The 123,390-nt window shown below is 37.8% G+C and overlaps 3 protein-coding genes and 1 long non-coding RNA gene across 13 annotated transcripts in view; 3 read left to right on the top strand and 1 right to left on the bottom strand.

Annotated features, from left to right (window-relative positions):
* Positions 1–20,991: 20,991 nt before the first annotated feature.
* Positions 20,992–58,324, bottom strand: DCAF17 (DDB1 and CUL4 associated factor 17). 5 transcript variants are annotated; one of them, XM_027911588.1, is made up of 14 exons: positions 58,122–58,324; positions 56,785–56,888; positions 55,372–55,462; positions 54,306–54,448; positions 53,456–53,534; positions 53,220–53,309; positions 51,037–51,144; positions 50,419–50,524; positions 47,221–47,363; positions 45,734–45,843; positions 45,255–45,340; positions 24,915–25,123; positions 22,214–22,368; positions 20,992–22,011 (listed from the first exon to the last, which is right to left on the bottom strand). In XM_027911588.1, the coding sequence occupies exons 1-14, from the start codon at positions 58,284–58,286 to the stop codon at positions 21,711–21,713; spliced, it is 1,890 nt and encodes a 629-aa protein (XP_027767389.1). In that variant the 5' UTR covers positions 58,287–58,324; the 3' UTR covers positions 20,992–21,710. The 5 variants fall into 5 exon arrangements, with proteins under 5 accessions (XP_027767389.1, XP_027767394.1, XP_027767390.1 ...); XM_027911589.1 differs by lacking the exons at positions 20,992–22,011; positions 22,214–22,368; positions 24,915–25,123 and adding exons at positions 40,608–41,335; positions 42,057–42,212; positions 43,614–43,709 and having other exon boundaries at positions 45,253–45,340; XM_027911590.1 differs by lacking the exons at positions 20,992–22,011; positions 22,214–22,368; positions 24,915–25,123 and adding exons at positions 40,608–41,335; positions 42,057–42,212; positions 43,626–43,709 and having other exon boundaries at positions 45,253–45,340.
* A 184-nt stretch (positions 58,325–58,508) lies between these two features.
* On the top strand, positions 58,509–80,676 carry METTL8 (methyltransferase like 8). Of its 4 annotated transcripts, XM_027911595.1 has the most exons (11): positions 58,865–58,943; positions 63,970–64,125; positions 64,520–64,701; positions 68,290–68,381; positions 73,002–73,393; positions 73,962–74,011; positions 76,486–76,549; positions 76,882–77,021; positions 78,831–78,937; positions 79,039–79,104; positions 80,370–80,676. In XM_027911595.1, exons 4-11 carry the CDS (start codon positions 68,297–68,299, stop codon positions 80,555–80,557), a joined length of 1,092 nt encoding a protein of 363 aa, XP_027767396.1. In that variant the 5' UTR covers positions 58,865–58,943; positions 63,970–64,125; positions 64,520–64,701; positions 68,290–68,296; the 3' UTR covers positions 80,558–80,676. The 4 variants fall into 4 exon arrangements, with proteins under 4 accessions (XP_027767397.1, XP_027767396.1, XP_027767395.1 ...); XM_027911596.1 differs by lacking the exons at positions 58,865–58,943; positions 64,520–64,701 and adding an exon at positions 58,509–58,608; XM_027911594.1 differs by lacking the exons at positions 58,865–58,943; positions 64,520–64,701 and adding an exon at positions 62,580–62,688.
* Positions 80,677–82,420: 1,744 nt separating this feature from the next.
* LOC114073778 lies at positions 82,421–96,339 on the top strand. The gene is made up of 3 exons (XR_003574392.1): positions 82,421–84,650; positions 84,990–85,112; positions 95,877–96,339. It is a non-coding gene; the product is annotated as an uncharacterized LOC114073778 (long non-coding RNA).
* Positions 96,340–110,989: 14,650 nt separating this feature from the next.
* Positions 110,990–123,390, top strand: part of TLK1 (tousled like kinase 1) — a 69,338-nt gene continuing 56,937 nt past the window's right edge. The window contains exon 1 of one of the 3 annotated variants that reach the window (XM_027911578.1): positions 110,990–111,030. Coding sequence is in view for 1 of the 3 variants with exons in the window: in XM_027911576.1 (XP_027767377.1) it covers positions 111,576–111,723 (148 nt within the window). In the remaining 2 variants the exon portion in view is untranslated. Of the gene's footprint in view, positions 111,031–111,368; positions 111,724–117,384; positions 117,491–123,390 lie in introns of those variants that run through there. The other 2 variants (XM_027911576.1, XM_027911577.1) reach the window with 2 other exon arrangements.

Genomic DNA, 123,390 nt, shown 5'->3' with positions numbered 1-123,390 from the left:
CATTAGTGCATGTGTTTTCAGACAGAAAAAGAGAAAAAAACCTGCAAAAGGCCTTCTGTAAGGCTTTTAAATGGAATATATATATATGTGTGAACTTGTAGAGACCTAAGTAAGAGTACATCTTTCCCATGACACGTGATTTTGAGACTCTAGGAAACCATAAAACAATGAAACGCACACATTTCCTAATGGTAGAAATTTAAACAGCTGTTGCTTTCAGTTCTTTAAAGGCTGAGAGAAGTATACAATTTTAATCAAATAACGTATCATTTCACTGGTATGTGCGTGAATAAGTGGATATTCTACTGCTGGCAAATTTTTATTCAATAAATGCTTTTAACCATAGGCATCATCACCATGGGTCTTGATAGCTGTTAGTATTCAGCTTTATGTTGAGTCAAATCTGTTGTTCCTGTCAGAGAAAGTTTTATAAGACATGAGTCTGTTTTTGTTAGAGAGCAGTTTGACAAAAAATAAACAGCACTGGTTTTGTTAGTATTGTGTATGCCAGTAATGCTGCCAAGCTCTAACACATTTACGGATCTGCTTTTAGGAGCCAAATCTATTTCCTGCTATAAATGTAGCTGGTATTAAAGTCAGTGGAACTATGTGATATTTAAGCAATATCATCATTAATCAGGACAATTATTTTTAATTTCACTATAGTTATAGAGAATTATATCTTTTCCTGCTATTCATTCCCCTAAAGATGGCTGCAATTCAGGAGTGAAGCAAAAAATCCGTTCTATAGGCTGGTTTAAATTCACTGTATATATCCACAGACAGTTACTGATCAGCTGTTATGATTTATTTATGACAGCCATTTAGAGTCCAAAAGAAAGTAAAAAATACAGATCCATGAGATTTTATAATGTCCTGGATTTCATTTTTACATTTACTGATAAATCTAGCATTTTGTAGTATTTCTTTTTCTGAGAGAAAGACACTTATGGCTAGTTCAGAGAACAATTCATCTTAAAAGGACCATTTTCGCAGCTCTTGTCCCTACTCTGGAATTGTGGGGGCAAGTGACTGCAGTCATGTCTTGAATTTCACCTTGATGTCGCAGGAGGAAAAGTGGTGTTTTGCTACCAGTAGTTTTTGCCACTGGTTACTAGGTTACAGACCTGTCTTTATTTTTTCTTACTCTCAGTTGTTTAGTGTGTCAAATTAACCATATTTATTTCAATATTTCTTACTGCTAAAGCTATGTGATTTGATATTTGAAAGGAAGCCTTTTGAATGGAAGGCATCGTATATGATCTGGAGTGTTATTAAAATCATATCTGCATGGCATAGATCATAACTTCATTACTAACAAAGAAATCAATAACTGAATCATACCTGTGTGGTTTCTGAGCTTTACTTCCTGCCACATATCAGGAGCTGACAGAGTTACCCTTGTGATGTAGGTATAAAATAAGGATGATAAATACTATCTGGAGTTTTACAGGAGTTAATTCAAAATCAGTCACAGATATTCAAGTGACAGTTAAAAAGTGCCTTTCCATCTCCTAGTTCCATGATCGATTCAGAAGAACATACTAGTTTTCTTAAATATCGGATAATATTTAGGAGTAAGAATTTTAAATGACTGCCAAGTCTAAATTTGTAAAGTTAAAAGATTACCTCTATAGGGTGGAAATTTGTGTGGGCCATTGTTTGAACTCCTAAAATGTACCAGAGCAAATTACATATTTATTTCCATTGAGAAGGCAAATTACTTTTCATAGAAAGGGATCAAAAGCATCGGAGTGGATATGGTATGTTAATAATAGGAGGTGGGACAGTGAGGGTAGAACTGATGGGACACTTACGGTTCAAGGAATTCAGCACTTTTCGTTTATGCTGGAAAAAAATGTAAATTATGTCACCCTCGCCTCCTAGTGCAAAGTTATCAGACAGACATCACTAAGTGATATTTCTGCCATTAAAATGAATGGAATGTTATTTCCTTCTATTTATTTCTTTTGGAAATCTTACTGTATCTTATTGCAAATGAAACAAAAATCCACATATAATGGTGTAAGAAACAAAGATTTGTCTGTAGTTTCAGTGCTGGATTATTGCTGTTCTATCTCAAAGCTAATTGAAATCCAAGATGTTTGTATCAAAGCTGTAATGAGACACTGGCAGATACCTTTCTGCCCCACTGGAAATGTAATCTTTCTATTGAACACTTTGTCCTGGAAAACTCCATCTGCAATAGGAATAGGCATTTTGCATTTGAATCAAGGAGGTCACTACTTTGGATCAGATGATACAGTGCACACTCCACTTGCCTTTAGATGAAATTGATCCTTTAGTGCCTTGAACATGACTGTGCATTTTTTATACCTAATTATCTTGTTGTTTCATGTAGATGAATTTGGAATGCTAACACTACCACCCCTTTTTGATCTTTGCATATGTCAGTGAGACAATTCTCTGAAAACCCAGATATTCCCTACACAGGAATACTTTTAAAATACTCAGTTGCATTTCTTTACTGAATAAAACAGAATAAGATCACGGTGTTTCATTTATTGATAGAATGTTTCATAACATATTCCTCGCAGCAGTAAAGCAATAGTTTTATGTTTAGTTGCTCAAACTTGTAGACTTCTAAACAGCTAGAGACGAAACTAGGTATTCAACATTTTGGTTGTTTTACTCATAAATAATGCTATTGACTTCAGTGAAGAGAGGCACCATAGAACTGAGGGGCAGTTGTAATGTGTTCACTCTTACACTTCTATTGCCTTTGGAAATGTGACTTGTTTTTTGTTGTGTTTTTGTTTGTTTGTTTGTTTGTTTGTTTGTGGATTTGTAATATAAGGTGAATTGCACTGAGTGTATGTACAAAAACATTATTTTTTTCCTCTTTTTGTTTTGACTTGAATATATGCCGTAGCATTTTCACTTCACATCAAGTGTGTAGATTATTTGTACAAAAAATGGGAAGAAACCTCTAGCTATGGAAGGGATAATGTGAAAGGCATAAATAGCAGCTAGTCTCTGCAAGTATGAAACTGTTCTTGTTTAAATCAATGGAAATTTCACTGCTGACTGCAGTAAATGCAGGATCAAGTCCTCAGCTCTTTCTGAAAATCAATTAGATGCATTCTTATTAGGCTTTCATGCCTTTGAAAATCTATCTCTAAATTACTGATAGAAACCAATCAATTAGATCTTGGAGTTCTTTTTATTAAAATGAATTCCACAATATTGTGTAAAATGAAAGGAAATGCTTAAATTTACTGACTTTTTATTTATTCAAAAAGAGTAAGCTATATCTGGGGTTGTCAGATCACCTTGTTTTATTTTCTGAAACATGTAGGACTTAACAGAATGCTGGTGTGACTTTTGGTGTATTTTGAATTGTTTCTGCCCTGGGAAGAATAGTGCTTGTAGTAGGAAATTCAGTGATGAGAAATTGCTCTGTCAGGCCTTGGACTGAAATACCTTTTAAATAGACTTTTTATGTGGTGCTGTAGCAATTTAAAATTCTGATTCAGTGCCTGTTAAGAAAATATTGGAAATGCTTTTAGAATTTTCTTAGCCAACTGAAGGTTAGTAATAGTGGATAACCAAAAATATAATTATTCCAAAGATAAAGAAATATTTAATGCAAAAAAAATGTGACTTGTTCTGATTTGTATCTGTTTTGAATCTTTCATTGTTCACAGGAGATTCAGTGGTGGCTGAAGGGTGCATGACACAAGCTGCCGGATGGTACAGCATAACGTTTGCATAAAGGTAATTTTTCCATTTCTCCCATCTTCATCTGCTGTCTTTCAGGTGCAATAACCTGTTTCCTTAAACTGCATTCCTGTTTTATATATGTGTGTATGTGTGTGTACATATATATATGTGTGTGTGTGGCCATGATGTCATAAAATGGTATGTTATACATTGTGCCACACTGTGCTGTATTTACCTAGAGAACATCATATTCTTTTGAAATCCTACATATATAGCTTTTACAGATTTAAAATTACAACATTAACATCTGTGTTATGTAATTCAGCTATATTTTAATTGAGATATTAGACAATCTATTTGTTATTATTATAATATAAACTAAAATTATGTAGTGGAGGTAACATATCAATACATGCACATAGTATGCAACTTATGCATAGTTCATATAATAAAGATATTGAAGTTATTACTAGCTTTATTTATATGTTCAGATAGTGAGTCAAGTCCAAAGATGCTCTAAATACAGTACAACTTAACAAAACCAGAGAAAAAACAAACTTCAAGGGAATTTCAAAACAAAGTAAGATCGAAAGTAGTATTTGAGGTGTTACTATATCTTACTTACTTATAGTTAGGAGGATAAAATTAAATTAATGGAAACCAGGAACTATTGCATTTGCCAGCTGTATCTGTATGTATTTGAAAGCCTGATCCTCAAAAACTACTGGATGCATTCTCTTCCAACTTAAAGTAGTAAAAATGTAACTGTTAACCTGAGAACAAGCATGAGGAGTATTGGCCTAGAGATAATTGTTTTGAAGAGTTATTTTAAGCTAATGAAAAGAAGGTCGTAGAAGAAAAGTGCCATTTCAACCATGTAAGTGTAATAATACCAACTAATGCAGGAGTGTGTTCTGGCAAAAATAAATAAGCATTTCAAAGCCTGATATGGCCTGTTTGGAATACAGAAATGTATCCAAGTGAGTAAGCATCAAATGAAGGATTATCCCTACTTGTGGAGAATCCATTCCAGCAAGAAATTGAACCATGGACTGCTGCATCTGAAATTTGTAAGACTCCCTGGAGAGCTGAAAGGGAATCTGCAGATTCTGTCATCAGTATGCCAAAGATCTCTGCACTGCACTGTAATGCACAAAGGTAAATGTTCCTGAAATTTCCCTTTTTAAAGGATTTCTTTCAGGATAGTAATCAAACCTCGATGTTCTGAGTTTTCAAAACTACAGCAAGGTTCTCTTTGCTATTGCTTTGTATGTGAATGCAGGAAAGAAGTTCTGGTTTTCTAAAGGTTCCAAAATAAGAGCAGAAATATTGAGATGTTCTGAAATGACTTGAAAGGTAAGTAGAAGGTTCTAAAATGTTACCAAATGTGTAGGCTAACCACAGGGAAAAGAATAAGCATTTAAAGCAAAATATTTTATTCCATATTTAGCTTGAATTGGAAAGAGAGTGTCCAAAGCAAACAACAGAAAGACAACCAGATGTGCAAAACTATGTGTCAGGAGACTGGGAAAGTGTGGAGGACAAAACTTCTGAGACTGCAGAATGAAGATATTGGGTATTAGAACTGATTTTGTACTGGAGGAGCTGCCAAAATAACGATGCTAGAATATATTGGTGCAGGAACATCCTATATGTATTGCATGTATCTCAAACAACTTCCAGAACATCATGCTAGACCACTCCAGAGCAAAGAAATTATCCATGGATAGTGAGTTGAAGAGAGAAAAGATTTTTACATACCTTTGTTAATATAGTATAGAAAGTAGAACTGCTGAACAAGAAAATGACAAACTGGATATTCTTAAGATTATTAACTGTAGGAGCTAAAATGAACACCAAGAATGATAATGACCTCAACAGTCAATTATGGGTGTTCAATAGTTCTAAAAAACTCCATCCTAACGCATCTCAAATAGACAGACTTAAATGGACACATACAAAATCAATAGTCTCCTTAAAAACTGTGGTGAAAAGCAAAACTGTCTTTTACTTGGACACCTGTTTTGTTTGGGAAAGGATCACATTATGAGGTTCTGTCTCTGGCTTCAAGAGATGTGATCTGTAGAACTGATACTACAGAAGACTTCACAATTTTACTGGATTTTTGTAACTTTGTGTTCTGTGTTTCTCCTTCCACATGTTCAGATGGTAGGCTCACTACAATGTGTTGTACTTCTCATATCATCAGGAAACCTGTGGCAGATATTTTTTATTTTAGAAACACTTGTTTGCTGATTCATTCTGCAAGCCTTCCTCTCTTGATTTTGATTCAATCCTGTGTACAGCTGGTGGATTAGAGTCTATCAGACACAAAACTGTTCTGAAGAATCAAGAGATTTTAGCAGAATATCCCATCAACCTGAACTGTGCAGATGAGTCCAGTTAAGATAGGGTTAATTACTTTTTGCCAACCTTTAAGGAAAAACACTGTTGTAAAACTGACGGCAACAGCTAAGAAACATAAACATATATTTAAATCAATGAAAACTAATTAGATGAGCTCTCTGACATCAAATTCAATGTGATTTGATTATAAATCCAGAAAGGAAGCTTCATGTTTATGAAAGTTAGATTTCTAGTGACTTTGTAATGAATTGCAGCACATCTTTGTCAGTGATTTTTGACCTGATGAAACAAAAAAAATTCATGTTGTTTATCGTAAAACAAATGGCTGTATGTGTGTGATAACACTGAAAAAGACAGCATTGACTTGTGGAATGTTAAGCATAGAATGAGATTTTTCATTATTTCAAGCAAAGCAGATGTATTCATAATTTCATCTTTGGATGGATATACAGATACTTTTACTGCAGAAATCTAGGCTTAATCCCCTTAGACCTTCAGTCTTAGAACTCAGTTGAAGTCAATACTTTGGACATTTTCTGCTGTCCTCAGTGAAAAGCTTTCTTCTCCTTACATTTGTATTACTGATATAAATTGGCTCAGAGATTGAGCACAGAGGGTAATAGTGAAGGGGGTGGCATCAGACTGGTGACCTGTCACTCCTGGGGTTCCACAGGGCTCCATCTTGGGCCCTGTGCTCTTCAACATCTTCATAAATGACTTGGATGCAGGACTGGAAGGGATACTAAGCAAATCTGCAGATGACACAAAACTGGGAGGAGCTGTTGACTCCCTCAAAGGCCCTGCAGAGAGACCTGCACAAATGACAGGGCTGGGCAATCACCAACCACATGAAGTTCAACAAGAGGAAGTGCTGGATTCTGCACCTGGGATGGGGCAACCCCGGATGTACGGACAGACTGGGGAATGAGATGCTGGAAAGCTGTGCCACGGAAAGGGACCTGGGGGTCCTGATCAATGGCAAGTTGAATATGAGCCAGCACTGCCCTGGCAGCCAGGAGGGCCAACCCTGTCCTGGGGGGCATCAGGCAAAGCATCACCAGCCAGTCGAAGGAGGGGATTGTCCCACTCTGCTCTGCACTGGGGCAGCCTCACCTTGAATATTGTGGCAGTTTTGGGCACCACAACATAGGAAAGATAGTAAGGTATCAGAGAGTGTCCAAAGGAGGGCCATCAAGATGGTGAAGGGCCTTGAGGGGAAACTGTATGGGGAGCAGCTGAGGGAACTTGGTCTGCTCAGCCTGGCGGAGACCTCATTGCAGTTACAACTTTCTCATGAGGGGAAGAGGAGAGTCAGTCAGACTCTAATCTCTTCTCTGTGGGGACCAGTGACAGACAGAACCTGAGGGAATGGCCTGAAGTTGTGTCAGAGGAGGTTTACATTGGATATGAGAAAGGGGTTCTTCTGCTAGAGAGTTGTTGGGCACTGGAGCAGGTTTCACTGGCAAGTTGTCACAGCACCAACCCTGATGGAGCTCAAAACGTGTTTGGACAAAACTCTCAGGCACATGGTGTGACTCTTGGGGATGGTCCTGTTCAGTGCTGGGAATTGGACTCGATGATCCTTGTGAGTCATTGTTCTTTGCTGGTGCATCCAGTAATCCAAGTATAAGATAGGTTGGGCAGAGGTAGACTGCTTAATTTTAAGCTTAATATTTAAAAAATCCAAGACAGTATTGACTAGTATAATCAACAGTGATTTCAGTGTCTCAGTGAAGCACTGTCATGTTTTGGTAAGCATCATGTTTAGGGAAGAGCTCTGGAGAGCTGGCAAGACTGGATCCCAACAACTTAGACAGCTGCTTAGGCAACTGCTGATGAGTCTACTGGTAAGGGACACTTAAATCAGGTTAAATGTTTGTATGTTTTGGCTGACTTTTTTACTACAAATAGAATACAAGAATGAGTCCTCTCCAAGTGGTAAAAGCTAACCCATGGTTAAATATATACTAAAACACTTGAAGGGCTTTAGATACATCTTTGAATTTGTGTTAGTTAGATTTTATTATTATTTTATTATACTTTTAAGGCATCAAAAATTAATTACTTCCCTTTAGAAGCACAGTTGGTTCCATCAGTGCAAACAAAATGATGGCACATAAAACTGCCTTGCTAAGTAACTCATATCAAAAAAATGTGTTCATTGTACAGTATATATATACATACATGTGTGTATGTATGTATGTACCTGCATACACTTTCTTACATATAGACACACACAGTAGTCAAGGCTCTTCCTTTTCAGAAGAACTTTCAGTCTTACACCATTTCTAAGCTATTTATGTAGTACCTGTAGGTCAGGAGGATACACTTTACAGAAAAAACTTTTTACTTCCAAGAAGAGGAATAGAATTTTCTAAATGTGCAAGCCAGCTACCCATGCCTTTCTATAGTTGCTTATGCAGTTGGAGGTCATTTATTAGGCCATTATTAGACCTGTCCTTTAAAAGTCCAAAATAACAGTCCAAGAATTTGGCAAAAATAATAGATTTAGCATGTACCCTGTTTATAGATAACTTTTTTTTGAAGTGTTAAAGTAATCCATAAATTTTGGATCCTGACAAATGGCAGTTTCAAATGCTAGCTTTTAGATGTCTTAAATTACCTACTGCCTGTGGCAAACCCCACCATTTTATGTACACCTGTATGACATGTAGCCTGTTACAAGATTTTTACTTAGCATCAGAAGCTGGTTTTAAATATTTGAACTACAAAATGTATGTCTGTCTCCTACAAAGTAGCTAGCACCAGCTGGCCATATGCGTGTGTGTTTGTGTGTGTATGTACCTGCACTGCTCTGTGTTCATTCTTCCATGCAAAAAGATGTCTAAACTCACCGTAAATAGGCAGAGTTCCTTCCTTTAGCTTCTCTTCATGGGAATGAATTGGTTAAATAATGTCAGGTATGCAACTATTGTATACAACCCAAAGGCATCTGATTTTCCTTTTCAAATTACTGTATTACTGCACTATCCCTAGATCAACAAAAAGTGTAGTTCTATTAACAGAAAACTTACTTGAGCCAAGGGAAATATTTTGCTGTATTGAGCTGTGGAAGCTAGTATACATTTAAAGCAACCAAACAAAAACAACCAAACAACAAGAGATAAATTGTACAAAAGGAATAAAAAGTGTGTTCCAGATACAGAAGAAAATACACCTAAATCGAGTACGTCAGGAAATATGTGTGGAAGCACTGCAGTGGTTTATCTCTGCTACCCATTTTGTGTCTCTACGAGAAACTGGAGTAGTTCTTCAGTCCAGGTCTGAATACTCAGTTGCCCCTGGCAGTGGAGGAAGCCAGACCTACTTGGTAGATCACTGCTACAGCCAGACAGACAAAAAGGAAAATGGGACAGAGTCTAGCAATCAAGAACCATTTGATGAGTTGTCAAATGAAACTATGTCAGAATAAGCAGCCTTTTGCTAGAGGTATGTTGGTCATACAAAGCAAAACTAACGCGGAAGGTGTGATTAACCAGTGACATTTACATAATCAATTGATGTAGCATCATTTGACAGCTCTAAATTTCCACTTAGATAGATGATTGATACAGATGACCGTGGTGGTGGAAGAAGGCATTATGTACTTTTATAAACTCATGTTTGCCTTCCATGTACTTTTTACCCAGTATGAAACAACACACAGTAATAGTCTTGAAATTATTCTTGGAGCGTACATTTATTTATATTTTATTATTAAGTGTAAGAGCAATGTTCTTGTCATTTTGCAAAAACAGCTCCATGGGACTCAGTTAATAAAGCAGCAGCCTGGAAAGCTGGGAAGCTGCCAACAAGACTTCTGTTTTTATGCATAAAATCCACTTTGCATTTTTTTTTCATATTCTATAGGAAAACACTGTGTTTTTAGTTAGTTTTCACTGCTACTGTGTATATATAGTTGCATCCACTGTTTCCATTTCATAGGCACTTTTCCCTTTCCTCTCAGAAAGTCTCTCCTGGTTGTATTGTGGTTAATTATGACTGGTTGGTTGCTTTTAAAAAATCTAATTGGACAAGTTCCTGTGTTGGGTCAAAATAGGATATGATGTTTTGTCTTTCTGATCAGTCTGATGAGTCATCTTCATAACTTCACCTCCCTGACATGTACTGCAAGTGTAGAAAAAAACCGAGGCAAAGAACTGCTGTCAGCTGCTGGTAGTTTTGTCCCAGCCCTGCACTGAACCGTGTGAATGAATGAAATGGCTGAAAGAACAACTGGAAAGAATCTTTACAAAACTAAAGCAAAGCTTATTTTTCAGATGAAATTGTGAACATTTATGTGAGCTCATATCTCTCGAAGTCCTAAAGCCACCTTTGTCCTATTAGGATGGTTTTATATTGTATTTTGTAGGAATAGATGAGAACTTGCTCTGTCACTGCACTGAGCCTCTTGGACTCTTTTGCAACACAATAACTATGGTGACAGTTTGAGCTGGCAGTGACAAGCCCAAACTTGAGCTATTAAAGTTTTGTCTTGGTTATAGCTCTGTGTAGTCAGTTTTGTGAGGTTGGCTCTTACATTTTGGGCAGAAGAATGAAAATTTACCATCTACCTTCCTAATATGCAGACTTCCCATTTGGTTTCATAGAAACAATAATGAGTTGTAGTTATAAATACCTATATAGAAGGAAGACAGCTAATAGCAGAGGATCATTTAGTTACTAGATAAAAGCATAAAATCCAGTGATCAAAAGTCAAAGGTAGATAAATTTAATAATTAGGTACTTTAAAAGTTTTTGTTAATTACAATTTGGAACAATGTATCTAGAGTAAGGGGAATATTCTATCACCAAAATTCTTTAATTGCCATTTTTTTTCTGTATTCTTACACACAATTTCTGAACTGATATGGGAATTATCGATTAAAGACCTTCAACTTTTGATTTGTAGAAGATCAAAATAGCTCACAGAGGTTGGACTTCACACTCTGAGCCTCCTGGTAAGGCGCCTTGCCCTGAATTTCATCAATAGAAATCTCAATAGCCAACCGTGAAAAATAGAGAGGGGAGAAAAAATACACTTCTTGTTCTCTAGTGCTCTCCTCCCCATACAAGAGGAATTAAAGTCAAATGTGATGTAGCAGAAGACAGTAAAAAAAAAAAAAAAAAAAGGTTTTTTAAAACAAAAAACCTCTATGTCAACACTCCATTCTAAAAGCAGAGGGGGCAAAATGTAAAACCCCAAATCAAGTCTCAATTTACCATGTTTTGAAAAGAAAATAAATGGTTCTGGAAGGTAGATAAATGCTAATGAGTGTATACCATAACCCTCATGGTAATTTTGTAGCTATGTATCAGGTTATTAGGTTTATCTTCAAAATAATTCTGTGTTCAGGGGAGGCTCAGTAGAATAGTGGGTTCACTAAGAATTTGAGCGCTCACATAAACTCCTAAACTCCAGGAAGCTTGTCCACAGACCCCAAATTCAAGACTTTGCTAAAACTTCTATTCAAGAAACACTGATACTAAAGGTAATCTTTGGCATATGCAAAAATACCAAGCAGTTATATCAGTGGCCCCAAGATGACATTTTTTTTTGTTCAATGTCCTTTGAAGATTTTGTAGGTGATAACTGAGTATCTCAAGTATGCTATTTTCTGGCAGCAAAACCAGCACTGCAACAGGTTCAGCTTAAAGGATCAGTTATTCTTAATAACTGAATTTTGCAAGATAATCATAACTTTGTAATCAACTAAGTGCAAAATCATAAAATCAGTCATTGCAGTTAGATAACCTGGTTTTAATGTCAGAATAAATTGTTGTTCATGTAACTAACTGAACAAAAAGGGAACAAAATTAATTCTTACCCATCTTTCTATTAAATACGTCTAGTTCAGGAACTCCAGAATATTTACCTCAGTAATATGATACTGTCATCCAGTTACTGAATTTAAACTTTTAGACCAGGTAGATAATATTTATTTCTAGTTTGTTTAATTACTGACTCATTATGGTATTTAGTTTTATTTATTTGTTGTATATTATTTAATTAGAAAAATTACTAAAATTTGGTTAAATGATCTGTTAATAATTGCATTTGAAAACCTATACCCTCTCAGTGCCACACTCTCTCAAACTGCCCACAGTATTTCTTGTGTGCTTACTGTGGAGTCTTGCTTTGCTTGTGAAGTTTCCTGCATTGTGATGCAAACTTTTCTCAGTATCTCAAAACATTGCATTTTCCATAGGTACTGTAGGTTGACAGAAGACAACAGTCTGCCAGCTGGCTGTAAATGCTTTCAAGTTGCACAAGTCTGCCTTATAACGAAAAATCGTAACCCCTGTTTCAATGTTCAGAGCATGTAATTCAAAATTAAAGAATGTGCAAAAGACTGTACAGACAATGACTGCTAAAATAACTGTAACGGTGCACAGTTCTACACTCACCCTTTTCTCTCTGCTGAAGGACTCTGCATGTCAGACACATCACCACCCAGCAAATTCTGATGAGAGTTTTTGTTAATTACATTTATATTACATTTATATTACTATGGCAGTTCTATATAAAACCAGTGCATTGCTTCCATTATAGTTGGACATTTGCATTAAACCACAAAGAGTTTCCTTCCTTATTTTGTTCCTGGCTTGAGACCAGTAGCTTTCTTGCTTTTTATTAGTTGCAGCATAACCTAAAATAGAGGCTGAATAAAGTAATTGACCAAGAATATAGCTTCAAATAATATTGTCTGTGTGCCCCACTCTGTCTTTCCCTTTTCTGTCTCTCCCTAGGGGAAAAGCAGTTATCTTCCTTATGCTAAATCCAGTTTCTATCCACAGCAATCATGTAAATCTTGGCATCAGTCTCACAGCAGAATAGAAAGTCAAATCAGCAGGAAACTTCCCCATAAGAGCAACAGGCAGCCCTAGGAGGAAGAAAAAAAAACCCAACAAAAATATCCTCTCAAACTCTTCAATTTATTTTCTTTCAAAAAATAAGAGTTCTCTCATTAAGAAACACTCAGGTTTTCTTGTATTTTTAAAGATAATATGCCTTCAAAGAATAACAACTCATTGTTCAGCAAGCCTGCCAGCCTTTCAAAGCCTTTTATTTCAAAGCTTCTTTCTGAATAAACAAATCTATAAAGAGAACAAATTGAAGTTTCTGCTTCTCCTAGTGTTTTACATAGAGGCTACACAAGCTGTCTTCTCTCAAAATGAGTCAGACCTTAAATTATAAAGTAACTAAAAATTGTTGGATGGGATGGATTTTATATCTTTTTACATACAGACTGACTCTAAAGCAACAAAAGTATTTTTAATTGAAAATTCAAAATATTAGAGCAAAACCCCAAGATATTCTTTATTATTACAGTCCTTAATGTTAAAAAATCTTATTAGTAATTTGATTAGGGATGTTTTAAATGTTTAGAGATAGGCAAAGGAAGACTAAGTATAAGACAAACAACTATCATATAAACATTTTGAGTATAATACAAATAACTATCATATAAGTATATCAACAACATAATAAAACTAAAGTGTGGTTTGTAATATAATTTGAATTTGTATATATTGAACTGATGTACAAAATATCTTTTTATCCAATTATTACATTCTACAAGAGCTGATTTCACTTCCAAGTGAATTAGTCCTTTAAGGCATTAGGAGGAATTGTCTTGTTCATACTGAACTGAGTTGTGCTCCTGAAAATGAGAGATGAGTTACTAGGGTTATAAACCAGAGAAAACATACCCAGAGATATAAAGATTTCATTTGCTAGAGCAGGGATTCAGAGAACACAAATATAGGAATAAAATGTCTTTAGAGGCGGTGGAGAAAGGAGTTTGGAATTAGAAGGAAATGTTAGTGAATGGAGCACATGTAACTCAGTAGCTTGGAAAGCATAATGTTTGTAAGTACAAAACAATGTGAAAGAATGTGAAATGTGAAGAAATGTCTGAACTCTCATGGGATTGTAGTCACCTCTTCACTTAGAAGACCTGAGCATTGCTGTGGAGATTGCAAACCATATGAAGGTTCCTTGATAGAGCTTCCTATAGTTAGAACCTGAGTAGGAACTGAAAGTAAGAAAGAGGCTCAAACAGAGTACACAAGACACCCCAGTGACTGGTGTAGGCTTGCAGAGGAAGAAATCAAAAGGAGCACTCTGTGTGATTCTGTGCCAGAATATTTGACTTCTTATTAAAAGCAGGTACAAATGGAGTACAGGTACCGTCAGAGACTGGAGTGACAGTGAACTCTGCTTTCTCTGAAGTCAACTAAAATCATTGGGAGCAATTCTTACTTGAAGATACTTTTCTTCAAAGTGGAGTAACAGTACGGGGGGGGCGGGATTTGAACAGCTGTTGATGTGCCAGTGGCTGACTGCCTGTACTGCCTGTGAATTTTATGTCATTTATTTGAGGATAGGATGGCAGTGCTTAGGTCTGTATGCAAACTCAAATAGTGCTTATGGTTATACACTTACAGTCTCATGGATAGGCAAATTCTTCCCAGGCTTTTGCAGTGCCATTGTCAGGGTCCCACTGCTTGGTAGCCGAGAAGAGTTCAGCCAAATCCATGTATAACATGGATAACAGGCTCCAGTTGTTATTTCCAGTCACCAACTGTATAATTGTCAGTACATTTTGAAAGCTACTGAGGTTCTGTTTTGCAAGGCCCTTGCAAGTTCTTATGGTGTGCAATAAAGTGAGGACAAGATTTATCTGTGATTTTACATTGCTACAGATTTTAAGCATACTTTTCAACATGGAAATGTGTATTTCCAGATGCTGCTCTTTTTAGGTATGGAGACCAGTGAAGTGATGTATTGTTACTTATTGTAAATGCAGGGGAAAAAAAGCTTTATGGACTAACTGTCCAGGAAGCATCTTTGTTCACTCCATGTACCTCATCCGTTATTTGTAGATTATAACTGAAATGTAATTTTAAAGCTTTTTAAGCACAGTATTTCCATAAAACAATATGAAGAGAAGAAATAGTTATAAATGGAGAAGCCACTGCAGGTCTACAGCCAATACTCCATTTCTGAGTACAGGCTGAATATGCAACAAGATTGCTGTGAGGGAGCAATGAGGGCTGGCTGGGAGCAGGGCAGGCATGGAAAGGGCAACCAGGTTCAGCTGCTGAGGCAGGTTGACAGTCATGCTGGAAAGTCAGTCCACATAACCCATTGGTCATAACCCAACCCACTGAGGGTCACAGTCCTGTGGTCACTGGGCAGGTCCTTGGTGGTGGGGTCAGGCAGAAGTCAGGCCAGGAGGTCAGGTCCAAGGGGACACGGGCAAGCCCCAAAACACCCAGATGGAGCTTAATTAGAACCCCTGGATTTATGGGCAGGCATGTTGGGGTAAGGGTAACAGGAGAGGTTGATCAGGGCCATTAAGCCCCATTAATGTTTTCAGGACCCTGACAATTTTAACATTACATAAATTAATATCTATTGGCAGTCTTGCATTTGGAGCAGACGAAAATGATTTTGGGGGGCTGTGCTTTACTGAACTTTTGTTCAAATTCCTCATTTTATTACAGATGCAGTAATCATAGTAATGAACAGCTGCGTAAATTTTCTTGTATTTTTAATCCTATTCTCTGTATCTGTTCAGAAGCTGAAGCCAGACAGTATTAGTACTCCCATTGCCACAGTGATCTACGAGCTATCCCTTCACTGCAACAGCAATTGCTGTTCTTTACAAAAAGATCAAGCACTCAATCTGCATTGCTAGGGTATTTTAATCTAGTATTTCTACCAGATCCAATAGTCATAGCAATAATGAGAGTAATGTCAGAATTACTCTGAGTTTTGCCACTTTGTTGACCTAAACATGAATAGCAAGCTTTGTGAAAAGCCACAGGGCCCTGTACCTCAGTACTCCACTGCCCCTAACACTATGAAACCACTGCCACAGTTAGCTATAGGAGACAAAATATCTTCCAGTGTAGCCTAGAGAACAGGTAAGCAAGTAAAATCAGGTGATAGCACTAGCACACCATGTGCAAAGTAGCTCCCAGTAGTACTGAAACTAGTATATTCAGTGGAATATAGCAGAAAACAAGTCAGCACCCACAAAGGGAATAAATTAAGAGCAATAGCTGTCAGCATGTATCAGAGGGCAGAATTGTACTTTTCCATTATTTGAAATGGGCACTAGTGTTCCCTTTTTCAGGATAAAATTTTATGTGAGACTGCAAGATCAAATGGCAAAAGTACTAGAAGTTCCTGTTTTTTTCTAATTCTTGCAACTTTCATATCTTGTATGTGAGCTTATTGCTAATCTTTCATATTCTCTTTGTTGAGCCTTTTGACCAAGCTTGTATTTGCACAGAAGTTACAAACAGGAGTTTAGGAGCTCTGAGGTGAAGCACAATAGATAACAATATCCAACATCTGGGATGAAGAAATACTGTATTTTAAGTGGGCCCCTCAAAAGAATAGAAAAGTAAATATATAAATTCTGACATGACTGTGTGTTTTATGTCTACTAGCTTTGTAATTTTATTTTGAGGCAGATGACTTATCGTATTGAATCATCTAAAGCAATGCTAGACTTGAGTCTACCAAGGGCCGTTTTGGTAGTGCTTGCCACCTAGTGGATTACTGCTTGTATACACATAGGAGAAAGATCAGCTGCCACCAAAATATTTGAAAATCACACTATTAATCACACTATTTGATAGTATCCTGCAGAATTTGAGTACTACTAGGTGGGTTTTTTTTATTGTTGTTATTGGGATGAAATTATAGTGAAAATTTAAATAGAAATTGCAAACATCTCCATAACTAATATCCATTTTCTGATAGCTCTATCTATAGCTATGACGTGACTCGATGACAAGCAACTGGAATTTAAGACCCAGTGAGTCATCAGTATATGTGGCCATGAACTGTAAACTCAAGCCCTAAGCTAACACTCTGTTATGACTGTAGTTGGTGAACATAAGTGAGCTCACTGAAATTTATACCAGTTGTTTCTACTTCTCCTATCAGAGTTCGCTGTGGCCTTGTCATTTTTTAAATTTCTGGTATGTGTCCAGCAGGAACTGGATTTTCTCAACTTTACCTCTTCTGTTAGCCAAATTGCTTGGAATGGTTGTCATCCATTTTGTTGACCTGGACTTGAGTTTCTACCTGTGTAATAATTTACCTTTCACTACTGCCCAGTAGTCTTACAGAAATCAAAAGTGTTACTCACAACATAACACAATCTGCAAAAATCTGTACGTAGGTTACAAGGGTCTATCAGCTACTTACAAAACCCACTTCTCCACACAAATGCAGCCCTCCTGCCAAAATTGGAGTCCCCTCTTTCAATTTTTAATATAATTGAGCTTTTATTGATTTTTGTAGTAATCAATGTATTTAAAAACATGGACTATCTTAGCAGAATTCTTCCCAACACATCCAGCCTACAGGTGACAGTTAAGGGAAGTTGTCAGCAATGGAATTGTCAGGTTTGAATGCAGCAGGTTTTCAACTGATGTTTGTAATAGTATTTTCTACTATTCCATGATGATGACAACGTCAGAAAGTATTCACCAACACCTTTATGGTATTCAGGAATATTCAGTTTATGCTTTTCCCTTTTAGAAGAGTTTCCAATTAATCTTACTAAGCTCAAGAACATACCTTAATTCTTACTTGTTACTGATATGTTCATATAGATGTTTTAACAATTTATAGCATTTTATGATCAATAACCTACTCAGGAGTGTAACTTGATATGCAGATGTTAAATTGAGTCAGAAAATTCCACGGGGTCTGTGTTTAGTCTGGCTGTTACTTATCTGAGGGTATTTGGATGTTGCAGTGCATTATGTGACCATCATATATGAGAGTTCATGATATATACCTCTATTTGCCATGGCAATGTCATGACTGAGGATAGGTTTGGTTTGGTTTTTCCCTTCCCCCTAACAACTGCTATAGGGAATTTGTATTCTGATCAGAAGGTGAAATACAGATTGTTTATACAGTGAATTCCTCCACTTTCCATTATATACTGATTATCTTTCTAACACTACAGAGTACATTAATTTCATCAGAAAGATCATCATAAATACTTGAAATTAAGAAGTATTTAAGAAACTTTGTACAACAATCATTCTGTTTTCAAAAAGTAGTTTAGGAATAATTTGATCTTTGTCCAAATTTAGAAAGTTTTATTTTAGTACCTTAATAAAAATCTGTACCCAGTACCATAAGCTTGAAAAGTAATTTTTATTACACACAAAAAAGAATAAGGAAAATAGACATTGTAATTAAAGATTTGCTTTCATCTACAAATAAGTATCTTGGGTAACAAAACAATAAAATATTTTTTTAAGTTCTTGTGAACAGTTAGAAACACAGGAAGGAATTTTCTGAAATAAAAGCAAAAGAAAGAGACATCTGAAATAGAAAATATTTGGCAATATCTCTTAGTCCCTCAATAAAATATCCATGTAAACAAACAATCCATATTTACAATATCACGTGCGATATTCTTGGTTACACGTAGTAACAGCATATATGTGATTACTGTTTTAAAATCTAATTTGCGTCATCATTTCTCAGTTTCATTAAGGTTATAAAAAAACACTGTTCTGTCTCTGTGCGTAGTACTGCATGACAGCATGTAAATACAATACTTTTTTTTTTTTCCAGGCATCTTAAAAAGATACGCTTTGAATGTTAGGTTTTGTAACTTCCTATGTTTTTATAGGAATCAAAGCTTTGGAATATAAGCTCTACAATCACATCTCTGTAAAAACAACAATGTAGAAGATTTCTAAACATGCAGAAAAATCCTGATAAAAAAGCTTCCTTTTACATATTTGAAAATACACTTTATTTCCTATGTTGCTACTGTTACTCATAAATACAGGCAAGAAAAGTTGCATGAAAGAAAGTTAATGGAAGGCCACTTTGAGAAGTAGATTTAAGACTATTACTCTCCAAAGGCCTATGTACTTTAATTTAGCAATTGAATGAAGCTCATATTTTGCAAGGATACTTAAAGACCATTTTAATCAGTTTAGAATGAAGCCAGAACTATGTTTGGTCAGTCTTAAACTAAAGGTGGATCAAGGTTTAGGAGCTCACAGCTACTGCATCTCATGGGGACTTTCCACAGAGCAGCAGCCAGAAGCCCACAGTTCATGCACATGAGATATGATTGATTATCATAATTTCCCCAAATGGAATCTTTCAGCTTCCACTGAGTTACTACTATTGTGTTTAACCTCTAAGTTGAAAAACAAGCTCCTCTCAAAAGATTGCTAATCCTCAATTTTCAACTAGTTTTATATCATCAGAATAAAGAAGTAAAGAAATGCCACCATTCTTTTTTCAGATATCCCTCCCCTTGAACAGTACATGGGATGAAATGTAAATCAGAAGGCATACTGGTTACTATGGCTTAAGTTTAACACCATAGAGAACCAATCACCTAAAAGCTGTTCATTTCAATACATCAAGGCAGTGCTGAAACAAAAGAAGTCATGGATTTTGTGGGGCTTTTCCTAGTACACTGTACAGATAATTTCTTCCAGAAAAATCCTTAGGCAACTGACTACCTTCCATACAAACATACACTTTCATTAGATGACCAAGTACTGTGCAAGGATTGAATAAACTCATTTTCCCAGGTGGGTGAGACACAGTAACAGGCTGACACACAAGTTACAATGCTGTTGCCTGGGTGAGTGCAGCATACAAAGCTGCTCAGTAAATTACTGCGACAGGCAGGTTCATTTATTCACTTCCCCTGTCATACTTCACTGTTTGACTCACTGCACATAGTGGGACTGAAGGAGTGCTCACACAATAGTTTAGTATTCCTTCTGTCATACCTGAATTCTACAGTAAGGCATTTAAAAGCAGGTATTTTCCCCAGTGAAAAAATACACCAATGCTACGTTGGTCCCAGTCATCCACAAACATGTAAGTGTAAATATAAAATTCTGGGATGTAGTCCTTGAGTACCAAATGGTACAGTAGAAAAGCTTTTAAAATATTTTATGATGCTGGCTTTCTCTACTGCATTCACCAAAGAATTAAATGTTATTACAAATCAAATAACAGGAACTGCTTTTTGTCAGAGAAGATCCAAAATAACTCATGTCCAAAATAGTTTGTACTAACACAACATTGAACTGCAAAAAAGGCATATTTGTTGAAGTTTAATGTGTTTAAACATTTTTAAAACCTGAAGCAGATAAAAACTTATGTAGTATTTAAAAAATTAGGAAATTATATGGTGTCTGAAACTGTCTATATTCCAATATGAACAGTGGTAAATTTGAACTTGTAGTGGGCTCTGCAGCTTTTACAAGAGATTATCATAGAAAGGCTTATCATTTTAACATGTGCAGTCAAAATAATCTACTATACTTATTCTTCCATAGTAGTAAAAATATATTGTTCATATCTGTGAAATTATTGAATGAGTATAATACATTAATACTTCAATTATTAGAAAGAGCTATAAAAGTAAAGTGCCAGTAGAGACTCAAGCTGCATTATTTAACACTTTAATTTCAAATTAAAAAGTCATAGAGTTTAGATAGTTTGCTTATAGACTAAAGTATGTCTTCACGCCTGTGACAGTGATGATTGTGTCAGTGTGGAGATGCCCAAATTGGCTTTCGGTTAATAGGTAACACTTCAATCAAATCAGCAAAGCTCAGCTGTTTCTTTGAGAAAGCATTTCTTACTTCAGGCTCCTTTTTTCTGACAGACTGATAGTAGTCTTTTCTGGTTTCTAACCTAATTTCTAGTCTAGTGCCATAAATCAACAGAGCTGTGCAATCAAATAAAGATAGTAAAATGCTGCCTTCTGGGATAAAAGGAAGACTTGGTTTAAGTGATATATCTGAGTGTGTTTCTATAGCTTTTCAAATAAGACAGATTCTGCATTTGGATTTCCATTCTGTGTTTCCTTAGATTTCAGTAATGACTGCACATAAGGCAAAGCCAAATGTTGTCTGTATACAATATAATTGGTAGAGTTTGTTAAAAAGTCAACAGATATGTTCTGATTTAAAAAAAAAAAATAACCCACAAGTTTGTAAAGGAAACATAACATTTTATGAAGTTATCAAGCAAACTTTTAATTTCTTGTTTTGAATTAAAAATTTTAGACTAAAATTGGAGTCATTTTTATGGAGCAACTCTTCAAAGTGCTGAATGACCTCAAATCCCATAGATCTCAGCAGCTGGTGAGGGGATTAATGATCTAGAGAAATCACAGCTCTAAACAAGTGAAAATTACCAGAAAGTTTATGTGTGAACAACTAAATTCTTCTATCTGATATACTTCATGACTGAGTTATAACCTGCAAAATCACTCAGAGCAAAATTTAGTCTCAATCTTGTTAATTTTTCATGGCTGTAAGAGATATAAGCACAAAATTAAGAAATTATATGGAAAACATTTTCCAATTATGTGCTTTTCCCATTATGTTATGTCATTCATGCTTTTGTTTTTTAATGGAGGACTGAGCATGACCCAATATAATATGTTTGGGACTTACTGGAATTTAAACTCATATGCAGAAAACTTGAGTCTCTTTGAGCAAGCCATAGTGAAAATAACCCCCAACCTATTTTTATATCAATATAACTATTAGAAGGAACCCCACCAGGGGGAGGGGCAGGATTTGGCAGTATAATAGTACTTTTATTTGGTGTATTTTCTTTACATAGTTGATCTTTGGCCTGCGTCATCCAATTTGAGGTTTTGTTTTCTGGCTGCTTCAGTACTGATCCTCAGGTCAGATTTATCTGCATTACTCCTATTTGTCATTGTGGATTCCACTTCTGTGCCTTCAGGAGTCCCTCCAATGGGCCGCAGGACTTTAGTGTTCTCTTCTAGGGGGCGCTTCCAATGGGGCCTGCTGGCCATCCACAAAACAAGGGAACCAAATACGACAAGCAAAAGGCCAAGACAGTTGACCAAAGTTGCTTCTGGTGGGGATGCACTGTATGCAGGATTTCTCCTTTGGAAGGGGAAAAGGAAAGAAAAAGTCAGAAAAGATTGTTTTAAAGACAATCCTGGTCTAAAACCAGGAGTTTCCTGCTAGGCAGTCTTTTTAAAACAAAATGATTGTCCCAATACTAGATGGCACGCAGTATTATTCTGTGCATACAGAAGTATAGTTTCCAATTAATAACTTAAAAACAAGTGGAGAAAGTACTTACAATGAAAATATAAGCTTTTCTGTGATTCCCATGAGAGCAGTTGCAATCACTGTTGCAAAGATGGTGAGACCCGAATAAACGTGTATTGGCATGAGAAATGCTCGGAGATAAACTGGAGCAAAAGGGAGCAGAAAGACAGCAAAACCCAAGACGAGCTAAACACAAAACAGATTTATAGTTAAAGCTGTAAGGAAAACATGCAGCACTTCTCAAGCAGAATAAAAAAAAATCATAAAAATTCCATTCTCAGATGTCTTCAGGTAAAAATTTGAAAAGAATTGGCATTTCTATTTTTAATGTGTTTCCATTCAAAACCAAAGCAAAATTCTGGATTAGCACTTAGGGAGCAGACATCAAATATTTTAAAAATAATCCTACTTAATACCAGTGTCCAAACTTACTGGTAATGCTAAAACTGCAACCAAACTAAGTACTGAAAACACACAAGTTTTCAGTGTCACTAATACAGTAATATATTAATGGTGTGAGTAGCTACTTTTTTACACTCTCTTCAAATCCTGTTCTCTGCTCTTGTTACAGATCTATACATAAATGGAGATCAGAAGGCAGTCTAACCTTCTGACTTGGGTGGGTTAAATAATTTTGCTTTGTTAGAGTTTTAGTTAAAGTACATATCTTTAGAAGGGGAATGGTCTCTCAATGTATCAATCAGATAGCATTTACAGAGATGCGTATGGGTGGTGTCAAGTTATGCAGAGGAGATTAGTCCTCCCATTAGCACTAATTCTGTGATGGAAAATAACCCATTGTGTCACATGGTTGCAGTCACAGGCTTGCTCAGACTACTGAGGTTGCATCCCTTCTTTAGTTTGTTTTACCATTACTCAGCCCTGCTGCTAAATTAGAAATAGTGCATGAATTTGTATTTCATCTTGCTTTAACTTGCTGTATTAGTCCTTGTTTTGTCTTTCCATGATGGATTAAGGAGCCCGATACTTTATCCCTGGAAAGCACTTTAATACACTGTAATCAAGTCATCTCTTAATCTTCCTTAGATCTGCTAAACAGTTGGAGCTTTTTAAGTCTTGCACTGAAAGATAAGTTTTCCCAACTCTCAAATTACTATTCCAGAGTTTTTTTTCTGGTCATTCTTTTTATATATATAAAAAAAATTATTCCATAGTATTTCATGTTAGTTTTGCTAATGCCATATTTTTCTTGTTGTCACAGCTTTGTGAGAAGTCATTTTGAGATTCATATAATGTTTGAGTACTTCATTCCAGAGACACTGTTTTCCAAGACACAGTCTCCATTTTAAATTTCTGCCCTATTCCTAAATTTATGTCTGTGTGCTGTACTGTGTTAACGTACATTTGACATAAATACATTTACACTATTGTTCCTGGAGGCAGAGTATGTGAGCATATGACTGACATGCCATTCCTGGCAAAGGCCAGGTGTCTTCTCTATTAACAGAGATAATACTTTATGACTGTTTTTAATAGTGCTCAGTCACTTAACAAACCTCAGTCTCTGACTGGAGATTTACACCCCAGCTTGGAGGAAGTAATACCAAAGATCTGTTGATGAGACAGGCAATGCATTAAGTGCCATTGGCCATGTTTATAGTAACAAAATGAGAAGTAGAACAAAGACCTTATTCACAATTCTTTATTTAACCACTAGAAAAAATGCCAATACTATAGTGGTAGCACAGATTTCCCAGAAATAGCTGCATTACTAGGACAAAGAATATTATAACACCGTTCCTTCTTATTCATACTAATTTCATTTACTTTTTCAGCTAGAGAGAATATACTCAGCTACAATATGCTTTCTGTTTTTTCTAAGTGTTAAAAACTATTTGAACACTATTTCCTGAAGCTCCTAGCTTGAGCAGTGAAGGATAAAAGTCCAGAACCCAAATCCCTCAGCTGAGGATTTTCTGTGCTGGATCACAGATAATGAAGTCTTTTTTCTTCTTAGTGTTTTGGCAAAAAAAAAAAAAATTGAAAGAACAAAATAGATTTCTTTAGTATAATAACACAATACAGGAAGTTCAGTACGTATATGCAGAAACATCATATCTGTATGTGTACTGTAGATGTCAGGGCATGCCCGGTCCACTTCTATGCCAAATGCAAAACATACTAAGTTAGCTCATTTTACATTATAATAATGCCAATTCTCTGCCAACAGGAGCAGTTTAGAGCATGCCCACAAACATCTATCAAAGTTTTGCTGATTCAGGAAAATCAGCCAGTATAGCTTATTCAGATCTCTACTGCTCCCTGCAGCACTTGTTCTGCTGATAAACAGAAGTCTTGAGGCCAAGAAGTGATTACTTAAAATTATGATAGCTGAAAAAAAAAAGGCAAAGCAGTTACTTCATTTGAGACTTCCTTAATACAAGTTCTAGCTGTATTTAAATGTGCTTCCAACAAACCAAATAACTTGCTTTAACTTCAGCAGTTAACAGAGCTTAGAAACACAATACTGTGTAACTGTAAAATAAATAAATGGCCACTATCCCAGCAAATAAACAAAATATGCTTTAAAATGCATTTTTCATCAAAATCAAGGACCCAGTATTTGCACATTTACATGCTAATTTGCCAAATCCAGGAGTGTCAAATGGCTATCCTAGTAGTTACAGTGTACTAGCAAGGGCCTATTGGGCCTAAATTACTCAAAACATTCCTCAAAGTTACAACCCATTTATAAATAGTTAGATTCTGACCTGGAGAGAATAAAATATAAGAGCAGTCAGCCCAATCCAGCTGTGCAGACTGTACATGTTAGGAATGTTCTTGGCATTGTGGTAATCAAACACGGCTACCATAGAAACAATTGCAAGAATCATGGCTATGGTATTTAATCCAGCGTGTATGAACTTCATTAGGAGTTTGCTGCACTTCCAGGTCCAGGGCAGTCTGTACACAATAATAGCTGAAGAAAAGAACAGAAACAAGATTTTATGCCTTATAACTTCTCTCAGATGTTAATAATTACACATAATTCACATCGTTCCACGGTAAATTACAGCAAAATCCAACCTTTAGTCCTCTATAAAAGTCTATTAAAAGGCTTTTTCTCATACACAAAACATAGCATGTTCCAAATATACAACTGAGGCTTAAATACAGCTTTTAGGGAGATTTTAAAAATCCCAAATTTAAGCATGTTTAAAAAAAAAACCAACAAAAAACCCGCAAACCAGTAAACAACTTGGTGCCATCTTTTCCTCAGTCATTAAATTGATCTAACAGGGATTCTGCATAGGATTTTGATTTTTCTCCTACTAGTGAGATAGACCCTGAGTCTTCTATTTAGAAAATCTCACTTGTTGAGAATGTGTGTCAGATTATTTTTCTAATATTTATTCTCTTTGTCAACTTTGGATAATGCGATTCTTGAATTATGTAAATATTTATATGACCATCTATTGCACTGATATTAACAGGTCTGCTTTAAATGGAAAAGTGCTCTTCAGCATAAGGGAATCATAACCTTACTTGTAAGAGACAAAAGCATTTGGCACATACAACTCTTCCACCACTTTTAGATGAATGTAGGGGGTTTTTGCCTATACTTGCTTTAATAACTGTAGCAGACAGTCCAGTCTGAACAAAACAGCAATCCAGTGTTGGAGCCAGTGATCCAACACTAGATGGTCCATAAGAATAACTTAGCATAGAGCTGCTTCTTCAAGATCCCCACCGCCCCTTCCCTGCCACAACTGTCCCCTGCCTGTCATATGACCCAGGTGCTTTCCACAGCAGATGCAAACAGGCCAGATTAGATCACTGAAGCCCCAGGTACATCTGACTACAAACCACGTAGTAATTCTGGGTGTGTAACAACACATATTTAGATAAGAGGGGTCAAATATTTATGAGGACAAGTGATAACCTGACCAATAAAAGCTAATGCCCACATCCATAATGTCTTGGCTGAGCAAAAAGCTCCATTCAGTGACTCAGCACATCTTCATTTAAGATTTCTGCTTATGGAATTACACTAAAATTTTTACATATGATTAGATACACTAAAACAAAAGAGTAATAATGTATTCAGGTTTTAAAAGCTTCCTGTTCCAAATATAGAAATAGAAAAGTATTACCTTAATGCAAAGATTAGGAGTTTTCTTAAGTGATTCTCATGTGCCTTAGTCATTACTCATGACTTCTCTGTAACCCTAGCTTTTTAGGCAAAAAGCATAGATTATAAATAGAATATTCTTTCTATATGTAGTGGTGAACAACAATAATAAATGATTTATTAATTTCAAAGTTCTGTTTACACTTTTTTTTTTACTTGGATGCATGCCAGTAAATACAATACTGCACTAAATAATTCACAAAGAAAACACTGTTCATGAGTCAAATTTCCAGACTGTGATCTGATTTTAAATCAATGTGAGCTTTTACATACTGTGTGAAAATATAATACTGGAATGAATGTGTCCCTTAAAATATTTAAATATATTCAGCACTTAGGCAGTTCTCAGCTTTCTACTTTAAAAAACAAGAGTAGTAAATCCTACAAAATCAGGAAGAGATTGTTTTTAGGAAGGTTTTACTGTCTTATGTAAGTATGACTCAGCACACCAAGCTTACGATCACTTCCAGCAGTTCCCCAAAAGTTAAATGGTAATGTTAGAATCATAGAATCATTGGGTTGGAAAAGACCTCTCAGACCATCAAGTTCAACCATTAACCTATCGCTGCCATGTTCACACTAAACCATATCCTTGAGCACCACATATGCACGTTCTTTGAACACTTCCAGGGACAGTGATTCTACCTCTTTGCTGGGCACCCTGTTCTAATACCTGATCACCTTCTGGTGAAGAAATTACTCCAAGTATCCAGTCTGAAGGGCACTGGTGCAACTGGCCATTTTCTCTTGTTACTTGGGAGATAAGATCAATCCCCACTAGCTACTATCTCCTTTCAGGTAGTTGTAGAGAATGATAAGTTCCTCCCTGAGCCTCCTTTTCTCCAGGCTTAATGACCCCAGCTCCCTCACCTGCTCATCAGACTTGTTCTCCAGACCCTTTACCACCTCTGCTGCCCTCCTCTGGACTCACTCCAGCACCTCAATGTCTGGCTTCAATCGAGGGGCCCAGAACTGAACACAGCACTTGAGGTGCAGCCTCACCAGTGCCCAGTACAGGGGGACAATCACTGCCCTGGTCCTGCTGGTGGCACTGTTTCTGATATAAGCCAACATTCTGTTGGCCGCCTTGGCCACCTGGGCACACTGCTGGCTCACGCTCAGCCAGCTGCCAATAATATCCTGCATTAGACTATTATTGAATCAACTTAGTGCTGATGATAATGATTTCTAATTTCATAAAGCAGATATGTCAAAGGGCCTCAAACAAGCCTCAGCATCCCATGAGGATATTCCCAGCAAATCCTCCTTACCATTTGGCCCATAGTACTGTCAATCATTTATTCAAAGTGCAGCTGAGTACTGGACTCTGTATGTCTTAAAGAAAACTTCATGAGCATAGGCTTTCAGTCTAATTTTTCAGTCTTTGATCTCAGACAGAACAAGTCTGGGCTAAAATTTTTGTATAACATTTTTCTGTTTTCATCTAGTTGTTTTAACTTCAAAAATCACTATCAGATTCACCAGTCCACATGGTCCTTGTCCATGTGCCTTGTCCACATAGTGTCAGATCTCCATCTGGGCCTTGAATTCTCTGGGCTGTTTCCCATAAACAGTATGATAGAAAACCAAGGAATACAGACTGGACGCTTGTTAACAATGCCATGCATTAGTACGTTACATGCCACAGCCTGGGACATATGAATGGTAGTACAATTTGTTTTAATTCTCTTTCTGTGAAGACTATGTGTGAAGCTACACATTGCAGCTTGAGCAGATCTGACTGTTTATCAGTGTGAAAAGACACAGTCTTATTTTCCCATCACCTCTTCTGTGTGCTTTTCCTAGTGCTTTTCTGAACTGCCAGAGGAAACAAGACAGTCTGGGGAACAAAGGGGAGAAAAGGAAGATTTGTCTTTCAGTAGTGCAAGCTCTTAAAACTTACTCAGATGTGATGTGTAATTTCATCTCAAAATTAAGGCCTGGGTTAAAAGCACATACACAGTTACAGAATTTTTAGTGGGAACATGGTAAAGCAGCTCTGTGAATAACTTTCTCTAGGTACAGCATCTCCAGTACTGTTAAGAGATTTGATAGTCTAGGCACCCTAGACTGAACTTTTGAGGATGGGAGAAAGGCTACCCCACCTTCCTTGTTCTGACTCACTCTTTATTCACTCTTCCACCACCCCAAAAGCCACCACGCAGCTCCTCAGTCTGCAACAGAGATTGCCACATCTCTGTAGAAAAAAAGATATTCTTTTATAAAGTGAGTAATGGGAAATTCTCAAAAACCATTTTTATCACATTATATCTTGATGGATTTCTTAATTATTCCTATAAGAGGACTAATCATTTGCAGGCCAAAATGAACTATCATGCAAATATTCCTTTGGATCATGCCCCGAGTCTGTAGTCACTGTTCAACAATTGCACATGTAAATTTATTTACTTATTTAACCCATTCCATCACACTACTATTCCTTCAAGCTCTTCTTAAAAATTTTTTCATCATGTTTTTTTCTTATTATTTTCAAAAATGTTGCTGTACTAATAGCACACAGTTTTATTGCCTCTGTTTTTCCCACTTTAAGTCTAGGAAATCTTGTGGACAATTACTGTGCACTGACAGTGTTTTGTCAGGTATCATTTACCCATAGGTGCTGATCCATAAATATTAAATCTTAATATTACCATGCCTATAGCTTTTCCATTTGATTGACAAGATATATACAACACTTTTATTAGGGCATACTACTTCCCAGTATGCACATTATATTATAGTCATCTCTTCTACCTCCTACAGACAATACAACATTTCCATCCTTTGAATAGACTAATAAACTCAAGAAACAATTGGTTTTGTTATTATTTAAAATCCTCCACAAAAATTTAACCAAGATTTTTTTACATACTCCTACTTTTAACTACTTAAAGACTTGTGTTTCTTGTGTGTTTCCAAAGAGGTATCTCTTTTCCCAGTCTCCTCCAAATTACTTTGGATTCAGGGGCAGACTTTTGTCAATCAAATTTGAATCAGATTCACAGTGGTATCTGTTGATATTTTATCTGATTTACTACAATACTCCTTCAGTCTCAAACTTTGTTTTCATGTTATATAACAGAATTTCCTCCCCAAAGAATGATCAAAGTGAATTCTTTCTATATGTGGAGATTTTTAACTATGGTAAATCTCCATTTACTTTACATATATCCTTACCTACAGAAGGTTTAAGACAACACCCTTTCTCTGTGACACAGGGAAAAAATTGAGTTTCAAAGGGAAAAAAATATAAAATACATTGGAAAAAGCTGCAGAAAACCTCCCCCTATTTTCTTAAAAAATGCTATGCTTATATAAAAAAACCAGTAGCTTAGGCACAATAAGTAGTACAGAATATATATTAATGAAGTCAACAGGTGAATTTCATTGCTTATTTATAGCCTGAAATTACACTTCCTATTGAGCAATATTATGTAGAACAACTTCAAAATACTGTTTATTGCTCAATAGTAGTTTGTAACTTGAAGCCACAAAACTGAGAACACCCCCACTCCCAGTGGAAAAAAAAATTTACAGTGTATGTTCAAATCTCAACATTCCCTTCATCGCCAGAACTAGACAGCCTTCGGCATCTTCCAACCTCTTGACTGGTTGAGCTCCTGCTGGAGAGCAAGCGAGCACACACGTGATACAAACAACGTGTTCCACTGAAATGAATGCTGGACAAGTTTTCTGGCTGGATGAATGCGATGTATCATTCAGCAGTGAAGCAAATGTAAATAAGGTTATTAAAAATTAAATTCTAAGTTTGTCTAGATAAAATTGGAGTTTATCTGCTATTACAAAGAAATACTCCTGCTTACATTTATACTGTAAGTTGCCAGAGGTTCTTCCTTCCTTAAAAACGGTGAAATCTTCCCCATCCTCTCCCGTCAAAACTCAGTGGTAACTCTTTGGAAGCATTTCCACTGTTCTGTGCAGTATTTATTTGTCCTTCGTGGGCCCATTACTAATGTTTCACTTAGTTCTCCTCATACTGAAACTGGCAAGATTTGTGTCACTGAGTTTATAATAAAGTTACTGTTGGAAGCTGTTCTGTCAGATTTTCCCATTACTTTTTAATGCCATTAGCATAAATTTGCTCTCCCAAATTTCAGGATTTAAAAGGTACAGTGCAGTGATGTTATTTTTTGCAATATTTAGCTGTGGTTAGAATATATTCGAAGGGTAGATAAGCACTTCTGTGGCACTCTGTCATTATCTGCATTTCAAACTTTACAGAAAGCATAGTATATTTCTTTCATAAATTGACAGTTTATCTACTACGGTGTGTCTAATTTGGTTGATTTATTGGAATTACCCAGTTATGCCAACAGCAAAACACAGTTCCAACTCCAATATTCGTGCTGGCCTCAAGAAACAACCCTTGCACAGAAGACCCAATGGGCTAATTGCGTGGGATGGGAAAAAGGATACTGTTCATTTTCTAAGTGTAATGGGAAACAGTTAAATGTCAGAACAAGGCTGAACTCTATGAAGTCAAATGTTTACACACTCAACAAAAAACAAACCAAACCAAACCAAAAAGACAACACTGCATCATAATAACTGGATGTTATTTAGGCAACAGAGTTAAGAATTAATTGAAAACATATATTTTACAAAATAACTTATTCTAAGTCTGGACTGAAGAACTGCATTTTAATGGTGCTCGTGGTGCTACGTTTTCTCTGGCACAAACCCCATTCCTGGATCAAGCTTCTGTGGTATTGAACTTTCCTTTCTCTTCTGGGGACATGGGAGAGAGCCAAAGGAGAAACTTTCCTAGGGCAGCATTTCTGGCATTTGGATTCTCAACCCGCATAAATTCAGGCTGCCTAGGAAAACACACCTCTCAAATATTACTCAAAGTGCACGGCAGTCCCAGGCCAGGGTAAACAAGTGCCTGCAGAAGAAAAAAAAAAAAAAAAAGCCCAAACCGATACGTAGCAGTTTTGGCTTATTACAAGGGACTCTTTGTGCCTTCCCGGGGAGTGCCAGCTTCCCCGGACCGCTCCGTCCGTGCACCAGGGACCGGCCGCAGCGCTCCCGCTGTCACCGCCACCGCCCGGGGGCCGCCCCCGCCCCGCTCCTGGCAGCGCCGGCCCTCTCCGTGCCAGCCCCGCACCCGGGACCCCGACGCACCGATGCCCTGGATGAAGACGAAGCCCGTGATGACGAGGACGGGGTGCCAGTTGAACTCCCCCAGGCCGCCGTCCCAGCTCAGCCCCTCGCGGTAGTGGAAGACCCAGACGAGGGAGAGGATGACGGACACGAAGCCGACCAGCAGCGTGGAGGCCAACAGCGCCAAGAATCGCCCGTAGTCCTCCATCTTCCGCGCCCCGAGCGCGGCAGCGAGCGCCGCGAAGGAGGGGCAGGCCGGCGGCCGGGCGGGGTCGGGGTCGGGCCCGGCGGGGACGGGACGGGGAGAGACGGAACGCGGAGCCGCAGGGGCGGGAGCAGGAGAGCAGGGCGGCACTCCGCGACCCTCCGCCCTGCCCCGAGTCCCGGGACCCTCTCAGCGCTGCTTTTTCACGAGGAAGGTGTTGCCTTTTTTTTTTTTTTTTTTTTTTAAAAGCAGTTTTCACAAGCTCCAAGTGTCCCCTCGCATTCAGAACCGCGCCTTAGAAAAGAATTTTCTGTATCAACCTGTCCCTTTCCAGGGTGGCGGCCCCACTGCGCTCCTCCCGGCAGCGGAGTAAGGGAGCTGATGGTCGCGGGTTTTGGGTTTTGTGGGGGAGGCTGTAGTGGACGTTGGGGAATTTACAGACCTGCCATAAAGATAGGGCACTGCAGCCATAAGCACTTACAGATAAAGCAGGAGCGCTGCTGTGACGAAGAGGCAGACGGAGCATACAGAAAATACAGAGTAGGAGGAGCGCACTTAAAGATACTGATGAACTTGCCTGTACTTGGAGCACGGCTTGCCATCATGATCGCTCCCTTCCCACTGGATTCATGGAGTGCTGCAAATGTAGAACAGATACTAACCGGTTTTATATATGGAGTCTGGCCTAAGTGCACAGGAGGGTGTGGACATTGTTCTGTTGAATAGCATAAATATATCAAAAGGGAGCACATGAAACTTAAGACAATTCCAACAGGTATGGAAGGACTCATGCGGGGAAGTTATTGAGGAAAAGAGAAGGAAATAAAACAGAATTGCAAAGGAGACAACAGGCAGCACCTGCCAAAAATATAACATGATAGATTAGATCCGTTTTGTCAAATCATGTATTCAGTCACTTTTTGCTTTGCTTAAGGGCATTCAGCTGGCTCTGAAGTCTGTCAAATGCAGTAGTGATACCGAAAAGCAACAGAAACAAACTTCTTAAACCCAATCTGTAGGTATTAAAAAGCAGTGTGCTGGATATCTGGGGGATAGCTCCTCTAATTGAATGTGCCAAATGACAGACAGACAGACAGACAGGGCTTTTTATTGCACATCACATATTCATTAGATATTCTCGCTTAATACACAGTCATTAGTTTGCTTTACATAGTCACAACCCCATTGGAAGTCCTTGTTTAGTCCTGCCGAGTCATCTGCATTGTCTTGACTTCAGTTCTTGAGCAGGCACAGCGTCATTGTGTTTCACCTCCAAAAACTGTAACGTTCGTTCTTTATCTTATTTGAGGATGCAGAGCTTAGTTTACATCCTGTTTGTCTGAGTACATCCCTTATCTAATTCTCTAGGACTTCTCTAAGATTATATTGTTCCTTATTTAGGCATTCTGGAGTGCTGTGAACAATGTTTCTATTTCTCCTATCAGTAGGAGGCTATGCCCAAACGTGTATTCAGCACTTTTAAAATTACTTAGAAATTCATTAACTGATTGAGAGAAAAAAACTGTTTATTTTTTTACTCTGGCTAATCTTTGAGCTGTCTGGTATCTCACACTCAAACTGAGGCCTAAAAAAAATTAAAGGAAACAGTTTTATGGAACTTAAAATAGTTTCAGTAGAATACTGCCAATTCAAACTCCGTCCTTACTAACAAGTGCTGGAAACATCTACATAGAGACATGAAGACCGGGCCAGATTGGAAGGGGATGCAGACATATTTCTTCATTATCCTCTCTAATCTCTTAAAAATAGATGCTGGGCTCTGACATTTTAAAGAAAAGCTTCACTTGGGCATCAACTGTTTAGAGATGTTTATCTTTAATTTGCATGGATTTGGTGTGACCTGCCCTCAGGATTTCAGTGGTTGCTCATTCTAGTCACAATGGGAACTAGAACTGATAACACTGATACTGTTAAGTTTGACAAGTCACAGCATTTATGAGAACCAAGATCTAAGCCCTGAATCTACTGATAAATGCACTTCCAAGGATGCCAGATTGTGATTAGCTTATGAGGCACAAAGGTCATCTCAATATTATGGTCATAAAAATTTTATTAAGTTTTTTATGGATTGTTAAGTGAATCTTTTTATATGCAAACCAGCATATAGTAAAACCATAGATCTGCCTACTTGTGCACAAAAAATACCATATGGGTTAAACAAAATGGTACTTCTCCATGATCAGTTTTGGGGTATTTTTCTATACTTATCTGGAATCCTTTACTCACTGTCTTTTAAACAATCAATCTTTATTATATTTTTTTTTAAATAACATTTACTTAAAGAGTATTGTAAAACCTTCAGATTGATGTTGAAATGTTACAGATAGCAAAGCATCGTTTTTATGGTGTTTCTCAGTTCCATGCAAGGGATTGCAAAAATTACTTTTATCTCTGTAAAGCCTAAAAACTGATGCAAATATTTATTTTAATTTACCTTTTATGAACCTAAATTTCCCAACTGCAAAATACTTCAAGTTCCCACTGATTTCAACAAGCTTTCATTACATCCAATACCCCAACAGTCCCATATAGGAACCTTCTACCCAAGTGGATTTTACTTATGCTTAAAACTATATTTCTCAGAAGACTTTCATAAATTCCTGTAGCTCAAACTGGTTTGCCCTGTTAAGCAGCAAATAACAAGAGCAAACACAAAATTTTATTGAACTGAAAAATGAGGCCCAGTTTTGCCAGCTAACCTAGGATGAATTTTTTTAAAAACAGAAGTGAAGAAATGTGAAAGCTTGCAGATTGCTACGTAAACCAAACAGCACAAAGTGCAAAATAAATCCTTAGACAAAGTGAAATGTTCTTTATGGAACATCTGTAATACAGAGAGGATTTTAAGCAGCACAATTAGTAACTCCTGCCCATATTTCTCCTTGTTTCCTGTTCTTCCACCTCTTCTTGCCCACCTGATGCAAATGTCAGATTGGTCTTGAATCAGAAGCGATCCTTAGCACAGCTACAATGTCCAAGTGGATTGCATGTTTACATGGGAGTGGGAACTCAACATGATACAGCTGACTGCTGACGCATTTGATAATCTCTTTGGAAAACAAAACTCCCCTGGCATAAGAAGGAAACTATCCTGTACAGGTCTTCCAAGTCTCTTGGATCAATGAACACCTGCATTTGTTAACCAGGCCCTCTGTTCTTTCCCAGAGCCTCTGTTTCTTAGAGACAATGATTTTTTCCAGTACATTACCAACTCTGTCAAGTGTGTGCTCCCTCTTAGCAGTTCTGCTGGGACATAACCTAATACACACTTCTTTCTTTGGGTTGCTGCGTTGTCAGATGTAGGGTATCTGTAACTTTAGACCTGGAAGAACTTAAAAAGTAGACAGACAAAATAAGACCTATAAAAAAAAAGATTCACAGGTTATTTTGAAGAGGCAGAAATACAGGCAGAAATTTTGGATTTCTGCCTGTATTGTTCCTGCAGTATTTGGGAACTTCTGTCATCGTTGCTATACCATTCATATATTTTTAGAGCAGGAGCCTAGACATAAATATACACAAATGCTTGTCTAAGCAACACACCATGTCACCATAGATCATTATTTTGTGCTTCTGATGTAATTTTTCAATATGGGAAGTATTTCTGGTTTCCAGTCACCAGTAACTGACTTGTCAGAGCTGTACTTGGAATGTACTACAGCCTCTTCTACCAGCTACAACTTTATTTCTGCTTTTTCATGCTGGACAAGTCACTGAAGATCGAAGCTGTAGAACAGGATATTTTAGATAAGTTGCAGTATTCCATAGAGCATTTGGATGGGTTTTTCAGAAGCCCAGTGGCTATTCATCTTGTAAACAAACAAAAGGGCTGAGATAGTCCAATCAGGTTTGTTCTGGCAGCTAATGTAACTGGCTTTTGTGGGAGCTTTAGAAATACCCCTGTAGAAGTTATCTTACCAGGAGTAATACTGACAAAGAAGTCTAAATAATTAGTGTTGGAATAGCACAAGCAAACCAGAATGATCCTTTTGCTCTTTTTGGTATTGAGTTCCATGCCTAAGCTACAGAACCATTTGATGCTTGCTATTGAAGGCATCACTAATTTTGTCTTTGCAAAAATTGTGACTGTGGGATAAGATGCTTCCTAAAAATAATTTTTACTTATTTTCCACCCCAGAGAGAGCTTTTGCTGCGACAAAATAAGGCACATAATGCAGCTTTTCCAAAATTCAGTACTGGTTATAGGCCAGTCATTGTTACCTATGCAATGAAACTCTTTGTTGTTGTTCAGTACATAAACATTTGGCTTCTGTGAGTTGTAGCATATTTTTCTAATAATTTAAGGTATTTTGTTAAAGTATTTTAAAACTGGGGACTCCATGGCGGTAGCTGGAATTGTCAAAGCAAGATTATAAAATTTTACAGCTTGCAGTTTTTATTTGACTTGTGCTTTCTCCTTTTGTTCCCCACTGCTCAGCAGCCTTGCAGTGAGTGTGTACTCAATGACAAGAGAGGGGCAGGATGGGCACTCTTCTAATGCTCAATGTTCATTGCTTCCTTATCAGAAAAAGCCAGTCCTTCCTATCTTTTCATTTCCTAGACAATGACTGGGAAATTCCACCTAGGCCTCTGCACCCCTGTGTTTATCAAATACAAAGAGAGGTAGCACTTTTGGAATCCCATTTTTCTTCTCTATCCAGATCATTGAGAAAGGGGGAAAAAAAATTTTTAAAAAGTGATTTTGTTGAAGTAGAAGTGCTGGAAGTAAGCTGCTGTGGTCCGCAAAACAAAATGTTTGTAAGACAGTCATAAAATCAAGCCAGCTTCCAGGCAGTACAAAGAAGGGGCAGTGGCATTATAAAGAGCTAAACTAGGAAGAGCGTGGTGTCAGCACTCAGGAGTTTCCTAGATCTCCGATGCCCCAGAGCATGGAAACGTGCTGTGACCATGCTCCAAGGTGCAGGTCAGAGGCAGCCAACGCACACAGTACATACCCAAGGCTGAGACTAACTTCAGACAGAATCAGGAAAACTGCCCATGTATGAGTCTAATTGTGGAGCATCCAAGTAAACATGTTCACAGAATAATTTTCCTGTCTGTCTGCTGGCAAACTGCTCTCACTGGGGACTGTCTGGAGAGCCTGCAGTCCTGTCCCGTGGAATGCATTGCTTCTCCTGCAGCATCTCAAGGAAGCCAGAGCTCTTTAACCACTCGGTGGAGTAATTCCAGTGAATGTTAGATTCCTTTTTTCTTTTCCTCAGAAGAATGTGCACTTACTCTTCCCTAAAAATATGTTCCCAAGAACTCAATTTCCTTCTCCACACAGGCAGGAACAAGGCATTTGTACTCCCGGTTTACTAAATGAGTTATTAGGCTATACCAAGCAGTTCTTAACAATTGCCTCATTGTAACTCTTCACTCTGCTAGGATACCTAGTTCTTTTTATTAAAAAACAAAAAACAACCCAGCCTATTTTTGCAGTTCATGTAATCTTTTGTTAGCTGAAGAAAGCACTTTAACTACTTTAAATTTGTTCAATCTATAAACTTTAGAATGCGTTGACATAAAATTGTTTTGGAGCTCCTGAAGGTTATTTGGGTCATCAATTTGTAACTTCAGTAAAGGAGAAGTAAATACTAAAGTTACAATTGCATAAATGCCAAGTGTAGCTACCGGAGAGGTTCAAGTGATCCTCTCTGAAAATCTAAGATTGTGAAATAGCTGCAAAAAAATCTGTTCCCTTAAATATCTCTAACGTTGATTTAAATACTGGAATCCTTGTTTCCTTCTTTTAGTACTCATAACATATTAAGTCTGTGTATCAGAGACACCTGAAATCATGTTGATTCAATGCAATTATTATTGGTGAGCCATTGCTACATACATATCAGATCAATTCACACACCTTCCAGAAAAAAGAAAGTCTTTAAAAAAGTTTTGTACTTGTGGCTGTAGCAATACTTGGCAGTTAGGAAAGACCTCAGTTGCTGTTCCATGTTCTTTTGTGGTTCAGCCTTAGAAAAACCACATTTTTACTGCCTTCTCCCCTTTTTTGGTCTTATCATTTAGGTTTTGCTCATTCTGGCAACATCAGAAGTTTGTATCGAACAATGCTCAGTGAAATCCAACGGGAATTCACTCGTTCATGATCTTTTTACTTCCTAGACCAACATTTTGCCATTTGCAGGCAGAGTGCCCAGAGATCTTGCTTTGAGCAGCTGACAGCACTTCCTGCCAACTGTTCCTTCAGGAAGCAGCCTGCATGCCACCCTATGCAGGTGTCCTCTCTAGCAGCTATTCCTATTAACAATCTTTATCATAACTGGGGAGCAAATTAATTTATTAGCTGTTCCATCATGTGGGATAGCTGTTACAGTTCCATAAGGAAAACAAATCTCTTGCTGGTGAGTTTTTGGCAGTCTTCAGTTACTGTTAAGTAATATAAAAGGCATTTTTTTCAATAACAAAAGGAGAATAAAATACAAAATGAGAATAAAATGAGCAAGAAACTGTGCTGTTAAAGTAACTGGACATATCCAGAAACAAACAGAAGTATAAAGAAACATTTCTCCACACTGAAAATGCAGAAAGATTGTGTGAGATCACTTAATTGGCAAAAGTAAGATCCCTTCAACTCTATGTTTGAAATACACGTTTGAGTCTTTATTCAGATTAACAGTTCACATACATATTTACATCTGTCTCTATAGAAGCTAATTTTCTCCTTGGGCATCTAGTGCTAGTGAAAATAATAGAAGCATGAACTTTTCAGCTTTGATCTTTTATTAAATATGCACTTGAGATTGCATTTGAAATAATGAATTGAGGCTTTATCTGCAGACTCTGGAAGCCACAGCACGAGTGCTAAGCACCCCCTGAAATACACAGGAAGTAAGGGAACTCACAATTTCATGCCAATAATTCTTTAGTCTGATTTTTGTAAAACAAAAAACTATCAGTAAACGGGTTTCCTGATCATGAAGCTACTACCTATGAGAAGTGAAGAAAATTTTTGTCTTCTCTTATTTTATTAATCCTAATTTCTTAATTTAGAAATGGGAAATAAACTACATTTGAAAAAGTTACTTCTGTTTTTTTCAAAGCTTTTTTTTTTTTCGTCTTTTCTTGTACTAATGTCACACTTTGATGCTTGTAGATAATTATTCTGGGCATGTGCACAAGAATATTTTTTCCTCTGTAATGGAAACCACATGGGTTTCCTCCGAACTTTTCCACTTTACAAACGCTGTTACTCTTTAGCATACTGAATTATTCAGATTGTGTAAGAGATTTCCAAGTACCTAATTTACATTATGAAAAAAAGAAAGCTAAGTGCTCTAGAATCATCATAAATGGACATCAAACTATAGGTCTAAGTCAAATCTAATGCATTAATTCAAATTATCAATTTGACACTGCACAATAGTACACCACTACCAGCAATAGTGACCAAAAAATGCCTACATATGAAATCTCCTGGCAAAGTAGTTTTTTTCTGGTGGATGAGTTTAAAAATGTAACTGGAAGTAAACGCAGTTGATTCAGATGAGCTGCCACGAAGCATGCAGGTATTTGTATTTGGTTTAGATACAGGTTTTTTTATTAACAGTCTAAATACTACTGGTTTGTGGTCAGGATTTTCCTCCCATTTAAACAGAAGTTTATGTTTAGAATTTTCTGGGTCTCTGCATAGGTACAGAAAGCAACTCACAGCTTGATTCTGTTTCTTTGGTGTGTTCCAGCCTGTTAGTAAGTAGGGTGTGAAGACAGAAGTGCTCAGGCCTAATTACTAGGGAATCTTTACCCTTAAATAGCTTTCAAAGTGTTTTAAAGCAAAACACTCTTGTTTCTGAATGAAAATATCCGTGTGATCTTCCAGGATGGAACATCTGCCATTACTGTAGTGCAGCAACACAGTGTGTGTTTAGAGTGATAGAATTTCTTACCTGAGACCCCACAATCTTCATCAAAGTCGGGGCTGCCTTTTGGTCATTACAAATTGCTGCATTTTTGGATACTGAGGTACATTTATAGATTTAGCAGAATATAATTTCAGAAGTCTGTAATAATTTAAGAATAAGCCACTGGGAAGTATAGCAAACTCCTGAAAATTAGAGCTGATTGACATGAACTACTGACAATAGCTTGCAGTATTTAATAAACAATGACGTTTAAATGTCTTTTTCTAGGAGGAACTGCTTCAATAAACCAAACAGAAATAAGCATAAAATGTACCTTAAGTATCTGCTGGAGAGTTGGGTCTTCTGCCTTACAGACTCATTACCTTCATGTATTAGTTATGTAGTTACTTATAAAATAGCAGCTAATGGACAGGTGTTCTTTCCTGGACACTAACTGAAAATTTATGGAAGCGAGGGTGGAAATTGGGTGTTGCTGCTGCCCTTTATTACTACTGCTGTTTCATTCTCTTCATAAATGTCCATTTTGCGTTGTTGTTTTCTTTCCACAATGTAGTTCACTTTTTCTTTTGCATTACACTTTTTGTAAAAACTCGAAATAGAAAATTTTTATCATTCTTCTAGAGCTCTTCCCTATTGCATCATCTAGAATGATCCATGCTTAATTAGTAAAGCTTGGAGTAAAAAGAATATTTGCATTTAGAATTACCATGCTCATGATGATGGTGATGGTAGTTGGTAGATTGGTTAATGTTGGTCCTTCCCTCCAAGAGCAACGCGCCTGAGCCCATCTTTGGCTTACATTTGGAAACACTCTTTATCACCATGAAGTCTCCAGCCTGGGTTTTGTTGTAGGTGCTTTTTAATTTAAAATGAAAGCTTGCATTCTGCAGATTCTGAATATACCACACGGCACTCCCAGATACCAGGTAGGGATCAGGGTGAGCAGCTGGGAGCTTTGGCTCACACTCCTGACCCTTGGCACAGAAAGAACCAGAGAACCGCTATATCTATATGTATGTGTAAAAATATAAATTAAAAAGACAGTAAAATACATAATTTATTAATATTTATCTTTAAACCAATACATACACAACCAGAAAACCTGCGTGATTTTATTTCTCACAGAAAAGCAAGAGAAGGATTTTGTCTAAGTGGTTTAATAGTAACACTGCAATTGTCATGCTACATATAAAATTTATCCTAGACAGTTTTACATACTTTGTTTGACAGTCTATATTAGAGTTGCATAGGTAAAACTATATAAGACAGATCACAGCAGATGGCAGATAATCAGTAAATCCACATCTTTCTCCTTGATGTCCAGTATTTCAATCCTATTGCTGAAGAGAAGCAATAAATGCTGCATCTAGAATTAATGATGAATTGGTGAATACATGAAGAGCCATTATGGACTACAGGCAAGTGTACAGTGTTACAAAGAAAAAAAAACTCAAAACCTCTTGTAGTAGTACAAAATGTTAAGATTAAATCCTGCCAGAAAAACAGTAGCTGACTATGTTCTATGTATGGAGTCCTTAAATAACATCCAAACTGAAGTCTCTGTAGTTGTTGTTTATGGTTTAAATATATTCAAAAGTTCTCCCTCCTTTTTTACAAAACACTTTCTGTTTTTTCATGGCTTGAGCATTAATCATCTTTTGCGGTATCACAAACCATTTGGTAAACATAACAACTGAATCTCCTGTTAGGCTTCTGTTCTATATGTAGTACAAGGTCTTTGTCGAAGTAAACTTCATGACTATAAGTCTGAAATGAGAAAAAAAAAATTGGATTGTAGTCTCTATTTCCACAACTTGTTAATATCCATACCATTTTGCACGAGGAAGAAAAAATATTTAACATTGGTGACCTCCAGGATTTGTGTGGATACACAGAGATCGCTCTTCCAGATAAAGGACAGAATTTTAAAACTTTGAGAGGTTTCTCACATAGCTATTTTATCTGGCTGCAATTAGATGCATCTGATTTAAGATCCCAAGTGGCCTATGCAGTCAATGATAAAGGAGGTGCAAAGGTGCTGAAAATTTCAGACCACCTAAGCTGGATGTCCACCTAAACTTGGACTGTATGAACAGCCCACTCCATCTCTCCAAATACACCCACAGGGAGGTCCATCTTAATTCTATGTATGAGCAGTTCAAGTTAAGATAGTGACATTTTTTACAAGTTGTAAAGTTAATCTGATGAAACTAGTCATAGGGTATTCAAGTTGATAAATACTTCAGAAAATCATAAGGACAGCCCTTTCCCCAACCAAAAAACCCAAACAAATCAACAAACGGAAAGAATAATAATTTCAAATAATGGAATACTTACAATTTTAGAATTTGATTTGTAATTATTATTTTATACAAATCTCATCCCTTGGCAACACTATTTATATATCTGCTTCAAATCTGAACAAAAATGGCAGGTAAATGAGCATGGGGAAGAGACAGTGTGAACAAAAGACAGGAATTTTCCTCACCACATCCCAGGACTCCCGGAATGGAATACTCTTAAGTAGAATCCCATGTTCATTACAGTGAAAGTCAAGGTGAGCTCTTCCATCAGCTCCTATCTGAGTAACTGCCACAGTGGATAATAAATCCAATTCATCTTCATAGTCCACAATTTTGAATGTCTTAGGAAAAACAAAACCTCAAGTTTAGAAATAAAACATAAATTCACATTCCCCTCCACGTAAATTAGATAGCTCTTCTTTCTTTCTGGCGAAAGCACAATTGGAAAAATTCTAGTTCTTATGTCTTCTGGTCTGATAAAGAAAACTTTGGGACACTGATACCCAACATGAGTTGTCCAGTGTATTTCAGTGAAATTCCTTAAGCAGGAGAAAAGAAAGTGATATTCTGAAAAATCCTAATGTGCAAGTAGATGTATTTTTATATATAACATACAGGATATAGAAAAGAGGTACTTCTAAAGTGGCAGAAGAAATATATTTAAGTTCTTGAAGCAGACATAGTAGATAGAGACAATGTAACTTAAAACCTTCACTGGCTTGAAGGTTGAGTATATTAGGGGATGAGTATATTAGGGTAATTCCATTCACATGAATATTTCTATGTCCTGTTCAGAGCTCTCTTTTGCTCCACAGAGTGTGTCAGTGAACAACTGAGACCAAAATGTAAAGATTGTGAACTAACTTAATTGCCTTTATTTCAATGTGACATACTCTTTAAATTCAAGCCAATCTTTTTCTTCCATAATATAAAAACATCTACTGGAATCCCAAGTAAAGTGTAACAGCAGGGAAAAAAAATAGTGTGTAGACTATTTTTATTATGGTTAAAAGAAAAGGTGGATAGAAATGAACTGCAGACCCCTAAGGGTTATATTGCACGGTGCTGTAGTTTTACCATAGTAAAATCTATTTTCTCAGAAAAAAAGAAGTGACTGCCCGAAACTGATGCATTTTAACTGTTGTGCTTATGACAATTACAGCTCCTGCTCTAGACAGAGAGCTAAAAAAATACTTTTCACAACTTCTTGAAGACTCAACACCAAGGCATGTGGTGTTCACTCTCAAGAAGCAGTTACTTAAAGGAAAAATGTTAAATACCTTTTCCTGCAATCTAATCAAAGTAACTGGGAGAGGAAAATGGAGTTTAGAGATACTACATCAAAGACAAGAGGAAACTAAACAGAGAAAAAAAAAAAATTTATTTCATTTTATAAAATGTTTTTTAAGAAATATTTAAAGGAGATATTTGAATGGAGAAAAGAGTAATGGTTTGTCACATTAATATCTCCTTTCTTTGCCACTGAAGTTAAATGGAGTTATGATGGTATCGTGGGGCATAAGAGCAGTTCTTGCAAGAAAGAAAAAAATCCATAGCTCAAATGTCAACTAAGGAGAAAAGATGACAGAGAGTATTTGAAGCAATTAGAAGTTAAAAAGACAGACAGAAGAAGAATAAAGAACTCAAAGATACACATAATGGTTATACCCACTGCACCTGAAACAAGAATGGCTTCTGGCTGGCTAAGCACCTAAAATAATCCATGAAGTGGTCTTACTCACTGCATCAGTTACCTCTTGTTCTGGGTCATCATCCAGCAAGTTAAAACGCTTTTTCACCACTCGACCAGAAGCTGTTACGGTAACAGTGTTGTTCACCTTTGGAGAAACACAAAGAAGTGTCTCTAGACTTCAGAGCATTTCAGTTTCCATCTTTTTGACGATTTCCTATATTTTGCTTTCTGAGCTTGTTTTAATCTCTCAGACCTTGTTTCACTCATAATCTGTGCATCGCCCTAGGCTGCTATGGCTTCTTTATGAAGGTTCATGAACTTGGTAACTTTAATTGAGGTATTATTAATATTTACTCATATGCAGAGGTTCTCAGTCCTGTAGAGGTGGCAAAGGTTCTCAGCTACCATAAGTTTTAGAACAGAAGTGTCTGGAACCAAGATGCTGGAATGGGAATTGACACAGCTAAGTCACCATCAGCTTGCTTCTTAAACTCTTAGTTGCAGAAGATGGGAAAAGTAGCATCTTAAATCACCATGGCTGCTTCCACTGGGCTTCATTACCACAAGAAACATTCAAAACTGGGTTATCGGTGTCACAATGGAAGTCAAAAGGAATAGGCACAGCACAGACAGGATTAAAACTCTTATTTCTTTGTTCTTACTGTAACAGAAGTTATCTAAACAAACCCTAGAAAACCAGTATGGCGAGTCCATACTAGATGACCTGGATTTCAGTTTCTGAATTCAATGGAATATTTACTCCTGAGTTTGTGTAGATTTTTAATACGCAAACCTTTCTTCTGCAAAAGCTTCAAAATTTTAGTATGAGCAATTTCCAGGCATTTTACAGTACTCAAACTAAAAACTTGATAGTAGGCAAGACATAACCTTGCATGCTGAAGCAAAATGACAGTTCCAGCCATTATAAAAAAATTTTCTTCATGAGTGTGCTCTTTAACCTTTTTGATGTTAGATTGTCTGTGTGATTTTACATCGCAAAAGACTTCACAAAACAATTGAGATGATTTAAGAGCTCAGTCCTACCAGTAGGTTTAGATCATCTCCTCACCACTTGATTCTACATTTCCGCACTCTTCTGATCCACTGATGATTCAGTTCTGTTCTGCTCCAGTTCAGCTAACCAGGCAAGCAGACAAGCACTCACCTTTTCTGTTATTTTAGTGCACTGATTTGGCTCACCAAGAGTTAGATGAATGCCAAACCTGTCACAGGTGTGCACAGCCAGGAAAAGAAACAGACTTTTGGAAGCAAGATATTGTCTTTGTTGTCTTATGAAGACTTACTCATAAGTTATGAGGGACTTGAAACATTTCCAGTATTTGTATGATCAACTTACCTGAGCACCAGAAAGGCACACAATTATCACTTAGTAGCACCTTCATTTGAAGCAAATCTGTCACCATCTATTAAGTATGTTTTATATCCATGATACATGTGATACTGCACACCATAAAGAACGCTGAAATCTAAAGAAAAGACTGGAGGTTTCAGAAATCTATCCTGAAAATGTTACTGCTCTCAAAAATTCTTTTAAACTCTGATGAAGACACAGAATGTCTTTCAATAAACCTTGAATAGAGCCCATAAAACACAGTGATTACTCATATATGCAAACTCCCTGTGTATTGCTCAAAATCATACACTGTGATCTCAGACACTAAACTCACACAGTTTTCTCTGTTGGCTACAATCGTAAAATCTTCTGCAATCTCCATTTGATCTGGATGATTTTTAACTTCCTTAAGCTTCAAGACTCTACAAAAGAAACAGAAATTACAAAGTCAGTCACATACTCTAATCTGCCTACTGCAACACTTTTTTTAAAAAATCTTGTACATAAAAACATCGTAAGTCAAATGGAAATTAATTATTTTTGTAATTTATGTTTATCAATGAAATTTTAACACAGTCGTCCTCGAACATTTTTCATATAAAAATCTAGACTCTGGCCTCCAGTGCCCACATTCATCACATAGAAATCTGTAGATGTTTCTACCAGAACTTCTGGTTCTGACAAATTAATGAATTTTACAGTTTCTATAGTTTGATGTGTGTTTTGGCCTCCAAACTGTCAAACTACTGAATTTGTGCAGTTTTGCAATCTCTGCTCTGATGAAAATAGGACTTGAAAAAAAAAGAGGTTCATACTTTATCAAATTTGGTCCCACGTGGATTATTCTACCTGACATATCTGGATGGAAATATATCCAGTCAGGTTCAAGTGAACAGCATTTCATATCCTGTATGCCATTTTTTGCCTGAAGAAGAAAAGGAATATTAGTATTTTGAAAGTCTCACAGATCTAATTAAAGAGGAAATACTTAAGCTCCTCACTACATACCTCTGAAGGTTTTTAAGTATTGCTCCTAATCATGACCAGAAAGGATGGCAGTGGAACAATAATAATAACAACAATAATAAAAAGATTCAGTTCCAATTCTCAAGATATTCTATGGAACAGTTTCAACATTTTTAATATGCAATAAGCAATGACCTCAGCTATATATAGTCTTTTCTCTCCTGAAACTAAGCAAAAGATTTAGCCTGCACTCTGCAAACACATCAACAATTCCAGCAATCTGAGTATCCAAGACATGGGATGTGTCAAGACATGAGACAAACATTAGCACTAAGTTTGACTTGAGCGTCAAACCTCAGGCTTAGCCTCTTTTTTGGAAATTATTTGTAGAGCATGTAAGCCTGGGACAGCTCGTGGTTTCAGCAATCAGATGCAAGCTGGTCAAAACCTTGGGACTCTGGTAGTAGCTTTTTGGTGTTAAATTTAGCTGACATTGATCATTCACATTTTCAAATACATGAACCCATATAGAAAAAACAGATAAGAAAGGATTGTACATGTCCATTTCAATCAAAATTGATCTTCAGCTACAATTGTGAAACAACAGTTTTGACAGTAAGACATAGGAGGGGAAATCATTGATTTGATCAGGCTAGCAAAACAGATAAGGACATCTACAGATGAGACTTATTTAGTCAAGAACTCTGAACAGGCCTAGAAGCTGCCTGTATTACAGAATGATCTTCAGGTCAACTCCAGGTTGAAAATAAAAGCTGAGATGGAGAGCTCACACAAAAGAATATATGATGAACAGTACATAAAAATAATTAGGAATAGATTAAACTAAGTAATAAAACCTTTCTAGGAATAGAGAGGGATTATACTGAGCAATGAAGTCTTTCTAGGGAGAGAGAGAAAGCAAAAATCAAAAATAAACTACAAACATTAAGGAAACTTATTCTGCCATTTCTAAAAATTTAAAATAATTCTTTAGTCAGCATTTGGTAGGCTGACTAGTCAGAAGTGCATTAAGATGTTACCATGCAAGGAATCAGGTAATGAGACTTAAGTTTTAAGTCACGAATACAGTGCTGTCTAGACCTGACAGTGCCACTATTATATTGGAATGAAGGAAATAGGAGAAGCAGTATTAATTCAGAAGGAAACATTTTACACGACTCCATGGGATAGCTGATTTGATACTCTGGGGTGATCCCTGCAAAAGCACCACATTGGAAAACAAGGGCAATATTACCTCAAATGCTACTCAGAATAAGAGATGAAGACAAACATGATACACATTAATTTCAGAGAAGCTGCTATCTGAATATATTACCAAAGCATTGTCTTTCAGAGAACAAATATGGAAGACTCCTTTATGTTTTTTCTTGTTAGGTGTGATGATATAATGCCAAGGGTAACCTCCAATTTGAAATGCATTCTCCAGAGAAGATGCTTCAAATAGCAAAGGTGGGGTATCTGCAAATATTCGGTAATGTTAACACCATTAGTAGCAGAACAGTCATAATTCCATTGATCCTTACAATTCTAATTCCAATAAAGTTCAGAACTTTTGAAGACTGGTGGAAATGCACTGCTGTGAACCTTTTTCCATCACCAGCTATGCTACCTCACCTAACATCCAAGCACAAATCTGCAGCTCCCTGGGGAGGGTTACTGCCTTCTCAGAGGTTGATGCTCAACTGCTCTTCTAGTACCTTTGACTTACTTCACTCCAAATGAGCTGGATGAGCAAAGACACAGCAAATAATTAAATTTAATCCAGCTCATCTGATTGAGAAAGAATGTACACATGAACAGATCAAAAGACCATATCAAAAGGGTCAATATTCTCTTGGGAAAAATAGCCATAAATAGCTGGAAACAGCAAGCAGCAGTCTCAAATGAAATCAGAATATTCTTTCTCCTTTTGTGTAATACAACAAAATAGTGTGGACCACACTGAATGCAATCTATAGCTGAGTTCATAAAAATCAATAAAAATATGGAAATGTTTGCAATTAATGTTTTTTAGTTTTCGTTTCAGTTCCAAATTTAGACTTGTTGTTATCCTTCTTAGTCTAGATAATTATCCAGGTTCCAGCCAATGGTTCTGAGATGTCACATGACGTGAGATACTGGTGCTTACAGAGTGCTTCTTGCTTCTCTCTTCTTCCTTTGTTCACGTTTCTGGCACATAGACTGACTGGAATTAGTTCCCTGCCAATGGAAATGAAGTCTCTCCTAAGCTGGAAAGTGGCTAGTTGTCTAGCTGTCTTTTGGACTAACACTTAGGAAACGGGAGATTCTGTGCAAGATATAACAAAGTTATAAAAAACTTAGACATCTGCTGAAAATGTAGAGAATGTTGAAGATGGAAGCATAAGCAAAGGGCCTACTGATATTAAAATCAGTCAGTAAATGAAAAATGAGTCAAGAAAATTTGTTAACATTTAACCCTATCAACTTTTTAAATAAAACATATAGCAAGGTTCCTCAAAAATTCTGGTAGATGGACTAAATGATACAATTAAATATGTATATGTATGGTGAAATTAAATAGTATATCAATCCTGAGCAGTATAGGCTGCTGATAAAATATGCCTTTCTTTTTATGTTCATTTGGCAAAGATTTGCAAGATCACAGCCACCTAAACCATTGTGATAATGTGACTGCTGCCTCAGCTCCCCCTTTCCTGCAGTGTGTCACTCACTCTTGTTGCTTAACACCTATTTTATTGTTTGCAAGTTCTTTCCCAAGTCTTGCCAGTTTTCAGTCTCCAGTTGAGCTTCTCTGTTCACTTCCTTAAAACTTTCCAGACTCATCTAAAATAAAGTCATAAAGTAGTTCCTGGCAGCACTAATAAGTATTTTTTCTGTTTTGAAATTACCGTATCCTCTATCAATAAATCAAACTAGTTTTAAAGTTCTGGATATTTAGAAGTTACATAATGAAGATTTATAGGTACTTTTCCATTCCTTCCACTGTGACCAAAGTCAAATTCATCTCCAGTTAAGAGTTGTAAATGAAGTGGTAAGTACACAGCAGCCTGTAAGGTTTGATCTCTATACACTTCCTTTTGGGTACCTCACACCATGAAAACAGTACTGTAATAATGGCCATCCCTTCAGGTAATTTCTTTAGGGAGGCTAGGACTAAATAAGAAGGAAAATGAACACACAATTAAGTTATAGTAAATACAAGCCTAAACTCTGAAATAAGATCTTAAGATCTTGCTCACTGAAGCATTTGGCCATCTCATGTTCTTAAAAGAAAACAACTCAAAACCCACAGGAATGCAAGTATCTGCAAAGAGCAGCCATGGCAAATGTGTGTCATGAGTTCAGAACTTCCTAACCACAAACTCTTGCTTAGGATTCAAGATCAAAAATGTTTTTTCCAGTACACTGGTTTCAAATCTCAAAACTAAAAGCTACAGTGATCTATAAGCATGTTTTCCACAGGGCCCATAACATTAAATGGTGGTTTTGCAGACTGAGAGAGAGAAAAATGAGGAAAAATTTCCCTTTGCAGAAATTGAGACATCAATTATAGCAGCCTATTACTTTGTGTTGATAAAACATTGCATTATAACTGAAAGCCTTTACTATGGAAGTCTGTATTTTATGTATTCCCTCATTTTTATGTAAATCTGGATGGTTTCCCTCTTATTATCTGAGAGCTGGAGAACATGAAGATCAAAAGCATTTTTTATGTGGACAATCACCTGTAAAAAACATTTAATAGAAAAACATTCCAAATTAAAAAAATGAACAGGCATTCTTTGATATTTGTGAAACCAACTTTTTCTTTCTTTCTTTACTTTTTTTTTTTTTTTTTTTTTTGGAAGTGCCTCGAGTGAGAAGTTGTGAGAGTGTATTTTTGTTTCAAAGAAAGTCTCAGTCTTTGGTCATTCATTAAGATTCTTAGCACCAAATTCTAATCCTAAATGCACCAACAGAAATAACTGTCTGATTTCAGAGAAATTAAAATCATTACATAAAGCAGAACATGTCTAAGCTAATGATTTAAGGCATAAGAATTGTTTTTAATAATTTGTTCTCACTGAAACTGGCACGTTTCTGACAACCTAGAATTATCAAAATGGAAGTCAGACAAATTGTATTCAGTTTCCTTGAACTTCCTCTGCAAGTCAGATTAAATGTTCTCCCGTTTGCTTACATACCATGTACTGTTTCTGGGTGCTGCCAGTAGCTATCCTAGCCCTTCCTCTTTCTCAAGAGCAGCTGGGTCTCAGAAATGAGGAAGAGGTTTCCATTTCATGCATTGCTTATGAGGTCTTTCAGATAGCTTAGTTGCTGTGATAGTTTTCTAGGTATGTCTTGCATTATTATAATTGTAATTAGAAGTAAAGCAAACCACATTTTTACTATAATGTAAATCCAGAAATATAGCTATGGCACAATATAAGCACAGTAATTTTAACTTTCTTGGTGTGAAATAAGTAATAATTAAATCATAAAAGCCACCAGCCAAGATACAAATATCAAAAAATACAAAGATCATAATTACCTGTTATTTTAATGTTACATGGAAGACCAAATGGATACTTTCCTACAACTCCCACTTGACCGTTCCAGTTGAATTCCTGTCCCAAATCAAATGGCTGTTCCATGAACTAAAATAACACAGAACAATTTAGCTTTATTGATGCATGTTTACTTGTTGTTTAGTTTTACTGCTTCATTACTACTGCATTCTTTATCCTGTTAGATGCTGCTTGAGGGCTTATTTTTGAGTCAACGTTCATCTTTTGATTGGAAGGATATAAACTCAAAAGTCTCACTGCAGTTCTGTTTGAGATCCATCTTCCACACCCACCAGTTTCTGCCCTTCCCAATCATCTAAAGGCCAGGTGTGTAAAGAGGAGCACACCTGGTCTAACATTTATGTGGAGCACATCTGGTCTAACGTTTATGTAACTCCCCTGAAGTGCCTGTCTGACCCTGTAACTGGTGCAGGTGGAATTTTCTGATAGTGTATCCATTTGCATCCTCTGACTATAAATAGATTTAGGCAGGAACTCTATCCCTTGACACAATCCCCATGTACCTATGCAGCATTATGTGAATATTTATGACTTGTTGCCCAAACAGCATGGACTGTATGAAAACTTTTGTATTTCATTACCTGTTCCAAAATGGCCTTGAAGTTATAGAGTCTGACCAGACCCATGCTATACATTACAATCAGGATTCCATTAGAAACAGCAACATCTGTCACACTATTACCAAATATCTGGAATAAAAGGAAGCAAAATGTATTCCATTAAAGAAATAATTGAGACAGTGCAAAATAGTGACATTATGTCCTTAATTTTGCAATCATTTTCATTTTTTATTCTGACCAAACCCTATGATCAGTGTTATAAGTTCATGAAGTTTTCTGTAATTCATCTGTCCTGCTGAGTTTCTGTAATACTTTGCACTGCTCTAACACCTAAGGTTAGATTAGTCATAATCTGCAAGCAGATTCATTCTCTCATAAGTTCTCAGTGTATCTTCATACCTTGTTACCCTGTTATTATCATACATGAATAGATTTTAGGAATCTAGCAATCCCACAGGATTGTTAGCAGAACTAGCAACTCAGTCGACAAGTCTTGATTTCAGATCTTCTATTCTTTCTTTATCACCAGGGTAAAATACTAGTCTATTCACAGCTCTGTGTACAGCTGTACCAAAACTACATTATCCAGCTGTCACAGAGTCCAGGATCCTCTCTGAATCCAAATTAGACACAACATGAGAAGCTTTTAATAATCATGCAGTATTCACTTGTGCCACTGTTTAACACATCACTGAGAAACCCCCACAAACTAATTCTTCATATTTAATGAATAACAATGTGATGTTGGTAATTTTTCAATAGATATGCTTGGAAATGTATTTTGCATTTCTTTAATCTGGCACACTATGTGAAAAAGCAATTAAGCCAGTTAAAATAGGCTTAAAAACAATTAAAAAATATAAAGAAACCCAAAAGCTGCAAGACTCCTACATCTTAACACTATCAGTGATCTTGTGGTCTGTTTGGTTCTGAAAGATATATTCACTCCTGAGACTTTGCCTTTTACTTAGATTTATGGTTCTTTAAATACATTTGTTATCGTAGGTCCCAGTGTCTTCCAGGCACAAACCTAAGTCTTCCAACTCTGAAGTCTCCTTTGTATCTTTGAGACCTTAGCCACTCTGAACTCAGAATTTATTGTGTACCATCTCAGTAAAGCTGATGCATGGGCGCGTTCTGCAGTGTTAAACAGTAACCCTAATCTAATCTAATCTAATCTAATCTCAGGCTTGGCATTGCATTCACTGGTTGCTTCTTCTGCTGGGTGTATTCTCACATCCTAAATTCTGCCCTGCCATTATTCCCAGGTGTAACCCTTTCTCTGGTGAGTGCTCGGTACAGACACAGCTGAAGCGTTACTCTTTCAGACCTTTTGCTACTATGACCGTGATGTATCTGGTATGCCATTCCTAACCAGGTTGAGCATACCTTTGATACTGGTAACATTTTTTCCAGTCCTAAATACTAATTTTGAACAGAACAACAGACAGTGCACCAAACTTTCATGGGTTCAAATGAAAATGTTTAACCCCACACCTTCTCTTGCTAGCCCAATCCCAATTACAGCCTCAACCCAACCTAGCACCAACTAAAACTCACTCATAGCTCTGGACTCTGAATGAGACTGTACCTCAGAACCTTGAAGAGAGAGTTTGCATGTTTTTACTGTTCCATTTGTAAGCTGTATCCAGGGTTTTCTTGGCTTAAAATAGAACATTGGAAAACTTGCAATCTACCTCGAGGCTTCCCAGTATAAAGGCTCTTACTCACAGGTCTCAAACTGAACTCAGAAAGGTTGTTTGCTCTTGACTGATAAAGCAGGACATATTTACATTTGTCATCCATTAAGAGTGATAATAGAAGTTTGAAAAATTCGTAACTGTGTATAGAATGCACAGACTACCACTAGGACTGGGTCAGAGGCGTATCTATCTTTTGTTAAGGAGGTGAAAAGAAGTCTACTTTAGGATTTCCTAATTCTTAGGATTGCTCTAAGTAAAGTCCTTCTACGTGTCAAAGACGAACCCAATACCAGAATGTATTTCTGTTTTCTCTTCTGGTCACTACAATTAAGAATCTTGCCCCCAGCGCCCCTATCAGATACAAGAACGCTGCTGCTAATTAATGTTTCAGCTCCTTTTACAAGCTGTAACCATGAGTTCTGAAATTCTGAAACAAGTGCCTAAACTAGAACTGTCATAGAACTACAGTACAGATCAATTTTAATAGAGAAATTAACTTACCTTTTTGTTTATTTCTAGCATTCCAATGAATGAAAGAGGTAAAACTTGGAATACAGCAAGATAAAACAATACAGACTGTTGTATTCCTGCCTGAGAAGGAACAATATTGAATATTGTTATTAATGGTAGGACACCTTGATCTTCTGCCATAATAACAAATTACAATGCCTCCATCTTTGTACTTGTACATTTTTTTGATCAATATTGTAAAAGTGACAGTTTTTCAACAAACCTACCTGCCGTGCTGCTGCAGGGAGTTTATTCTGAACTGTCTTTACAACCATTACCTCTTGAGGAGTATCCCAGCTCAGATACCTATTTGTGACAAGAAAGGCCTATCTTAATCACTTAAAAAAAATTCATTAGTAAATATAATATATATTTATAAAATATAAACATAAAATATAATCTACTGTAACTATGTAGGTGCCTGTGACCAGGCAAACTTCAGTCCTTGATTCAGAACAGGTGCTCAAGATGTTTGCTGTTTACAGTAGTGCAACACCCACGGAACCTAGGGATGGCTTATTCCATACAGGATTGCAAGAAAAATTTGGAAAGCACGAACACTCCCCATCTTAGTTTTTCTCCTTCCTTTCATAATCACCGCTGTCTTATCCTTCAGCCTAAAGGAAATAATTTCTTCTGAGAACTGAAAAAAGCAGCAGTTTGCCAGAAGCAGTAACTGCTCTGCTTTAAATGAGCAAAATGGAGAAAAATGTTAGCAAGTTCCAAACAGCTCAAATTTTAAACGCATTTTTTGTATGTTTGTTGAGGTTTGTTCTACAGCTTAAAGGTCCTTTCCTGGTATGTTGCCATTACAATATTAAAGGCTGTAAAGCTGTCAGAGAAAAGCAAATAGTAGCATAGGTTTTGTGGAACTTGATACCAAATTTAAGACTGTAATACTTAAGCTGATAAAATTCTTCTACAGGTAAGAGCATGCAGGAGCAGTACTCCAGGTAACACTCTAAACTAACAAACCTGTAGTCAGCCACAGGATGGTACTAAAATAAATATGACTTCCCTTCTCCACTCTAGTGCTAATGACTGTTAATGATATTAAGCCTAGTCGTTGTTTCATACCTGAAGGATTTGCAACAGGAACCAGCAAGGTATATTTTTTCCAGTACTTCTCCACTGTCAGCAGAGAGACGTAGAAGCCAGTTCTGCACCGTCAAGACTATCAGGGAAGCTTTATAATCTGAGGGACTTGGTAACATTTCCCCCTACATAAAAAAAAGGTGTTAGAAAAATATTTTTACCATGAGGATACATAACATTTGGGCACAACCAGAAGAACACAAAACTTAATACACATTCCTCAAAAACTGAACGAGGAAAGCAGCCTGCTAATGGCATCAGTATCTCTAAGATCATGTCCATGCCAAATAATCACCTTTCCCATAAAAAATCTGTTGTCATAGTTTTTGTAAGACAGTTAACTTTTCTAGAAAACATACCTTTTAAAACTTCCTTGCCCTGCAAAAAATGAAGTGTAACTGCTTATTGATCTAATTGATACCAGTCTTGAAGAGAAAATTGTTGAAGTATTGCAAAATAAGACATTCAAGGATAACAGTAACTGCTAAGAAAGGTATTTACACTGCTTTATTTTTATGCACCTCAAGGATCAGGCTAATATTTCTAAGATCTGTGGACACTGGATGGGAGAAAAATTCCTTGTGGAAGAGAGAAATTATATATTAGTTAAAAACAGCAGAACAGATTTTGGGCAGAGTTGCTTCAATGGGCCTTCAGCGCATCTGCTTTTTCGTTTTTTTAATGTGAACAGATCTGATGAAAACTAAAACTCCCAGCTACTGTCCTTGCTATTTAAAGAATAAAGAAAAATATAAACAGGATCTATTTTGTAAGGAATTAAGAGTTAGTTGCATAAGCATAAAGGCATAAAATCTTCCATGAACACTTACTGAAAAAGCATTTGAATGCACTGTTGAGAAATGCAGAGAAGTATACCTCTAAATGTTCAGTTAATATAAATCAGCACACGTTGCAAACCTTTAATGGCCTAACTCCATAAAAACATTGAGAAAGTAGTTTGCAGAGAAAGAGTGCTCTAAATATATTTCACTGAAATATATTAGTTTACTATTTTGCACAACAATGCTCTAGTAAAAAATAATCTTACCAGCGGGCATTCCAATAATAAAGCATCTTCTATTTTTTCTGACTTAGCACACTTTGACTTTTGATAAAGTATTCTTGGGGCTTGTGCAATGCTAGAGGAAAATGATGGATAATCATTAGTCTATTTTATAGACCACATTCTATCAACAAGTCATTTCATACAGTTTTATAAATCCTGCCTTCTCCTTAGGCAGATCAGAAATCTATACATCTTATATTTACTCTGTAAATATAACTGAATTTTCTCTCAAAATAAGGCCTAATAAACAATAGTTAATATAAGGTAATATTTAAAAGCTAACCTTCTCTATGTCTTGTGGTTTGGTAGGGGTTTTGTTTCTTTGTTTGGGGCTTGTTTTTGTTTTCTCTTAGTAACAAACCTAATGGTAACATTCTTCCTTTAGTGATATACATTAAAAAGAAAGCATATTTCAGAAACTAACGATCTTCCTGGAACCTTCCCCTTCTTCCAATGTTGCCTTTCATATTTTTAAAAAACCCTACTAACTAAAATAAAAGCTTTGTACTGTGCATAGTTTTCCCCTCTGGAAGAGGATGAGACAAAGATAAACCTGAAAGATGTTAGACAGGTTAACCCAGTACTGAAAGCATTCAGACAATGTAGGAATAGAAGTAGATTTAGATCTCAGCTGTAAGTGATAGATTAATTTAATTAACTCTCAGTGGTTTACACTGACAGAGTAATTTGTCTTTTATGTATCATATGACACTGTCTCAAAACTGCTCTGACCACAACTTACTCAGCAATGCAGTTCTCCAAGACCATGCTACTTCCCTCACAGGAGGGACGGGCAAAGACAAGGGCTGGTGTAAACAGATTTCCCATCCTCTACCCTGCCATATGCTGCCTCCTAACCTGTGCCTCTGCAACTGATGATGGAATAAGAGAGTACATTAGATCAGAGAATTGATCTGCAAAATACATTAGCAAAATCCAGCACATAACTCTGCATGCTGTACTTTCTAGTGAACAATAATTTACCTGTTTTATACAGAATTCATAGACATGAGGCTTGTTGCATTGGCAGATTTTGTGACACAAAATCTGTACACTGCTAGTTACCAGATTGCAGAGAACTACTGTTCATTTGGCTTTTCAGTGGTAGATTATAAAATAGTGACCATCTTTCCCTCCTATTAAAGTACTCTGAAAGCTGAAGTTAATACAGCACTACTAAGATCAAACTTTCTTTTATCAAAGCAAGTGTCACATTAAAATACAAGGGCATCTAAATGTAATTCAGCAGAGATTTATGCACCTGGTTATTTCTTATTCTTAGGTAAATTCCGCTCAATTCACAGCAGCTATTTGAATGAGTCAAGTTAGTAACGTGTCTAACACAGAATCACAGTCTCAAAACCGTCAGGGTACCTTGTAATTGTGAATTATTACCTGCTAATACAGCACTGGTAATTGTCCATGTATATTCTTCCTCTTTCATAGGCAATAGGAGATGCAGAATGAGTTGTCCAAACATTCTTGAATTTAGTACTTTCCTGAAACACAGTAGTTGTAATAATGATGGCTTTTGTAATAAACTTTGCTTCTGGAAAATATTTTATTTGGCTTCTGCACCTTAACAGCTTACATTAATTGAAACTTTAAAGCTGAAAACATAAAAGAGAATCTTATTTGGTTTTTAAAAACCAAATTAAAAGACCTTTCTCACGGAAAAATTGTCTTTTTTTTTTTTTTTAACCAAATTAAAAGATTCTTTATTACCTATAATGGACAGCATGGGTGAGGAACATTCTGTCATTATCTCACCTGCATTGAAGCTGGCAACTAAACTCTCATGGTGACTTTTGAAATCAAGAACTAAACTCCCCAGAGCATAAATATGCACAGAATTCTTTTATATGTAATTAATTGTATTTATTGAACATCTAGTTCCATTTTGCCAGTGGTGTTTGGTGCGAAAGGTAGAAAAATGTGTTTGCAGTTATTTGCAAAAAGTGCCTGAAATGTTAATGGAATAAAGTGCTGCCATAGAAGTTTCTTGCATGCATTACGGGTACAGCAGCTTTATACCATTAACAAAGGTTCTAGTTTTGCCAAAAAAAAAGTGTAAATCATATATACTTATTTTTATTTCAATAAACCTTGCGTGCCCATTGATCTAATTACATAAGAACACACTTCAGCTGACTTCCAATAAACCTATTTTCAATATAACTGCCAATTCCCTTCCACTTCCAATGTATTCCTATCAACTCCTGCATGGGAGCAGTAATTGTTCTGATTAAAAAAAGAGTTCAGTTTCTAAGTGGTTTAATTCCTATTTTTTTCTCTACCATAAATTCACTGACTGATTAGGGTTATGTTTACCTGAAGGACTCTGCCGATTAGGTTGTTTAGTTGTGAGAACTCCTTTCAAATTTAACATTGATGCTCTCTTAAGCACCACGAATTTATTATTGGTATTAAATATGAAGCCATCTTAGCGATATAAGTGATGTAAAATCCCACAAAAGCTTATTCTTAACACAATTATTAGATTTACAGGTGCTTCTGTAGTTTTTGCACAGCATAATCGTTTCTACATTTCTAGGTCCGAGCCTCGTGAAGTAAATTTAACCATTTCTAACTCTTTTCAGTAAAACTGCAGATTTTTTCTCTCCAAGACCAGAGACTTCTCAAACACCTGGGCTGAGGACTGACACTCAGCCCGCCCGACTGAAAGCGAGTACGCGCGGGGATTCCGTCAGCGCGAAACGCCCCGCTATTACCTGGCACATGATCTTCCTGAGGAGTCCCAGGTTTTTCCTGTGGGCTACACCAGCATCCCTGGCATAGAAGCCGTGGGCCCTGCGGGCGAGGAGGCGGCAAACGTTGTGAGGGCCGGGCGCCCGGGGGGCGGCCCTGACTCGGCCGGGAGCCGCCTGCGGGCACATTCCCGGCCGGCGGGGGGGGACCGCCCTCCTGCCCCGCTCCACGCTCGCCTTCCTGCCCCGCTCCAGCCTGGCTGTCGGAGGGTCGCGCAGCCTTGCAGGGCCCGCACCCGCGCCGGGCTTCTCTCAGACCCCCGCCCTGCCCGGCGAGAGGTGAAGCGAAGCGGGGAAAGGCCCGAGCGGCCCCTTGCCCCTTGACTCCCGAGAGACGCACACCGAGGCCTCCCTCCGGGGCTCCGCTCCCCGCGCTTCCCCCGCCGCCGAGTTCCCGCAAACGCAGGCACCAACAACCCTGCGCCGCCGTCGCCTCCCCGTGGCCCGCCGGGTACTGTAGTTTTCGGGGGCGGAATCGCGCGGCGCGCCCGGACTTCACCTCCCTCCGCGGCTCCCTGGGCCCCGCAGCCGCCGCCGGGGCCCGCCGGGCTGGGGCGGCCGCGTGGGCCCCGCGGTGGGCGGCGGAGCGGGGCCGCGCCCGGGTCGGCAGCGCTGCGGCGTCGGCGAGCACCGCTCGGAGGAGCGGGCAGCAGGGAGGCGCTGCGCGGGGGTCAGGGAGAGGAGCGGGCGGGGCCGCCCGCCCGTACCCGCGGAGCCGCCCCCGGAGCTCTGCCCCGGCCGGTCTGGCACCTGCGGGCCGGTGGCACCGGCCATCAGCCCTTTTGGGTACGGCGGGGTGGGATGGAGCGTACCCGGACTTGGGGGGAAGGTTGGAAAGTTAGGGGATTTGTGTAACCCTGTTTAAGACTCCAAGGTCAACAGCAGCTTCTCAAGATGTATGATGCTCAATTTTTGTATTTTTAAAGCTACATCCTAAAAGTTGTCACAGTTATCAGTCTTGCCGGCAGAGCAGCTGAAGTCTGCGGAAAAACTTCTTTCCTTTGCTTGGCAGAGGGCAGGCGCCCACATGGGGTAATGCGGAAGTTGCTGATGTTTTGTGTGCTTTGTCCGTGTCTGTTCTTCAGGATCTCTGAGTGAAACCTTTAGTCTTCACTGATACTGTAAGCAAAGAGAGGGGCCTCTAATTTTCTGGTGCTCTACAGTTACTTCGTGAAGTGAGCTAAACACACTAACACGGTGGTTGCAGATGCTCCTTCAAAGACCTGGGTAGGAGATTAAGTGCATCCTGCCCAGTGGATCTGCAATACTGCCAGTGACTTCTGAGCTGACAGGGCAGGTTGCAGCTAAGCAAAGTTCATATGGACACCCAGAGTCTTGCAGGAATGTTCGTGAAGGAAGTTCTTCAATATAAATTGTAGACAGTAGTAAAATTCATATTGCTCTATCCCATTTCTCATCATCTTTAATAGAAGGAAAACATAGTTTGTGTTGAGACAAATCATCTTTTATTAGATAATACAGTTAAATATTCGATATTTTGTAGAAAATAGGAATAAAAACAGTTTAAGTGGTTGCATTTGGAGGTTTAGATGTATCTTCTCAGTGCATGTATATGTATTCATATACACAGTCACCACAGCTCCTTTTTTTTTTTTTTTTCCTCTCTTCTTTTTCCTTCTTCCTGTGTAAGCAGCAGCCAGCAGAGGGTGTGCAGGGTAACGGGGAACTCTTCTGTGATTCAAGTAAATGTTTTCAGAACATCAGCAGGGTTTGTCTCCCATTCTCTCTCTCCCTCTACCATTGTAGAAACTATTTCCTCTTTCCTCGGCTATTTTTGACAGGCTACCTGCCAGCTGGTGTAAGAACAGGCATTTCTCACTGAACATTTGTGTACATGTGATTACAATCGTATCTGGTGGGGTTGATTTGTTTGTTTTTATCTGCTTTGCTTTTTAACCAGTGCTAATTGTGTTGTCTGTATAGAAGTCAGAATAAATCAAAATAATTTTTCTTCTGTTTTTCTCTTCCTCTGGGGAGTCAGCGCTCTGCAGCAGTTTTACTGAAGTTGCTGTATGCCCACAGGGAGGTCTGCATCATTCCTGGTTATTATGCATGAGAAAGAAAAACAGTTGAAAATTTTAGATCCGCTGAGTTTGAAAAGTTGTGAAATATCCTATTGTTTCAAATGTGCATAATTTTTTGGGAGTATATAATTGAAAAACTAATCATGAAACCTCAAGAGGGCATGATTAGTCACTTGGTAGAATAGAATAGCATTAAGCGTTCAGTTGATGAATGAGTCTGGTTGACAGTAAAGTCGCCCCCATCCCCTTGGATTTGAAATATTAAGAAATATTAATATGTATGTATTTTAAAAATAACCACTGGTAATTCATAGTTATACCTTCTGTGTTACCATTATCTTGAAAATTTTTTTCCTTTGTGGCCATGATTGTCACCTGCATCTGTTTTGTGTAAGATGTTTTGAGTTTTGGTAGTGTTTGATGGTGATAAAGTAGATCAGCTGTGCTTTACACGAGAGTGTTGGGGATTAATGGTCAAATGTCTAGATAAGCTTCTAGGTGCCAAGAAAAAGTGACTGTATAAAGTTAATTGTTTCCAGAATACTTATCTGTCTAGGAATGTAACATAAGCTGCACATACTATTCCTAATATAGGCTAATTTTTTCTTTATAACAGGGACTCTACAAGTTGGCTTAGTGATTGAACATGGAAGAAGGTGTTAGATTTGTAGTTGGAGAGCGGTGAAATGTCAAAATATTTTCATCCAATAAGTTCATTAAATTACAGGTTATTTCTGTTCTTTTTGTTTTGTTTTTTCTTCTCTGACATTTTCCTCAGAACTGATATTTTTAAAGGATTTTAGTCATTGGTGAAGTGGTTTACGTATGTTTTGGGGTGTAATCCACCATTAAAAAAATTAAAACAGTTCCTTTCTCCTGTATCTTTATTTTTATCTCTGTGGGTGTGACTGCTCAAGGTTTTAATGCCAACATCAATTAGAAATGTATTCTTTCAGGTCTAGCTAGCAGTTGATGTGTATACATTCTTCTGCATGTCCACTTTTAAAAAGTATTGCTGAAGGTGCTGTGTTAGCTTGTTTGAAGAGAGGAGGAGTTTTAAGGCTGTTTCTTGAAATTTCTCAACTAAACTGATCTGTACTTGTAACAGTGACAAAATTATAAAGGATAAAAGGCAGTACTCCACAGGGAGAAAAAGTCTTCCATATTGCTTTTCATCATGGTTATGAATTGCATTGCTTCTTTAAAGTTTTTCTTTTTCTGAAAAATAGCTATGCTGCCACAAAATTTAGCCATTTTTAATGTAATTCAGTTTTGTGTTAATTTCGTTAAAGATGAAGGTTGAATTGCTTTGATTAATAAACAAACTAAAAGTATTCCTGACTGTGCCTTGGAACAAGGAAATAACTCCTAATTTTTTCAGACATTTCTTGCTGTCATGACTTCGAGGTATGATCATCTTACCTGACAAAGAAAGGGTGTTTGCATGTTTCGTTAACAAAAATCACTTAGAGAAACAACTGAGCAAGGACTTGCCTCTGAAAATGTTATTTAGGTTTCCAAGTAATTTAGATGCTTTTTGAACTTTTAGTAGCCAGGTTGTCCACTTATCTCACGATCTGTGGATCACTTTTAACTCTCAGGGATATACATGCACGTCTCCAAGGAGTTCATTTACATTTAACTCTGGATGCAATAGTAAATTTAACTTGCACACCTACCTCACTCTCCTTGCATTTTCAGATTTTATCAACTAAAATTGTTCCTTTACCACTCAAAGGATTACATTTTCATAGAAAGAGTTGCATATCTGGATTTTACTGATGCAAGATCATCTTAGTCATCTGACTATAATTGCCATCTGTGCATCTTTTCATGTTCTTATTGAGATATTTAGAAAGCCAAGAAAAATTATGTGACTAGCCTGGCAGCTGAATCATATTTCATGGTGAATATCAATGCTGGCACAGGAAATGCAAGATACTAACTCAGGTCTTTTTGAATGATTGAAGGAGGAAGAGGATTTGTAAACAGTTTGCAATGTAATAATGGAATCTTTATCCAGGCGTTTTTATGTAATTAAATTATAATAATTTTAGATCGTAGTTTGAGGTTTTGGAGGATTTTCTATTTGATTTTGTTTTCAAGAACATTCCCTTTGTGAAAATTACACATTTTGCAGAAATTGTCATAATGTCTTAATTTTCATGTCTCATAATAATTATTTCATTATATCCCATATATGTTAATAGTTATGCATTGTGTTATGAAAAATGCATACATATTTAAAAAATACAAAGCGTAAACAATTTGTAGTAAATGAAGTATAAACTGGAATTGTTTTAGTTGCTGAGCCACATATAAGAAAAGAAAGCCTTAATAAACTTGCTAACATTAGAAGTTCTGATTTTTTTAATAGGACAACATGGTTTATTTTCTCTGTATGGCAGTGCCCCCATATCCCAATAACATTGCGGTCTTATTAGCCAAAATTAACAATGGTTTTATTTGGCACTGACAACCATAAGGTAAACTTCATTTTATTTAATCTTTCACAAATAAAAAGAAATTTTAATCTTTTTTCCTTTTTTTTCCGGTAGGCTGAAAGCATGACTCATTCATAAGTACACCATAAATGAGAAATTATTCATTTAATTAGTGATTCCTTTGCCAGTCTTTGTAGTGATGTGTACAAATTAATAATTTTTGATTCGCAATATGAGACTTGTGATCAAATAGTACTATTTTCCTCAAGATCTTCATTTTGTAATCAATTTGCACAGAATGTTTTCTAGTAGTGTCTTGTACCTGTTCTTTTGTAACTACATTTTGTATTTCTAGTGCATTAAATTTGTATGTGTGGTTTTTACAGAAGCAGCACTCAAAAAAAAAAAAAAAGAAAAGGCAGAAAAAAATAGGACTAAGAATCATTTTGAAAGTCATGCAGAGCATTTGAAGGAAAAAAGAACAGAGGCACATTAGAGTAAAAGTAGTAATAGGAGGTATATTTCATTTTACTCATCTCGTAGAAAGCCTACATTAATGAGAAAATGAAAAAAAAAAAAAAAAGAAAATAAAAACCCAAGAAAAAATGCTGGTATGAGCTACACACACTTGTTATCGTTCATTATTTGAAATTTCATATTGTATGAAGAAATTCCAAGTAATGTAAAATATAGCTGTATAACGGAATTATACACGTAATAGAAAAATCTCAATCACCTTATAATTTGCATTGGTAGAAATTCAACATTTAAGACCCTTCATTTCAAAGAGAGCATTAAATAGGTATGGGAAATTTTGGAAGGTTTTCTGATGCGTGATGTTTACACTCTGAAAAATCTTTCATTTCCTATTTAAAAGCATAAAACCAGAGTCACAGATCTAGAATAAAATCTTTTGAAGATGATGAGTGAGGTGAAAAAGTCAATCTTGGTGACAGAATGTACCCACTTGAACAAGTGGTTTCTTTACTGATCATTTCTTGCTTGTCTTCCTAAAGGTACAATATCAGACCTGGGTTATTGTTTTAGCGTGTATTGCTTTTCTTTCCCCTGCTTGATAGGATTTTGAAATACCAAATAATTTGTCCTTCAATTGGTTTCATTCCAGCCTACTTTGGGATTTTTTGGGTTTTCAGTGCACTGAAGGGATGTTGCTTTTTTCTGAAAAGCATTTAAATTGAACTGTAGTAGATTATTATTACTAAAACTGATACTGGTGCTTGATGATTTGACCCGTTTCTCATGTAAGCGACATAAACAATTAAGTTACAGCAAAATTGTAATTTGAGTTAAATGTGTTTTCAGGTCTCTGAGCAAAATGAATTTCATTACAAGGCTTCCTGCTTTATGTCTGAGGAAAAGCAAGATGCAACACAGGCACCAAAGTAATAGACGACCAGCTGTTCCACTTGGATCACGGATTTTAACTGATCCTTCTAAGGTCTTTGAGCATAACATGTGGTGAGATGTTTCTTCAAGGCTGATTTTCATATAATTTCATCTACTGTTTACGATGAATAATGATGTGTCTGTGTATAAAACAAGGTACTGCCAGGAAAGACATGTAAAGGGGGCACCAGAGAATGCTTAGGATTGTCACAAGTAATTGGACACTTAACAAGTCCTCAGTGACTTCCATAAAAAGCTGCTGAGTAAACAGTCAAGGAATGAAATGCAAAATATTGTATAGATCAGTAATTAATTAAGAGACAGAAAGTGTAGTATTAAGATAGTCCATGTTATTCGTAATGGCAGAACGTTACTTGTTAGGTACAATAAGGTTACATCCTGAATTAGTGCCCTAGTCTAAAAATGACATCACCTTGAAAGGAACATGTAAATTATTCTTCTAAAGGTATACAGAAGATGTTACAGATCATTCAGCAGAGATTTCCATACAGTGTGCAATTATCAAAACAAGTAAATTGAATCTTAACATATATAAGCGATGTAACAGCAGAGAAGACATCAATGTGTAAATGTTAACAAGAATAAGAATTGTCCTTTTTTGCAACAGTGCGTCCCCATCTCTAAAAGGTATTTTTGTGATTAATGGGTGCTCAGAAAAGAGGGAGAATGCTGGTCAACACAGTGGGAAAAATTAGACTGAAAAGGCTAAGATTGTTTACCATGGAATGGAGATGAATACAAAACAGCAAGTAATACAGGAAGTGTTAGTAGGATAGAAGAATATCTAAATCTGTTTAGAAAGTAGAAGAATACCTACCTAACATATTGGGGAAACCAGGAATTTTTCTTCTATAGTTCATAACTTAAAACCAAGGAATATTTGATAAAAAGTAGTGAATTTAAAAACTATACAAGAAGTTACTTTCTACATAATTTTTAAGTGTATATTTTAATTGTGTCACTATTTTTGATAGCAAGGATTTAGCAAAATTAGAAAAAGGGACTGGAAGTGGCTAATAATAACCAATGGGGAACATAACATAGAAGTAACAGACAACATGTTTCAGACCTTAAGCTTACTTCATAGAACTAATCTACAATTCTTGCAGTTTCCTCAGAGGTATCCTCTGCTGTCAGCCATCAGAGGAGTTACTGGACAAGCTTGTGTTCTAAAATGAAGTTTGAACTTGCTGTTTGTTGTTTGCTTTTTGTTTGTTTGTTTTTTTTAATTGCTATTCTTTTTAGTAGTCCATTTTATTTGTTAATTAGTCCACTTTGCTTTTTAATCTAAATTATTTCAAGAGATTCTCTAATCAAATTCTGATTATTAAAAAGGTCTTAAAAATATGACACAGAAAATTGCCCTCTGGTTAATAAACTGGTATCTTTGTTACTCTTTTTAGTCTCTAAATTTGGACTTAACTGATAGGTAACTAGATCTGCCACCTATTAGTGTTTTCTAAATTAAGTGTCCCCAAGCCATGGTCCCCAACACTTGCCACTTACCACCTTAAGGCCATATTTGGAGTAAACTGTACTTCCGTACATTCCTTGGCCAAGAAAGCTGGAAGCTGGCTGATTATTGTGTTAAGAGTGTAAAGTTAATCTCTGTGTTTCATAAATGTATATGCAGTGTAGTTCTTCAACATATTCCAGGCTTAGTGCCTTCTGCTAGGTGGAAAAATCCTTTACCTGTGTAAATGCTGATTTAAATGTAGACTGTGTAATCAAGGTACGAAAAGATTTTAAAATCTTTTTTAATAAATCTTTTAGGAAAAGGCCATCCGTTTTCTGTAACATTGTATCTCAATGAAATTCAGTTTGGGGGTGGTTTTTCTGGTTGTTTGGGTTTGTTTTATTTTTTTTTATTTTTTTTTTATTATTTTTTTTTTTATTTCCTTGCAAAAAGCTGATCTTGTGTAGCTTCAGTTTTTCCTGCTAGCCTTGGGTGACAGTCTGATAGAGTTATCAAACTTTGATGCAGGTGGTTGGGATGGGTTGTGAAAATGAGAGTGAAAGAAACAGTGTTGTTCAGAAAATGGATCTGCAGATGAATCCGTGTAGCTCAGAAGGGAAAGCAGATGAAACTGAGTTTGAAGCAGAGGTATGTGGAAGTTGTGATGGTCTTGACAAACCAAGAACCTGGCTCTGAAGAGGTGTAGGTCCTTGCATCTGAAGCTCACTGAATTGGCAGGGTTCTCACTAGGGAGATAAGGGGGATTAGGATGAGTGGTGGTAGTGCTGAATAGATTCTGCAGGGTGAGCATAAGATATTCATCTTCTCTAGCATTGATGGATGATATCCTTTTGTTTTCCACTCATCATCTTTGGTACTTCATGCTTTGTCATTCTTTTTGTCTGTGTGTGAATTGGCAGAGAGCCAAGAGCTGCTACCATTGCTGCTAGACATACTAAGCAAATTAAATTTGAGAACTAATGCTTTAGATGTTTGCTGTGTTGCTTTTCTGTCATTTTGAGAGAGGAGTAATGAATGAGGCTAAACACGGGAGCAAAAAATGTCTGCTTCTATTCAGGTTAGTAATTGGCATAGTTTTCACGTTATCACAGAGATAATTAAACCCTGTGTTAGCAAACAAGTTAGTGGAAAAGGACTAAGTTGAATAAGCTGAACTGAAAGCAGCATTGTTTGATCTCATATCAGGCCTACTCGTGTTAACAGCTCCTGGTGTGGTTAAAATGGATATCTTGCTTTGCTGCTGTCAGTGTTCAGCTTAAAACACTTCTGTATTTAAACACTTTCATGTTTAGGATTGTCCTGTGTTCCTACCAGCTTGTATTGCCTCATTTGAAGCATCCAAACTATATAAATAGTTTGCATAAGAACCATGCTATGTCTCCTCTTTTGTAGATTTTGATCAGGAAGTGCTGCTGCAGTCATGTTGTTTGGGATCTACCATACAGAAATTTCTAGGAAGGAGCTAAAAGATCCTTCTTCAGCTTTATGAATTTCCAAGGAAGGAAAAAAGGGAAAAAAAGGTCATTGAAGATGGAAGGCTTCAGGCACCCTTAGGGGCTCTGACAGACACACAGTGATAGATTAAATTTGATCAGCTGAAGATTATACCAGAGCAAGTCATCCGTCAGAAGGGTTGGCTGTGAATTCTTGCCATCTGAATAGGCCTTGGTTTCAGCTTGCTGGAATAGGCAAGGTCAAAAAAGGTGATAGCAGTGAGGGAAGCAAGTCTTTCCAAGAGGATGACCGCCTAGCAATGCTTTTGGTCGTTCAGTTTATTCTGCTGCAGCACGTCTGTCAGAGCCATGACACTGCCCAGGAACATTGGGTATATGAACAAATACAGGAAGGGGAGAGGCAACGTGCTGGGGACAATAATGAGAAATATTTCAGTAGAGATGCGGAAATCAAGTCTGAGGCAAGCAGACAAATACATACCAATTAGTCTCCCACGATTAACAAAGAGGAACAGTGAAGGTCTAAGAATTAAATTACCTATATGTCACCAGGTACGGAACAGGAAGATGCTCATTAGCTTTTAGAGACAATCAGCTCTTCCCAAGTTGGCACCTTGTCTCTTTTCCCATAGTAACCAATGGAATTTTAGTCATGGGCTTTCAGTTAGTTGATTTCAGTAGGATTAGGATTTAATAGATTACTTGAATTATATTATCGAATTTAATCTGTTCAGACTGGATGATTTGGAGGGACAGCTGATTGGCTTTTAAGAATGGCCAGCAGCACATTTTTGGGCACTTCCCGTTGTGGCCTGATCCAAACACAGAATCTGCAGGGAAGGCAGTTTAGTCATCAGTGTCAGACCTGGGCTTGGTTCTGTGACCGTTTAATTGATTAACATAACATTTAGTTAACCACTTTACACAAATAGAGAGGGCATAAACTTTGGAACCATTGTAGCACTGCTTGTCTTTTCTTATGAATGTCTCATTGTTTTTTTTAAATGTTACCCGTCTCTAATCCCCAAATAAGTAAAATCCTGTTCATCAGTTCCGCTGGTTCCAGTGGTATAGGTGGGTTATGCTCACTGTGTCAGGAACAGCTGATTTCTTTGCTAAATGACCTTAGTTCTTCATCATAAACACTAGTAATGTGAGAAGTTGCTTTCACTCAAAAAAAAAAAACTATTTGAGACAATATAGCTAATTTGATACTGTTTTTCCTGGAAAAAAATATTATGGAAAATCCTATGAAAAAGCTTGTTCTTCATCTGCCTTTCTCAGGGACCACATGCAGTGGTCGCAAGAAGAAGAGGAGAGTGCCAAGAAAAAAGCAGCAGAGAACTCACTTGTGAAAGTTCAATGGGAAGATCAAGGTAAAAAATTCCTAAAGGCATGAAAATTCTTATTTTAATGCTGTTTATGAAAACATTTAAATTGCTTTAGAATCTAGGAACACCCTTTTTATTTCTACATTCTCTTGTCTAAATTTTCTTGTTTGGTTTGGGTTTTTTTCCCTTTGTTGCCTCAAAAGATCTCAAAGTGTGTTTTTCTAGCAATTCAGTTACTTATTTGAACAGTTTCACAGTTGGGGAGCAATAGGCTCTCTATAAAAGAAGTACATCAGTATGGTACTGTTGTTCTGACTCCTTTTGCAGTTCTTCAGAATAAAACTACTACACGAGCCTTTTACAGAATCAGAGGAATGAATTTGCATCCAGCTATGGTGCTGGGGATGAAAGTTCATGTACAATATTCAAATGCTTTTTAATGATCAGTAGACTATTTAGAGAGCTTGTGTTTGTGCATTGCACTGTATTTCAGTGAAGTGCCATGGAAGTTGCACTGGTCCCAACTGGTCCCACCTTGCTGTCTTTGCCAGGCTGAACTGGGAGTGCTTCAGGAGGCAGAGTGTTCACTTTGTGTGGAAGGTTGAGTTTGCACTGTAAATGATTAACGAAATTTGTGCCTGTCTTCAGATGGGAAATTTAATGTATTCTGAGTTTCTGAAGAGTGATAGCTCTAGGTTCAAACTTCAAACTAAACCATAGACTAAACTCTAAGGTAGTTATGTGTGCTAAAGCTGCAGTATCAACTTGATAAGATCATAGAAGTCTGGATTCTTAATTTGTTATAGTGTTAGAAAGATATTCTGAAAGCAAGTACTTGGATATCCTGGGCCTCAGTTTACTTAGCATGTCTTGAATCTGTCAAATTAGATAGTGTCATTATGATCCCGTGCTGAGTTTCATTGATATAACTAAGGCACATGTTGGAGTTTATTTGAATTACCTGAGAACGTGCCTTGAATTTGTGCCCTTCATCACCTTGAATGCTCTGGGATTGTCAGCCTGCCTTTTTCTGTTACCTCTCACATTTTTTATCTAAGTACAATGTTTGTTTTTCAAAAATTACATCTAATATTTTCCTTTGGTTTGTATAAAAAACTGAAAAAGAGCTCATAATTGAAAAGTAAGCTGTGTGACCATGTAGCTCGTGGAACCTTTAATTCTTCATCTACAATCAGTTAGAACTTAGTTTGTGCTGGTGAGAAATGGAATAATCAGGCATTTGTCTATTGCCAAGAAATACAAGAATCCAAGGACATTTCCTATGAATGCCCCTCTGTTTAGAATTTGAATAGGTAAGCAGTGCTGATAGTGTTCCTTCAGAAAGCTTCAGCTTCATTCTGCAAGTGGAAGTACATTTTGGCCTATTTGTGTAAACAATGAACCAGACCGAAGCTAACGAGCAGGTTCTTTGGGGGCCTTGAAAACTCCAGTATGGGGGAAAAGACAAGACAGATTTCAACAGTACTATTATATCACTAAAATAGAATAGTTCTGGTGAGCCTTTTTAAGGCAAGAGATGTTAAGTTGAATGAACTCATGATACTACTTTTAGGAATTTGATTTACTGATTAGTGTGTCTAGCTTCTTCTAAGGCATGCTTGCTAGTGTTGGAAGATTCTGTTAAGGAGAAACATCAATTGACAAAGTAAGGGATTTTTTTTTTTTTTTACTTGGAAGTTTATGTGTTTTTTAGTTTTGTCATTTTTACATGCTTTGGAAAATTTAGTAGGTAGACTACCTAAATATACAAAATGAAGCAAAAATGTGATAATAATACTGCATGCATAGCTATTACACAGTGGTGCAGGAGTGACCAGTGAAACGATGCAAAGTGAAGTGTTCTTTCACTTGAACCCATGTAATTCCATACTAATACAGTTTGAAAGGCTGACTTTTGGTATTGCTTTCTTTCATTTCTGAAATCTGGAAAACTTGATGTGAATTTAAGTACGGGGGTCTGAGCAGGCTTGTAGAAAAGTAATGACAGTAACAAGGGGTGATAATGATTTAAAAACCTTTTGACTGGAAGAGGTTTTTGTTTTTATACTGATGTTGAACAATCTATGAATGTGCAACTTACACTGCTGAAATCTGATATATACGACCTCAATCAACTGAACTTACATTATAAAAATGAACTTACATTATAACAAGTCTGTACAATTACTCTGCATGGCCGGGTCTTGCCCTTTAATAATACAATTGGATGTATTAAATGTTAATTTTAAAATATTATGCAGATTTCTAGGACAAGGCATACTGCCACCTCCTTCCCGCTTCCTACTGCCTGTCTGTGCCTCTAATAATAATTCTTGGGAAATAATATGATAAGATTTAAATGAGAGTAGTAGGAGAAATGCACCATATATTTACTCCGTGCATTTTTTATTGAAAAAATTAATGGGTCAGTGTGAGTGGGGACAAAATAAAAAAGGCAACACATTATATGATCTACAGTTTGCAAGAGATGTCAGAGGTAACAAGATAATTTTGTAAATGCTCGAGAATGAGGAGGAAGAAACCCAAGAAAAAAGATTTACTTTGGTACTTAGGGGGAATAAGGAAGGGAAAACCATCAACAAAAGAGACATTGAAAAAGCTGTAATTCTTATCTTTTTATCAGCCTGCCTTTGAAAGGGTTAGCTGCAGTCCAGTGGCTAGCACAATTAGTGCTGGTAAGAAGGAGGAAAGATCTTGTTCTGGAACTGAGAAAGAACAGGTTACAAAGTACATCCATAGAGTACATGGATGACTGGAAAAGCAGAAAAGAGAATATTTACTTTTTTAAAAAAGGGAGGTGGGAAAAAAAGAAGAGTCAGATAATTAGTTTCAGTTCCTGGAAAAATACTGGAAGAGTACATCCAGAGCTTGCAGACACTGGGTTTGAAAGAACAAAGGAGATGAATACTGGCCAACAAATATTTTTTCAAGAATAAATCATGTAAAATCAAGCTAATTTCCTTCTTGGAGAAGGTTACAAGCCCTGGGGATAAGGGAAAAACAGCAGACGTCCTGAAGTTTATCCTTAGTCAGGCTTCTGACTTGCTTTGTTTGACATTTTCATAAGCAAGTTAGGCAAGCGAGAGCTAATGAAACTGCTTTTGGGTGAGTGAATGCCTAGAGAGAGCCTTTCAGAACAGAAGGCTGTGCTGGGTGAGGACTGTTTTATTCTGTGTCCAGTTCTGCTTGGTATTTTCATTAGTGACCTCAGGAAATCGCAGTCTTGAAGATGATATTAAGTGAAGAGATGTTTCAAGTATGGTGAAGGACAGGATTAAGATTCAGAAAGATCTGGACAAATGGGGGAAAAAAAGAATTTGAAATATATAAGTTTGCTAAAAATAAATGCAGAATACTGCGCTTCGGAATAATTCCTTGAAAAAATACTAGACTCTGGAACAATTGGCTAGGTAGTCATTTTGCAGAAGAAGATCTGAGGGTTGTGGTGAATCACTAGCTGAATCAGCAGTGTCATGCTGTTGCAAAATGGCAAACTGGGAGTTATAAACAGGATTACAGCCTCTGAGCCTTGTAAAATACTCTTTTTGCTCTGCATTGATAATGCCTTTACCAGAATACAGCACTGAAAAGCAGTAAATCAGTTGGAAAGAATATAGAGAGGACAAATAAAAATTTTTAAAAGTCTAAAAATCGTGAGTTGTATTGAGAAAAGAAGAGAGATTTCTAGAATGAGGTTTAATGGGAGACATAGTAAAGCACTTCAAATATGTAAATAGGTGTCACAAAGAGAAAAGGGAGTAATCTCTGGTTTATGTACTTGGTTAATGGGACAAGAATCGCTGGACCTAATTACAATACAGAAATTAGAGTTAGGTAGTGGAAAAGATTTCTAACTACATTGAAAGTTAAGGACTGTAACATATTACTGAAGAGAGTTGTTAGACCTATATGAAAGGTGGTATTTTAAGAATAAGTTGGAGAGGTCTTTGTGGAGAAGGGGTGTGAATTCCCTGACTGAGTGAAATCCCTCCCTGTCCTATTCTTTTACATTCTAACATTCAGTTAGAATCTTTTGCGAATTAAAAGTTAGCACAAAGCTCTATTGTAAAACTCTGAAGTGTTGTGAAAGTAAGAAAGCCAGTATGTTCCTTCTGACTGTCTTGTTGAATGGTTAAGCATGAATTAGTGTCTATGTGCTATGCAGGAGCATCTCTCACTCATGTTCACAGAACTGGATTTCTACTTGCTGGGGCTTATTAAGAGGTAATTAGCTGCCAACAAATTTGCAATTGATCACAGAATTTCCTAAAATATAAAATTAATTTCCATTTAGTATTTTTTAAATAATTGAAAGGATGCATTGCTTTTATAATGTGAGACAAACAAAAGTTTGTCTAAGAATCTTGAGACTGCATGTTTTGGTGCTGCTGTATGTCACTGTATTAAAAAAAGTGATGCAGAAAGCCTGTCTGCCCCTTCCTAAGTGACATAAAATGTAATTAAACCTTCATAGGAATAATTTTGAGCACATATTAAGGTAAATCCAAAATCTGTATGTTTTAATATAAAAGTACAATCTGTGGAACTATGGATTTTTATGTATATTTGAGATCTAAATTCCATGTTGCTTTATTTTGTAGCTAAACTCATATTCACCAAGGTTTTGTTCTCTTTTAATTTCAGATAAATATGAAAGAGAAGCCAGTAAATATTGGAATGAATTTTACAAGACCCATAAAAATAACTTTTTCAAGGATCGTAATTGGCTATTTCTGGAATTTCCAGAAATTCTTCCAGAAGAAAAGAGACAAGAATTGAAAAGAGAAGAAAGATCTTCAGAACACAGGAAAATAAATAGTACCAACAGGTTTTCACACAAAAATGAAATGTTTGATGAAGGAGAAAAATACTGGAAGAAAAATTATGGAGGTGGTTCTACTGCTGTACAAGGATATGTATATAATAAAATCCAAGCAGAAACGCCTAGTGAAAATCCTCAGGGTAAAAACTATGGAGAAGAACTTGGCAGGCTAGAATCTTTCCCTGGTAGTGATGCCACTTACAGAATATTAGAGGTAATGCCCTGCAAAAGTTGTACTCATCATATAGAGCTCCACTTAATTGCTCAAAAATCTAATAAACATGCTTAGTAAGTATCAAGACAGTGAGCATTTAGTGTTTAACATACAACATTCATTTATGGCAGAAACTTTCACAGAAACCTAGCATGTGGACCTTGTTTTTCCTTTAAAGTTTCTCCCTAATACAACAGGACTAGATAATCAGATTCCACTGTCATTGGAAGTTGGGTTTCTGGTTTCCTAAGGAAACTTATATTGCTTTGTCTAAAAGCGCAAGTACTTGACGTATTCTTGCCAAATGGTGAAATTGGACAAGAATATTGCATTTTCTTATGCAGTTTGAGAGACAGATTCTCTCAACTTTAGAAAGACATTGAGGAGAAACATAAATAATTTGAGAACATAAATAATTTGAGAACTGTGGTATGAGCTGTTTAAACCTTTTCTGTCCAGCATACCTTCAACTTTAATGGGTCCTACGTGCCAACTAATTTAAGACAAAAATAACAAAAACAGTTATATTTACTCATTTATTTTAACTTTTTTTCTCTTCTGGTTTTAGGTTGGCTGTGGAGCTGGAAACAGTGTCTTTCCTATTTTGGAAGTTCTACGGTACGTAGTGTTGGATTTTCAAATATGAGAGTTGTATTCTCATCTTCTTCATTTTCTGCTAAATTTTGGTGCTAGACCAGTGCTGCAGAAAGTGTTGAGTGGATCATTTTACAGCCCTGAAATTCTTACTCTGTTCAGACCGCAGATAATGTTCGTAGCATCATATACATGATACTTCTCCTATTGCTTAACTCTGGTCTTGGGGAGACCGTATCTGCTGACAGAGTTTTGTCTTCAGGTTCATTCAGGTTGAATTCTTGTAGTTAATTTCAGACAGGCAAAATATTCTCTTGTCTTACATGTCACTGTAAAGCTTCTGAGTATCTCTTAAAAAGGCCAAAATCAGAGACAGTAGATAATGGCATGTGATCTACTGGAAAGAAGTCACGTTGTTCTGAATTGTCTGGTGTCCTTTGTCACGTTGCCTCAGGTTTTAGTGTCAGGGAAGGCACAAGTCCTGTATTGCATTACTTAATTCATTGAAACATCTTAATCCACTTAGCTTCCAGTTTTAGAAAGAGCTGTTATGACAGCTTGTCTTCCCATCCATGTAGGCAGGAAGGTTTTATTGGAAAGACTATGTATGTATCAAGGGTTGAAAGAGATTTCTTTTTAGTCCTGCCTTCAAGAGCTTGAGTACAGTACAATTCATTATTCTGTAACTGAATTTTTATTGCTAGTATCATCACTATGCAAAAACACTCCATTTTGCAGATATGGAAACACAGCAGGAGGAATTAAGGGATGCACCAGGGTCATCCACGAAACCTGTGTTAGCAATGCATCTTCATCCCACAGCAAATGCTTTACTTTAGACAGCATGTAATGAAAGGGGAGCCCTGTTTCATATGAAAACTTTGAAAAGTAGCACTGTATAGGAAAAGATACCCTGTAGCTGTATTAGAAAAGATGAGACAAACTTTTATGTTTTCCTCACAGGAGGCATTAGTCATAGATTGGCATTTCTGATAATTAAGAATCTACTCATTGGGTATTTTTCCTGGTGATCTTTATTCTTATGCAAATCCTTCAGTCAATCACATTGGTTGATACACTGAACAACTACCTCATTTGTCTTGTATATGACTGAGGGGAAACATCTCCTACCTTTTAGTAGGCCTGGCTTTATAGAACACTTGCTTTTACTCTGAATTTAATAATACAGAAATTACCTTTTATGTGCGTATAAAAAGAAGCCAATGTCAAGCATGAGTGTACCCTGGCTACAAAAAAATTTTTCATTTAGGTTTGTAATATAACTTTTAAATCTGCCTTCTCCTGTCTCCCTTAAAATTTAGGTTATGGCTTTTTAATGCAATGTGTCAGGAGAACACCATCCAGATCAATCTGTGTGTTTGTTTTAGGTTGACTTTCTACATAGCTCCGATTCTGCTCTTCAAAAAAAAAAAAGTAGTAACATTCTAAAATGTAAACTAGGAAATTAGTGTAACCTTTCCCAAGGGACTGGCTGGGTTCAGAGCCTGGCTGCTTCTCCTTATCTTTAATAAATAGCTAAAATCATCAATTCTCATGATGGGCACAGAGCTGATAAAGTGTTGCTCTGCAGTGAGCATGGAGTATATTTTGTTCCAGAATCATTCTCCTGTTGAGCCCTTGGAGAAGTCTAACTCAGCTGTGAGACCTTACAGGCACTGGCAGAGTTTGATTCCCTTCTAAAGAAGCCATCCGTCCAAAATCTCAAATATGTTTTTAAAATAAATTAATTGATCATGAGTTGATCATGAGGTCATCCCTCAGTGGGTTTTGAGTGGCTTGTTCAGTTTATATTAAGTGAATTTTTCAGAGGCGAAAAAACCCTCTTCCTAGAATTACTATTATCTGATGAATGGTACAAGGAAATTTGCAGCTGGCTTAGTCTTAGATGGGAAGGGAAGAAAAAACAGTGCTACAGGAAATTCTTATTCATCCTGGCTTACAAAACAAAAGGGATAATGGAGGGAAACAACCAAAACTACTTAATCTAATCAAAAGCACAGCGAGGTGACACATGGAAACCCAAACACCTACAGAACTGGATGATTTTTGCAATACTCCACCCCTGCCCAAATTATACTGCTAATTAAACTGCGTGCATGGGCTGATGATAGAGACTTAATGCAGCGCTTCTGTAAGAAAACGTGACCTATTAACGTGCATTTTTGCATTACAACACCAGGACATTGTCATCAGTCCTGACAGCCCTCTGTGACCTTCTTTCTTTTCCTTTTTGCTTCCTCCCTGACAAGGCTCTAATTCTTTTTATACTAACTGCCTGTTGGTATTCTTACAAATTTGTCTGCCCTGTTGGTTCATTACAACCTCTGTGGCTTTCCGTGTGCTAGACATCAATAAGGCATGCTCGATCAAACCTGTGGAGAACCCCAAAGGGCCCTCTGTAGTTCCATGAACACTGATGTAGACTTTCATCTTTTACAATAATAATTTTTTAACTGATGTTGGTTTTGTTTTCCTAGCAATACACCTGGAACCTTTCTATACTGTTGTGATTTTGCTTCAGGAGCAGTGGAGCTGGTAAAGGTAATTCATAGGCTCGCTTTAGAGTACCTTATAAGCCTGTAATTCAGGAGGCTGCCAGGAAGCCGTCTTCATGAAAAAGAATGTGATGGCTTTGACAACTTTTAACTGAAGTTTTCAATATTCCAAAGAACAAAGTCTTACTGTATGCAGAGAGGAATGAATACCATCAGTGAGCTTGCTTCTCAGCTTGAGTAAGATACTGGACAGAATAGGCTTTTATATGAGATGTTTTACAATGTGGAATAATTGAAGAAAAAAAGTTTCTTGAGTCACAGTAAACGTATTAACTACTACTGTTCTCTCTGTGCCCCTTTTCATCTTTTTCCTGACAGTCACATTCGTCCTACAATTCAGCCTGGTGTTCTGCCTTTGTTCATGATGTGTGTGATGATGCTTTACCCTATCCTTTTCCAGATGAGATCCTGGATGTCATTCTCCTTGTCTTTGTGCTCTCTACTATTCATCCTGACAGGTAAATGAAGACTAAAGGGCAAAGCAAATGGGTTAAATCTCTCTTTTCACTGGAGGTTTTCAAGAATAGCAAAAGAAGATGATGAATCTTTAATTTATTACTCAGTAAGCTACAGTATGTGTAAAACAAGGTATTTTAAATGCTGTTTTCCATTTTCTTCAAGAGAAAAGCCGGTCAGGCTAATTCATTAGTGAGTCTCCAGACTCCATCAAAATACAAGGAGTATATTGTAACTGAAAACCAACCCTATTAGAAGTGAGGGATTCAAAAACCCTGCAAATTAAAAACCTTACTAGTCTTCTAGAAGGAAGTTATTTTTAGTGATCAAAACCAACCATTCATGACTTAAGAGCTCACAATATGTTGATATAGACTTAGGTTGCTGATTTAGCCACATACAAATGCTTACAGGCAGGCCTTTTAAACCAAAGTACATCCAAAATTTTTTAACTTCTTTGGATTAAGAAAATTTGATCTAATTTTCATGTATACTGTTATGTTGGGTACTGTTAGCCTTTGCTAATGCCTCTCAATGTCTAATGCACCAAATTTGATGACTGTTAAGGCTGGCTGATTGTGAAAATGCCCTTTTTTAATGTGAAAAACGTAAAAGAGGGCATAAGTTGAACTGCTTGACTTTTCCTTTAACTGGATTATATGAAGGGAAATACATGCTGTTTGTGTGATAATACATTTACACTAAGAATGTCATTAAAATGGGCTTGGCAAACAGAACAGTATTTGCCTAAGTCTGAGAATTGTTTCTCTGCCTAAGTTACTAATGATTAGCTTTACAGAAAGCCTTTCCCATATATGATACTGCTCCTTCCTGTTTGTTCAGAGATGAGCACATGTCAAGCAAAGCCAGGGTCCAGATTTCAGAAACAATTCAAGCAGTAGACTTTAGACCTCTGTGACTGCCATGATGCTGCCAGGAAGAAATTGGAAAATAAGTGTTTCATTCAGTCAATCACTTTGCCTGTAGAAGCAGTGTTCAGGTGTTCTGTCAGAATTTCTGTATGTCTTTTCCTATGAGTCTTTTAAGAATGCGTTTGATGTTTTTTGTAGTTTGTTGGTTGGTTTTTTTCTCCTCAGGGCTGACATGGGAGCCTTTGTGTGCACATGGGAGCCTTTGTGTGCACATGTGTGTGTATACACACATAAAGATTTCCGTGTAATTATCTGAGTTGTGAGACCCACGTTCCAAAGTTTTGTTACTCTATTACTGCCATCTTGTAGAATTAAAATAACTGCATAAAGGAAAATGTGATCCAGATTCACCTTGCTCAGTATACATTTTTTCTGGAAACTTTGAAAGTGAGAAATGAAAAAGAAAACAAAGGGAACTGTGATGCAGAACTTACATACTTGGGAAAGATGGAAAGTGTATGTGAGAGGGACACAGTTATGTTCAGAAAATTGTTACTTTGTGATTTCTCTTCAGGCTGTTGTGCTTAGTTTTTGATAAGTGCTACTCTTGTAGTAAATTTTTAACACACTTTCGTTCTGCTAGAAGGCACCTCTAAGATTTAGTTACAGAATTGGAAGGTATTAAACTTTCTTCAAGCTGTATAATTAATATCTTCTAGTTCTGCTAGATGAGATTCCTCAAAGCACTTTCACTTTTTGTGCATGTACATTTTTTCCTTTGTGCACAAAAGTTTATATTGGCCAAGTCTGTAATTCTGGGCACAACTACCCATCTTGAAGTGTCTCTTATTCTTAGGTGGTGCTACCTTTTCTGTCTGTGGCAGCACACTTGGTTGCTTATTTTTGCAAATGTCACCAGTATCCCATCTATTTTCTAAGGATGCAAGGGGTTGTAAATAGGTTGGCTAAGCTACTGAAACCTGGAGGAATGTTGTTATTTCGAGACTATGGAAGATACGATACAGCTCAACTTCGGTTTAAAAAAGGTAATTCCTGAATGGCTTTGTAGTTCATTGTTTATTTTAACTCTTTTTGGGAAAAAAAAAAAAGTGACATGTCCTCTTTCATTGCTGTCCCAATTTCTTAGGTCATTGCTTGTCAGAAAATTTTTATGTACGAGGAGATGGAACCAGAGTATATTTCTTTACCAAAGGTATGGAAAGTTACACTTTCATAGAAAGCGTTAAATTTCTCTCAAGATTGAATTATAAAAGCTTATCTTTAAACAAAAATTTAAGAAAGGTTTTATTGGCTTTTTTTAATTCTCTGCTTTTAAAAAGACTGAAGCTAACTTTTGTAAGAAAATAATTTCCTTTATGTGTACGCTTGTTGTGTTTGGGGTCCTGCAAGATTGCTTAAAGACATCACTGGAAATTTCTCTTTATCTGAGCCTCCTGTGTCTAATGGTATGCTTAAATTTTGTTATTTAAATACGTACATGATTTCTCTCTTAAAATCAAGATAAACATGCTTGGAAAGAGAGTTTGTAGCAGTGCTCTGATGTTTTGTTTTGCCATATTGGCGAATCTGAACTGTGAGGCTGCTCTTTATGCAGGAGCTAAACTTCAGTTCCTGCTTATGGATATTATTGCTCTTTGCCTGTCCACTCACTTGGTTCAGCTGGCAGACAGCTTAGCCTGGTATATTGTGAAATTGTGAAAGTGGGCATCACAATACTTTTTTTTTCTTCTTCTTTTTACCCTCTGCATCCTACACTGTAAGCCATAGAGATGGATCAGGATTTATCCCAGCCTTAGTAATTTTAGAAGTGAGAAGAAAGATCTGGGATATATATAGAAAATCACTTGAATTTAAAGAGCCTTCTCAGGTTTTAAATGTCTTGTTTCATGTTTCCTCAAGAACAAAGAACCTTAAGGTTTTCCAGTGATGACTGACAAGAAGGAGCTAATTACATATATATATGTGTGTGTGTATATATATACACATATATATATATATATGTGTGTGTGTGTGTATATATATACACATATATATGTATATATATGTATATATATCTATATATACACATGTATATATTTAAGGCATAAAAGTCTGGGTTGTCATTTGCAGGTGCAATAACTTTTTCTGGATAACAGGTGAACAGTAACCAAATGGCATGCATTTGTTTACTAAACCCTGGCATATTGAACCTTCTGAAGAAAGGGTATCTACGGATACCATGAGTAATAACCAGTGTGGTTTGGGCCTCAATATAAGAATTTTTACTGCAATATAAATCAAGAGCTGTGAGAATGAATTTCTAATAAAAGACTTCATAGAGACAGTGTCCTTGATCTTTCAAATTGCAAAACAGATTTAGTTCCATCTTTGGTTGAACTGAAGGTTGTTAATTGCTACATTCTACAATTGACCTTTTTTTTTTTTTTAATTACAATAATTCTTCTTATGAAAAAATAGATGAGGTATGGAACATGTTCAACTTGGCTGGATTAACTGAAGTACAGAATTTAGTTGATCGGCGGTTACAAGTAAACAGGAAGAAAAAAGTGAAAATGCAGCGAGTTTGGATACAAAGCAAGTTCCAGAAACCGTTGCTGTCTCTGCATAATTCTGAAGAAACCACCAAAAGGCATCCTTATAAATAATTGCACTCTAGAAATGTAATACAGAAATGAACTCCAGAAACTGAAGCAAAATGGAGTACGTATATTTCCAGCAAACGTTGTGTTAGCCACTGAAAAGAATAAATATATTGAACTGAAAACGAAAACCTTTTCCCTGACTTTCTTTTCTTTGTAAATAAATATATGTGAGAAAGATCTGGGGAACGAGGTGGTGGGGGGATGGCCATTTCTCACTTCTGCTTTATATGTGCTATTCTGCTTCCTTGAATAGGAATAGTCAGTAAGTATATATCTCATTCTTGTTGAAATTCACAATATGTAAGAAGTTTTAGGCTGAAGCATGATTGTTTCAGAGATTTAGAGAATCTCTTCTCACTGTCACTACAGGCTGCACTGTGTCAGTTTCTAAGTCATGTGTTTTTTAACCACTATGTGTCTTGCAACTGTATTTCCTCTTTGGGGGGAAATTTCTTGGTGCATAAATAATGAAGACAAAATCTCTTTCTGATCTGCGTGTTAGTTATCACTCCACACTAACTGCATATGACACGCACACGTATCAGACTAGTCAGTGATTGGTGTCCTTCTCTGTGACTGACTTATGCTGCTGAAGTGTCCACTTTTCATCTACATGCTCATGAGGAACATTCCAAATTCAACTTTCTGTAACACCTTAGTGACACATATATTCTACTCAAAGTGCGTAGGTTGTAAGCTGAACATGTTTCATGTAGAAAAGAATTACCAGAATGCCAAAACAGTGCTGAAAAACATTATTAATATTTGTCTGGATAAATACAAACGTTGTTATGATATGTTAGATTTGCTAGAGGGAGGAGCGAAAACAGTAGTCCAGAGTACATTTTATTATTATTGTTATGGGATAATGTAATCACACTAAAATGGTAATCTACCTGGCAGCTGAGATATTTTTGTTGTTTACAGATAGAAGTTGCTTTCTTAGGGATTGAATATTAGAAAGAAAACACAGTGTTTTCTTTGCATTGACCAGGTGGAGATAGACTAAAGGACAGGACTACACTAGTACTTCAAATGCTTTTAAGAAGAAAAACAAAATGCAAACACTGTTTTCAAATGCAGAATGTGATACTGAGGCTGTTGAGCTAGTAGTTAAAGATGCCACTTCTGCTATTTAAATGTAATTTTAAATCACTTAGCCACAAGGAGGAGAGGAGACAAGAAACAGGTGAATGAATAAAATAAATCTCTTATTTCAAGAAGGGTATGGATAACATGCAGCTTTGAGTACCATTAATACAGTGACACTCTCAAAGTCTTTTCTTGCTTTTGTTTTAGTCTGGAGGGTAAACATGTCACAGCTGACAACTGTTGATTTTTTTTTTTCCTTTGCAAGTTGTTAGCTGCTAAGCTAAGTAGAACTGATTGTCTTGTAGAAAAAACCATTATCCAAAGTGGATACCAAGTAGCTTCATCGTCTTTAACGAAGATGAGAGACCTGCTTAATTTCCATAAAGCCAGATCTGTTTCAAGAATAAGGTACAAGAAAGGGAGTTGGAAGGTAGGATCTGATCCTGCATCTTTGGTGTATTCTAAACTCCCGTAAGACACTGTTTTATGAATTAAGAGACTCAGGAAGCTTTGGTTAGCAATGGCATTGTTGTAACCAGCAATAAAACTCTTGTGGTATAAATCAAAGGTTAAAACACAGCTTAAACCCTAAGTCTTAAAAGACTGTAGTATCTTCATAGGAAATACGAATAAATATCTGCTTATATTTTATTTATGTTGCTACCCTGTTTAATAGTTGTGACTTCTGAATATACAGAGCTCTTAGTATAGTACAAATCATTTTCACTCGTAGAATTTTCCGGGGGGGGGGGGGGGGGGGGGGGGGGGGATGATAAGCTCTTCAGCATCATGCAGTCTGACTCATGTATGTGACGTAGATTTTCCATGTGTAGAGGCTAAAGTAATATTTGCTTTGGCACTCACAAGGATATGTTGATTCTGGCAAGGCTTTAATATGCTATGTTGTTAGTTTAACAAAAATGTGACATCAGAAGAAACCAAAACCTGAGTTTTGAATGGCCTTAAGCGAGATTGTTTCTCTTCCCCAATTTGCATCATGAGTATTGGCTGTCTCTTTGAGAGTAATGGTGCCTGCTTTAGAAGTAATAAGATCAGCTACTATTTATAAGTGTAGAATATCCGCTGTCTGAACAGTTGTAAGATTCACAGAAGGGGAGTGGAAATGGAAAAAGATCATTCCCAATAAGAACTTCTGAATCTGAGTACGACTTTCAGTAATTTGGCATCCTGACATTTCACTTTTCAAAAAGCTTAATCAAGGACATATTTTTTAAGTACTTTCAAATTATTAGTTGGTAAAACTAATATTACAGTATTGTCAAAAGAAAGAAAATGTGCAGAAAACTATATAGGAAATGCAGTTTAAAATGTCTTATTGTTAATTTCTGGAGGAAAAAAGAAATTAGTTTATTGCAAGCAAAGTGTGCCCAGTCTAGAAAAAGGATTTAAGTTTCACTTTTAACATCTGGAGTTATTTCTTTACTCAGATATGTACTGAAATTAACTTATAGAAGTACACATTCTATAAATACTTAACATTTCAATTTATAATTGCAAATTTTCTTTAGTTTTTTTTTTTGTTCAGCATGACTTCCTAATGGCAATTAGAGAAAGGTAATCTTGTTAGAATTGGGCTTTGGCTTCATTGGCTTTGGCTTGCTTTCTCAGTAGTTTGTACTTTTTGCCCGTCTCCACTGGTATTGTATTACATTTATGTGCATGGCCACTTGAAAAGGATACTTATCGGTCTAGACCTTTCTTAGTTTTGAAACAAGTGCAAGACAGCTATAAAGTAAAGAAAGCGACCAACCTTTTTTCCTACACTAACTTTGAAGTATCTAGTCAACAACAATTAGCTCATATAAAAAAATGTTGGGTTTTTTCCCAGCAAAACCAAGGCAAGTGCTTGTGCCATATCTACAAATCCATAGACTCCGAAGGACAACCAAAATGCAGGTCTGATGAGGAGACAGCAGAAACTCTAGCAACACTAGGGAAAAGTTTGTTGTCTTGGAAACTGCTCAGCTAATCTCCTGATTCTGCTGTTTAATAATTACTAAAAATTTATAACTAACACCACCAAAATTTGTATTAAACACCAGTGGAAATCACTTAACGTAAGTTTTGCTACTTCATTTTCATTTATGGTGTGAACTTAATTCAGTGCTCTGGTGTGCTCTTTGACCTGTTGACATATGGCTTATTTCCCTTTTCCTGTGCATAGTGGACATCTAAGCAGTTTTCACAGGAGTTACATACACAAACATTTGCAGTAAAGTTTGCTGGCTGAGTTATTGCTAGGATTGAAGCAAGAGAGTTTTATTTCTGTCTGCTTTTTGTTGTTGGGTTAATGCAATGAATTATAAAGATGATAAATTATATACAGTGGTGTTGGGTGCATTTTTTTAGTTATTTTAAGTCAAATATCAGGATTGTAGAACAGTTTGGGTTGTAAGGAACCTTGAAGATCCTGTAGTTCCAACCACCCTGCTGCAGGCACGGACACCTTCCACTAAACCAGGTTGGTCAAAGACCTATCCAACCCAGCCTTGAACATGAGTATGCTGTCAGTGATAACAATTCATATATAAACTATTCCTTCTCCATTGAGTGTCTTCATGGGAGATGGTTGAACAACCTTGGAAATAAACCCTTTATACATATTATAAAAATATTAAACGTTGCTGTTGTTAATAATACAGGTCACTTTGCCTTTCAGTATGTGTAGACTTCTTTCCATGTTTGGAACAAGGATTGGACTCTGGGGTGATCATCCTTCACCCTTTGCTAGTACCAAGCAAGTAAAAAAGGAGAATTTATCTGATTTGAAAGCAAGAGCCGTAGTTGTAGGAAGGGAGGAAAATGAAGATGCAGGTCAGAGGCAGACAAGAGAAGGGTGTTTCCTCTGGGTACTAGGGTAAGAAGGAAGCTTGGATAGACTCACCAGAAAGAACGAGATGCAGAACTGAACAGGGAACTGAGGAACAGAAAACCATGGGCACCATATATGGAGGAGATGTGTAACAGGAGGCAGTGTGGCAGGGTGAGGACACTAGGCCTAGAAATGAGTGGGATGAAATGGTGGAGGCAAGAAGAAAAAGGGGCCTATCTGTCACAGAAATAGGGTGAAATCTGGGTAAACAAACTGGATGTTAGGATTGGAGATAGAAAGATGTATCTTCAAAGTTTTTATTCTCCCAAGTGGTACTGAATTTTCACAGCTTGGTGGAATATTACAGGTTTTATCTTTCATCCATATGTGTACAATGTATTTCAATTCATTACAATGATGGAACGTTTCATTTGTTGTAGTTTGTGCTATGCACACGTTTGCAACAGTGCAGGCAAGTGTATGATACACCTGCTTCTGCTTTCTCCTTAGGGAAAAATGTTTTTACCTTCTCTCAAGTAGAACCCCATAGTGACAGAAGCAACATTCCTAACCTCCTGGGAAGCACATACAAAAGAATAACAAGTGTCTGCATCCTGATTGTGTTCAATCAAGGTAGAACAATTAAATTTACTCCGTATGTTCTGATGTTGTCCCATTTAAATCACAATCATATCTGCAGATTATCCCATTGAAGTGCCTCCCCGTATCAGTTGCTGTTATACTTGCATCTGTTCAACAGAACTTAAAACGAATTTGTATAAACTAGAAAGAAAACTTAAAGGAAAATAGCAGGATAGGCTTTATCTGGGATTACAACAATTTAGAGATGGAATATGTTTTATAATTTTAGAGATGGAATGTGTTTTATTATTTTAAAATACAATTGCAGAGGAGCACTTACCAAGGGGCTGAAAATTTAGCTTATTTGAGGTATAATGTAGGTCAAGAATATTAAAGCTGATAACCATGTTCTGAAGCTTTGTATATGTAATGTTAATCAAAGATATCTTGTCAATTGTGAAAAAGAATTTAGCAATGAGATAGTCTCATTTTCAGAGGATGTTTTATTGATTGGGTTACTACAATTTTGAAGGCAACATGAAAGATTAACAAAGCAAGTGAATTACCTTAATAATAGCTAAAACCCATGGATGAGATATACAATTTAATAAATAATTAATTTAAAGAATAATCTAGGCATTCCTAGATTATTTCTTCCTAGTGTATTGATACTAAATGAAATTTTAAGTTCATTAAAAAAACACACTTAGTGTATGCTGCTAGTTATAAAAACAACCAAAATGTTAAAATTTGTAAGTATGGTGTAAAAATAGAATGTTCTATAGCTACTGCATTAAATCCAGTGAATAGTCTTTTCTATAGTGTGTCCTGTTCAGCTAGGAAAAAAAATGCAGTAAAAATAGATAGTGGCATTTTTTCATGTGTCTAGGAATTTTCATATGAGGACAGGTTAGGGAAATGAATGATAGACAATGTGAGAATGACGTATAATGTTACATTTTAGTATTTAGAAGGTCTAGTTTATACCTTTACATTGTACAAAAACCAAGGTAAATTAATCAAATTGGCAGGCAACAAACCTACACTGATAAATGTATTCAACGTGCCCTCTAAAAACACAAGGAACCACAACGTTCGTTAGGCTAAAAGATTGGTGAGTTACCAAAAATGAGTTGTATTAGATTTTTCCATTTTTATTTTTATATGTGTGAAGGGGAAAATTCGCATATTTACTGTTAGAGATTTTAAAATACCTCCAGTTAAAAAAAACCAAACAAACACAATCCACCAAAAAAAATCAAAACCAAACAACAATCCTAAAACCTTTCTCATTACCTTTTTTAAGACCCTAACATTGCTCAGCAGTAGCACTGGAGAACAAGCCTGAATACAGAATGGGTCTAATAGACACAGTTACTGAATTAAGAAAGGATAGAAGGGAAAAAGGTAGGAAAAAAAGAGAACATACCAATGGGTATGACATGTAGTCCTGTAGCAATGCTAAGCAGTTAGTATTTTATATAGAATGACAAATTCAGCACAGTGCCTGAGAAAGGAAGAGAGACATCAGTCTTACCACACTTCCCTGTCACATAGGACTGTAAACTGGCACGTGGACAAGCTAAAAGCCAAAGAATAAAAGTAATTGGTTTGCTAAAAGAGCACACAATTGATTTATTATGCTTGGGTGAGACTGGCTGTTTTGGAGGGTTTCATTGCAGAGCCAACATTAATTTTTTCTTTCTTTAGTGTCAGGCACACTTTAGCCTCCATTTCCTCTGAGGTAACAAGTGCTCTTTAAATGGAGGAGTTGCATCCTTGAACTTGAATAAAAGGGTTGTTGTGTAGTGTAGGATTTAGCAGATGGGGTTAGAGAATCTGAACTTACCACACGTCTTTTATTCTACACTAGGAAAAGCTTTGCCATTTTTAATGACTGTTTGCTACATTCCCTATTAAGCACAGTAGTCAGATGTCGTTCTGAGGAATTGGGCAGCTTATCTTCCAGTGACATTGATTACACTCAACAGTGAGAGTATGAGAACGAGTGGTGGGTGGAGAAGTGAAAAGGCAGTGTGAGGCATTTCAAGGAGGAGGTTTGCACTCCAACACTTGCATGTGGGTGACAATCCCTCAGAGAAACAGTTTTTACTCTGAAGTGGAGCAGAGTTAAATCTTCTGTGCTCATTTCAGGTTTAATCTCCATCCCTGCAACCTACCAGTGCAGCCTGTAGTTAACTGTGCATTTACTTGAAAAGAAAATAACAGCAGCGAGAAGCTGCATCTTTAGAATGGAGCTGTGATTTCAGAGGAAGAGACTCTGGCATGTTAATCCCTGGCATAAATGGGTGTAATTCTCAATGACAATGCTAAGCCTGTTTACATACAGGCTGAGCTAAACCCAGAGATGGCACACAATGCTGTTCAAAGTCAGTCATTTAATCCTTTTGAAATTTTTGTGATCTAATAACCAAAGATGTTTGTGTTAAGAAAAGGTAGTGTGACAAAACTGTAATTGTCAGTGACCATGACTTTCTTTGAGATACAAATTATGACAAATGCACTCATGATCTTAGATAAACATTTCATGTTTTTATTCAAGACTGAATATCAGTGTACTGAATAAACCCTCAGTGATAGTTACCAAACTCTGAAAAAAGGTTTGGTTTTTAAATTGGAAACAGTCCAAGCTAGCTTATACAAGGAAAGAAGAACTAAATTATCCTGGCAATAAGTCTACATTTTATTTTACTGAAGTTTATGAGGAATCAATATATCCAAGAACAACCTTGAGTTTAGTTTCTTTTTCTTTTGCATATAAATATTTTATTACAAATGAAAGCACATGGAAAAGGAAACTGCATGGTACACAGTCTGCAAAGCATGCAAGTATTATTATAACACTTAAGATATGTAACAAGCTACTAAACTACACTCTTTTCTCCTTGCATCAGTTGGCTTGAGGCAGAGTATCAGAAACAGTAAATATTTATTTTACTTTGAAACAATGTTAGTAAAAGGCCTCAGGGTTATTCTGAAAGAAAAAAATACTCTTTGAATCTTTGACCTAAATTTCCAACATTGTTTACGTCACTGTTAGGCTAGAAGACTCTTGAAGTCTGTAGAATGTCGTCAAGGTATAGACTAGTTGCTCTCAATTGGAATCCAAATTAACTGGCACCTGTTCTGGTTTGGGCTGGGGTAGGGTTAATTTTCTTCACAGTGGCTGATGTGGTGGTATGTTTTAGATTTGTGCTGAAAACGGTTTGATAATACAGAGAGGGTTTTGTTAGCTGAGCAGCACTTGCATCCTGTCAAGGCCTTTTCTGCTTCTGTGCTGCCCCACTAGTGAGGACACCGGGGGTACAAAGAAACTGGGGGAGGGCACAGCCAGGACTCCTGACTCCAACTGACTAAGGGGATATTACAGACCATATGATGTCATGCTTAGCAAATAAAACTGGGGGAAGAAGGAGGAAGGAGGACATTTGGAGGGCCGGCATTTGTCTTCCCAAGTCACCGTTATGTCTGCTAGAGCCCTGTTGTCCTGGAGATGGATAAGCACTTGCCTGCCCTTGGGAGATGGTGGATGAATGCCTTGTTTGGCTTTGCTTGAGTGCGCAGTTTTTGCCTTACTTATTGAACTGTCTTTACCTCAGCCCACGAGTTCTCTCGCTTTTACCCTCATGATCCTCTCTCCCATCCTACTGGTGGGAAGTGAGCGACTGGCTCTGTGGTGTTTAGTTGCTGGCTGGGGTTGAACCAGGACAGTGCTTAATATTTGTTGTAAAGATAAAAATGCAAACATAGAAGTACAAAAATACTTTGTTCACTACTCATACTTCGTTTAAGGGCTGACATTTGTTTGGGTTTAAGATGCTCACATACCTTTAGAATATTCGGAATTTTTTGTCCTACAACATTCCGTAATGGGTAATAAGTAGTATGATTCTTAACAACCAACCAGATAAGTATGATAGATGAAAGTAAGTGATTTACAATAAAATCCTTAAGGCATGTTTGTATTTGTAATGTTTCTCTCTCAAATACTTGCAAAAGTTCCTGTGAGAAAGTATACCTATTCTTAAAAGACCTTTGAAGTCCAAAATAACAAAGTGATGATTGGAAAAAAAAAAAAAAAAAAAGGGGGGGGGAAAAAATGGCTTTTTTAATGCATTGTCAGAAAGCAAAAATGTATATTTATGTTTTCCTGTGTTTTTAGCCTGCGTGGAAATTGTGTTATGTCATTACCAAAAGATTTTGCATATTGGTTTGTGATTCTAAGGAAATACTAGTGAAGCAACATAATCTAAACTTATATTATGCTTTGGGCTTCCACTTTTTTCCAATTGTTCATTCTCCTTTTCCTAAACCAGTCCATCAGATTAAAAAAGAAAGCAAACATAATGGCCCTCTTTGAAAGCAAAAAATTGTTGAAGGTAATGCAGGCAAATATTAACTGTTTTTTCCAGTGGATTTTCCTTCCCTATGTGAGATCAAGAATAGGACAGTTATATCTGATGTGTTACCAGCAAATTTCTTAGTAGAGGTATACTATACAAACCTCTATAGTGTGGTTTGGATACTTTATATAATTTTCACATCCTTGTTTCCAGCTACCCTTCTTTCTGATTTACGTTAGTAAAGCTTTTGGAGATTCTCAAGTGGGGAGTGTAAGTAAGTATTGCTTACATATTCCTTACATTATCTGAGTATTACTGGTTATATTTGTAAAGTGAATAAATACAAATTTTAACATAAATATGCATGTGTGACCGTGTGTAACCACATGAACAGTGACAGCTTCAGGCTTCTTGGTTTTCATGCCCAGCTTGCTTGGTGAGACCAGCAATGAACGTGCATACTTTCCCTGGGGTACCCTGGAGCGACCTTTTTTATCTCTGACGGTGCTGCCAAGTGTTTCAGTATTCCCTGATTTAAAAGCAAAACAAAACTAAACCACAACAAAGCAGTTATTGTCAACGATAAGCCTGAAGGGCTTAGATTATATACATACATATATACATATGTATATGTGTGTGTATGTATAGAAATAAAATGAGAGCATAGAGAACATCAGCAGACTGGGAGGTAGAGAAATGGAAATTGGCTGGCATCCAATTAAAGAAAGGTCCAGGCATGAGAAAAAACAAATTCTTTAAATAGGCATTTAACTTAAAGTAAAAGAGAACGGCTGTTTGCTTCTAAGTTTTTCCTAAAACAAATGGTCATATGGGACAAGAAGTAAAAGAAAAATTAATAAGGGTCTTTCTGTTCTTAGTCTGGAAAACTCTGTAAGCAGTAACTTTGACGTTCGGACTTTCTAAGCACTTTTATGCAAGGGGCCTGCTGGGGATCCACATTCTTCTGCAGTCAGTATGGATGCTGAGTCATCAGGAAAGCTGGCCATTTGGTTTATGGTTTCTAAATATAGAGGTGAACATTTAAAGCCCTAATCTGGGAACAGTGGACATTCGTGTGCAGCTTTGGTGACATGAATGATTTAATTCATAATAGGCTTGTATCAAAACCAAAGTTGTGCTTGTATTACATGTATTCCTGACAAACTGTGGCTCCTATGACAAAAACCAATTAATTAAAATTTTAAAATTTTTCAAAGAAAAATAGAAGAGTGACAAGTTTCAGTCTCTGCTAAACATCAGAACTCTTTCAGGATAGCTTGTGTATCTTTGCTCTATGCAGAAGAGGTGGAACAAGTAGACTTTAGAGGACGGAGCATAAGAGCAACCTAAATTAAGGAAGGAAGCTCAGGTTAAGATTAGAAGGGGTGAATTTTGACTCTTCAATTGGATTTTAGCTATTGTGTTCAGTGAGTAAGGAATGTGAGTTTGTGGGAGTCTGACTGGGAATTGTCAGTTCACTGCATAAATATCAGAGATTTATACTAACATTACCTTTGCAGTTGATATAATATACCAACATTCAGTTGGTTGGTGGGGTGGTTTTTTAATTTCTGATGAACTTCTGCATGCTTGGTTTGCTTGTTTGTTTGTTTGGGAACTTTGCTACAATAGGACCTTTGATATTCAAAGTGCTTTGACAGAGAATCAGAATTTAAAAATGTATTTTCACTTTCACTGTAGATGTATTTTTGTAATCCAGTGTTGCACAGTAGGAGTTCCTTCTTAAAAAAGCAAGGTTTTACATGGGTGATTCAGTGTTTTATTTTGACAGCATTGCTGTGCCTTCTGCATAGATCCCAGCTGAAGAAATGCTGGCTGAGTGCTTTGCCACCTGAAAATGTGGGGCAGGAAGGGAGAAATCCTGCCTGGTCAACAGTTGTGTCACTTTGGCTAAACACGTGCCCTGCCGACTGTGGTGTCGTGGCTCTGCCGGGGCAGGCCCAGCGACTGCAGCTGCTGGTGCCACCGAGGGGCTGTGACTCACCCCTGGTTCTCTCTGTATGGATCTGCTGCTGCAGAGCATGTGCAGCACAGGGGCCATCTCCCCACCCAGCTACCAGTGTCTCTTCCAGGAAACTGAGTCCTTCAGCAGTCTGTGATGTCCAACAGGTATTGTTCTGGCAGGCCAGGTATGACCCAGGGGTGCCAGTGCCTGGCTCTGCTTTGAGTGAAGAAAATGCTTCATTATTTAGATTGCTTACAGTGCAAGCAGGCAAAACTCTTGGTGACTCTGAATTAGGGAAAGAATATCTAGTGAGTGGATGGTAGCAGAGGAAAGACTGTGTTGAGGAAAAATATGGTTTTTTTCTTGAAATTTTGTGTCAAATTTTCATCCCGAGTATGTACAGTATGTTTTAAGAGCTATTTTTGTAACTGAAATAGCTGGGAAGAAAACTCTTAATAGGGTGCAAAAAACCTGTGACTGTGTTAAGCGACAAAGTTCTAGCCATAGCATCCAACATGCCGTGCTTTTGTACAGTGGCAGTTCATGTGCAGCTGATTCATCAGTCAAAAAAAAAAAGTCATTACCTTACTATAAGATGTGAGCTTCAAAATGAGACTCTGCCCTCATTTTCTATGAGAACTTAAAAGTTTGAGGTTTTAAAAGTTAGTCAGCCATGCGTGAGTTATAAAACCACAAGTTAGCAACTCATGTTAAATTTTGAAAAGATTGGTTTTTATTTGCTTCTAGATCAAAAATAATTTTATTGGTTTCCTTCCAACACGACTAAGACATGATTTTACAACAAAATGGAGTTCCTTGACAGTATTGCAGCAGCATGATGAGAAAAATCTTTTTCTAATTAAACTAGGGTGGAGGACTGCTCTGACACTTGTCTTAAAAGGGCTGCCCTTGGCCATAGCCATCTTGTCTGTTGCTCTCACGGAGTTTCTCAGCAGCAGTAGGTGGAGTCAAGGTCTCTGGGCTCCAGAAGACAAAAGCGAAATACATGACCTCCAAGTGTGTTTCTGCTGCCTATGATAGATATAAAAAAAGCAAGAAAGTCACGGTTTATTCCACTAGGAGAAAAATCAGTAAATGTTTTTTATCAGTACATGGAAGTCCATTTTATCAGGACTTTCTAGCATGTTCTCTGGAGAGGACTGAATCCTTCTTTCAGTTATGCATGGTATGCTGAGGTATTCATTTGGAACTTTATTACCAGTCTTTATTGTCATTCTCTTTATTTTGGGTGCTATCTTTGCACAGAATCAAAACCAGAATGTGTCTCTTCTTCTTAATTGAATTTCTTACTGTTATTTGTCTATTTTCTACCTACAACATTAAAAAGACTAGTTATATCATGCATGGTACCATTAATATATAATGGATGAGACCTTGGAACAATTAAAAAAATACAGAATACAGCTGAGACAGAAATATGAACTGAATTATTGACTGTGTAAAATACGGCCACAATTTCAGCTTAAACTCTTAACATCATGTGACCAGTTGCTGTGTCTCATTTGAATCTTATGTGAAAGGAAACATGGAAAATGCAAAACATTTCCTGTACCAAAAAACAGCTAGTGCTTCTTTCTCCAGTGGAAGTGACTCCCCTCTGTCTTTAACAGTGAGGTAGCAGTAGTTCCCAGTAGTATCATTCACTTTTTGTTTTCTTGGGGAAATCAATGCCATTTTCAATCAGTCTTTTTCTTCATATGAAGGCTCTGAGGTTTCACTCACCCCTGTTAATTCTGACAATGCTGCTATGCGAGTTGTGATGAAATTAAATTTCCATAGAAAAGGCAAATTTTGTTTATAAAATATACTTGCAAATTTCTCTAATGAATGTGCAATGCCACAGAGGGCCCACAGCAGCTTCCTAGTTAGTGGCTATTGTTATGCGGCATTTAATTTGTGCACAAATATAGTTCTTCTTGGATAGACCATCTCTAATATGACATAATATAGTAATAATATAATATAACATGTTTTCTTTCATGTGATTCCTAAGACCCTGCCTCAAAATTGGTTAACAAATATTGTTCTGACCCACAGGAACCAAGTAAAAGGTTGGCCCCAGGCTTCACAAAAGACAAGATCTCATCATAAAGAAATTTCATATTCAGATCTGGAGCTACTGTGCATAGCTGTTCAGGTAGATCTGTTGACACTTTGACGAGTGTAGTATCAAGAGTTGTTGGGCTGCATTTTCTGGGACCGTCTTGATATTTGTGATTTTACTCTTCCATATAGGAAAATGTAAAATCTTTTGGCAAAATGAAAAGGAAAGAAAAAATGTTGCAGCTTGTACATTGCTGTGTTGTTAGACTTGGTTTTTAAATTCTTTTTTAAGTTCTTCTCAGAAGTGCTTTAGTAAAATGGTAATGTCGGTGTTGAGCAGTCACAGGACAGAAGCAGTCCAGAGTCTATATCTGCTTCATACAGAGAAGGCCTGTAATAGAAGCAGCAGAATGACTTAATACAAAAAAGTTTGAAGAGGAAACTAAGCTGTTCTGTATTGTCATTTATTAGATGAGGAGAGAGAATGAAGAGTAACCTTTAAGGAACTCAAACTGCACCTGAATAATTTGCATTTAGAAAGGATGTTCCTTTTGTGTTCAATTGGTTTATTGAATCCATGTTAGATTCCTGTAAATGCTACACAGCTTTTGCATTTCCAGTATTTTGCCTAAATGAAAGACTAACCTTTGGAATCTGGCTTGGCAATATTACATTTATGTTTAGTCTAATAGAGGTGATGAAAGTCATTGAACTGAATGGCACATATTCCCTTGGTCCTTTAGAAGCAGCTTTAACAACAATCTCACTTGGATGTTCAGAGTGACAGGAATTAACATCATTCCCTTACATAGGAACATGCTTCTGCTTGAAACAGCCTTCTCAAGTTCATGTTTCAGTAATCTTCTATAAGGGTAGAGAGTGTGGAGCTGAAGGAAGAAAAGCTGAATATACTTTTCATTCCCATGAGAAATTAAAAAGAAGGCAAGTGCTCTGAGTGGTGAGCAAGCCTGCCTTCATTTTAATTCTACTGACCTGCCATAAAGGAACTTGAAACAATGCTCATTTTACTGAAAAAAAAAAGAAAAAAACAAACCACTTTGAAAATGAGTGTCTTAAGGAGCTGTGGGGTTGGTGTGAATGTGGACTGAGCTCATTTTGTTCCTTTAGCGTATCCTCTGTGTTGACAGTAAATTCTTCCTGCAGATAGTGGTCATGAGAAGTTTTGCCTTGGGGATTACACAAAACACTGTATTAGAAGTATATGAGAAATCCTGCTGTATATGTGGGACCTCTACATAATACACTTATTTCAGTCCTTTTCTGTTTCAGCTTTTTTGTGAGTTCTCTCAGGTACAGAGTCTTTATGGGCAAGGTAGTATTTAACAAGGTGCCTGAAGCCTGTAATGTTTTGGGATTTGTTTATGATTTTTGTGCAAAAGCAAAATCAAAATGAAATCAGACATTAATCTGGTTTCTGAATTACACTGAGAAGTGCTTTGTGGAAAAATACCAAATAAGTAACAGAAATTGAGGATTTAATATCCTACATTAATATACCCAGAATTAGACACATCAGATTGTAAGTAGCATTTTTGAGTTTATTCATAGCAGTAACTACTTGTCTGCATTAAGGGAGGGTGATGATTTTGTTCTGATCTGGAAAAGCAGGAGACAGCTAATGTCTTTGTGAACTCTGCACTCACACTCTCTTTAGGGGGACTTTGCAATAGCCGTGCAATTGCTCTTCTGAGCCAGAGCCTGGGATCTCCTGAGTTATTCTGAATGTGTGCTAGCTTCAATTATTCCTCTGGTCCCCAGGTGGGTTTTTTTTTTTCCACTGCTCTATACCATTCCTTACCCTTTCCCACCTGAAGTTAGAAGGGCTAGACAGTACTGGAAATTGAAAGCTTCTGTAAAAGAGGAATCATATCTTTGCCCCCAAAAAATCTCTATGTAGTCTTGGCTTTCATGTTGTTGAATCCCACGCCAAGAAGCTATCCTGTAAACAGTTTGCCATAGTTAAATATCGGGATCAAATAACAAGAGCCACGGTAAGATGACCACCTTAATAAAGGTCCACTAAAGCCATGTATTAAACAAAGCCTTCCCAAACAACCTGGATGTTTTGTAGCTGTCACATCAGCAAAAAAGGTGTGGCTACAATCCTCGAATTCAGTCCTGCTGCTTAACTGTAATTGGTTATGACGTTGTGTAAGAAATTGTCCCATCCTGGTGAATAATCATCTCGTCTCATTCATTGTTAGTTCACGGTTGGGTTAGAGCGAGGGCGATACAATAACGCACATAGCAGTAACTTTGGTACCTAAGACTTGTAGCTACCACAAAATGATGCTGTGTATTCTCAGAGGTGAAGGATACAGCCCATCTGACTTCTGTTCTTTGCTCTACCTATTCAAAGAATAATAAGTTGATATCAGTATTCTGCTCTATTTTCTTTAGGCACTCCAAGAATGAGATTTGGAGTATTTAAGGGATCTACTAAAGCTCAGAAATGAAACATAGGTCATCTAAAACAATGGATCTTTCCAGAGTAATAGCAAAATTGACCATGTGAGAACAGAGTTTTCTCTGGAAACAGTTCAGCTCTGTCTCAGAAACTAGAGATAAGGAACATAAGTACCCATGTTTGTGTGCACGTGTGTGTAAAACAAAATAAGAATTCCAAAACAAAGCAGTTGACTCGCTTCTTCCCAGCTCTACATAGACAGAATCGTAGAACTGCAGAGACAGCAGTTGTGTTGCTGTATGCGTGCCTGAGGCATGGTCAGGAAACAATATAGAAATACATAAAAACATAGAATGGAAAAAATAAACTAATGTGCAGGAATGTCTTGCTGCTATTTTGTTTGTTTCTCTGTGTATTGTAAATAAATGAGTATGTGCAGTTGACCATGGATTATCCTTTGCCCTTGAGGGTCTAAAAACTTAATTTGGAACAAGTTTTACAGGGTATTTCACAACTTCTTTGGATTTTTTTTTTTTTTTACTTTTTAATAACTTGGCATATGAATTTATGAGTGTACTGTGGTACTATCATCAAAAAGAAGATCAAAATAGTGACTAGAATAAGCGAAAAGGAGATAGAACTAGCACAAAATCTGTATGGAACAAAGAAGTTACATTTATTATTCAAAGTACAACTCCCATTGGGAACTTGCATAGGTATCATATAAATCATGATGGAATAGGTCCTCTAACGAAGTACCATTGTTATGGGAAGCAGGTAGTCTCCATTTAAAATAAAAAGCTAGGCACAATTATACTGGTTGTTAGCATGCAAGCAGCTAAAAGAGCCCTGTGTGTTACTAGGCACTAACCCTTACTACCTGAAATGGAATTGTCTGATAGAAAAATTGGGTAGGACTTTCTGTGGAAAAAAATGCAAATTGTGTACAAAGTTATCCATGTGAGTCTTATGACTGATATTAGTGGTTTAAGGTTAAGCTTTTTGGCAATGAAACAAATATTTTGGCTGTTCCTGAGGTCTGTGAGCTTTATTAAGTACATGAATTCCAAGTAATCTGATAGCATAGTATGTTCTCTTTGCTTCCCTAGGATCCTTGAACCTTGACTGAATCCCTTCATCTGAGACAGGCGTTACTTTCACCATTGTTTCTATGACAGCTGAATGTGAGTGGTGAATGTGTCTTTGGAAGGCAGAAGATGAGATGCATTGTCTTTTAGTGGTCAAGGTTTTTATGTGTTGGTATTGCATTTTATATTAAGATTTTGCAAAAGTGAAAATAAATTTTCCCTAGAGAGATAAGAAATAAAGGATTAAGATATCTCTCCATACGATAACTCCTACTGTGAAATTCTAGTCCTATTTGTAATGCTAGGTTAATAGTTGGAATTGATGATCTTGAAAAGGTCTATGATTCTAACAAGAGCTTTGCTACTGACTTCAGGATGATCGCAGGTTTAGTCCTAAGGTGCAGTTGTGCTTTTCTAGGAAAGCTGAAGTATAAAATACAGCTTCTGCCAGCACATCATCAGTGCAATAGGATGGGAAGAGGAAACACTGAATTACATCCATAGCCAGTAACAGCTGCTGTGAGCATCCTGATGATCAGTGTATTAATGTTAGTCACCAGCCTTTTGGGTTTGTATAAGATTATTTTCTTCAAATCTGAATGAAGTAGACTCAAGATGAATTTGAGTTCTTTGTGGAACTGTGGTTAGTATTTTTTTAAAACTCTTTAAAGAATGTCAGATGTGGTAAAGCTTCTTAGATTTTTATTAATAAATAACACTGTTTATAACTAAGTTTTGAAGCCCTTCGTGGCACTGTTTAATTTTTCAGCTCTCTTTTTTTGGTTCTATCTAGTTCTGTATTACCTTCCTATCATCAGGTCTTGCCTTTTGTAAAGCAGATATTCTCATGCACACATTTCTGGGAGGTGTTGTGCACATCATGAAAGAAGGAAAATGACTCTTGATTGGGATCCCAGTCTTCACTGCCCCACTGCTCAGTGGGTATGAGATAGTGTGCTTGGCTATCAGCAACATTGCAGAGGGTCTTTGGCCGGTACATTGACTACAAGTCATGGATTGAAGACTGTTCCTTTATATCTTTCAGGCAGAGCTAACATGCTCTTTTTGATAGGGCTGTTATGATGTCAGCTAAGAAAATAACTCTTTGATGTGTTTGCATGAAAATGAATCCTGTAGATAAAATTATATTGCATAATAGTTTCCTGCAGCTCCCCAGATACTTATTAGAGTATTCGGAAATTTAATTCAGCCTCTCCCTAAGAATTGAGATCTCCACTTTGTACTTCTGATTGCTTCTCTTAGCTCAATTAATGACATGGACGCACTTGTTCTTTCTCTGAATAGTGTCTGGGTGCCTCCTGCCAGAGCAGTGGAGATCACCTTCTGCTGAGCTTATAGATACACGCAGGAATAGAGCCATAATGGGTGCTTCAGTGCAGTGTGTAATATCCTATTCCAAATTAAGGAGGCTCTGAGACCAGTCAGTTTTTCCCTGCCTGTATTTGATTGCACACTTGAAATCAGCTGACTCTCGGATCAAGTGGTGCCTTGTAGCTTTAAGCTCAGCAGTGGCTGTCGTCTGTGTTAGGGAATTTTTCTGTCACTATAAAAGGCAAAACAAGACTAAAGATACTAAAGATGGCCCTGGAATTTTTTTGCAATGATCCTCCCTGAGAAACTTGAAATTTCTTGATTGCAAATAGGAAAACTCTTGAAGCAGTATGTGTACATGGTAGCGAGAACTTGAGAAGGTAAGAAAAGGATTTAATTGAATACTTTCCAAAAATAAAGTGAAAACCAATTATGTATATCAAATCAGAATGAAATAGAATTAGTAGGGTGAGGTGACAAAGTCCTCCTACAATCTGAAAGTAGTCAAGACTGGGCAGAGTTCTGCATCGTGGTATTAGATGTCAGCATCCTGATATATTCAGCTTGGCACAGTGAGACCACTTCATTGCCTCATTTCATGCTAGTGTGTTTCAGGCTATGTGCTGAATATTTCCAGTACTTGGCTTTTTATACTATGTGCAATAGATTAAATTTTCCTATTTTGACAGGGAATATCTTTAGCAGGATGCCCTGAAATGCCTTAGGGATTCAAGCTGTCCCTTAATCAATGCTGCAGAGGATGCAGTTTTGATTTTTTTTCTCTAATATATGAACTATGACACTAGATTCATCCTGGCATACATCTGTCAGACCAGACTGAAGGCATTCAGTTAGAGTCACTTCATTACCAGCATAGGGCCAACAAATAGGAGACAATCTAAAAAAGAGGGATTGAAATATAACATAGATGGGAAATATAAGATATCTCAAAATAAGGTCATAATGGAGGACATAAATTGCACATCTATGCAGATAGCAACAGGACATCCTCAAAATATGCTACAGTATCTGCATTCTGATACCGTCTTTTACAAATATGCAACAAATATGGATTGTTTCTGCAAAGAACAGCTATGGGTCAAGATGTAACATAACAGAGAAAACAACTCTGCAAATATAAATATTTATTATTAGTGGAGAGAAACTGCTTCCTACTAAAATTGGCAAGAATGATGAATCCAACCCTCTTAGTATTTACTGGAGAATTAGAAGGCTAATGAAGTGCAGCGAAAAACCCTTTTCTGCCTCCTAGAAAAATCAGCAAAGCTAACACTGTGAGACCATAATGAAGCTCCAGCATACTGAGAGCTACTGGGCTGCAGATCCACCACTAAAAATCTCCAGTGCTTGATACTGAACCGAAAAGAGAAAAATACAAAATGAAAAATCCTGCATTATCTGAAGGACGTGCAGAATTCTTTTCCACTTGTATTTTTTGTGATTCTTAATACTGGTGTGAAACACTGCTGGACTGCCATACAGCAAATTACAAACGAGAGATGAATGTGTCTGGTTTGATCTTTGAGCTTCTTTGATTAGATGCAGATAAGAGTCAATGTCATCTCTACATATTGTGGCGTGTTTAACATCTGCTGTTCCTTTCTGGGTTGGTTTGCAGTTTGAGTCCTTAACTTACGACCTTTTCTTTTTTTCTGATTTAGCCATTGATTACCCCTAGAAGATGTGATTCATTTGAACTACAAAACCTCTGCTTGTTGTGGTACTAATAAGCATTGTGCCTACTGAAAGCTGTAGCAGAAGAGAGAGGGAGGAGGCCTCACATGCTTGACACTGTCTTTTGTCTGTGTTGCAGCAAGGGGAGAAGGAAAAATGTATAGGAATTGTCTTATCATCATACACACATATACACACACATGAGCATTTTTATTTGTTTATCTAATCTCCTGGACACTTTTTCAATGCCTGTCTTAACCCTTTGTTCTTGAAGTAAGCAAGGAAAAACTATATGACAGGCATTTAATTTTTTTCTTTCTCGAGAGCAGCTAGTGTCCCTTGTGTTGAGAAGAAAATGGTACCGTGTGGAAAGCTAAATTTCAATTAACACATCAAAGGGCAGTTTGTGGTGTTTTGCCTATAACTAAGGCTTAACTGAGTTGCAGGATTCTGGGAATTTCGTGTTTTCCTATATGCTCACCTATTGCACTCTTAGCTCTCCTACTTTTCTACTCTTCCTCTGCTTCTCCAAATGGGACTAATGAAAGCAGTATAATCTTGTCGAATATGGTTCTTGCTGAGGAATTAGATGAACAGCTGCTGGGAACAGTCTGGGAATACAATTTGGTGAAAAAAGAGAGATGAGATACAAACAAATTCCCTTATGATGCCATATATTCTATATGCAGTATTATACCAGAGGGTGGAAAAATGGGAAGGCCTAAAATTGAATTTCAATTTGAGCTGATTTAAAAAGAAGCAATTCTACATGCATTGCAGCCCCAAAAACATATATTTATAGGCACAGACTTTCACTTTGTAGGTAGCAACTGCACAGCTGGTTGTGTACATTTCGTTTTTTACATGCATAAGAACTTACTTTTACAGGCACAACTGTTGTACTTTCTTCTCAGTATTTCCCAAACAGTTATGCTAATTCCTACATCATCTAGTTCGTATCTCTTCTTCGTGCTTTAAACAAGGTTGGGAAGGGGAAGAAAACCCTACATTTTGGCATGCAGGACAATCAAAAATCCAATCCAGAAAATGAAAATGACATTGGTATGTGTCAGTGTTCCTGCAATATCCTCCCACTCACATTTTTGCATTGTAAAAATCCAGCATGCAATTGTTTGTTAGGACTGGAAATTAAAGCTCATCTCCTCAGTTGCCTTATGGATGTCATACACCAACTGAAGCAGTGGCATTTTGCTTTCTTGTCTCACTACTTCAGTGAATTTCTTCTCAGGTCCTTTTCACCTGGCGGTGTCTGGGAAACACACACAGAATTAAACACGCCTGTCTACGGAAATGGGAGAGCCAAACACAAGAATTATGTTGGCCTTGGATAAATTATCATTTAATGTAGTTCTAATAATTCACACTTTTGTTAAGGTTGATGGGGATCTCGGTAATATAGAACATGCTTTGGCCTTTGGCCACACATCCCATATTTTGAACCAGATTTCCACCAACTTGTTTCCTTTCATCCCACTGATGACCAATAGTAGGAGTTGGATTCTTTTCTTGATTGGTGGGTTAGAACACATGAAAACCCTCTCATGCTGTATATGTTTTGTAAACTACAAGCTGGGACTGAAAACATAGCCATTTTAGAGTTCTGGGAAAATAATTTTAAATAAGTACTTCAAAATATTATTCTGGAACAGAATTTTTTTCATGCTTAGAAAATTGGAAGAGGCCTTCTTGGTAGTTATGAAGAAAGAAATATGTATTTTGTAAAAATAACTCTTAAAAATCATCTAAAAGTTTAACAGTCATGAAGACATCATCATAAATGACATTTTGGTTTCTTTAAAAGGGATTCCATTAGCTCTCAGAATGAAAGTGTCACCAGATCAACTGTAACTATCACTTGACACTTTGTGCCTCTGTGCATGTGCACAGCTTGATATTATCTAAGTACCGGTAACAGTGATACCTGAGGCTGCCCTGGATAAATACAGGTTTCTGATGACAGCATCTTCAGCGCAGGAGAAAAGCTCTTGTGCAGTTTACATTTATGATACCATCGTATCCCTGAGGTGCTGACAGAGCTTCATTCACAGTTTCTCGGTGAGTTGTTTTTCTGTATTTCATGTATCACTTCTCTTTCTTGGTGAAAATCATTGATATTTCCTCTCTTTAAATAAAGCCAGATTAAAATTAAGGATGAACATCAAAATACCTTTTACTGTCCTGGTTATTTTAAAAGAATTCAAAATCTCAATTTGACTTCTTAATGGTTGTAAAATGTATGTTTTGGACAGTAGAACTGTATTTTAAGAAATAAAGTAATAGATAAAGAATATTTTTGACATATTTATGTTTAAAAATTGCTAAAGTTAGTTTTCTTTATTTTTTTATTTTCATAATTATTTTTTATTTTACATGGAGGTTTGTTGTATTTTACTAAGGCCCTGGTTCACCACAACAGTTGTACTGCCTNNAAAAAAAAAAAAAAAAAAAAAAAAGGAGGTCCAGTCCAGTCCATCCCTGTTGTGGCAGGAAATGGGTAACTAGGTCATCCCTGACAGATGTTTGTATAGGCTGCTGTTCAAAACCACAAATGAAGGGGATTCCACAACCTCATAAACCTATTCCATCTAATCTAGACTTTAGGTTGAAAGGATTTTTTGTTGTTTTTCTTTGTAAGTCATATTTTCAAAATAATTTACCATTCTTGTTGATTTCATTTCAACTCCATCCAAATTGTTGAAATTGTTCTTGGAGTGCATTGCCCAAAATTGCACAGAATGCTCCAGCTGAGGCCTCAGCAGCACTGAAGATTGCAAAGTAATTAAGTCCTGCATCTCACATACTACACACTTCCTAATACATCCTGGAATGCAAAATGCCTTTCTGCAACATCATCATGTTGTTGACTCATATTTAGTTTGAAATCTACTTGAACCTTCCTATCCTTCTTTGTAATCCTGTTGCCTTGTTAAAGCATCAGCAGGTTATATTAATATACTCTCGTTTATTTTTGTTATGGGTAGTACTTAATTTCTCTCTGTCTAGTATGAGCTTGTTGCAGTTATACTGTTTCTCACATTAACTAAATAGTTTGGATTCTAATCTGCTTTCCTATGTATTTTGCAATGCTTTTCCAGATTTTTAGCAAATTTTATAAGTTTAGTCCCTGTTTTATTATCCAAGCTGTTTGATGAAAAATTGAATAGAATAGGATGGATGAGAAATCCCTGAAGGATGTTACTGCAGTGCCATCCTACTCTGTCAGGAAACTGTTGACAAATACTGTTTGAGATAAATACCTAACAACTTGTGTGTCAACTGTTACTTGACTTTTTGTGTTGCAGGTAAAATTAATGAGGACACAACTAAAAGCCTTGTTGAAGTACAGATATCACATTTACTGCTTCCTTCTTATTCAACAGGCCTGCTGCCCTTTCTAGGAAGGAAATTGGAGAGATTTGACACAATAATGACTCTAAGATTACATTTTAAAATCTTACTACTTAACTGTTTTCTATCATACTGTTATCTTCATGCCTATACACTAACTGCCCAATAACCTAGGATAGTATCCCCCAGAGATGGATGAAATTATTTATGAAAGTTAGGTCAATTGAACTTTATTTCCTAAGACAGGCAGTATTTCCATCCTTTCTAGTCTTCTAGGACCTCCCTTGCACTTCATGAATTCTCAAAAACCCCAAACGAAAATAAAAAAAGCCACCACAACCTCCCTTTCCCCTGCATCATCATGCAGAGATTATTTTATCTTTTAAGTGCTCTGAGGTAATTTTTAGCACATTTTCCTATGGAAACAGTGTTTATATGATCACACGTGTGACCAGTCAGACCACACCATGCCTTTTGAACTCGCTCTTCACTCTCCATCTGAACTGGACTGGGTAGGGGTGGTCTCAAAGGTACCACATTTCTATAGATCTTGTGAAAATGAGCAGATAAATAGAGAGTCTTCCATGGCAACAAGGAACTCAGTGTAAATGAAACCTTGATATCAGGCACTGGAAAACTCACAGAAAAATGTTATGAATATTCCAGCCATAAATTTCAGTCAGACTTTTTGCTCTGGGCTAATGCAAACAGGAGACACAAGGCTACAGGGAGGCAGGCTTTATCCACTGCTTTCTGAACTACATGTTGAAGTCAGCAGGATTGGAAACTGGTATTTCTTAATATTGTTTAACCCATTCCTTCCCTTTTCTGGTCTGTTCATCTTGGACTTCGTAAATTGCTTTGCCTGTGGGACACTAAGATATTTTGTAGCTACATTGGGCAAAAAAGAGCATTGAATATTTCAGTCTTCTCTGTGTCACATTATTTCCTGTCTTTCAGATAGATACTGGTTTTGAACCTTACTTTGTCTGCATTACTTTGTGTACGTGTGTGTGTAACCTTTTATTGGTTTTTAGGTCCTTTCCTAGATTACCTCATTTTGCCTCTTAACCTTCATGATTTGTTCCCCCTGTGAGTGTGATGTTCTTTTAAACTCATTTTTAGTCATCAGTTCTTGTGTTCATTTTTTTGCGTCATCCCTTCTTGATTTTCACATAACCAAATAGCTCCTGATGAAGCTTTGCCGCTCTCTTTCAGTACTTACTTTGTGTCTGCTGCTGTGCCTTTAATACGCTGCTTTCAGTAACTCTCAGCTCTCCTATGCTCCCATTTCCTTATGAATTTCTTCCAAAATATCTACCTACCCATTCATTCCCTAAGCCAACAAAAATCCACTTTTGGAAGCCCACGCTCTTTCTGTCAGTCCATGCTTTCTTTGGCATCATTAATTTTATTGTTTTGTGATCAGTTTTATATTTTTATCTTCCACCTTTGTCTTATGAGGGAATATTAACTGACGAGCTAAATATGCAAAAGAGCCTTTCATCTCCTATCTCCTTGACTGTCTGAAATCTCTGTACCCTGAAAGAAAGGCTGTTCCAAATCTGCTGACTACAGGGCTGTTATCTTCTTCTTGGAGGTGTGTCTGGACAGAATAAGGGGTAGGACACTGAATTGGGTGGGTGTCAGATCAGATGGAGCAAAGCAGCTCCCCTATTCCCAGCACAGAATGAGGCAGCAGACCAGCTCACCTGGAGCTGGAAGGGAAAAGAGGCAGAGAATTTGTAAATTAGAATACCATTATTTTAATATCTAATATTTCATCATCTATCAGGCTTAATGTTGATGTTTTGTGGCCAAAATTTGAAGGCCTTATTCAACAACTACAAAGAAAGCAAACCAACAATGCTAAACTGGTATGACTTTTGCCTGAGAAAAAGCATCAAGACATGCCCCATTGCTATTAGAAACCACATACAGACATGGCTCTCTGCAAACACTGAATGTCTCTAATGGCTTAAAATCAAAGGCAACAAAATAAGCTCCAGGCAAGACAGATATTTCAGGAAAGAAGATATAAGGTGTAAAGAGTGAGACAGAAGTATGAAAGATGTGTGGAAAAGCAGGAGCTTAAAAAAACATGGAGAGGAAGCCTGGCAGATAAGAGGGGCCTGTTTACCTGAGAGCAGCATTGTAAAAGGCATAGTCTGTGTGGAGGAAAAAATTGCAGGGAAGAGAAGACAAGTAGATTGCAAGGAGCATGGGAAGAAAAGAAATATAATAAAATCAAAACAGGTGAGGAAAAAGAAAGTGAATGTAACATCCATCAGGATGATTTTTTTTAAATTATTTTTTCACCAGGGAATGTTTAAAACCAAATATTTTTTATTAAAATGACCTACACAAGAAGGGATTGTAAAACTGTCCTTGCTTCTGACTGGAATGTAGCTAATAATCATAGTAGCTAGAGCTGGAGTCAAGAGGAATACTTTTATGGAAAAAAAACCCAAATCAAATTCCATTTAATTTTTGCGTTTGGTTTGCAGGGAAGCTGTTTGGAAGCATCTCAGAGATTTGGAGCAAAAGTCATGATAGCAGAGGTGGATCGCTGGATCTGACTGATGGTGATGGTATCAAAGGTATAATAAGTGTAGTTTATGACAATTACATGTATGATAAGAATAATCTGTGCTTACATGATGTTTGTGTCTATTTCTTAAATGTAGGCTTAGTGTGATACCATTGTTTTCATTTTAGCTTCTCTGCATTTTGATATGCTGGTATATTTAGGGAAGATATTTTTGCTACTATATTATTTATGTATGTTTTTGTTACCTTGCAACTCAGAGTTGATAGCAAGTGCTATATTAAAAAAATTATAAAGCATGTAGTGCAGTGTATAGCTCAAGGAAACAGCTCTAATTCAGTTAGCCTCAAAATTGATTTAATAAAGATCAAGATAACTTTTTCCTATAAAAATGTTATTGCACTAAATCAGTTTTAGAAAACTTTAACTAAACTTGAAAATCAGTGTTTGTACAATTGCAACATTCCTATTTGTTCATAAATAGAAATGCTTTGTGAGAATTAGGTGCAGATGTTACAACCTGAGATGGTGTTCTATCACAGCAATGAACTTCCTGTCACAGTCACTTGGCATTTTATCTTGTAGTTCTGTCAAAACTGCACTTTGAATCTTCTGAGCTACAGAACACAGACTGGAAGATTCTAGTCATCATCCCAGCCCAGACTGGCCAGGAGCACATTGGTCTGATACATGAACTCAGCTGTGTCAGGAGACGGAAGGACAGAGGAGTTTGAGCTACAAACTTCCAGCATTCATCAAGACAGAAAACAGTATTTTCTTCTCCCAAGTTATGTTTTCCCAGCATACTGCATTCATTCTAACCTAGAAATGTCATAAATACATCATTTTGATGATGAAATAATGTAGGCATTTTCTATACAAGCTGCTGCACCAGTGTGCCTATTTAGTTATAAGAATGTTTTTCTACTCTGCTAGTTAAATCAGATTGGCTGCTGGTGTTGGAATAGTTATAGGGGGTGTATATGTCTTTCTATATATGGGATAGCTGAGTGTATGTGTACACGTTTCTATGTATAAAATTCATAAATATTGGCAAATATACTGGCAAATATACAATGAGGCATACTGTAAGAGCTTATGCTTTAGGAAAATACTGCTTAGGTCTGTTATCCAGTGCTAGGATGAGAGGGAACTAACAAAGAATTTGAAGCCTTCTTAACAAACAAAACCTCGGTGTCACTGGCATTAAAAATAATTGATGGGCTACTAAGGATACTAACAAGTCTGGGTTGCTCTACTGTCTTGTGCCAAGGCCAAGAGAAGGTAAAAAGAGGAGGCGTAATAGCCTTGTTGGGCGTATTTTAGAACTCTTAATCAAAAGTAGCCAATGAAGAAAAGAGAAGCATCTGAAATAAAAACCCTAGTGATCTCTGATTCCTGACATTTCCCTGATTTCTAGCTGATGGAGACTGATTTAAGTTTGGAAGTGTATTGTTTAGTACTTTTCCAAGGATGTCATTTATCGTAACTCTGGAAACTCTTGACTTTCATTCCTCTCCTATCTCTAATTCCTCCAATAATCTTGTGCATTTGAGGCCTGCCTTCTAATTATTGACGTAATTAAAAAAGGGTCTTATTTAGAACCAACATGTAAATATATGTTATTCATATAATCAGTTACCTTATGCAGTCAGTCACTGCGCCCCGGTATTGCAGCATCTGCTGCTTGCATGAAACCTAAGCCACCTAACAGCAAATTGATTTTAGTGGGAAAAAGAAAGGTAAGACATACTCAGTTATTAAGAATATGTATTATTTGATGTTATTAGATATATATCTTTCATGAGGACACCAAAATGTGCCGGGTGCCTGTGAGCAATGAAGGTGACGGACTCAGAACAGGGAAGAAACTGTAATGTCTCTGGTCCCACAATCATAGCATATCCTTCCTCAAGAACATCTGGGATAAACTCTGGATTTTACATGTAATGTTTGAAATTATGTCTTTGTTCTGTAAAGGATATGTGTAAAGGTTTTGTAACTGACGTGACCTGAGCACGCAGTTATCTTTACAGACACCATGCAGATGTCCAAAAACTCACTCCCGCTGTAATCTTCCTTATAGTCACTATTCATCAGTTCCTTTCTTTAAATGCTTTCCTTCACTATCCACCAGTTAACTTCTCTTAACTTCCTAGAGATTATGAATTTACTGTGATAAAAGTTTCTTGCACAAATAACTCCAGTAGCAAAGTTGAAAGCTCTAGGAATTTTAATTTTTGGGATTGTTGCTTACCTTTTTTATCTTTGGAATAAGGAAAACTCATTATGCTTTTCTGTTCCTCAGCTGTCCTCAATTAAAGAGTTACTACTGCAATAAGCCTTGCTAACTTTCATTTGACACATTCTTACGAGAAAAACAGCACCTCCTCTCCATTCTGATCTGAATTTTGAGGTCATCTTCCTTAGGAGTTAGCAAAACTAAATGAGCTTTCTGGGGCTTCAGCTGGAATGAAGTTTTCCCATGTAGGTAGGTGTGTGGCACCTTCATCATTATTTTCCAGTGCAATCCCACTGAAAGGGGATTTCCCTGTATCTATATATCTCCTACCCCCATTTATGCCTGATGGTATGCAGTGTTTACATAGGAAGCACTGCTTGATAGCAGACTGTTCTGTTCCTAAAAATTAAAAGGCAAAGAGAAAGTTGTTTGTTTTTTTTTTTTTTTTTAAGAGTAATACTTACTAAATACTATTTGAGTTTGATTTAGTTTTTAACATTTTGGGCAGGTGACACTGACTGCTCAGCACTGTGAGAGAAAGGTCATCTATCTGTCTGGCCACTGGAACATAAAGTTTTATTGCAAAATAAAGACAGAGCATTCAAGGAAAAGCATTATGTACATTTATAATGCTATTTATAAGGGAAGTCTTTTGAAATTTGTGAAAGGTTCTACTCAAGATGTTCTGTTCTGCCATGATAATGGTAACCCTGAAGCAATGTGGCTTTCCAAATAAAGGGTATCTTAAAATCAGTGTCAGCTCTAACTCGCTAAGAAAGTAGGTTTTCTATGAACTACAGAGGGGAAATATACCCCTCTCCATGTATTTTTGAAGTTATATAGGTTGTCTCATCTGGAGATGATCTATATAATTCACCTCTGCTTTCAGTCACAAAACCAAGACATACAGATCTGCTATGTGACAAAGAGTACACCCAACATATATTTTGCAGCGGGTACTGTGCTCTCGTGGGGAGTCCTGCAGTACATGCCACTTCCTCTTGGTCCCCTGGTGAGGTATCTTCTAACACATTACGAGATTGCAAAGATCTGATTAGTATTCATAGTGTTAATATATGACACCTCAGCATTTTTAAACTGCATGTCTGATAGAATAAGTAATGAATTGGATCTTTATGTCCTGGTTCCCTAATCAAAGCAACTGATGCTTTATTTAAACGGGAAGTCTCAGCCCTATTGGTGGAATGACTTGTAGCAACAGTTTGTAAGCAAAACTGGCAGAAAGAATGCTTGCTTATGTATGTTTTTGTAAGGCTAGCAGGGTTTGTATTAAGTGGATGCAAATGGTTATAAACAAAGAGACTAAATGTCTTTAACTTATTGCTTCTTACTTGGCAGATTTTGAAAGCAGCATGCTGCAGCAGGATATACTCATCAGGAAATGAGGTGCATGCTCACTTATGCTATTGTATGGATTGTGGGATATGAGTACGTCAATTTGAGTTTAACCTTGCAAGAATGTTCTATGCCAGCTGCTAAATATTAATATTGCAGTCAGAGTGAACTAGCACTGTTTTACTTTATGCCCATGTACCGGCAATGTCCTGGTGTGATTTGCTTAGGTAAAGTCTGAGAAGTCTTCTTTAAGATCAAGTCTTTAAAAACAAGTCTTGGTTGAAATATCAAATCACTTATCTCTGCCAAAAAAAAAAAAAAAAATGTATAGCTGTTACTAAATATATGTCCTGGAACAGACTTGTTTAGCAAGAAAACAAAATAATTTTTACTTCAAGTTAATACCAAATTGCAAAGAAACTTGCAGCTATGCTGTATACTTGTGGGAGGTGAAGATCTTAGATAATTTGACAGATGTCACTTTAAAAAGAAGAGACAGAATTAGTAATATGTGTGTTGTGCACAGAACTGCAATCCAGCATTAGTAATCTATTGCTGTCATTCTCAAGTAGAGGGGAAAGTAGGTTAGTAGATGGCCAGGATGTCTCCACACAGCAACCACAAAATGAGTGCCGAGGCCTGATTCATGAATATATTCGTCATCTATGCAAAATGCAATATATTTGCAACCCGTTATTTTTTCTAAATAATCAAAAGTTATTGTTATACCTAAATTGCATTGGTAAATTATTAAAAATGACTTTCCGTATATCTCACATTCTCAGTGATGACTATGTTAGTTTTAAGGAAGGAAAAACTGAAAAATTTGTTTACATTCAACTAAGTTTTCACTTTAAACTCAAGGCAGAGAGGAACGTTTTCAGAGATGCCAAGGTCTGGGTTGGTGCCCAGCTGGTGGGTGAGGCGGGTGAGTGGTTGTGGGCCTGGCACATGGCTCCTGCCGACCTCCAGTTCATCTGGGGGGAGCTCCTGCTCTAGAAGGCTGGCGAGCAAAGCCCTCTCCTTCGGGACATCAGCTTCTCCCGGGTCCCCCCAACTCTCCGCCGCCACACCATCCTGTCTGGGAAAAAGAAAATCACTGGGATGCGGCAGGCGCCTGACAGCCCGCAGAGGAGATGCTGCCGAATGACCGTTCACCTGGACCGCTCCGGGAAGCGCCGGCCGAGCGCCACCGCTGCCGCCCGCGCTCCCCGCGGCCGCGGGCTGGGCTGGCCCCGCACGGCCGCACGCCGGGGAGGTGCCGGGCGGCGCGGCCCCGGCCCCGGCAGCCGCGCGTACCGGCTCCGGCCCCGCCGCCGCTCCCGCCCCCGCCGCCCCGCCCCGACACCACCATGGCCGTGGCGGCGGGGCGCGGGGGAAGGTGCGGCGGCCGGCGCGGGGGCTCGGGCGGGCCGTACCGCCGAGGAAACCCGGACAGAGGGGAGCGCCGCGGCCTCGGGGGAGCCGCCTCCGGCTGGGCCGTGGCGGCCGGCGGAGAGCTGCCCGCGGCGCGGAAGGTGCGCGCCGGGCCGGGGGGAGGTACCGCCGCGGGACGGGCGTGCGCTGGGAGCGGGGGTCAGCCGGGGGCCGGCCGGGGCAGGAGCGGGTGCGGGGGCCCCGGGCGCGCCGGGGGCAGGTGCGTGCGCGGCGGGCGCCGCTCCCCTCCTGCCGCCCCTGGGCGGCTCCGGCTCGGCGGGGCTCGGCTGGGCGCCGGCGGAGCGCGGCGCTCGCTCGGCTCGCGATCGTGTTTGCGCATGACCCCTCCCCGCCTGCGCCCTCCCCTCCCCGGCGGCAGCGGCGGCGGCGGGGAAGGTTGGCCTCAGACACAGGCGGCTGCTCGGCGGCGGCGGCGACGCAGTGCAGAGGTGCGGGCAGGTTGAGCTGGCCCCGCGCCCCGTCTCTCCCGCGCCCCGCCTGCCTCCGGAGCTCGCTCCCTGCCGGCGGCCTCCCCGCGCCGGTGTCGGGCCGGCCCCCCGGCCATGAGCGCGGCGCTGGGTGTCCCCCCGCCGCGCCGCCTCCCCCGCCGCCCCCGGCGGCTGCCGGGCTCCAGGAAAGTAGCTTGATGAGTGTCCAAAGTAGCAGTGGAAGTTTGGAGGGGCCGCCATCTTGGTCCCGGCTCTCCACGTCCCCACCGAGCCTGCAGGGCTGCTCCGCGGCAGCGGCGGCCTCCCAGCTGCACGGCGCGCCGCCCGGCAAGGCGCCCAAGGAAGGTAACGAGCGCGCCGCGGGGCCGCGCGGGGGGCCCGGCCCTCGGGGAGGGGCCCGGTGGCCGCCGCCGGAGGTCGGTCCCGGGCTGGCGGGGAGCGGCGGCGGGAGAGGTCGGTACCCCCGGTGGCGGCGCGGGGTTAGCGCTGGGCCCGGCGGCGGTGAGCGGAGCCTCGGGCGCTGGGCGAGGGGGGCCCGCCGTCCCCGCCCGCTCGTCAGCGCGGCGGCGCCTCGTTGTTCCCCCCCGCGCCGGGCCGCGCAGCGGGACCGGCCGCGCTTCCCTCCGTCCCCGGGCCGGCCGCCGCCGCTCCCGGCTCGGGCGGCCGCTCGCCGCGTCTTCCCCGAAATAGGCTCCCCTCTGCCAGCCGCCAAGTAGAAGTGCTGCGCCGGAGGATGCGGCTGTTGTTGCTGGAGGGAGTCGGGCACTTTTGGCATCATGGAGGTGGGAAGGAGAGAGGGGCCGACACCGGAGGTTCGTCCCCGTGGGGAAGTCGCCCTCAGGGGCGGCCGGTTTTGCGGCCAGAAGTGACAGGGCGCCTTGCGGCCGCCACGAAATGACTGCAACTTTCTCCTGTCCTCCATCACGCCTTCGATGATAATATTTTTCTCCTCCCTCCCCTGCTCCTCCCCTCTTGTGTTACACCGACAGCGACAGCAGGGTGTTGTGGGTGTTTGCAGGGAATATCTGTATGAAGGTTATGAGCAAACAAGTCCCTTCGCTGTTCCCTTTCGGGTATTGTCTGCTTTCCTCCTTGTGTTGAAATGTGTTGCCACAAGATGTAGCAGTTATACAGCTATTGAATTGCTCGGCGCTTTTAGCTAAAATAACTACTTGCTGAACGCCAGTTAGTGGCGGAGGAGAACTTTTATGCACAGATATTTGCATACCGAACAGTTGTATAATTTTACTTCATTTGCCCCAGTTTAATGACTACCGTGTAGCGTTTCGTGCAGCATCTGCAAAACGTCATTGCCCAAGCAGGAAACTTGCTAACTTAAAATAGAAATAATAGCGAAGACGGGGAGTCTTTGTTTTTCAGGTCTTCCTGTAGCTGCTTGCTTGCTTGCTTTTTGGGTTTTGTTGGGGGTTTTTTTGGTTGATAAGCGATGTAAGGACGTGGTAACAGGGATTCGACATCCTGAAAACATATAACGCAGTCCGGTTTCTCCCATTTTCCACGCCAGTAGTTGTCAGACTTGTATCACTCTGTGTCACTTTTGCACACGCTCCTGCAGGTAGATTGACATGAAATGCTCTAGAAAATACCTGGGAAGGAATTATGGTATATGTTAAAGATGCTGAGTAAAGTGGCAGGCATTTTGTGCTCGTCTTCTCTGGGAAACTGAAGCTCTTAGAAAAACGACAACCACCAGCCAAATTCCTAGTTTTAAGTTTATTGAGAGTAGGTTTCTTCGGTGTTTTGCAACTCTTGTTATGAATATGCATGCATATAATACGTATGTGTAGGATATTTTTGGATATATTTCAAATACCTGCTGTACAAGCTTGAAATTACTATTGCAGGATAAATTACGTATCTGTTTATTTTAAGAAAAAATGGTGATCCGTGAGTACCTCTATTTAGACAAGGAAAAACATTTTTTGTGAAATTAATTTTTAACGTGATGATGATGCTGCTTTTTATAGTTTTCTTTCTTATGGCTCATGCTCTTGGATTTTTCTGGGTACTGTAATTTACATCCTCTAATACAGATTCAGGGGTTACAGAGTAATTAAAACCTTGGTGTTTGCTTGGTAGTATAATGTGCTGTATTTGCGTGGTATTCCTGGGTCACATTACTTGTGTGTTCTCACTAGGTAGCTCTGTTTGAAAATCAGCATAAGCTGCCAGCCATGCTTGGGGTTATGTTTTGCATTCATGCTCGTGGGATGTTATCAGCACAGCTTACTTTCTGTATGTACATTTTACAATTAAGTGTCTTACCTGAAAGCAGTAGGCCCTGAAATATAAGCATGTCAGTATGTTCATAGACACAGGCTTATGTATGTGATAGAATGTTATTGGATCAAACTAATAAGCGTGCAAAATTTGCAGTGCAATGTGTTTATAGGAGCCTGTGCCGTCATCAATTCTGAACTTGTGACACCTTGTGATGTTAGTGGAGATGATGAGTTTTGGAGCAGTGCGCAGCCAAATACTGGATCAGCTGCATCACTGCTAATGCCTCAAAACCTGGGCCCGTTTTTAGTGGGTAATATTTACAGATACAGCACGCTTGGCACTTGGGCGGAGCTTGCCATCCAACCTGGCCTTCTCATTTGTGACTTCAAATCCTTTTGGTTAGCTTTTGTGAGAGTTATGTTCATATTGCCCTCAGATATGCAGGCCTTCACTGAGTGTATCGCTTGTGCTGTGGTTCATTTGACCTCACCTGTGATCCACTATGAAGGTTTGGTATTAGCCCACCTGTCTTATATGGACATTTAAAGATTCTGGTTTATTAAGAACAGAAACCCCCAGCACGCTAATTTAGGACATCCTAAAATATTCTCTGAATATGTCATGAGAAAAAAGCAAAAAGAAAAGCTCTCACATATATAATTATTGCACAAAGTTATTTGAAAAAAATTAATTGCAATGCTATGTCAGTATCAAAAGAGACTACTTGGAAAACATAGATGAAATTAGAGAAGATAATATTTTAAAAATATTTCAGTCCTTTAAAATGCGCTGCAACATTGCAGCAACGTTTTCTCTTGAATGCTACCTTCTATATCTTGACTTAGAGTGGCATCATTGCTTAGCTATATTGATTTGAATATATGTTTTAAGGTTTTAAAATGAAAGGACTGCGGTGGACTTGAAAACAATAGTATCTGTACACTTCTATTGTATAAGAACTGTCTCTTGTTTGCATTTTAGCATAGCTTCTAAATGCCTGTCATTCTGTCAGTTATTTTACATGCCTATGACTTATTTGTGGTATATGTGGCCACTTGTTCAAGAGTCTGCAATAGATGCTATCAGGAATTTAGGAGGACTGTTATGCTGTATTATTTTACATACTGTATGTGTGATCATATAGATAAATCTTGTGCCATAGCTCACGTAACTGCAGTCGCACAACTTCCTGTTTGAAGTTTCTTGACTTTTGTATGCTTTATGTGTGTAACTAAAAACACCAGAGCACATAGCTGGAAAGTGCTGTTTCGTAATGGGGAATGTTCAGGCCATTGCTGACAAGGCAGAGTCAGAAGAGATCTCATAGATTGCTTTGGGCTTCAAGGGACTGTGAAGGTCACCTAGTTCCAACCCCACTGCCATAGGCAGGGACACCTTCCACTAGACCAGGTTGCTCAAAGCCCCATCCAACATGGCCTTGAACACTTCAGAGAGGGGTCAGCCATAGTTACCAGAGAGTCAACCCGTTCCAGAGTCTCACCACCCTCACAGTAAATAATTTCTTCCTAATATCTAATCTAAACATACTCTCAGTTTAAAACCATTGTCCCTTGTCCTGTCCCTCCATGCCCTTGTGAAATATCTCTGTCCAGCTTTCTTGTTGCCCCCTTAAGCTCCTGGAGGGCTGATCGAAGGTGTCTGCAGAGCTTTTTCTTCTCCAGGTTGAACAACCCCAACTCTTTCAAGCCTGTCTTCATAGTAGGGGTGCTCCAGCCCTCTCATCATCTCTGTGGCCTTCCTTGGGACTCCTACAGCAGGTCCACATCCGTATGTTGAGGCCCCTGAGCTGAACACAGCTCTCCAGGTACGATCTCAGCAGAGTGGAGTAGAGGGGCAGAATCACTTCCTTCAGTCTGTTGGCCATGCTGCTTTTGATGCAGCCCAGGACATGGTTGGCTCACTGGGCAATGCTGTAGTATCTGGCAATCAAGCATAGTGCTTTGTAAATCACTTTTTGTGTGTTCTGTTGACTTTCAGCACTTCGCTAAAAGCAAAATAGAATGCCAAATAGAACTTTGAATTACCAGAACAGGAATGCTAATTTCAGTTTTCAAATTTGATCCCAAATTAATATATGATGGCAAAGTGGTAAATAAACTTATGACATGTATTTGACAGTCTTTGAAGAACTAGTGTTGTAGGTGTAGCTGATTTTGTTGCTAACATTTTTTTCCCTAAAGTTTGATAAACGTCTCATACTTCTATCTATTGTTACCTAAAATGGGATGGTGGTTGTCTGTCTGAACATAAAGGTACAGTTTATTTCCTCCTTAAGTTTTCAATCTAGAAAATGTTTCTGGGTGCCAGGTTGCTTATGCTATGTACAGTGTATTAATCCATGAACATGAAAGCTACCTGAATCTTATTAAAACTTACAGGGTTGTTGTTTTCTGTTGTTTGCTTGTAGTAAAAAACCTCAACTGCTTTATTTGCTTTACCAGTAAGTTCTTACTAAGTTTGTTTTTTATCATTCAACTGTAGATTAAACATCTTATGAATTTGACCAGTTTATATGGGAGTAGACAAGAATGGGAACACTTTCATTTTAAAAATGGTGGTATATTTTTACTCAGAATGAGCCAAGCAATCATAAAAGGTTATTTAGGCTGGCTGTAGCACGTAGCACAGAAATTCTAGCTTCTGGTTTTCCTGAAGATGAGTTTCTCATGGTAAGCTGATGCTTATGCCAGATTCTTAAAAGATCTTGTAGCGTGTCCAAATGAGAAATGGGAAAAGATGACCTTTTTTAATATGGATCCTTATTTGAATCTGCTTTTCTATAATTCAGTGCTGTAGCAAATAGAGCAAATTAGTACTTGGCTGATTGTTTTGTTTTAATTCTGTTTTAAGCTGCCTAGAATGGAATTTCCCATTAACCTATTTCATTTTAAATGGAGAGAGAATTGATATCTTTAAGGACAGGCTGTATTTATTTATTATTATCTCCATTCAAATAAAAAGCCTGTTATTTCTCTCATTCTTTTTTTCCCTATATTTTTTCTTCTTGTTTGCTTTTTCTTTCAGCAAGTAATTTTTTTTCTTAATCAAGCTGAAGTAAACTTGTTTATTAGTAATAACTACGGTCTGCAATTAGTCTTTAGTCTTGACATTTCTTTGGATTATTTTAGAGCCTGGTAATCCTAAATGGTTGCAAAATACTATTGGGACTCCTGGGAAAGACTACTTTATATATATGCATCATATATATATTCTAGAATATATATATATAGAATATAGAATTTTGCTACCTTAAGAATTGAGATTATGGAAATATGACAAGCTTAAATAATCCTTTATGCTTTTTGTATTCTTGGTATAAGGTTGTGTTTTGAAGTAGTACTTGCAGTTTACTCCCATACTAAATTTTTTGCTTCCATGCTGAGGTTTTTACACAAGAAAAAACGTTGAAGTTGGTAAATTGTGTTTATGCAGTAGAGTATTTCCTGAACTGTTGCTAAAAAGCATAAAAACACATAAGTGGGAGGAAGAAAAGCTTTGTATTTATGAACTTCCTTCTGTTTGGCTTGGTGTGTTTCAGCTGTAAAATAGGGAAAGGGAAATTTGGTTTGCCAGGTTGCTCTGAGGGGATGTTAAGGTGGGTAGAGGAAGAAGAGTGGTCAGGGTTTCTGTTGAGAATGCCAGTACTTCGGTTGTGGTCGTTGGAGAGCAGTTAAACAGAAGCTGGCTGCCATAATAGAACCCGTTTTTTTCACGTGGGCTTGCAAGTGGAAAACTCCTAATAGCAGCTGAAGATAACAAGGAGCAAGTACTGCACCTTATCACTTTAGGTTCAGTACTTAATGATCAAGTTCTGTAGCAGTAGGGAAGTGTTAGTGAGTATCAGAAGGTATTTTGGATCCTACATTTCCTATCATCTTGACTCCATCCTTATTGAGATGCTCCATTTGGGGTAGGAAGTAAGGGTCTGCTTCCTTCCCAGTCACCTTCTCTCTGGAGGTCTTACTCCTGTCCTTCATTCCTGAGCAGAATGCTGGGATATGCCAAAAGAAAAATCCTGGCAACCAGCCTTTCGTTGGTGAGAATGTGGTAGGTGGCAGGAACATTAAAGCTTGTAAGCTTTAATCCACCTCAGTCAAACTTAGTCCCAGAAAAATGGATCAGAAGGTCCTAAATGAGGTTGGACATGCTGAAGGTGCTGGGGAAGGCTGGGACTATGCGAGTCTTTGGGGTCAGTCCATGCTGGAGGGATTGACTGAAATCAGAGTGACTATATTACTAATTTTAATCATGACTTAAATCAGTGAGCAGGAAACCCTGATTAAATAATTGTTTTTAATTTTATTTTACATTTGTGCTTAATTATTTTTCCTAAAGAAAAGTTGATTCTAATTGGTCTAATTTGATCATACCTCTTGCTAGGTGGGAGGATACACATCTATGTGCATGTATTTAGGTAGTTATGCAGCTTAGATTCTTAATGTTTAAGAAACATAATTCCCCATGCTTTAGACAGCTTTTAGCATACTTTGTTAGCTAAATAAAATGAATCCTGATTGTGCTACATACATAGAAGAAACAAATATATCCAAATGTGTTTTGCATTTAAACCAGATTAAGTAGAATTGTCTGTTGTTTGTAAAATGAGTCATTTTTTTTCTGGTCACTGTGCCTTGCGAGATTTGGAGTTAATAGATCAAATCCAGTCACCATTCCTTCTTGTTCATCATTTGGAAAAGAAAGCCAGCCTTTCCTCCTTTATGAGTTGTCAGTTGCTCTTTAGCAGTTGTGAGTGACCCAACTGTTGAAATGGTTGAACAAATGAAAATGGCAGAAGTGGTTGTTGGTGAAAGCTGATGGAGCGCTTCACAACTCTGATTCAGGCAGCTCACCAGCTTCCCGTGATGTGATGGTTTGGCTGCCAGCAGAGCATTAAAGTTTATAATGTTTGGATGTGTTTTTCCCTTGTATGAATTTAATAGATCATAAACTTTAAACCTCACTGTAGATTCTTATCTCTCCAAGCTTAGCTTAAACATTTAATGCTGGAGCATATTTTTAAAATACACAAATAAGAAACATTATCCGCCCTGTGCTCAATAGCTTTAGCTGGAGAGGCTCTGAGGCTGACAGTGGCCTCCAAGGATTTAGAGGGAAAGCTGGGCGTTGTTGAGTGGCTGCACAACTGTGACGGGAATCTGGTCGCTATAGAGTGGGAAAGTTAATTTACTGGAGGTTTTACGTGAAACCTCACAGAGGAGGCTGGTATTCCCTAGGACCACCTCTGCTCGCTGAGAGGTGGCAGCAGGAGCATTAGGCAATGTATCTTGCCTGACCATATCTGCACAGTTTTAGGTAGGTGGAAACTTAAAGGCTGCAGTGCTTTCTTTGTAATGTCCTTAAGAACAAAGCACTCTGTACTTCAGATTTTAAAGAGATGAGGGTGGTGGTAAGAAACTCCAGAGTGCCTTTTACAGGAAATAAAGCCTGACCATAATTACTTGGGGAATTGGCAAGTACTAGATTCCCTTTCTATGGACTTCTAATAGATCTATACTTGTAAGAGAAAAGTTAGAAGAAAATACTTTTTTTTGAGGAATAACAAGAAATCCTGATACTTTTAGAAAAATCTGTTGTATGATGTCATGTACAACCAACCTTTTAGCTATTTAATTTTCAACTATACCTTGAGCTGAAAGCATATAGATACTTCAATCACCGTCTTGCAGCTGTAGCTTTGGTGGATTGCAAATTTTTTTTTCTTTTTTTAAGTAATAGAACTTCTAAACTATATGCTTAAGGGCAACAAATGGGAAAGTAGTGCTACAAATAAATATATAAGTTACTTTTCATAAGTCCTGAAGGTATGAAAGAATATAATTTTAGATGCTGATCTCCACTCTGAGTCTCTGATGCCCTAGGATCACGTAGATTTAACAGCAGAGGTATTTCCCATTTCTGTTCTCCACTATGGAACTCATTGGCCTCTTGATGAAGACAGATTCAGATGATGCTACAAGTAGGATTTGTGATACTTCTTTTTTCACTCCTATAGCTTAAAAGAATCAGGCCTGTACACTGCACAGCTGTATTTGGTAAATATTGGGTTTTGTATGTTTTGGTATGCTGTGTTCTCACATAGGTTCCACAGTTTTGTCCTAAATTTTGCAGCAGTACTTCAGCCAATTTTTTAATGTGTGTGCTTTAACACTGTCTTCCTAGATAGTTTTGTCCTCAGGGGCATTATAGCCTTTGTTATTTCTTAGGTTATTCCTAGTAAAAGTGATGAGAAAAGTAGTGTCCTTTAATAAGTTGATATTGTCATTATAAAACAATTGAAAATAAAATCCACACATTATCAATAATATTCACTTCAACATCAGTAGGATATCCAAGAATCTAGAGGTGTGATTATCTTCATAAAGTGATTTTTTAAACTATGATATTGGTGATTATAAAGAGTAGTTTTGTCCATATTACTAGATTTTTTTGTTTGGTGTTGTTTTGTTTTGTTGGGTTTTTTTTGCAAATCAGTTATTCCTTGAACTGGTGGCTGTTTGGGAGTGGTTGTTCCCAAACACGTGTCTTTGATACACGTTTTAGAAACTTTTTGATTATTAACGTTGCATTTTAGTTTCAGTAGTTTTATTCATGGTACTGAACTATGATAAGAGGCTCTCTTGTAAGTTTACTACAAGCTTTAACTTTGAATAATGTAGAGAATTGTTGTTATAGTACCTTTTTTCTTAGTATTATGAAGAGTTAGTATGAGGAGTGGGATTTTAGGATTTCAGAGTTACCATAGGATTCAAATAGAAGTAGTTTTAAACCTGGAGATGCAGGTTTAAAATTTTTAAATGAGATTTTAAAAACACACTTGCTGTGCATGGTATTGTCTCTGTATGTGATTGCTTTTTTGAAGTTCATTGCTTATTTAAATTACTTATCAGGTTACATATTGCCTCTTTATAATTAGAGTGTATTGTTAAATGACTGTGATGCACATAATGCCTAAGAGGAGTTACACCAGTATTCAAACTAGGAAAGGCAAGTATCATGTTGGTCCTCCTTGTTAGATGGTATTTTGTATTCTGCATCCATAGATGATATTTTTTTCAGTTGCTTGTTTGATACATGCTTACATGTCCAGAACATGCAAGTGGTTAGTATTAGGAAAGAGGCAATTTTACATGTCCTGCATGTAGACACTTTTATATATACAGAAAATGTTGTCTTGATGAGCTGTTTTTTATTAGGAATACTAATGTTGTGGTTAGGACCCCGCATTCCCCATAGCAGTCTCTTCAACTAAGCTAAACTTACACAAAGATTTCAACTGCTTGTTAATAAAAATGTTCTAATTTTTTGTTGTTTCTTATTGCATACTTCTAAAAAACTTGTTTCATTTTTTCAAATTTTTACTTTTTTTAAACCTAATGACTATTGCAGATGGTACAATATTTGGCAGCTGGATTAATCATGCCAGTTTTGCCATATCATGAATTTTAGCTTTTTTTATTGCAGTTCGCTATTAAACAGATGAACAGAAACATATAGAGTTTACAACAGCCTAGTTGTGTATTAGATTATATATTAATATTGTATTTTCTGTATTTTATCTCTGTTATACTTGCAACATATATCATAAATTGGGTATGAAATATTGAAGCAACAGCAGTGAAATAATTTCCAGTAAATAACCTTAATAGCAATGGATTTTGGTTTTTTCCCCCCTCTGTATCTTGTTATTGAAAGTTGACCTGATTCGTTCTCCTGGCTAAATTACAACGTGCTGTTCTCTCTGAGCCTTTCATTTGTTTTTTTTCTTCTAGAGAAGTGCAAACAACAGGCACCAGTCTCTGCCAGCGTCTGACACTACCTTCCTGCTGTTTTCCTTAAATCTTTTTCTTCAAGTTTGTTAAAAAAAAAAAAAAAAGGAAAAAACCTGCTATTTCTACTTTTTTGTTGTTGTTCTTGTGGTTTTGGAATTCCATCTTTCTAAGGGAAGCAAGTGATGAGGCAGCAGCACCAGTGACTATCAGAAGTTTCAGAGTTTGGCAGTGTGCCTCCATCCCTGCTGTCTCTGCGTGGGATGTGTGCTCTCTCCTGGACCAGGTCACTCAGCCTGCCTCCTCTCACTGCCAGTTTCCCTTCCTGACTGGTGCTGGGCCGCAGGGGTGACCTCCAGTCTCATCCTGCTCTTCTGCTTCCCCTTTGCTTCTCTAAACAGTGGTGCCCCTGCTCAGCTTTCATTTGTGCGTGCTGTTGATATTGCTGGAGGGAGGGCAGTCTTAGATAAAGGGAATGGGTCGATGCGGTAGGAGCAGGAACCTGCTGGAGGTTTGACCTCCCACACCAGCTAGAGGTGTGCTCAGTGACACACTTGTGCAAGGATCTGCCCGGGAGTCTCTCCTGTATCCCACGGCACATAACCATGTGGGAGCTCTCCCACCATAGTGCTGACAGCAGGGGTGAGTGCTTCACACACTTAGGAGTTCACAACCACAGGTGCCTGTGTCTGGAAAGACTGGAGAGGGATGTTGGTTCATCTCAAGTGTCAGAATTTTGAAATCTAGTTTTAAGGTTGTTGTGGGTAATGGTCCAAGTTTTGGGGAAATAACAGATTTTGTTAGTATTTTATTCAGTCTTCAGTAATGGAAATTCCTCATGCTTTTTAGGTTTAAGTCAAGACGGGTTATTACAAATGCTTTGAGTCTTTGAATCTATTGAATGTGTTGTGTCAGTGATCGAAGGTAGGGAGTGATAGAGTTTATTCCTGGAAAAATAAGGTATTTTTAGTAGGAGTTTTTTCATTTGGTAAATAATCATGTTAGCATGTAGTACTTGCAGAACAATATTTTGTTACGTGAAAGCAGTGAATTAGTGTTTCAAGTTACTACTGGTGTGACTAGCTATTAGGGATATAAAGGGTTTCATTAGAGACTCAACTGATTTTATTTTAATACTTACACCAAAACTTGCCTGGTGTACTCAGTAGGCATTTGCTACCTTGTATTTAGAAGTTTTCCTATGTTCAGACTTTATTGCATGTCCATATTTCCTGTGGCAGTGCAAGGATGTGGCTGCCACCTCTGCAGGTGCAAGGTGTGTGTCGGCCCTGCTAGGCAGGATGACGAGGGTGGCCTCCAACTCAGCCTGGATGTTCTTTTGGGGAACTGCTGTCAGTGAAACTTCCTCCTTACTGAGGTGTTTTTATTCAGTTGCTTTGATTAGTGCTTAAATTTCATTTGTGTTTTTGTCACTGAAGCAGCAGGCTGAGGTGGGCATGTGGTGCATGTGTCAGGTACCCCCATGCACCTGGAGACCCATCAGGGCCTTTGCCATGTCTGATTGTACAGGCCCTGGTCTCGTTTGGACTGTTTGCCTTTTCTAACTGGTGGTGGTAAACCTGGTTTGGTTCTGAGTCCTCTATTAAGTCCATCATAGGTTTGGTGATAGATGTATTCAGTTCTGTAACATCTTCCATGTGGTTAATAGTTACCCTAAAGTCAGGAGCGTGGATCAGTCGTGTTAAATATGCATCCTGATTTTTCAGCTGTTACTAAGGTGTGCTGCTGCCTCCTGGTAACACGGTCTGCTCTGTCTCAAATCACCTGCAGGAAGTAGGCTCCATGAAACCCACTTTAACCGTCCAAGGAATTTCATGGTCCTTCCCTGCCTCTGGTGTGAGCTGGTTTAAGGAGAAATCCTGTTTTATCATCCTGGGGAGGGGATATTGAATCACACTTGTATTTGCTTAAATTATGCCTGCAGTGGTCCACAGAAGGC

The sequence above is a fragment of the Empidonax traillii genome, unplaced genomic scaffold (assembly GCF_003031625.1).
Source record: "Empidonax traillii isolate 1590-97213 ecotype Southwest subspecies unplaced genomic scaffold, ASM303162v1 scaffold33:size3420811, whole genome shotgun sequence".
Lineage (NCBI taxonomy): Eukaryota > Metazoa > Chordata > Aves > Passeriformes > Tyrannidae > Empidonax > Empidonax traillii.
Note: the sequence above shows the minus strand (reverse complement) of the source record. Positions and strands in the feature narration are given on the sequence as shown.

Excerpts from the sequence above, each read along its gene's own strand:
- DCAF17 (XM_027911588.1), bottom strand. The coding sequence starts at position 58,286 with ATGTGCCCGCAGGCGGCTCCCGGCCGAGTCAGGGCCGCCCCCCGGGCG. Across the intron at positions 55,463-56,784 it reads TACCAGTGCTGTATTAGCAG|CATTGCACAAGCCCCAAGAA; the intron begins GTAATAATTCAC and ends ATTTTCCTCTAG. Across the intron at positions 53,535-54,305 it reads TCCTGTTGCAAATCCTTCAG|GTATCTGAGCTGGGATACTC; the intron begins GTATGAAACAAC and ends TGTCACAAATAG.
- METTL8 (XM_027911596.1), top strand. The coding sequence starts at position 63,983 with ATGAATTTCATTACAAGGCTTCCTGCTTTATGTCTGAGGAAAAGCAAG. Across the intron at positions 68,382-73,001 it reads AGTTCAATGGGAAGATCAAG|ATAAATATGAAAGAGAAGCC; the intron begins GTAAAAAATTCC and ends TTTTAATTTCAG. Across the intron at positions 77,022-78,830 it reads TCTACTATTCATCCTGACAG|GATGCAAGGGGTTGTAAATA; the intron begins GTAAATGAAGAC and ends CTATTTTCTAAG.